This window comes from Apteryx mantelli, chromosome 35 (assembly GCF_036417845.1).
Source record: "Apteryx mantelli isolate bAptMan1 chromosome 35, bAptMan1.hap1, whole genome shotgun sequence".
NCBI classification, from domain to species: domain Eukaryota; kingdom Metazoa; phylum Chordata; class Aves; order Apterygiformes; family Apterygidae; genus Apteryx; species Apteryx mantelli.
Genome location: NC_090012.1, coordinates 1,391,206 through 1,535,384, shown reverse-complemented (window position 1 = coordinate 1,535,384; position 144,179 = coordinate 1,391,206). Strand labels below are relative to the sequence as shown.

Below are 144,179 nucleotides of genomic sequence, written 5' to 3'. Positions count from 1 at the left end.
CTCTACGGGCTCGCAGAGCCCTGCTACAGGCTCGTACGGGCTCGCACGGTCGCGCACGGGCTCGCACAAGCTCGCACGGGCCTCTACGGGCTCGCAGAGGCCTCCTACGGGCTCGTACGGGCTCGCACGGGCGCGCACGGGCTCGCACAAGCTCGCACGGGCCTCTACGGGCTCGCAGAGGCCTGCTACGGGCTCGTACGGGCTCGTACGGGCTCGCACGGGCGCGCACGGGCTCGCACAAGCTCGCACGGGCCTCTACGGGCTCGCAAAGGCCTCCTACGGGCTCGTACGGGCTCATACGGGCTCGCATGGGCGCGCACGGGCTCGCACAAGCTCGCACGGCCTCTACGGGCTCGCAGAGGCCTGCTACAGGCTCGTACGGGCCCGTACGGGCTCGCACGGGTGCGCACGGGCTCGCACAAGATCGCACGGGCCTCTACGGGCTCGCAGAGGCCTGCTACGGGCTCGTACGGGCTCGTACGGGCTCGCACGGGCGCGCACGGGCTCGCACAAACTCGCACGGGCCTCTACGGGCTCGCAGAGGCCTCCTACGGGCTCGTACGGGCTCCTACGGGCTCGCACGGGCGCGCACGGGCTTGCACAAACTCGCACGGGCCTCTACGGGCTCGCAGAGGCCTCCTACGGGCTCGTACGGGCTCGTACGGGCGCGCACGGGCTCGCACAAGCTCGCACGGGACTCTACGGGCTCGCAGAGGACTGCTACGGGCTCGTACGGGCTCGTACGGGCTCGCACGGGCACGCACGGGCTCGCACAAGCTCGCACGGGCCTCTACGGGCTCGCAGAGGCCTCCTACGGGCTCGTACGGGCTCGCACGGGCGCGCACGGGCTCGCACAAGCTCGCACGGGCCTCTACGGGCTCGCAGAGGCCTCCTACGGGCTCGTACGGGCTCGTACGGGCTCGCACGGGCGCGCACGGGTTCGCACAAGCTCGCACGGGCCTCTACGGGCTCGCAGAGGCCTCCTACGGGCTCGTACGGGCTCGTACGGGCTCGCACGGGCGCGCACGGGCTCGCACAAGCTTGCACGGGCCTCTACGGGCTCGCAGAGGCCTCCTACGGGCTCCTACGGGCTCGCACGGGCGCGCACGGGCTCGCACAAGCTCGCACGGGCCTCTACGGGCTCGCAGAGGCCTGCTACGGGCTCGTACGGGCTCGTACGGGCTCGCACGGGCGCGCACGGGCTCGCACAAGCTCGCACGGGCCTCTACGGGCTCGCAGAGGCCTGCTACGGGCTCGTACGGGCTCGCACGGGCGCGCACGGGCTCGCACAAGCTCGCACGGGCCTCTACGGGCTCACAGAGGCCTCCTACAGGCTGGTACGGGCTCGTACGGGCTCGCACGGTCGCGCACGGGCTCGCACAAGCTCGCACGGGCCTCTACGGGCTCGCAGAGGCCTCCTACGGGCTCGTACGGGCTCGCACGGGCGCGCACGGGCTCGCACAAGCTCGCACGGGCCTCTACGGGCTCGCAGAGGCCTGCTACGGGCTCGTACGGGCTCGTACGGGCTCGCACGGGCGCGCACGGGCTCGCACAAGCTCGCACGGGCCTCTACGGGCTCGCAAAGGCCTCCTACGGGCTCGTACGGGCTCATACGGGCTCGCATGGGCGCGCACGGGCTCGCACAAGGTCGCACGGGCCTCTACGGGCTCGCAGAGGCCTGCTACAGGCTCGTACGGGCCCGTACGGGCTCGCACGGGTGCGCACGGGCTCGCACAAGATCGCACGGGCCTCTACGGGCTCGCAGAGCCCTGCTACGGGCTCGTACGGGCTCGTACGGGCTCGCACGGGCGCGCACGGGCTCGCACAAGCTCGCACGGGCCTCTACGGGCTCGCAGAGGCCTCCTACGGGCTCGTACGGGCTCCTACGGGCTCGCACGGGCGCGCACGGGCTTGCACAAACTCGCACGGGCCTCTACGGGCTCGCAGAGGCCTCCTACGGGCTCGTACGGGCTCGTACGGGCGCGCACGGGCTCGCACAAGCTCGCACGGGCCTCTACGGGCTCGCAGAGGACTGCTACGGGCTCGTACGGGCTCGTACGGGCTCGCACGGGCACGCACGGGCTCGCACAAGCTCGCACGGGCCTCTACGGGCTCGCAGAGGCCTCCTACGGGCTCGTACGGGCTCGCACGGGCGCGCACGGGCTCGCACAAGCTCGCACGGGCCTCTACGGGCTCGCAGAGGCCTCCTACGGGCTCGTACGGGCTCGTACGGGCTCGCACGGGCGCGCACGGGTTCGCACAAGCTCGCACGGGCCTCTACGGGCTCGCAGAGGCCTCCTACGGGCTCGTACAGGCTCGTACGGGCTCGCACGGGCGCGCACGGGCTCGCACAAGCTTGCACGGGCCTCTACGGGCTCGCAGAGGCCTCCTACGGGCTCCTACGGGCTCGCATGGGCGCGCACGGGCTCGCACAAGCTCGCACGGGCCTCTACGGGCTCGCAGAGGCCTGCTACGGGCTCGTACGGGCTCGTACGGGCTCGCACGGGCGCGCACGGGCTCGCACAAGCTCGCACGGGCCTCTACGGGCTCGCAGAGGCCTGCTACGGGCTCGTACGGGCTCGCACGGGCGCGCACGGGCTCGCACAAGCTCGCACGGGCCTCTACGGGCTCACAGAGGCCTCCTACAGGCTGGTACGGGCTCGTACGGGCTCGCACGGGCGCGCACGGGCTCGCACAAGCTCGCACGGGCCTCTACGGGCTCGCAGAGGCCTCCTACGGGCTCGTACGGGCTCGCACGGGCGCGCACGGGCTCGCACAAGCTCGCACGGGCCTCTACGGGCTCGCAGAGGCCTCCTACGGGCTAGTACGGGCTCGCACGGGCTCGCACAAGCTCGCACGGGCCTCTACGGGCTCGCAGAGGCCTCCTACGGGCTCGTACGGCCTCGCACGGGCGCGCACGGGCTCGCACAAGCTCGCACGGGCCTCTACGGGCTCGCAGAGGCCTCCTACGGGCTCGTACGGGCTCCTACGGGCTCGCACGGGCGCGCACGGGCTTGCACAAACTCGCACGGGCCTCTACGGGCTCGCAGAGGCCTCCTACGGGCTCGTACGGGCTCGTACGGGCGCGCACGGGCTCGCACAAGCTCGCACGGGCCTCTACGGGCTCGCAGAGGACTGCTACGGGCTCGTACGGGCTCGTACGGGCTCGCACGGGCACGCACGGGCTCGCACAAGCTCGCACGGGCCTCTACGGGCTCGCAGAGGCCTCCTACGGGCTCGTACGGGCTCGCACGGGCGCGCACGGGCTCGCACAAGCTCGCACGGGCCTCTACGGGCTCGCAGAGGCCTCCTACGGGCTCGTACGGGCTCGTACGGGCTCGCACGGGCGCGCACGGGTTCGCACAAGCTCGCACGGGCCTCTACGGGCTCGCAGAGGCCTCCTACGGGCTCGTACGGGCTCGTACGGGCTCGCACGGGCGCGCACGGGCTCGCACAAGCTTGCACGGGCCTCTACGGGCTCGCAGAGGCCTCCTACGGGCTCCTACGGGCTCGCACGGGCGCGCACGGGCTCGCACAAGCTCGCACGGGCCTCTACGGGCTCGCAGAGGCCTGCTACGGGCTCGTACGGGCTCGTACGGGCTCGCACGGGCGCGCACGGGCTCGCACAAGCTCGCACGGGCCTCTACGGGCTCGCAGAGGCCTGCTACGGGCTCGTACGGGCTCGCACGGGCGCGCACGGGCTCGCACAAGCTCGCACGGGCCTCTACGGGCTCACAGAGGCCTCCTACAGGCTGGTACGGGCTCGTACGGGCTCGCACGGGCGCGCACGGGCTCGCACAAGCTCGCACGGGCCTCTACGGGCTCGCAGAGGCCTCCTACGGGCTCGTACGGGCTCGCACGGGCGCGCACGGGCTCGCACAAGCTCGCACGGGCCTCTACGGGCTCGCAGAGGCCTCCTACGGGCTAGTACGGGCTCGCACGGGCTCGCACAAGCTCGCACGGGCCTCTACGGGCTCGCAGAGGCCTCCTACGGGCTCGTACGGGCTCGCACGGGCGCGCACGGGCTCGCACAAGCTCGCACGGGCCTCTACGGGCTCGCAGAGGCCTCCTACAGGCTGGTACGGGCTCGTACGGGCTCGCACGGGCGCGCACGGGCTCGCACAAGCTCGCACGGGCCTCTACGGGCTCGCAGAGGCCTCCTATGGGCTCGTACGGGCTCGCACGGGCGCGCACGGGCTCGCACAAGCTCGCACGGGCCTCTACGGGCTCGCAGAGGCCTCCTACGGGCTAGTACGGGCTCGCACGGGCTCGCACAAGCTCGCACGGGCCTCTACGGGCTCGCAGAGGCCTCCTACGGGCTCGTACGGGCTCGCACGGGCGCGCACGGGCTCGCACAAGCTCGCACGGGCCTCTACGGGCTCGCAGAGGCCTGCTACGGGCTCGCACGGGCTCGCACGGGCGCGCACGGGCTCGCACAAGCTCGCACGGGCCTCTACGGGCTCGCAGAGGCCTCCTACGGGCTCGTACGGGCTCGCATGGGCTCGCACGGGCTCGCACAAGCTCACACGGGCCTCTACGGGCTCGCAGAGGCCTCCTACGGGCTCGTACGGGCTCACACGGGCGCGCACGGGCTCGCACAAGCTCGCACGGGCCTCTACGGGCTCGCAGAGGCCTGCTACGGGCTCGTACGGGCTCGTACGGGATCGCACGGGCGCGCACGGGCTCGCACAAGCTCGCACGGGCCTCTACGGGCTCGCAGAGGCCTCCTACGGGCTCGTACGGGCGCACACGGGCTCGCACAAGCTCGCACGGGCCTCTACGGGCTCGCAGAGGCCTGCTACGGGCTCGTACGGGCTCGTACGGGCTCGCACGGGCGCGCACGGGCTCGCACAAGCTCGCACGGGCCTCTACGGGCTCGCAGAGGCCTGCTACGGGCTCGTACGGGCTCGCACGGGCGCGCACGGGCTCGCACAAGCTCGCACGGGCCTCTACGGGCTCGCAGAGGCCTCCTACAGGCTGGTACGGGCTCGTACGGGCTCGCACGGGTCGCGCACGGGCTCGCACAAGCTCGCACGGGCCTCTACGGGCTCGCAGAGGCCTCCTACGGGCTCGTACGGGCTCGCACGGGCGCGCACGGGCTCGCACAAGCTCGCACGGGCCTCTACGGGCTCGCAGAGGCCTCCTACGGGCTAGTACGGGCTCGCACGGGCTCGCACAAGCTCGCACGGGCCTCTACGGGCTCGCAGAGGCCTCCTACGGGCTCGTACGGGCTCGCACGGGCGCGCACGGGCTCGCACAAGCTCGCACGGGCCTCTACGGGCTCGCAGAGGCCTCCTACAGGCTGGTACGGGCTCGTACGGGCTCGCACGGGCGCGCACGGGCTCGCACAAGCTCGCACGGGCCTCTACGGGCTCGCAGAGGCCTCCTATGGGCTCGTACGGGCTCGCACGGGCGCGCACGGGCTCGCACAAGCTCGCACGGGCCTCTACGGGCTCGCAGAGGCCTCCTACGGGCTAGTACGGGCTCGCACGGGCTCGCACAAGCTCGCACGGGCCTCTACGGGCTCGCAGAGGCCTCCTACGGGCTCGTACGGGCTCGCACGGGCGCGCACGGGCTCGCACAAGCTCGCACGGGCCTCTACGGGCTCGCAGAGGCCTGCTACGGGCTCGCACGGGCTCGCACGGGCGCGCACGGGCTCGCACAAGCTCGCACGGGCCTCTACGGGCTCGCAGAGGCCTCCTACGGGCTCGTACGGGCTCGCATGGGCTCGCACGGGCTCGCACAAGCTCACACGGGCCTCTACGGGCTCGCAGAGGCCTCCTACGGGCTCGTACGGGCTCACACGGGCGCGCACGGGCTCGCACAAGCTCGCACGGGCCTCTACGGGCTCGCAGAGGCCTGCTACGGGCTCGTACGGGCTCGTACAGGATCGCACGGGCGCGCACGGGCTCGCACAAGCTCGCACGGGCCTCTACGGGCTCGCAGAGGCCTCCTACGGGCTCGTACGGGCGCACACGGGCTCGCACAAGCTCGCACGGGCCTCTACGGGCTCGCTGAGACCTCCTACGGGCTCGTACGGGCTCGCATGGGCTCGCACGGGCTCGCACAAGATCGCACGGGCCTCTACGGGCTCGTAGAGGCCTCCTACGGGCTCGTACGGGCTCGCACGGGCGCGCACGGGCTCGCACAAGCTCGCACGGGCCTCTACGGGCTCGCAGAGGCCTCCTACGGGCTCGTACAGACTCGCACGGGCGCGCACGGGCGCGCACGGGCTCGCACAAGCTCGCACGGGCCTCTACGGGCTCGCAGAGGCCTCCTACGGGCTCGTACGGGCTCGCACGGGCGCGCACGGGCTCGCACAAGCTCGCACGGGCCTCTACGGGCTCGCAGAGGCCTCCTACGGGCTCGTACGGGCTCGTACGGGCTCGCACGGGCGCGCACGGGCTCGCACAAGCTCGCACGGGCCTCTACGGGCTCGCAGAGGACTGCTACGGGCTCGTACGGGCTCGTACGGGCTCGCACGGGCACGCACGGGCTCGCACAAGCTCGCACGGGCCTCTACGGGCTCGCAGAGGCCTCCTACGGGCTCGTACGGGCTCGCACGGGCGCGCACGGGCTCGCACAAGCTCGCACGGGCCTCTACGGGCTCGCAGAGGCCTCCTACTGGCTCGTACGGGCTCGTACGGGCTCGCACGGGCGCGCACGGGTTCGCACAAGCTCGCACGGGCCTCTACGGGCTCGCAGAGGCCTCCTACGGGCTCGTACGGGCTCGTACGGGCTCGCACGGGCGCGCATGGGCTCGCACAAGCTCGCACGGGCCTCTACGGGCTCGCAGAGGCCTCCTACGGGCTCGTACGGGCTCACACGGGCGCGCACGGGCTCGCACAAGCTCGCACGGGCCTCTACGGTCTCGCAGAGGCCTGCTACAGGCCCGTACGGGCTCGTACGGGCTCGCACGGGCGCGCACGGGCACGCACAAGATCGCACGGGACTCTACGGGCTCGTAGAGGCCTCCTGCGGGCTCGTACGGCCTCGCACGGGCGCGCACGGGCTCGCACAAGCTCGCACGGGCCTCTACGGGCTCGCAGAGGCCTCCTACGGGCTCGTACGGGCTCGCAAGGGCTCGCACAAGCTCGCACAAGCTCGCACGGGCCTCTACGGGCTTGCAGCTGCCTCCTACGGGCTCGTACGGGCTCGCACAGGCTCGCACGGGCCTCTACGGGCTCGCAGAGGCCTCCTACGGGCTAGTACGGGCTCGCACGGGCGCGCACGGGCTCGCACAAGGTACCACGGGCCTCTACGGTCTCGCAGAGGCCTCCTACGGGCTCCTACGAACTCGCACTGGCGCACACGGGCTCGCACAGGCTCGCACAAGCTCGCACAAGCTCGCACGGGACTCTACGGTCTCACAGAGGCCTCCTACGGGCTCGTACGGGCTCGCACGGGCGCGCACGGGCTCGCACAAGCTCGCACGGGCCTCTACGGGCTCGCAGAGGCCTCCTACGGGCTCGTACGGGCTCGCACGGGCGCGCACGGGCTCGCACAAGCTCGCACGGGCCTCTACGGGCTCGCAGAGGCCTCCTACGGGCTAGTACGGGCTCGCACGGGCTCGCACAAGCTCGCACGGGCCTCTACGGGCTCGCAGAGGCCTCCTACGGGCTCGTACGGGCTCGCACGGGCGCGCACGGGCTCGCACAAGCTCGCACGGGCCTCTACGGGCTCGCAGAGGCCTCCTACGGGCTCGTACGGGCTCGTACGGGCTCGCACGGGCGCGCACGGGTTCGCACAAGCTCGCACGGGCCTCTACGGGCTCGCAGAGGCCTCCTACGGGCTCGTACGGGCTCGTACGGGCTCGCACGGGCGCGCACGGGCTCGCACAAGCTTGCACGGGCCTCTACGGGCTCGCAGAGGCCTCCTACGGGCTCCTACGGGCTCGCACGGGCGCGCACGGGCTCGCACAAGCTCGCACGGGCCTCTACGGGCTCGCAGAGGCCTGCTACGGGCTCGTACGGGCTCGTACGGGCTCGCACGGGCGCGCACGGGCTCGCACAAGCTCGCACGGGCCTCTACGGGCTCGCAGAGGCCTGCTACGGGCTCGTACGGGCTCGCACGGGCGCGCACGGGCTCGCACAAGCTCGCACGGGCCTCTACGGGCTCACAGAGGCCTCCTACAGGCTGGTACGGGCTCGTACGGGCTCGCACGGGCGCGCACGGGCTCGCACAAGCTCGCACGGGCCTCTACGGGCTCGCAGAGGCCTCCTACGGGCTCGTACGGGCTCGCACGGGCGCGCACGGGCTCGCACAAGCTCGCACGGGCCTCTACGGGCTCGCAGAGGCCTCCTACGGGCTAGTACGGGCTCGCACGGGCTCGCACAAGCTCGCACGGGCCTCTACGGGCTCGCAGAGGCCTCCTACGGGCTCGTACGGGCTCGCACGGGCGCGCACGGGCTCGCACAAGCTCGCACGGGCCTCTACGGGCTCGCAGAGGCCTCCTACAGGCTGGTACGGGCTCGTACGGGCTCGCACGGGCGCGCACGGGCTCGCACAAGCTCGCACGGGCCTCTACGGGCTCGCAGAGGCCTCCTATGGGCTCGTACGGACTCGCACGGGCGCGCACGGGCTCGCACAAGCTCGCACGGGCCTCTACGGGCTCGCAGAGGCCTCCTACGGGCTAGTACGGGCTCGCACGGGCTCGCACAAGCTCGCACGGGCCTCTACGGGCTCGCAGAGGCCTCCTACGGGCTCGTACGGGCTCGCACGGGCGCGCACGGGCTCGCACAAGCTCGCACGGGCCTCTACGGGCTCGCAGAGGCCTGCTACGGGCTCGCACGGGCTCGCACGGGCGCGCACGGGCTCGCACAAGCTCGCACGGGCCTCTACGGGCTCGCAGAGGCCTCCTACGGGCTCGTACGGGCTCGCATGGGCTCGCACGGGCTCGCACAAGCTCACACGGGCCTCTACGGGCTCGCAGAGGCCTCCTACGGGCTCGTACGGGCTCACACGGGCGCGCACGGGCTCGCACAAGCTCGCACGGGCCTCTACGGGCTCGCAGAGGCCTGCTACGGGCTCGTACGGGCTCGTACGGGATCGCACGGGCGCGCACGGGCTCGCACAAGCTCGCACGGGCCTCTACGGGCTCGCAGAGGCCTCCTACGGGCTCGTACGGGCGCACACGGGCTCGCACAAGCTCGCACGGGCCTCTACGGGCTCGCAGAGGCCTGCTACGGGCTCGTACGGGCTCGTACGGGCTCGCACGGGCGCGCACGGGCTCGCACAAGCTCGCACGGGCCTCTACGGGCTCGCAGAGGCCTGCTACGGGCTCGTACGGGCTCGCACGGGCGCGCACGGGCTCGCACAAGCTCGCACGGGCCTCTACGGGCTCGCAGAGGCCTCCTACAGGCTGGTACGGGCTCGTACGGGCTCGCACGGGCGCGCACGGGCTCGCACAAGCTCGCACGGGCCTCTACGGGCTCGCAGAGGCCTCCTACGGGCTCGTACGGGCTCGCACGGGCGCGCACGGGCTCGCACAAGCTCGCACGGGCCTCTACGGGCTCGCAGAGGCCTCCTACGGGCTAGTACGGGCTCGCACGGGCTCGCACAAGCTCGCACGGGCCTCTACGGGCTCGCAGAGGCCTCCTACGGGCTCGTACGGGCTCGCACGGGCGCGCACGGGCTCGCACAAGCTCGCACGGGCCTCTACGGGCTCGCAGAGGCCTCCTACAGGCTGGTACGGGCTCGTACGGGCTCGCACGGGCGCGCACGGGCTCGCACAAGCTCGCACGGGCCTCTACGGGCTCGCAGAGGCCTCCTATGGGCTCGTACGGGCTCGCACGGGCGCGCACGGGCTCGCACAAGCTCGCACGGGCCTCTACGGGCTCGCAGAGGCCTCCTACGGGCTAGTACGGGCTCGCACGGGCTCGCACAAGCTCGCACGGGCCTCTACGGGCTCGCAGAGGCCTCCTACGGGCTCGTACGGGCTCGCACGGGCGCGCACGGGCTCGCACAAGCTCGCACGGGCCTCTACGGGCTCGCAGAGGCCTGCTACGGGCTCGCACGGGCTCGCACGGGCGCGCACGGGCTCGCACAAGCTCGCACGGGCCTCTACGGGCTCGCAGAGGCCTCCTACGGGCTCGTACGGGCTCGCATGGGCTCGCACGGGCTCGCACAAGCTCACACGGGCCTCTACGGGCTCGCAGAGGCCTCCTACGGGCTCGTACGGGCTCACACGGGCGCGCACGGGCTCGCACAAGCTCGCACGGGCCTCTACGGGCTCGCAGAGGCCTGCTACGGGCTCGTACGGGCTCGTACGGGATCGCACGGGCGCGCACGGGCTCGCACAAGCTCGCACGGGCCTCTACGGGCTCGCAGAGGCCTCCTACGGGCTCGTACGGGCGCACACGGGCTCGCACAAGCTCGCACGGGCCTCTACGGGCTCGCTGAGACCTCCTACGGGCTCGTACGGGCTCGCATGGGCTCGCACGGGCTCGCACAAGATCGCACGGGCCTCTACGGGCTCGTAGAGGCCTCCTACGGGCTCGTACGGGCTCGCACGGGCGCGCACGGGCTCGCACAAGCTCGCACGGGCCTCTACGGGCTCGCAGAGGCCTCCTACGGGCTCGTACAGACTCGCACGGGCGCGCACGGGCGCGCACGGGCTCGCACAAGCTCGCACGGGCCTCTACGGGCTCGCAGAGGACTGCTACGGGCTCGTACGGGCTCGCACGGGCGCGCACGGGCTCGCACAAGCTCGCACGGGCCTCTACGGGCTCGCAGAGGCCTCCTACGGGCTCGTACGGGCTCGTACGGGCTCGCAAGGGCGCGCACGGGCTCGCACAAGCTCGCACGGGCCTCTACGGGCTCGCAGAGGACTGCTACGGGCTCGTACGGGCTCGCACGGGCACGCACGGGCTCGCACAAGCTCGCACGGGCCTCTACGGGCTCGCAGAGGCCTCCTACGGGCTCGTACGGGCTCGCACGGGCGCGCACGGGCTCGCACAAGCTCGCACGGGCCTCTACGGGCTCGCAGAGGCCTCCTACTGGCTCGTACGGGCTCGTACGGGCTCGCACGGGCGCGCACGGGTTCGCACAAGCTCGCACGGGCCTCTACGGGCTCGCAGAGGCCTCCTACGGGCTCGTACGGGCTCGTACGGGCTCGCACGGGCGCGCATGGGCTCGCACAAGCTCGCACGGGCCTCTACGGGCTCGCAGAGGCCTCCTACGGGCTCGTACGGGCTCACACGGGCGCGCACGGGCTCGCACAAGCTCGCACGGGCCTCTACGGTCTCGCAGAGGCCTGCTACAGGCCCGTACGGGCTCGTACGGGCTCGCACGGGCGCGCACGGGCACGCACAAGATCGCACGGGACTCTACGGGCTCGTAGAGGCCTCCTGCGGGCTCGTACGGCCTCGCACGGGCGCGCACGGGCTCGCACAAGCTCGCACGGGCCTCTACGGGCTCGCAGAGGCCTCCTACGGGCTCGTACGGGCTCGCAAGGGCTCGCACAAGCTCGCACAAGCTCGCACGGGCCTCTACGGGCTTGCAGCTGCCTCCTACGGGCTCGTACGGGCTCGCACAGGCTCGCACGGGCCTCTACGGGCTCGCAGAGGCCTCCTACGGGCTAGTACGGGCTCGCACGGGCGCGCACGGGCTCGCACAAGGTACCACGGGCCTCTACGGTCTCGCAGAGGCCTCCTACGGGCTCCTACGAACTCGCACTGGCGCACACGGGCTCGCACAGGCTCGCACAAGCTCGCACAAGCTCGCACGGGACTCTACGGTCTCACAGAGGCCTCCTACGGGCTCGTACGGGCTCGCACGGGCGCGCACGGGCTCGCACAAGCTCGCACGGGCCTCTACGGGCCTCTATGGGCTCGCAGAGGCCTCCTACGGGCTCGTACAGGCTCGCACGGGCTCGCACGGGCTCGCACAAGCTCGCACAAGCTCGCACGGGCCTCTACGGGCTCGCAGAGGCCTCCTACGGGCTCGTACGGGCTCGCACGGGCTCGCACAAGCTCGCACAAGCTCGCACGGGCCTCTACGGGCTCGCAGAGGCCTCCTACGGGCTCGTACGGGCTCACACGGGCGCGCACGGGCTCGCACAAGCTCGCACGGGCCTCTACGGGCTCGCAGAGGCCTCCTACGGGCTCGTACGGGCTCGTACGGGCTCGCACGGGCGCGCACGGGCTCGCACAAGCTCGCACGGGCCTCTACGGGCCTCTATGGGCTCGCAGAGGCCTCCTACGGGCTCGTACAGGCTCGCACGGGCTCGCACGGGCTCGCACAAGCTCGCACAAGCTCGCACGGGCCTCTACGGGCTCGCAGAGGCCTCCTACGGGCTCGCACGGGCTCGCACGGGCTCGCACAAGCTCGCACAAGCTCGCACGGGCCTCTACGGGCTCGCAGAGGCCTCCTACGGGCTCGTACGGGCTCGCACGGGCGCGCACGGGCTCGCACAAGCTCGCACGGGCCTCTACAGGCTCGCAGAGGCCTTCTACGGGCTCGTGAGGGCTCGCACGGGCATGCACAAGCTCGCACAACCTCGCACGGGCCTCTACGGGCTCGCAGAGGCCTCCTACGGGCTCGTACGGGCTCGCACGGGCGCGCACGGGGTCACACAACCTCGCACGGGCCTCTACGGGCTCGCAGAGGCCTCCTACGGGCTCGTACGGGCTCGCACGGGCTCGCACGGGCTCGCACAAGCTCGCACGGGCCTCTACGGGCTCGCAGAGGCCTCCTACGGGCTCGTACAGGCTCGCACGGGCGCGCATGGTCTTGCACAAGGTACCACGGGCCTCTACGGGCTTGTAGAGGCCTCCTACGGGCTCGTACGGGCTCATACGGGCTCGCACGGGCTCGTACGGGCACGCACAAGCTCGCACGGGCCTCTATGGGCTCGCAGAGGCCTGCTACGGGCTCGTACGGGCTCGTACGGGCTCGCACGGGCGCGCACGGGCTCGCACAAGCTCGCACGGGCCTCTACGGGCTCGCAGAGGCCTCCTACGGGCTCGTGAGGGCTCGCACGGTCACGCACGGGCTCGCACAAGCTCGCACGGGCCTCTACGGGCTCGCAGAGGCCTCCTACGGGCTCGTACAGGCTCGCACGGGCGCGCACGGGCTCGCACAAGATACCACGGGCCTCTACGGGCCTCTACGGGCTCGCAGAGGCCTCCTACGGGCTCGTACAGGCTCGCACGGGCGCGCACGGTCTTGCACAAGCTTGCACGGGCCTCTACGGGCTCGCAGAGGCCTCCTACGGGCTCGTACGGGCTCGCACGGGCTCGCACGGGCTCGCACAAGCTCGCACAAGCTTGCACGGGCCTCTATGGTCTCGCAGAGGCCTCCTACGGGCTCGTACGGGCTCGCACGGGCTCGCACGGGCACGCACAAGCTCGCACAAGCTCGCACGGGCCTCTACAGGCTTGCAGAGGCCTCCTACGGGCTCGTACAGGCTCGCACAGGCACGCACGGGCTCGCACAAGGTACCACGGGCCTCTACGGGCTCGCAGAGGCCTCCTACGGGCTCGTACGAGCTCGCACGGGTGCGCACGGGCGCGCACAGACTTGCACAAGCTCGCACGGGCCTCTACGGGCTCGCAGAGGCCTCCTACGGGCTTGTACGGGATCGCACGGGCTTGCACAAGTTCGCACAAGCTCGCACGGGCCTCTACGGGCTCGCAGAGGCCTCCTACGGGCTCGTACGGGCTCGCACGGGCGCGCACGGGCTCGCACAAGCTCGCACGGGCCTCTACGGGCTCGCAGAGGCCTCCTACGGGCTAGTACGGGCTCGCACGGGCTCGCACAAGCTCGCACGGGCCTCTACGGGCTCGCAGAGGCCTCCTACGGGCTCGTACGGGCTCGCACGGGCGCGCACGGGCTCGCACAAGCTCGCACGGGCCTCTACGGGCTCGCAGAGGCCTCCTACAGGCTGGTACGGGCTCGTACGGGCTCGCACGGGCGCGCACGGGCTCGCACAAGCTCGCACGGGCCTCTACGGGCTCGCAGAGGCCTCCTACGGGCTAGTACGGGCTCGCACGGGCTCGCACAAGCTCGCACGGGCCTCTACGGGCTCGCAGAGGCCTCCTACGGGCTCGTACGGGCTCGCACGGGCGCGCACGGGCTCGCACAAGCTCGCACGGGCCTCTACGGGCTCGCAGAGGCCTGCTACGGGCTCGCACGGGCTCGCACGGGCGCGCACGGGCTCGCACAAGCTCGCACGGGCCTCTACGGGCTCGCAGAGGCCTCCTACGGGCTCGTACGGGCTCGCATGGGCTCGCACGGGCTCGCACAAGCTCACACGGGCCTCTACGGGCTCGCAGAGGCCTCCTACGGGCTCGTACGGGCTCACACGGGCGCGCACGGGCTCGCACAAGCTCGCACGGGCCTCTACGGGCTCGCAGAGGCCTGCTACGGGCTCGTACGGGCTCGTACGGGATCGCACGGGCGCGCACGGGCTCGCACAAGCTCGCACGGGCCTCTACGGGCTCGCAGAGGCCTCCTACGGGCTCGTACGGGCGCACACGGGCTCGCACAAGCTCGCACGGGCCTCTACGGGCTCGCAGAGGCCTGCTACGGGCTCGTACGGGCTCGTACGGGCTCGCACGGGCGCGCACGGGCTCGCACAAGCTCGCACGGGCCTCTACGGGCTCGCAGAGGCCTGCTACGGGCTCGTACGGGCTCGCACGGGCGCGCACGGGCTCGCACAAGCTCGCACGGGCCTCTACGGGCTCGCAGAGGCCTCCTACAGGCTGGTACGGGCTCGTACGGGCTCGCACGGGCGCGCACCGGGCTCGCACAAGCTCGCACGGGCCTCTACGGGCTCGCAGAGGCCTCCTACGGGCTCGTACGGGCTCGCACGGGCGCGCACGGGCTCGCACAAGCTCGCACGGGCCTCTACGGGCTCGCAGAGGCCTCCTACGGGCTAGTACGGGCTCGCACGGGCTCGCACAAGCTCGCACGGGCCTCTACGGGCTCGCAGAGGCCTCCTACGGGCTCGTACGGGCTCGCACGGGCGCGCACGGGCTCGCACAAGCTCGCACGGGCCTCTACGGGCTCGCAGAGGCCTCCTATGGGCTCGTACGGGCTCGCACGGGCGCGCACGGGCTCGCACAAGCTCGCACGGGCCTCTACGGGCTCGCAGAGGCCTCCTACGGGCTAGTACGGGCTCGCACGGGCTCGCACAAGCTCGCACGGGCCTCTACGGGCTCGCAGAGGCCTCCTACGGGCTCGTACGGGCTCGCACGGGCGCGCACGGGCTCGCACAAGCTCGCACGGGCCTCTACGGGCTCGCAGAGGCCTGCTACGGGCTCGCACGGGCTCGCACGGGCGCGCACGGGCTCGCACAAGCTCGCACGGGCCTCTACGGGCTCGCAGAGGCCTCCTACGGGCTCGTACGGGCTCGCATGGGCTCGCACGGGCTCGCACAAGCTCACACGGGCCTCTACGGGCTCGCAGAGGCCTCCTACGGGCTCGTACGGGCTCACACGGGCGCGCACGGGCTCGCACAAGCTCGCACGGGCCCTCTACGGGCTCGCAGAGGCCTGCTACGGGCTCGTACGGGCTCGTACGGGATCGCACGGGCGCGCACGGGCTCGCACAAGCTCGCACGGGCCTCTACGGGCTCGCAGAGGCCTCCTACGGGCTCGTACGGGCGCACACGGGCTCGCACAAGCTCGCACGGGCCTCTACGGGCTCGCTGAGACCTCCTACGGGCTCGTACGGGCTCGCATGGGCTCGCACGGGCTCGCACAAGATCGCACGGGCCTCTACGGGCTCGTAGAGGCCTCCTACGGGCTCGTACGGGCTCGCACGGGCGCGCACGGGCTCGCACAAGCTCGCACGGGCCTCTACGGGCTCGCAGAGGCCTCCTACGGGCTCGTACAGACTCGCACGGGCGCGCACGGGCGCGCACGGGCTCGCACAAGCTCGCACGGGCCTCTACGGGCTCGCAGAGGACTGCTACGGGCTCGTACGGGCTCGCACGGGCGCGCACGGGGCTCGCACAAGCTCGCACGGGCCTCTACGGGCTCGCAGAGGCCTCCTACGGGCTCGTACGGGCTCGTACGGGCTCGCACGGGCGCGCACGGGCTCGCACAAGCTCGCACGGGCCTCTACGGGCTCGCAGAGGACTGCTACGGGCTCGTACGGGCTCGTACGGGCTCGCACGGGCACGCACGGGCTCGCACAAGCTCGCACGGGCCTCTACGGGCTCGCAGAGGCCTCCTACGGGCTCGTACGGGCTCGCACGGGCGCGCACGGGCTCGCACAAGCTCGCACGGGCCTCTACGGGCTCGCAGAGGCCTCCTACTGGCTCGTACGGGCTCGTACGGGCTCGCACGGGCGCGCACGGGTTCGCACAAGCTCGCACGGGCCTCTACGGGCTCGCAGAGGCCTCCTACGGGCTCGTACGGGCTCGTACGGGCTCGCACGGGCGCGCACGGGCTCGCACAAGCTCGCACGGGCCTCTACGGGCTCGCAGAGGCCTCCTACGGGCTCGTACGGGCTCACACGGGCGCGCACGGGCTCGCACAAGCTCGCACGGGCCTCTACGGTCTCGCAGAGGCCTGCTACAGGCCCGTACGGGCTCGTACGGGCTCGCACGGGCGCGCACGGGCACGCACAAGATCGCACGGGACTCTACGGGCTCGTAGAGGCCTCCTGCGGGCTCGTACGGCCTCGCACGGGCGCGCACGGGCTCGCACAAGCTCGCACGGGCCTCTACGGGCTCGCAGAGGCCTCCTACGGGCTCGTACGGGCTCGCAAGGGCTCGCACAAGCTCGCACAAGCTCGCACGGGCCTCTACGGGCTTGCAGCTGCCTCCTACGGGCTCGTACGGGCTCGCACAGGCTCACACGGGCCTCTACGGGCTCGCAGAGGCCTCCTACGGGCTAGTACGGGCTCGCACGGGGCGCGCACGGGCTCGCACAAGGTACCACGGGCCTCTACGGTCTCGCAGAGGCCTCCTACGGGCTCCTACGAACTCGCACTGGCGCACACGGGCTCGCACAGGCTCGCACAAGCTCGCACAAGCTCGCACGGGACTCTACGGTCTCACAGAGGCCTCCTACGGGCTCGTACGGGCTCGCACGGGCGCGCACGGGCTCGCACAAGCTCGCACGGGCCTCTACGGGCCTCTATGGGCTCGCAGAGGCCTCCTACGGGCTCGTACAGGCTCACACGGGCTCGCACAAGCTCACACGGGCCTCTACGGGCTCGCAGAGGCCTCCTACGGGCTCGTACGGGCTCACACGGGCGCGCACGGGCTCGCACAAGCTCGCACGGGCCTCTACGGGCTCGCAGAGGCCTGCTACGGGCTCGTACGGGGCTCGTACGGGATCGCACGGGCGCGCACGGGCTCGCACAAGCTCGCACGGGCCCTCTACGGGCTCGCAGAGGCCTCCTACGGGCTCGTACGGGCGCACACGGGCTCGCACAAGCTCGCACGGGCCTCTACGGGCTCGCTGAGACCTCCTACGGGCTCGTACGGGCTCGCATGGGCTCGCACGGGCTCGCACAAGATCGCACGGGCCTCTACGGGCTCGTAGAGGCCTCCTACGGGCTCGTACGGGCTCGCAACGGGCGCGCACCGGGGCTCGCACAAGCTCGCACGGGCCTCTACGGGCTCGCAGAGGCCTCCTACGGGCTCGTACAGACTCGCACGGGCGCGCACTGAGGCGCCGCACCGGGCTCGCACAAGCTCGCACGGGCCTCTACGGGCTCGCAGAGGACTGCTACGGGCTCGTACGGGCTCGCAACGGGGCCGCGCACGGGCTCGCACAAGCTCGCACGGGCCTCTACGGGCTCGCAGAGGCCTCCTACGGGCTCGTACGGGCTCGTACGGGCTCGCACGGGCGCGCACAGGGCTCGCACAAGCTCGCACGGGCCTCTACGGGCTCGCAGAGGACTGCTACGGGCTCGTACGGGCTCGTACGGGCTCGCACGGGCACGCACGGGCTCGCACAAGCTCGCACGGGCCTCTACGGGCTCGCAGAGGCCTCCTACGGGCTCGTACGGGCTCGCACAGGGCGCGCACGGGCTCGCACAAGCTCGCACGGGCCTCTACGGGCTCGCAGAGGCCTCCCTACTGGCTCGTACGGGCTCGTACGGGCTCGCACTGGGCGCGCACGGGGTTCGCACAAGCTCGCACGGGCCTCTACGGGCTCGCAGAGGCCTCCTACGGGCTCGTACGGGCTCGTACGGGCTCGCACGGGCGCGCATGGGCTCGCACAAGCTCGCACGGGCCTCTACGGGCTCGCAGAGGCCTCCTACGGGCTCGTACGGGCTCACACGGGCGCGCACGGGCTCAGCACAAGCTCGCACGGGCCTCTACGGTCTCGCAGAGGCCTGCTACAGGCCCGTACGGGCTCGTACGGGCTCGCACGGGCGCGCACGGGCACGCACAAGATCGCACGGGACTCTACGGGCTCGTAGAGGCCTCCTGCGGGCTCGTACGGCCTCGCACGGGTCGCGCACGGGCTCGCACAAGCTCGCACGGGCCTCTACGGGCTCGCAGAGGCCTCCTACGGGCTCGTACGGGCTCGCAAGGGCTCGCACAAGCTCGCACAAGCTCGCACGGGCCTCTACGGGCTTGCAGCTGCCTCCTACGGGCTCGTACGGGCTCGCACAGGCTCGCACGGGCCTCTACGGGCTCGCAGAGGCCTCCTACGGGCTAGTACGGGCTCGCACGGGCGCGCACGGGCTCGCACAAGGTACCACGGGCCTCTACGGTCTCGCAGAGGCCTCCTACGGGCTCCTACGAACTCGCACTGGCGCACACGGGCTCGCACAGGCTCGCACAAGCTCGCACAAGCTCGCACGGGACTCTACGGTCTCACAGAGGCCCTCCTACGGGCTCGTACGGGCTCGCACGGGCGCGCACGGGCTCGCACAAGCTCGCACGGGCCTCTACGGGCCTCTATGGGCTCGCAGAGGCCTCCTACGGGCTCGTACAGGCTCGCACGGGCTCGCACGGGCTCGCACAAGCTCGCACAAGCTCGCACGGGCCTCTACGGGCTCGCAGAGGCCTCCTACGGGCTCGTACGGGCTCGCACGGGCTCGCACAAGCTCGCACAAGCTCGCACGGGCCTCTACGGGCTCGCAGAGGCCTCCTACGGGCTCGTACGGGCTCACACGGGCGCGCACGGGCTCGCACAAGCTCGCACGGGCCTCTACGGGCTCGCAGAGGCCTCCTACGGGCTCGTACGGGCTCGTACGGGCTCGCACGGGCGCTGCACGGGCTCGCACAAGCTCGCACGGGCCTCTACGGCCTCTATGGGCTCGCAGAGGCCTCCTACGGGCTCGTACAGGCTCGCACGGGCTCGCACGGGCTCGCACAAGCTCGCACAAGCTCGCACGGGCCTCTACGGGCTCGCAGAGGCCTCCTACGGGCTCGCACGGGCTCGCACGGGCTCGCACAAGCTCGCACAAGCTCGCACGGGCCTCTACGGGCTCGCAGAGGCCTCCTACGGGCTCGTACGGGCTCGCACGGGCGCGCACAGGGCTCGCACAAGCTCGCACGGGCCTCTACAGGCTCGCAGAGGCCTTCTACGGGCTCGTGAGGGCTCGCACGGGCATGCACAAGCTCGCACAACCTCGCACGGGCCTCTACGGGCTCGCAGAGGCCTCCTACGGGCTCGTACGGGCTCGCACGGGCGCGCACGGGGTCACACAACCTCGCACGGGCCTCTACGGGCTCGCAGAGGCCTCCTACGGGCTCGTACGGGCTCGCACGGGCTCGCACGGGCTCGCACAAGCTCGCACGGGCCTCTACGGGCTCGCAGAGGCCTCCTACGGGCTCGTACAGGCTCGCACGGCGCGCATGGTCTTGCACAAGGTACCACGGGCCTCTACGGGCTTGTAGAGGCCTCCTACGGGCTCGTACGGGCTCATACGGGCTCGCACGGGCTCGTACGGGCACGCACAAGCTCGCACGGGCCTCTATGGGCTCGCAGAGGCCTGCTACGGGCTCGTACGGGCTCGTACGGGCTCGCACGGGCGCGCACGGGCTCGCACAAGCTCGCACGGGCCTCTACGGGCTCGCAGAGGCCTCCTACGGGCTCGTGAGGGCTCGCACGGGTCACGCACGGGCTCGCACAAGCTCGCACGGGCCTCTACGGGCTCGCAGAGGCCTCCTACGGGCTCGTACAGGCTCGCACGGGGCGCGCACGGGCTCGCACAAGATACCACGGGCCTCTACGGGCCTCTACGGGCTCGCAGAGGCCTCCTACGGGCTCGTACAGGCTCGCACGGGCGCGCACGGTCTTGCACAAGCTTGCACGGGCCTCTACGGGCTCGCAGAGGCCTCCTACGGGCTCGTACGGGCTCGCACGGGCTCGCACGGGCTCGCACAAGCTCGCACAAGCTTGCAACGGGCCTCTATGGTCTCGCAGAGGCCTCCTACGGGCTCGTACGGGCTCGCACGGGCTCGCACGGGCACGCACAAGCTCGCACAAGCTCGCACGGGCCTCTACAGGCTTGCAGAGGCCTCCTACGGGCTCGTACAGGCTCGCACAGGCACGCACGGGCTCGCACAAGGTACCACGGGCCTCTACGGGCTCGCAGAGGCCTCCTACGGGCTCGTACGAGCTCGCACGGGTGCGCACGGGCGCGCACAGACTTGCACAAGCTCGCACGGGCCTCTACGGGCTCGCAGAGGCCTCCTACGGGCTTGTACGGGATCGCACGGGCTTGCACAAGTTCGCACAAGCTCGCACGGGCCTCTACGGGCTCGCAGAGGCCTCCTACGGGCTCGTACGGGCTCGCACGGGCGCGCACGGGCTCGCACAAGCTCGCACGGGCCTCTACGGGCTCGCAGAGGCCTCCTACGGGCTAGTACGGGCTCGCACGGGCTCGCACAAGCTCGCACGGGCCTCTACGGGCTCGCAGAGGCCTCCTACGGGCTCGTACGGGCTCGCACGGGCGCGCACGGCTCGCACAAGCTCGCACGGGCCTCTACGGGCTCGCAGAGGCCTCTACAGGCTGGTACGGGCTCGTACGGGCTCGCACGGGCGCGCACGGGCTCGCACAAGCTCGCACGGGCCTCTACGGGCTCGCAGAGGCCTCCTACGGGCTAGTACGGGCTCGCACGGGCTCGCACAAGCTCGCACGGGCCTCTACGGGCTCGCAGAGGCCTCCTACGGGCTCGTACGGGCTCGCACGGGCGCGCACGGGGCTCGCACAAGCTCGCACGGGCCTCTACGGGCTCGCAGAGGCCTGCTACGGGCTCGCACGGGCTCGCACGGGCGCGCAGCACGGGCCTCTACGGGCTCGCAGAGGCCTCCTACGGGCTCGTACGGGCTCGCATGGGCTCGCACGGGCTCGCACAAGCTCACACGGGCCTCTACGGGCTCGCAGAGGCCTCCTACGGGCTCGTACGGGCTCACACGGGCGCGCACGGGCTCGCACAAGCTCGCACGGGCCTCTACGGGCTCGCAGAGGCCTGCTACGGGCTCGTACGGGCTCGTACGGGATCGCACGGGCGCGCACGGGCTCGCACAAGCTCGCACGGGCCTCTACGGGCTCGCAGAGGCCTCCTACGGGCTCGTACGGGCGCACACGGGCTCGCACAAGCTCGCACGGGCCTCTACGGGCTCGCAGAGGCCTGCTACGGGCTCGTACGGGCTCGTACGGGCTCGCACGGGCGCGCACGGGCTCGCACAAGCTCGCACGGGCCTCTACGGGCTCGCAGAGGCCTGCTACGGGCTCGTACGGGCTCGCACGGGCGCGCACGGGCTCGCACAAGCTCGCACGGGCCTCTACGGGCTCGCAGAGGCCTCCTACAGGCTGGTACGGGCTCGTACGGGCTCGCACGGGCGCGCACGGGCTCGCACAAGCTCGCACGGGCCTCTACGGGCTCGCAGAGGCCTCCTACGGGCTCGTACGGGCTCGCACGGGCGCGCACGGGCTCGCACAAGCTCGCACGGGCCTCTACGGGCTCGCAGAGGCCTCCTACGGGCTAGTACGGGCTCGCACGGGCTCGCACAAGCTCGCACGGGCCTCTACGGGCTCGCAGAGGCCTCCTACGGGCTCGTACGGGCTCGCACGGGCGCGCACGGGCTCGCACAAGCTCGCACGGGCCTCTACGGGCTCGCAGAGGCCTCCTATGGGCTCGTACGGGCTCGCACGGGCGCGCACGGGCTCGCACAAGCTCGCACGGGCCTCTACGGGCTCGCAGAGGCCTCCTACGGGCTAGTACGGGCTCGCACGGGCTCGCACAAGCTCGCACGGGCCTCTACGGGCTCGCAGAGGCCTCCTACGGGCTCGTACGGGCTCGCACGGGCGCGCACGGGCTCGCACAAGCTCGCACGGGCCTCTACGGGCTCGCAGAGGCCTGCTACGGGCTCGCACGGGCTCGCACGGGCGCGCACGGGCTCGCACAAGCTCGCACGGGCCTCTACGGGCTCGCAGAGGCCTCCTACGGGCTCGTACGGGCTCGCATGGGCTCGCACGGGCTCGCACAAGCTCACACGGGCCTCTACGGGCTCGCAGAGGCCTCCTACGGGCTCGTACGGGCTCACACGGGCGCGCACGGGCTCGCACAAGCTCGCACGGGCCTCTACGGGCTCGCAGAGGCCTGCTACGGGCTCGTACGGGCTCGTACGGGATCGCACGGAGCGCGCACGGGCTCGCACAAGCTCGCACGGGCCTCTACGGGCTCGCAGAGGCCTCCTACGGGCTCGTACGGGCGCACACGGGCTCGCACAAGCTCGCACGGGCCTCTACGGGCTCGCTGAGACCTCCTACGGGCTCGTACGGGCTCGCATGGGCTCGCACGGGCTCGCACAAGATCGCACGGGCCTCTACGGGCTCGTAGAGGCCTCCTACGGGCTCGTACGGGCTCGCACGGGCGCGCACGGGCTCGCACAAGCTCGCACGGGCCTCTACGGGCTCGCAGAGGCCTCCTACGGGCTCGTACAGACTCGCACGGGCGCGCACGGGGCGCGCACGGGCTCGCACAAGCTCGCACGGGCCTCTACGGGCTCGCAGAGGACTGCTACGGGCTCGTACGGGCTCGCACGGGCGCGCACGGGCTCGCACAAGCTCGCACGGGCCTCTACGGGCTCGCAGAGGCCTCCTACGGGCTCGTACGGGCTCGTACGGGCTCGCACGGGCGCGCACGGGCTCGCACAAGCTCGCACGGGCCTCTACGGGCTCGCAGAGGACTGCTACGGGCTCGTACGGGCTCGTACGGGCTCGCACGGGCACGCACGGGCTCGCACAAGCTCGCACGGGCCTCTACGGGCTCGCAGAGGCCTCCTACGGGCTCGTACGGGCTCGCACGGGCGCGCACGGGCTCGCACAAGCTCGCACGGGCCTCTACGGGCTCGCAGAGGCCTCCTACTGGCTCGTACGGGCTCGTACGGGCTCGCACGGGCGCGCACGGGTTCGCACAAGCTCGCACGGGCCTCTACGGGCTCGCAGAGGCCTCCTACGGGCTCGTACGGGCTCGTACGGGCTCGCACGGGCGCGCACGGGCTCGCACAAGCTCGCACGGGCCTCTACGGGCTCGCAGAGGCCTCCTACGGGCTCGTACGGGCTCACACGGGCGCGCACGGGCTCGCACAAGCTCGCACGGGCCTCTACGGTCTCGCAGAGGCCTGCTACAGGCCCGTACGGGCTCGTACGGGCTCGCACGGGCGCGCACGGGCACGCACAAGATCGCACGGGACTCTACGGGCTCGTAGAGGCCTCCTGCGGGCTCGTACGGCCTCGCACGGGCGCGCACGGGCTCGCACAAGCTCGCACGGGCCTCTACGGGCTCGCAGAGGCCTCCTACGGGCTCGTACGGGCTCGCAAGGGCTCGCACAAGCTCGCACAAGCTCGCACGGGCCTCTACGGGCTTGCAGCTGCCTCCTACGGGCTCGTACGGGCTCGCACAGGCTCGCACGGGCCTCTACGGGCTCGCAGAGGCCTCCTACGGGCTAGTACGGGCTCGCACGGGCGCGCACGGGCTCGCACAAGGTACCACGGGCCTCTACGGTCTCGCAGAGGCCTCCTACGGGCTCCTACGAACTCGCACTGGCGCACACGGGCTCGCACAGGCTCGCACAAGCTCGCACAAGCTCGCACGGGACTCTACGGTCTCACAGAGGCCTCCTACGGGCTCGTACGGGCTCGCACGGGCGCGCACGGGCTCGCACAAGCTCGCACGGGCCTCTACGGGCCTCTATGGGCTCGCAGAGGCCTCCTACGGGCTCGTACAGGCTCGCACGGGCTCGCACGGGCTCGCACAAGCTCGCACAAGCTCGCACGGGCCTCTACGGGCTCGCAGAGGCCTCCTACGGGCTCGTACGGGCTCGCACGGGCTCGCACAAGCTCGCACAAGCTCGCACGGGCCTCTACGGGCTCGCAGAGGCCTCCTACGGGCTCGTACGGGCTCACACGGGCGCGCACGGGCGCGCACGGGCTCGCACAAGCTCGCACGGGCCTCTACGGGCCTCTATGGGCTCGCAGAGGCCTCCTACGGGCTCGTACAGGCTCGCACGGGCTCGCACGGGCTCGCACAAGCTCGCACAAGCTCGCACGGGCCTCTACGGGCTCGCAGAGGCCTCCTACGGGCTCGCACGGGCTCGCACGGGCTCGCACAAGCTCGCACAAGCTCGCACGGGCCTCTACGGGCTCGCAGAGGCCTCCTACGGGCTCGTACGGGCTCGCACGGGCACGCACGGGCTCGCACAAGCTCGCACGGGCCTCTACAGGCTCGCAGAGGCCTTCTACGGGCTCGTGAGGGCTCGCACGGGCATGCACAAGCTCGCACAACCTCGCACGGGCCTCTACGGGCTCGCAGAGGCCTCCTACGGGCTCGTACGGGCTCGCACGGGCGCGCACGGGGTCACACAACCTCGCACGGGCCTCTACGGGCTCGCAGAGGCCTCCTACGGGCTCGTACGGGCTCGCACGGGCTCGCACGGGCTCGCACAAGCTCGCACGGGCCTCTACGGGCTCGCAGAGGCCTCCTACGGGCTCGTACAGGCTCGCACGGGCGCGCATGGTCTTGCACAAGGTACCACGGGCCTCTACGGGCTTGTAGAGGCCTCCTACGGGCTCGTACGGGCTCATACGGGCTCGCACGGGCTCGTACGGGCACGCACAAGCTCGCACGGGCCTCTATGGGCTCGCAGAGGCCTGCTACGGGCTCGTACGGGCTCGTACGGGCTCGCACGGGCGCGCACGGGCTCGCACAAGCTCGCACGGGCCTCTACGGGCTCGCAGAGGCCTGCTACGGGCTCGTGAGGGCTCGCACGGTCACGCACGGGCTCGCACAAGCTCGCACGGGCCTCTACGGGCTCGCAGAGGCCTCCTACGGGCTCGTACAGGCTCGCACGGGCGCGCACGGGCTCGCACAAGATACCACGGGCCTCTACGGGCCTCTACGGGCTCGCAGAGGCCTCCTACGGGCTCGTACAGGCTCGCACGGGCGCGCACGGTCTTGCACAAGCTTGCACGGGCCTCTACGGGCTCGCAGAGGCCTCCTACGGGCTCGTACGGGCTCGCACGGGCTCGCACGGGCTCGCACAAGCTCGCACAAGCTTGCACGGGCCTCTATGGTCTCGCAGAGGCCTCCTACGGGCTCGTACGGGCTCGCACGGGCTCGCACGGGCTCGCACAAGCTCGCACAAGCTCGCACGGGCCTCTACAGGCTTGCAGAGGCCTCCTACGGGCTCGTACAGGCTCGCACAGGCACGCACGGGCTCGCACAAGGTACCACGGGCCTCTACGGGCTCGCAGAGGCCTCCTACGGGCTCGTACGAGCTCGCACGGGTGCGCACGGGCGCGCACAGACTTGCACAAGCTCGCACGGGCCTCTACGGGCTCGCAGAGGCCTCCTACGGGCTTGTACGGGATCGCACGGGCTTGCACAAGTTCGCACAAGCTCGCACGGGCCTCTACGGGCTCGCAGAGGCCTCCTACGGGCTCGTACGGGCTCGCACGGGCGCGCACGGGCTCGCACAAGGTACCACGGGCCTCTACGGGCTCGCAGAGGCCTCCTACGGGCTCGTACGGGCTCGCACGGGCTCGCACGGGCTCGCACAAGCTCGCACAAGCTCGCACGGGCCTCTACGGGCTCACAGAGGCCTCCTACGGGCTCATACGGGCTCGCACGGGTGCGCACGGGCTCGCACAAGGCACCACGGGCCTCTACGGGCTCGCAGAAGACTCCTACGGGCTGGTACGAGCTCGCACGGGCGCGCACGGGCGCGCACAGACTTGCGCAAGCTTGCACGGGCCTCTACAGTCTCGCAGAGGCCTCCTACGGGCTCGTACGGGCTCGTACGGGCTTGCACGGGCGCGCACGGGCTCGCACAAGCTCGCAGGGGCCACTACGGGCTCGCAGAGGCCTCCTACGGGCTCGTACGGGCTCGTACGGGCTCGCACGGGCGCGCACGGTCTCGCACAAGGTACCACGGCCCTCTACGGGCTCGCAGAGGCCTCCTACGGGCTCGTACGGGCTCGCACGGGCGCGCACGGGCTCGCACAAGCTCGCACGGGCCTCTACAGGCTCGCAGAGGCCTCCTACGGGCTTGTACGGGCTCGCACGGGCTCGCACAATCTCGCACAAGCTCGCACGGGCCTCTACGGGCTCGCAGAGGCCTCCTACGGGCTCGTACGGGCTCGTACGGGCTCGCACGGGCTCGCACAAGCTCGCACAAGCTCGCACGGGCCTCTACGGGCTCGCAGAGGCCTGCTACGGGCTTGTACGGGCGCGCACGGGCTTGCACAAGCTCGCACAAGCTCGCACGGGCCTCTATGGGCTTGCTGAGGCCTCCTACGAGCTCGTACGGGCTCGCACGGGCGCGCACGGGCTCGCAGAAGCTCGCACGGGACTCTACGGGCTCGCAGAGGCCTCCTACGGGCTCGTACGGGCTCGTACGGCCTCGCACGGGCGCGCACGGGCTCGCACAAGCTCGCACGGGACTCTACGGGCTCGCAGAGGCCTCCTACGGGCTCGTACGGGCTCGTACGGCCTCGCACGGGCGCGCACGGGCTTGCACGGGCCTCTACGGGCTCGCAGAGGCCTCCTACGGGCTCGTACGGGCTCGCACGGGCTCGTACGCGCTCGCACAAGCTCGCACAAGCTCGCACGGGCCTCTACGGGCTCACAGAGGCCTCCTACGGGCTCGCACGGGCGCGCACAGGCGCGCACGGGCTCGCACAAGCTCGAACGGGCCTCTACGGGCTCGCAGAGGCCTCCTACGGGCTCGTGAGGGCTCGCACGGGCACGCACGGGCGCGCACAAGCTCGCACGGGCCTCTACGGGCTCGCAGAGGCCTCCTACGGGCTTGTACGGGCTCGCACGGGCGCGCACAGGCTCGCACAAGCTCGCATGGGCCTCTACGGGCCTCTACGGGCTCGCAGAGGCCTCCTACGGGCTCGTACAGGCTCGCACGGGCGCGCACGGTCTTGCACAAGCTTGCACGGGCCTCTACGGGCTCGCAGAGGCCTCCTACGGGCTCGTACGGGCTCTCACGGGCGCGCACGGGCTCGCACAAGGTACCACGGGCCTCTACGGGCTCGCAGAGGCCTCCTACGGGCTCGTACGGGCTCGCACGGGCTCGCACGGGCTCGCACAAGCTCGCACAAGCTTGCACGGGCCTCTACGGTCTCGCAGAGGCCTCCTACGGGCTCGTACGGGCTCGCACGGGCTCGCACGGGCTCGCACAAGCTCGCACAAGCTCACACGGGCCTCTACAGGCTTGCAGAGGCCTCCTACGGGCTCGTACAGGCTCGCACGGGCGCGCACGGTCTCGCACAAGGTACCACGGGCCTCTACGGGCTCGCAGAGGCCTCCTACGGGCTCGTACAGGCTCGCACGGGCGCGCACAGGCTCGCACAAGCTCGCACGGGCCTCTACGGTCTCGCAGAGGCCTCCTACGGGCTCGAACGGGCTCGCACGGGGGCACACGGGCTCGCACAAGCTCGCACGGGCCTCTACGGGCCTCTACGGGCTCGCAGAGGCCTCCTATGGGCTCCTACGGGCTCGCACGGGCTCGCACGGGCTCGCACAAGCTCGCACGGGCCTCTACGGGCTCGCAGAGGCCTCCTACGGGCTCGTACGGGCTCGTACGGGTTCGCACGGGCGCGCACGGGCTCGCACAAGCTCGCACCGGCCTCTACGGGCTCGCAGAGGCCTCCTACGGGCTCGTACGGGCTCGCACGGGCTCGCACGGGCGCGCACGGGCTCGCACAAGCTCGCACGTGCCTCTGCGGGATGGCAGAGGCCTCCTACGGGCTCGTACGGGCTCGTACGGGCTCGCAGGTGCTCGCACGGGCTCGCACAAGCTCGCAGGGGCCTCTACGGTCTCGCAGAGGCCTGCTACGGGCTTGTACGGGCTCGCACGGGCATGCACGGGCTCGCACAAGCTCGCACGGGCCTCTACGGGCTCGCAGAAGCCTGCTAAGGGCTCGTACGGGCTCGTACGGGCTCGCACGGGCGCGCACGGGCTCGCACAAGATCGCACAAGCTCGCACGGGCCTCTACGGGCTCGCAGAGACCTCCTACGGGCTTGTACGGGCTCGCACGGGCTCGCACAATCTCGCACAAGCTCGCACGGGCCTCTACGGGCTCGCAGAGGCCTCCTACGGGCTCGTACGGGCTCGCACGGGCGCGCACGGGCTCGCACAAGCTCGCACGGGCCTCTACGGGCCTCTACGGGCTCGCAGAGGCCTCCTACGGGCTTGTACGGGCTCGCACGGGCTCGCACGGGCTCGCACAAGATCGCACAAGCTCGCACGGGCCTCTACGGGCTCGCAGAGACCTCCTACGGGCTTGTACGGGCTCGCACGGGCTCGCACAATCTCGCACAAGCTCGCACGGGCCTCTACGGGCTCGCAGAGGCCTCCTACGGGCTCGTACGGGCTCGTACGGGCTCGCACGGGCTCGCACAAGCTCGCACAAGCTCGCACGGGCCTCTACGGGCTCGCAGAGGCCTGCTACGGGCTTGTACGGGCGCGCACGGGCACGCACGGGCTTACACAAGCTCGCACAAGCTCGCACGGGCCTCTATGGGCTTGCTGAGGCCTCCTACGAGCTCGTACGGGCTCGCACGGGCGCGCACGGGCTCGCAGAAGCTCGCACGGGACTCTACGGGCTCGCAGAGGCCTCCTACGGGCTCGTAGGGGCTCGCACGGGCGCGCACCGGCGCGTACGGGCTCGCACAAGCTCACACGGGCCTCTACGGGCTCGCAGAGGCCTCCTACGGGCTCCTACGGGCTCGCACGGGCACGCACGGGCTCGCACAAGCTCGCACGGGCCTCTACGGGCTCGCAGAGGCCTCCTACGGGCTTGTACGGGCTCGCACGGGCGCGCACAGGCTCGCACAAGCTCGCATGGGCCTCTACGGGCCTCTACGGGCTCGCAGAGGCCTCCTACGGGCTCGTACAGGCTCGCACGGGCGCGCACGGTCTTGCACAAGCTTGCACGGGCCTCTACGGGCTCGCAGAGGCCTCCTACGGGCTCGTACGGGCTCGCACGGGCTCGCACGGGCTCGCACAAGCTCGCACAAGCTTGCACGGGCCTCTATGGTCTCGCAGAGGCCTCCTACGGGCTCGTACGGGCTCGCACGGGCTCGCACGGGCTCGCACAAGCTCGCACAAGCTCGCACGGGCCTCTACAGGCTTGCAGAGGCCTCCTACGGGCTCGTACAGGCTCGCACAGGCACGCACGGGCTCGCACAAGGTACCACGGGCCTCTACGGGCTCGCAGAGGCCTCCTACGGGCTCGTACGAGCTCGCACGGGTGCGCACGGGCGCGCACAGACCTGCACAAGCTCGCACGGGCCTCTACGGGATCGCAGAGGCCTCCTACGGGCTTGTACGGGATCGCACGGGCTTGCACAAGTTCGCACAAGCTCGCACGGGCCTCTACGGGCTCGCAGAGGCCTCCTACGGGCTCGTACGGGCTCGCACGGGCGCGCACGGGCTCGCACAAGGTACCACGGGCCTCTACGGGCTCGCAGAGGCCTCCTACGGGCTCGTACGGGCTCGCACGGGCTCGCACGGGCTCGCACAAGCTCGCACAAGCTCGCACGGGCCTCTACGGGCTCACAGAGGCCTCCTACGGGCTCATACGGGCTCGCACGGGTGCGCACGGGCTCGCACAAGGCACCACGGGCCTCTACGGGCTCGCAGAAGACTCCTACGGGCTGGTACGAGCTCGCACGGGCGCGCACGGGCGCGCACAGACTTGCGCAAGCTTGCACGGGCCTCTACAGTCTCGCAGAGGCCTCCTACGGGCTCGTACGGGCTCGCATGGGCTCGCACAGGCTCGCAAAAGCTCGCACGGGCCTCTACGGGCTCGCAGAGGCCTCCTACGGGCTCGTACGGGCTCGTACGGGCTCGCACGGGCGCGCACGGTCTCGCACAAGGTACCACGGCCCTCTACGGGCTCGCAGAGGCCTCCTACGGGCTCGTACGGGCTCGCACGGGCGCGCACGGGCTCGCACAAGCTCGCACGGGCCTCTACAGGCTCGCAGAGGCCTCCTACGGGCTTGTACGGGCTCGCACGGGCTCGCACAATCTCGCACAAGCTCGCACGGGCCTCTACGGGCTCGCAGAGGCCTCCTACGGGCTCGTACGGGCTCGTACGGGCTCGCACGGGCTCGCACAAGCTCGCACAAGCTCGCACGGGCCTCTACGGGCTCGCAGAGGCCTGCTACGGGCTTGTACGGGCGCGCACGGGCGCGCACGGGCTTGCACAAGCTCGCACAAGCTCGCACGGGCCTCTATGGGCTTGCTGAGGCCTCCTACGAGCTCGTACGGGCTCGCACGGGCGCGCACGGGCTCGCAGAAGCTCGCACGGGACTCTACGGGCTCGCAGAGGCCTCCTACGGGCTCGTACGGGCTCGTACGGCCTCGCACGGGCGCGCACGGGCTCGCACAAGCTCGCACGGGACTCTACGGGCTCGCAGAGGCCTCCTACGGGCTCGTACGGGCCCGTACGGCCTCGCACGGGCGCGCACGGGCTCGCACGGGCCTCTACGGGCTCGCAGAGGCCTCCTACGGGCTCGTACGGGCTCGCACGGGCGCGCACGGTCTCGCACAAGGTACCACGGCCCTCTACGGGCTCGCAGAGGCCTCCTACGGGCTCGTACGGGCTCGCATGGGCGCGCACGGGCTCGCACAAGCTCGCACAAGCTTGCACGGGCCTCTACGGTCTCGCAGAGGCCTCCTACGGGCTCGTACGGGCTCGCACGGGCTCGCACGGGCTCGCACAAGCTCGCACAAGCTCGCACGGGCCTCTACAGGCTTGCAGAGGCCTCCTACGGGCTCGTACAGGCTCGCACGGGCGCGCACGGTCTCGCACAAGGTACCATGGGCCTCTACGGGCTCGCAGAGGCCTCCTACGGGCTCGTACAGGCTCGCACGGGGGCACACGGGCTCGCACAAGCTCGCACGGGCCTCTACGGGCCTCTACGGGCTCGCAGAGGCCTCCTATGGGCTCCTACGGGCTCGCACGGGCTCGCACGGGCTCGCACAAGCTCGCACGGGCCTCTACGGGCTCGCAGAGGCCTCCTACGGGCTCGTACGGGCTCGTACGGGTTCGCACGGGCGCGCACGGGCTCGCACAAGCTCGCACCGGCCTCTACGGGCTCGCAGAGGCCTCCTACGGGCTCGTACGGGCTCGCACGGGCTCGCACGGGCGCGCACGGGCTCGCACAAGCTCGCACGTGCCTCTGCGGGATGGCAGAGGCCTCCTACGGGCTCGTACAGGCTCGCACGGGCTCGCACAAGCTCGCACGGGCCTCTACGGTCTCGCAGAGGCCTGCTACGGGCTCGTACGGGCTCGCATGTGCTCGCACGGGCTCGCACAAGCTCGCACAAGCTCGCACGGGCCTCTACGGGCTCACAGAGGCCTCCTACGGGCTCGTACGGGCTCGCACGGGCGCGCACGGGTTCGCTCAAGGTACCACGGGCCTCGACGGGCCTCTACGGGCTCGCAGAGGCCTCCTACAGGCTCGTACGGGCTCGCACGGGCTCGCACGGGCTCGCACAAGATCGCACAAGCTCGCACGGGCCTCTACGGGCTCACAGAGGCCTCCTACGGGCTCGTACGGGCTCGCATGGGCGCGCACGGTCTCGCACAAGGTACCACGGGCCTCTACGGGCTCGCAGAGGCCTCCTACGGGCTCGTACGGGCTCGCACGGGCGCGCACGGGCGCGCACGGGCCAGCACAAGCTCGCACGGGCCTCTACGGGCTCGCAGATGCCTCCTACGGGCTCGTACGGGCTCGTACGGGCGCGCACGGGCTCGCACAAGCTCGCACGGGCCTCTACGGGCTCGCAGAGGCCTCCTACGGGCTCGTACGGGCTCGCACGGGCGCGCACGTGCTCGCACAAGCTCGCACGGGCTTCTACGGGCTCGCAGAGGCCTCCTACGGGCTCGTACGGGCTCTCACGGGCGCGCACGGGCTCGCACAAGCTCGCACGGGCCTCTACGGGCTCGCAGAGGCCTGCTACGGGCTCGTATGGGCTCGTACGGGCTCGCACGTGGGCGCGCACGGGCTCGCACAAGCTCGCACGGGCCTCTACGGGCTCGCAGAGGCCTCCTACGGGCTCGTGAGGGCTCGCACGGGCATGCACAAGCTCGCACAACCTCGCACGGGCCTCTACGGGCCTCTACGGGCTCGCAGAGGCCTCCTAAGGGCTCGTACGGGCTCGCACGGGCGCGCAGGGGCTCACACAAGCTCGCACAAGCTCGCACGGGCCTCTACGGGCTCACAGAGGCCTCCTACGGGCTCGTACGGGCTCGCACAGGCACGCACGGGCTCGCACAAGGTACCACGGGCCTCTACGGGCTCGCAGAGGCCTCCTACGGGCTCGTACGAGCTCGCACGGGTGCGCACGGGCGCGCACAGACTTGCACAAGCTCGCACGGGCCTCTACGGGCTCGCAGAGGCCTCCTACGGGCTTGTACGGGATCGCACGGGCTTGCACAAGTTCGCACAAGCTCGCACGGGCCTCTACGGGCTCGCAGAGGCCTCCTACGGGCTCGTACGGGCTCGCACGGGCGCGCACGGGCTCGCACAAGGTACCACGGGCCTCTACGGGCTCGCAGAGGCCTCCTACGGGCTCGTACGGGCTCGCACGGGCTCGCACGGGCTCGCACAAGGCACCACGGGCCTCTACGGGCTCGCAGAAGACTCCTACGGGCTGGTACGAGCTCGCACGGGCGCGCACGGGCGCGCACAGACTTGCGCAAGCTTGCACGGGCCTCTACAGTCTCGCAGAGGCCTCCTACGGGCTCGTACGGGCTCGCATGGGCTCGCACAGGCTCGCAAAAGCTCGCACGGGCCTCTACGGGCCTCTACGGGCTCACAGAGGCCTCCTACGGGCCCGTACGGGCTCGTACGGGCTCGCACGGGCGCGCACGGACTCGCACAAGCTCGCACGGGCCTCTACGGGCTCGCAGAGGCCTGCTACAGGCTCGTACGGGCTCGTACGGGCTCGCAATTGGCGCGCACGGGCTCGCACAAGCTCGCACAAGCTCGCACGTGCCTCTACGGGCTCGCAGAGGCCTCCTACGGGCTCGTACGGGCTCGCACGGGCTCGCACGGGCTCGCACGGGCCTCTACGGGCTCGCAGAGGCCTCCTACGGGCTCGTACGGGCTCGTACGGGCTCGCACGGGCGCGCACGGGCTCGCACAAGCTCGCACGGGCCTCTACGGGCTCGCAGAGGCCTCCTACGGGCTCGTACGGGCTCGCACGGGCGCGCACGGGCACGCACAAGCTCGCACAAGCTCGCACGGGCCTCTACGGGCACGCAGAGGCCTCCTACGGGCTCGTACGGGCTCGCACGGGCGCGCACGGGCTCGCACAAGGTACCACGGGCCTCTACGGGCTCGCAGAGGCCTCCTACGGGCTCGTACGGGCTCGCACAGGCATGCACGGTCTCGCACAAGCTCGCACGGGCCTCTACGGGCTCGCAGAGGCCTCCTACGGGCTTCTACGGGCTCGCACGGGCTCGCACGGGCTCGCACAAGATCGCACAAGCTCGCACGGGCCTCTACGGTCTCGCAGAGGCCTCCTACGGGCTCGTACGGGCTCGCACAGGCTCGCACGGGCCTCTACGGGCTCGCAGAGGCCTCCTACGGGCTCGTACGGGCGCGTGCGGGCTCGCACGGGAGCACACGGGCTCGCACAAGCTCGCACGGGCCTCTACGGGCTCGCAGAGGCCTCCTACGGGCTTCTACGGGCTCGCACGGGCTCGCACGGGCTCGCACAAGATCGCACAAGCTCGCACGGGCCTCTACGGTCTCGCAGAGGCCTCCTACGGGCTCGTACGGGCTCGCACAGGCTCGCACGGGCTCACACAAGCTCGCACAAGCTCGCACGGGCCTCTACGGGCTCACCGAGGCCTCCTACGGGCTCGTACGGGCTCGCACGTGCGCGCACGGGCCTCTACGGGCTCACCGAGGCCTCCTACGGGCTCGTACGGGCTCGCACGGGCGCGCACGGTCTCGCACAAGGTACCACGGGCCTCTACAGGCTCGCAGAGGCCTCCTACGGGCTTGTACGGGCTCGCACAGGCGCGCACGGGCTCGCACAAGCTCGCACGGGCCTCTACGGGCTTGCAGAGGCCTCCTACAGGCTCGTACGGGCTCGTATGGGCTCGCACGGGCGCGCACGGGCTCGCACAAGCTCGCACGGGCCTCTACGGGCCTCTACGGGCTCGCAGAGGCCTCCTACGGGCTCATACGGGCTCGCACGGGCTCGCACAAGGTACCACGGGCCCCTACGGGCTCGCAGAGGCCTCCTACGGGCTCGTACGGGCTCGCACGGGCTCGCACGGGCTCGCACAAGATCGCACAAGCTCGCACGGGCCTCTACGGTCTCGCAGAGGCCTCCTACGGGCTCGTACGGGCTCGCACAGGCTCGCACGGGCTCGCACAAGCTCGCACAAGCTCGCACGGGCCTCTACGGGCTCACAGAGGCCTCCTACGGGCTCGTACAGGCTCGCACGGGCGCGCACGGGCTCGCACAAGGTACCACGGGCCTCTACGGGCTCGCAGAGGCCTCCTACGGGCTCGCACGGGCGCGCACGGGCGCGCACAAGCTCGCACGGGCCTCTACGGGCTCGCAGAGGCCTCCTACGGGCTCGTACGGGCTCGTACGGGCGCGCACGGTCTTGCACAAGCTCACACGGGCCTCTACGGGCTCGCAGAGGCCTCCTACGGGCTCGTGAGGGCTCGCACGGTCACGCACGGGCTCGCACAAGCTCGCACGGGCCACTACGGGCTCGCAGAGGCCTCCTACGGGCTCGTACGGTCTCGCACGGGCGTGCACGGGCTCGCACAAGATACCACGGGCCTCTACGGGCTCGCAGAGGCCTCCTACGGGCTCGTACGGGCTCGCACGGGCGCGCAAAGGGCTCGCACAAGCTCGCACAAGCTCGCACGGGCCTCTACGGGCTCGCAGAGGCCTCCTACGGGCTCGTACGGGCTCGCACGGGCGCGCACGGGCTCGCACAAGCTCGCACAAGCTCGCACGGGCCTCTACGGGCTCACAGAGGCCTCCTATGGGCTCGTACGGGCTCGCACGGGCGCACACGCTCTCACACAAGGTACCACGGGCCTCTACGGGCTCGCAGAGGCCTCCTACGGGCTCGTACGGGCTCGCACGGGCGCGCACGGTCTCGCACAAGCTCGCACGGGCCTCTACGGGCTCGCAGAGGCCTCCTACGGGCTCGTACGGGCTCGCACAGGCTCGCACGGGCTCGCACAAGCTCGCACAAGCTCGCACGGGCCTCTACGGGCTCGCAGAGGCCTCCTACGGGCTTGTACGGGCTCGCACGGGCGCGCACGGGCTCGCACAAGCTAGCACGGGCCTCTACGGGCTCGCAGAGGCCTCCTACGGGCTCGTGCGGGCTCGTGCAGCAGTGTCGTTGTTCTATCCATCTTCTTGCTCGCCTAGCCACAAGTCTCCAGGAAATAACCTGGGGCTGCACTAATCATACCCGACTCAAAATGACACTCAACCTGCTTGGTCCAGAGGTTTCAAACCTCCTTGGGACTTACCAGCACTCTCGGGCGTGCCTGACACAACAGGAGCTGTCCTCCTGCAGATGCCGTACCACAAGCCAGCTACAGAGCCCGCCTGCCTCCCCGCTCCTTCAGGCTGCGTCCGCAGGGGCGAGTGCGCGCCCTGGCCCACCACAGAGGAACCGGGGCCCTAAAGGCGACACACGGAACAGGGAAAGTCAGACCGCGCTCTAGCACACCCTGTCCTGCACTCGCGGCATGGAGCCGGGCCCCAGCCCCCCCCGCCCCGCCACCTCCACGCACCGATGGCCACAGCGGACAGGACACAGCCCGCTGCCCTCCAAAGGCCCGCGCTCGCCTCACCGGGGCCCCCAGATCCTCGACTCCCTCACCCGCCACCACCGAGTGAAAACGCCATCCCTGCTCGCCGCCATGCTGCTCCCCGACACTGCGCATGCACTGCCCGCCACGCACGCGCCAGCCACCAAGGGAGCACGGCCGCAGCGGCAGCCCGGCGCTCGAGCACCGCGCATGCGCCGGCTACGGACCAGCTCGAAAGGGGGGGGGAAGCGGGAGGGAGGCGAAACCCGCGATGGCGCCCTCACGTGCTCGCGGCGCAGCGCTGCAGCCGGCCGGCTCACACATGCAAACCGCAGCCCGCCGCGGCCCCGCGGGGCTCCCACCGAGCAACGAGTGCCCAGAGGCTGCCCGTGCCCGTGCCCGTGCCCGAGAGAGTGGCGGGGATCAGCGAGCAGGCTCTGGTGCTGCCACGGTGAGAGGGCACCGCGGAGCAGCTCTGAGGCAGCACTGCCCGTCCCCGCGACACCAGGAAACACCGATAAGGAACAGCGTTCTGCGCTACCGGTCTACGAGCACCGGGGAGGGGGGACGAGCACAGCCCATTCACTTACCTGTTATCGAAACAGCAGAGAGTAGCGGCGGACACGGCGACCGGCACCGTGCGTGTGCACACCGGCTGGCTGCAGTGTTCTTTGTACACGGGGGAGGGCAGTCGTGGCTGCAGTACTGGCGGGTCGACGCCCGAGGGCAGCCGTGAGCACGGGAGAACAAGTGCGCATGCGTGCCCCTGACGAGTGCAGTACGGTCTATTGGACACGCGAGGGCAGCAGCGAACACGGCCGAACACAGTGCGTATGCGCGGTACGGGTGCAGTACTGATTTTTCGACCCCCGGGGACAGCACTGACCACGGTGGGACGCAGCGCGCATGCGCGCGGTTCGTGTGCTTTACTGCTTTCTCGACACCCAAGGGTAGCAATGAGCACGGTTGAACGCAGTGCGCATGTGCGCGCTCGCTGAGGCAACTGGGGAATCTGTCTCCCTGCAGCCAGGCCTCCTGCAGGCTCTTTCCACACAGTTAAAGGTACCTGAACGTGGTGACCTTGGGAGGCTGTGACACGGTGTCCCTGGGGCTACTGTGGGGTGCCTGTGGCTGTTTCAGGGTCTCTCAGGCTGTTCTAGGGTCCTTGGACAAAAAATGTGCTGGTCACGTTTCCTTGAGGACTTCCCTTGTGCTGCATAACAGGACAGCTCTGCACTGTGCCCTCCCAGCACCACCGCTCCTCATAGCTGATGCCTAACTGGCCCCAATCCTGAGCAAAGCTACGACTACCAGGAGCCCACACAGCCCCTCACAGTCCCCCTTGCCTCCCCCATTGCCAAGAGGGAGAGCCCCAGCCCCTGGGGCCAACCCTGTCTGGTCACACCAGAGATGGAAAACACTTCCTGCCCTGTACCAGGAAAAAAAAGGGAAATTTCCGCATGCCCTGCAGACTAAAATGGCAGCCCAGAAGCCCAGTGGCGGAAGACTACTGCTCCCGGCATGCCGCATCAAACATGGCCGACCGGAAGCCCCATGCCGGAAGACTACTATTCCCGGCATGCTGCACCAAACATGGCCGCCCGGAAGTCCAGTGACGGAAGACTACTGCTCCCGGCATGCCGCACAAAATAACATAGCCGCCCGGAAGCCCAGTGTCGGAAGACTACTGCTCCCGGCATGCCGCGCCAAACAATATGGCCGCCCGGAAGTCCAATGACGGAAGACTGCCGCTCTCGGCATGCCGGGGGGGGGGGCGCAGCGTTCTGTGATGTTTGACCCTGTGGAGATTCCGTTCCGTCCTGCGCCGTTTCCTCCACCCCCTCCCCGGCCCCCAAGGACCCGGAAACCGCCGCAGAGCCCGGAGCGCAGCACCGCGAGCACCAACATCGGCCCGGGGCTCCCCCGGCAGTGCCGCGACCGCCCCCGGGTCAGCTCTGCAGCCCTGAAGGGGCCCTGACTGCCCCCAGGATGATGGGAAATGCCACTGTCACTGCCCCAAGGTTCAGGCAATGCAAGAGAAATGCCCCACAGCCCTGCGAACAGCACTGGGTTCCCTGGGAACCGCAGGGACACCAAAGTACAAGGGACTTGGGGACCAGCTCCCAGCACCACAAACAGTGTGTAACCTCCTCCCCTGGGCATCATCTTAAGGCAAAGCGATGGCAGGAACCACAGACATAAGTGCAAAGAATAAAGCAACTGTTTATTGTTTTACTGCACAGAAATAACACCTGGGAGCAAGGCTGCTATGGGGCTCGGTGCCAGCATGCTTCCCCTTACCCTGTAACACCTGAAGAGTCATGACCACACCAGCGTTCATCCATCTGTCAGGGAAGGGTCAGCTCCTGCTGCTGCCCTTGACATGGCAGGTGTCTGAGTCGCCGACAGCATTCCTGCCTCTGCTTTTTCCTTCAGGGATAGGAGTTGAAAATGCCTGATCTCACCTGCCTGCGCTTCTGCCCTACCCCAGACTAGAGCCCTGCAGGACACTTTCACAGCGCTCAGCTCACCCATCGCATCGCCAGGCTCGGTGTGATGGCCCTGCACCACATGAAACCCAGACCTCTGGTCAGTGCGCAGAGCTGAACACTGGGTACAGGGGAGGTTACAAACCCCAAAGGAGGGTTCGCAGCCTGCTGCTTAGGCTTCAGAGCTTACAGTTTATTATCTAAGGATTTAGCCCTTTTCATTTATCAGTAAGCCCTGCACCCTGACAAACTGCAAACCTTGGAACCCAAACGCGTGCGAAAGGCAGCAGTGTCTGAGCACAACCAGTGTCCAGATCTGTTAGTGGGATAACAGCTGCCCGCAGCAGTGTTTTAAAGCGGGGGGGGGGGGGGGGGGGGGCGCGCTAGAGGCCCGCTGGCGCAGTGCGCCTGCGTCCAAGCACCCGCGCACTCAGGCCATGCTCGAGGGAGGGCCGCATCCAGCCCGTGCGTTTGCTCTGCGCATGTGCGAGCCGGCGCACAGCGTTACTGCGGTGGTAGCAGTAGGGGGCAGCACTGAGGCCCCCTAGGGGACACTGCGCATGCGTGAAGCCCTTGCTTGCAGTACTGGGCCACGCTCAGCGGAGGGCCGCGGTGAGCCCTGCAGGTGCACTGCGCATGCGTGCATCCACTGGCTGCAGTACTGCATAGTCGTCAATCGACGGCAGCAGTGAACATGGCCGCCTGCAGTGCGCATGCTTGAGCGCATGGGCTGCAATACCGGATTGGAAACATGAGAGGGCGAGCACGAGCCCCTGTGTAGTCCTGCACATGCGTGATCCCCCTCTTGCAGTACTAGCGTATGAACACAAGATAGCAGCAGCGAGCAGCGGCGCACTGGGCGCATGCGCAGGCCCCTGGCCTGCGGCGCAGGCGAGTGCAGCAGCGAGCTGCCGCGCGGCACATGCGTGTAGGGGCGCCCTCCATCCCTCATTTCCCCACCCCCACCCCCCCGCTTTCCCCCAAGCCTGGCAGAGCGTCCCCGCTTCGCTGCTGCCTCCCCTGACTGCCGCTGCCAAGGCCGCGGCTGCAGCCACAAAGCTGGCCCCAGGCTCGGCCGCCTGCCGGGACCGTGGAGGCAGCAGCGCTACCCGTCTGCCTCCCATGCGCCGGCCCAGCAGCAGCACCCATCCCATGGTGAACCACAGGGCAATTCGCCCAGGGCATCGGCTATCCCGACTGCCCTGCCCTGCCCTGCCCTGCCCAGCCCAGCCCGCTGCAGCAGCCCTCCTGGGGAGGGGATGGGGAGGGTGGTTCTGAGGCACAAGGTGGGTGACAGATCTTCTTACTTGGCAGAGGCGCAGCGTTTCTCCATAATAAAAACGCTGCTGGGCTGGGCCTGACTGGTCACACAAGCCCAGCGCTGCAGTGCTTGGCCACGGTAGTGGGTGCTGATAGCGAAGAAACAAGGAGGGGACTCCAGAACGAGCCCTTTGTCCTGGGTGGGGCCTGGTTTCTCTAGGCTGCTACAGCCAGCTGGAAAGATGACATTCAGAGTGGAAATATTCAACATGACACACTAGTGCTGCAGGCGCCTTGCTCAGAAAGGCAGCAAGAGGAACCAGCAAGAACGACGGCAGGTGGAAAGGTCCAGCACCTTGACTCCTCTCTCTTCAGGCAACTGCTGTGGCCCCCAGTTGGGGGGGGGCCTTGCAAAGGGCAAGACGCTGATCATCAGTTCACGCTTAAAAAGCGGGTTTCTAATTACCCACTCTTGCAGTTCCTCACTCAAGGTGGCAATAGGACTTGCTTCTTACCCAGATAAGCAGAGACCTGATGGGACAGGACAAACCTTTTACCCTTTGCAGCACTGGTTATGACATTGTTTCTTCGTAATTTCACCCATTTTTCCTCCATCATCTTTCTGAAAGTGCAATTGCACAGGATTCATTGTTGGGCACTGGCTTCCAGCTGTTTTCTGCACTTTCACACCAGTACTACTTGAGGCATGAGGAGTTGAGAGTCATTTTCCAGTACCCTCAGCCTCTTAAAACACCTGGAGAAACACACCAAAACCCAGTTCCATTTCTGAGGGAGAAATACTTAGTAACGAATCCAATTCTACTCTGCTACCATAGGCAGGCAAATATAATGCTAGCACAGCTCACACTGATTGACTCTTCCCCTAAACATAAGCTGGAAACCTGAGAACAGGACAGAGCAGCAGTTACACAATGGACTAACGAGCCGTCCCTGTCTGTGGTCCAAAGCGTTAACAAAAGGGTCTAGGCAAGGTCGCTGTGATACATATGTTAGGTACACACACATACTAATGTGTCAAAATACAACATTTGCAGCTACAGTCTGTGAACCCCACACGATGCCGCTAAGCAATGGAGCATTTTCATACTTAAACAGACAGATAGGAACCAAATAAAAGGGCATGACAGAAATGGCTAGTGGACAGAGAATGGCAGGATGTTACCAGAAGTGGATTTAATCTACAGGTAGGCTGAGCCACACATGATACTCACTGCAATCAAGCTGCAGTAATTAAGAAAACCATACTCAAATTCCAGCATTCCATCCTGTGACTGGCCAAAATGAGTGAGTTTGCTCTCGCTGGCAGGGGTGTGTGTTACAAGAGCATTTAAGAGCAGCGACCACGGGCAGGGGTCAAGTGGCTGTACCTTAAGAATACCAGCGATGAGTCAATATCCCTGGAAGACAGATACAAGCCATTCACACAGTGCAGACACCCTCACCATCATCTACAGTTTGCACAATTGCACGTACAGCTTTTTTTCCCCAGAACACTAACATGAGTGTAGCTGCATACCCTTATCTCTTTTCCAAATAAACCTGAAAACAGACCCCCAAATTACCTTTTCCTCCATTTGTTTGGGAATCAAAACAGAATACTAAAAAAATTCCCCTACTTTGGCAATTAATAAGACTAACTATATTAAAAAGTGTAATTTTTACAGTTATATTTATTACTTAATTTCATGATCAAATAAAATATATTACTTAAACGCTGTATAGTTAAACAGCTTTCAGCTGTCCACCATATAACTTTTCTTGGCCCATGCTTTCATATCCAACCAAGAAAAAATATTTGTAGTCAGTTAAAGGGACAATGTTAGGAGAAATACCTTTTCTTTTTGTTGACTTCTAAATTGTGACACAATCACCTTGAAAGATACGAGCCAGTCACTCAGCTCACAAGCCTTTCCCATCATTTGTTTTCTCATTCCATTTCTTGCAGTTTCAATAAATAAAGGTATTCATGCTTTTTCTTGTTTTGCTTTCGAAGCCGAGTACCAAAACAATGCAAAGGATCCCCATCAAAGAAGAAGGCAGCGGGGACATTTTGTTTAGTCAAGGTCACGATTCCTCTTAGGTTTTGTAAAAGCGTATTTCAAAACCTAAATTTTGGGCCCATCTCGATCTGACAGTATCCCTTTGAACAAAAGGAACATTCAATTATTCCATATGAATCATTAAAATGACTTGCATGGAAACATTTACATAATTCATCTTTCGGCCAGTTACATTACACTTCATGCAGTATCACAGAAATAAGAGACTGGTATAAAAGCCATCTGAAGATGCAGTGTCACAGTGAGATAGTGCAGTGTGCCTCAGGACACAGCAGCTTTAACCCGCAGGTCCTCGCTCAACTAATTTACATAAAAAGAAGAAAGAGAAAGATACCTCAAGCAGTATGCTTTTAGAACAGGAGACTATGGCATGGGTTTCAGCATGGCAAATATGTGCACAGTGGAGCACATCTAATTTCAACCAGCTTGTGAAGTTCTACTACCTAGGAAGAACAAAAGAGGGAGCTTCTTACTGCCCAAGCAGAGGTAAGTCTGACTTCCGAGAGGTCTCTCAAAAGCAGTCTCAAGAGATGCCAGCTTTTATGAAACAAACAATACGAGCTGGTATTTCTGTGCCAGTGTATAATTCTGAGAGACTAAGCTGAAGTACTTTCAATTTTCTTTCCTTTTTTTTTTTTTTTTTTTTTTTTTTTTTAAGAGTAGCAATTTTTTTTTCCCATAGGGAACCTCTACATATTTTATTTCTGTTGTGAGCTGCATGTATACAATGCATCTATGACAATAAACAACTCCGTACTGAGAACCTAATAACTTTTTATAACAAATCATTCCTTAAGAGATGAATAGTTTAGGCTGCTAAACAATTCTGCCATGAGAAAGGAAGTCTGAGGATCCTGAGAGTACATCTTTGCTGTTAGTTGGTAAACAAATGAACAAATAGTGCATTTCACTGAAGACAAACCTAGTCAGAATTTAGCTGTGCTGCTGCCTCAATACCAGAGGTGTATGCTATAAAAGAACCAGTAAAAAAATCTTGTAAATCACACACTTATATTTAATATATTGAAACAAAATAGTTAAGAATGCAAGAACTGTTTACAGATTAAAAAAATATTTTTTAAACCATCTGATCTTAAAAATAGACAATAGTAGTGAAGCTTAAAATACAACCACTCGCATTAAAATGTTTCAAGCAATACCACCTTAGCATGTCCTGTTCCGTCAAATGGCCATTAAGATAACGCATCAGTTGTTAAAAAGGTTGTGTTGGTTGGAGTCACTTTTTCACAATCCAAATCTACAACAGTTTTTCCTTTAATGGAAGATCCCGAGCAATCCTGGTGCAAACTTTCCCGCCTCTCTGAGAGTTTAGAAGTGGAGCGCGCCATTGAGCCACTTTGGCTTCCATTGGTTTGAGAGCAGACGTTATTAACTTTTGTAGTTTTATTTTTGTGGTGGTTGTTGTAGACTTTATATTTCATGAGGAGGATGAAGATGAAAACAAGAACTGAAGCCACAATGATTCCACCAATAATGATGATCATGGTTCCTCCAAGAAACTGTGCATGAAGGGATCGGCACTGCTTGTATTCTTCCTGGGTTGTGAACTGCACACATCCAATCACTCTGGTTGCAGTCAAAGATGTCAATCCATCATCATAAACGGCAAGAACACAAAGGTCGTACTCACGTCCTGCAACCAGATCAGTCAAGAAGAAGGATTTACTAGCAGCTGGGATCATCCTGGAAGAGAAAATGAGTACAGTAAACATTCACATTTATTGAGCCTAAGGAGAGCTCTTTAACTATCAATGACCACACTGTAAGGAAACTAACAGACCAGTACCCTAGCATGGCAAACAGAAGCAGCAGCAAAAACCTAGCATCCCCAAGGTTACCTAGATGGAATGGAAGATGCAGATTTTAGCAGTGAAAATCTCTTTACCTTGTCCATTTCAAACAAATATGGACTACAGGGCACAAGTTTACAATGGCCAAAGAGAAGTCAGACTAGATCTAGATCTACTGGTTTGACTGATATCTTAAATTTCTACAGTTCCAGCATAAAAGGGGTATAACACACCCCCTGCAGATTTTGCAATACAGGCAACCTCTGAAAAGCCATAAAGGAACTGAAGCAACATATTTAGGGACTTAAAAGGCAGAAAAGGATGAAATGCAACACTATATAATTAAAACATATTTTAGTAATTTTACATCCACAGAAAGTACATTTTGAAGATCAAGGAGAAAAGGCAAATTCAAACCTTCGGTCCACAGATTAACCTTATTTCCATCTTCTGACTGCTCCGTGACGCTCACTGTCTCGTAACCAGGTGACCAGTAAGAACAATCAAGAGCAAAGCAACCGTACTTGCACCTGTGATAGCTTCTGCAGCCAAAAAACAGCACATACTGACTTTCTTACCTTGGTGCGACCCTAACTTTAAGATTGTTCTATGTAAATTCCAAATACAAAAATTTCCTTTCCCACAAAGTAGGATCAGTACTAAATAAACAGATGAAAAGGATCCCAAGAGAAGAGCTATATGCTATATGTCACAGAACTCCCACAGACCAGAGTAATGCCCATACACATAAAAATATCTCATTGCAGATCAGCTCCTTATAAGCTATGGTTCTATATTCAGCTCAGATTCCTCCCTGAAGTAAAGTAGTGCTGTTGCAGAGTAATCAATGAAACTGTGTCCATTTATAGCGTCTGAGAATCTGGCCTTCTGCCGGCTGCAAAGTCTTTAAAAGAAACAAAGAATTCTAAGTTTGCTTCTATTTAAAAGGAAAAAAAGAAAGACTAACCACTTACGGATTTTTTTTCCAAACAGTCATCCAGGAGACTATGGACTATTCATGCTTAGCCGGGAAAGAAAGAAGAATCATACTTTCAAAAATACATTTTTTTCTCCAAACACACGGCTGCTATCGCTTCAGTTCTGGCAACAAAACTTCCACTCTCCCATCCATGTACACAGAGCGTCAGAGATTCATAGAAACACTAAAGACAAAGACCCGCACAGGTCTCTGGCCCAGCTTCTCACTCAGAGCACTACTATCGCAAACAGATGAGGTCAGCCACACCTCTTCCTAGTCAACACTTGAAAACCATCCGTGAGCCCTCCATGCACAATTCCAGCACGGAGCTACCCTCCTAGAAAAGATATTTTTCCTCGTATCCAATGCCAAACTGCAATTCGTGGCCATGATCTTAATCAATAACAGTAACTTCAAAATCTGCACAGAATGTGGCCACATGCCATAATGAGGCTTTTACTACAGAAAAGACAGGGTTTGAGGAGGCTACACAAAGAATCATTCATCAAATTAAAATGCCCAGACTACATTAACAATTCCTAACGCATATAGCGGATTCAGCCCTTCTCTGCCCTGCACACGTTGCTTCATGGAATTAGCCTTTGTCCTGGATGTTGCTCTCTGGTTCTACATCTCCTTTACTGCCTGAACACAGAGTGCGGTGAATCCTCAAAGTACATCCCACTCTTTGCTCTTCCCTTTCCTCCACCAATTTAGTTCAGCGATGTCATTACACATTACACAATGCCAACAAAAACACCAACGTACTGTTGTCTCACAGGACCAGGACTCTAGAAAGCAAATGACTCATCGTTCCTTTGCTTTTCCAGGTGCAACTTTCAGTAACATACAGCCGTTGATTCTCCCGCACTCACCACGTGAACGTGGCCCTCGGCGCTCATCTGGCTGGTGTGGCCGGTGCTCCGCAGAGCGCCGCTCAGTTTGCTCTGTGGCCTGACATTCACCTTCCTAAAACACATACCATTATCAATTATCAGACAAATATCTAATTAACTTTTCAGTCATCTGTTCAGCCACAGTTCAGTGACAAAACCTGACAGGAGATGGGCTGCAGAACATGACGGCTCAGACTAGCCAGCATTCCTCCCTCATCTACGTACCTCGAAGGCTCGTTCGTTTTGGGGTTTTCACCCACACACTCCACGTCCCAGCCCCCAAAGCATCAAGTCAAACACCAAATTACACAGAAACTAAGCAGAATAGAAGAATCTTGGTGGGTCATAAAGGGATGCAGCTGACGAGACGGTGAATTTCTTTGCCTGCCTTCAATGCTTCGGTGGCTTTGATCAGGCCTCCCATAAAAATATGGCTGACCGTTACATCCAACCATGGCACAGAACCTAAAGTTGTACAACATCAGCAAAACTCTCACCAAACCTCAGGGCAGAAACATGCAAAAAACAAAGAAACATTGCCAATAATCTCTGCGGAAAAATGCATTGTTTAGAAGACCAGCTAAGCAACGTGAAGCAATACATAGGAAGCACCACACAGAAAGCTTCTTTCTAGCACTACACTACTCTAGTCTTTATGGGTCTGCCCATCTTGGAGAGGGAGGTGTAATTGCAAAACATACGCAAAGTAAGTTTTTCTAACTTAAGACTCATATTATTTGGCTGATTCAGCAGTTTTTGCTGCTGATTTTTCTCTTTTATACAACTTTCGCATTGCTTTATTGTGGGGAGTATTAGATGAAGTGTTAGGTACTGTAATTTGACTAATTATCAGGAAGAGCTAAGTACGGTATATGCTGTATTACAGTGTGCAAAGCCATTGCTGAAATTCTATAGTCTTTACCATCAAAAAAGAGGAAGTTCTAAATGAGGGCCTTTCTGACATCCTGTGGATCATACAGAAACCATGTTTGCCATGAGATTCTCTGATCTCTGGGGAAGCAAAAGCCTTTTACTGGACTATTCTTTTGTAGTTTTTTTTTTTTTTTAATTCCTCAAGAAATCTTAATATTTCATTCTGCAACAACTATCCATTAGACTTTTCTCAAAACCATCATTTGTGTTAAGAGTTTCAGTAAGAATTAGCTTCATATTACCTGTAAATCTTGCCAAAACTGCAATCTTAGATGCAAGTCTGTCAAATCATTTTCGGTAACTGAAAGTATGCTGTCTTTTCTACTACGCCTCCAATGTCACAGAAGTCTGCACGTGCTTGGATTTGGCCCGTAAGCACCATCTTTCAAAGGGAGCAATACCAGAACAGTAACTATCAGATTTAGACAAATAACTCGTACAAGAGCAATATCATCTATAAACAATAATCTGTGCCAATGTTTCCCCTGCAAACTGCAGTCAGCCAGGAAACAAGTAAAGTCCTTCAGTGAAAACTCAACTGTAAAATCTGCTTACAAAACCTGTGACAAAATATCATTGTGAGATGGAAAATATTTCATAACAGCATTGTCAACAAAATCAAAACAAACCCAACAGCTCAAAACCTCGATGGGCTGTTTTGTTCGGATTCTAACTAGTCAGTGTTGCCCACAGGAAAATGTAGTGCCATTGCTAGATTGCCTCTTAAATTAATCTTTTCTGCTTTAGCCAACCTGCCCCCACTCGCCCCCCATCCAAAGCTGCCATTTTAAAGGTTTGCAAAACAATTTCTTTTCTGTGATTTAAACTTTTCAACTGGAAGGGGAGAGGGTGTGTGAAAGAAAGGGATGGGGGAGCTCAAGGTATCGGAGGGACCCCAGTGACAGAAGGTTTTGTTGAACTGATTCACTGCATGTGCAAGGTCCAGCGCATCAAGGGCATGCTGTGCATGCGTGGCACTTGTGTGCAGCTTTCCAGACAGCACCTGGAAAGGAAACGCAGGATCCTCAGTCTTCTGTAACGTGCTTGACCAACGCAGAGCTATAAAACTGATGACAGTTTGCTATTTGAAATCTATCATTATTCCAAAGCCTTCCATTCCACTGCACTAAACTAATTTAAGAATTTTTGAGCATACGTAGCGTGGCTGATACCAACTGCTTTTCACGCAACAGATGTAATCACTGCTATATTGATCTGGCAATATATCACCTTTTCCCCAAGAGTGACAGCTGTGCCCTTTAAGCAACAGTACTTTGTACTTAATAATAAAAGAGATCTGCCTCCCAATTTTTATGCTTTTCTCTCAACAGAGAAAACAAAGATATATTATCAGCAGTTTCACACAATATATAGTTTCTCAGTTATCTGTACCGAACCATCACTATTAAATATTGATCTTCTAATTTATAACATGCAGTTGCAGCTAATTAAAAATACGATGATCACCAGCTATGAAAGAATAAATTCAATGCTTAGGAGAATATTGCCTTCGATGTTATGAGATCCAGCTTCTAATTGACTAGGACATCATTCAGATGGTTATGAAGCATTAGTAATTTGCTGCTTATATCAACTGCGGAACAAACTGAAGTTCATCCAACCTAGCTCAGAAATACAGAATCACCTTTCTGAAACTGCTGATCATTTGATGAAGCACTGGCAGACAAAACAGGAGCACCTGCAGTTCCCTTCAGGGGTGTTGGAGCACCAGTTGCCTGCCCCACCTTTCTCTTGCACTTTGAGGTAGGCTATGAGAAGAAGATGGCCCAGGGTCCTGTCCGGCTTCAGAGCTGCACTGGATACAGCCTCTCTTCCTGAGCCGAACACAGCAGGGTAAGGGGAGAAGACAGCAGCCACCAGTTTTTCAGTTAGACATGGAAACAATTCCTTAGATTGACACCCCTGAGTTAAGAGTCAATTCACGATGTTAGGAGTTGCTCAATCCAGTAGCCTGACTGAGGCAAGGCTGCCGCATACACACACACACACACACGCATATATATATAGTGAACTGTATCAGCATGCAAAAGAAATGCATCTTCATCTGTACATACTCACACACCTGTGCGTGTGCATCACGTCAAAGCGACAGACGACAATAGCATGGCTTCTCTCTCAAATTACTCATTGCTTCCTAAGGCTTGTATAATATTCATCACAACTACTATTTTAGTATTGAAAGGCCAATTGTGCTAACATCTCTTCCCCAAGGCTAGCACCAAAAATCTGGGCAGGACTCTTGAGAGATGGCCAGTTAAATTAAAATTATAACATTGTGAAATCCAAGTTGCACAGGAACTGTAATCAACACCAAGACTGTAAGCTCTTTAAAGAATACAGATCCATTTATATCTCAGAAGAGGAAGAACTGCACAAAGGGGCTATTACAATTCTCGACTTGCTCTACAGATGGCTGTACAACTTAGTGCCCGACCTTTCTTCTGAAAACAAACAAGGCTTTTACTTTCAATACCGATGCTTTCCACAAATTGCTATCTGCACCTTAATCTACTGCTCTGGATGGTTGCTGCCCATCTTGCCAGATGCTTCACTTTGATACAGTTTTCCTCCTCCGTAACTAATGCCTGCCTTCGGTTTTGATAACTAATTCTCACCACTGTCCCAGGAGAAAGGTCAGTATGATAGTCTCTTTTTCAGAAAGGGAGACAGAAGTTAAGTGACTCACCTGAAGCAACACAGTAAGCAGCAGAGCCAGAAGCAAAACTCCTGCTTTCCTTTCCATATTCAGCACTGGGAAAAATGCTGTGTGGCTGTGTGTTTTGAATTTCCCAAACTGGGAACGACGAGGGAAATTATGGTGCAATTACGTAATAATAACCACAGGCAGGTTGCACGCATTTTCCCCCACTGTATGCGGCTGGAGAAATTGGTCGCAGTCTAACAGGAAAATTTGGGAGAATATCATCTTCCTCCCTTTCCCCTTCACAGGATCGCAATGCAGACACAGATGAAAGTGCACTTACCCACAAACTTTTACCCAGAGGAAGAAGGAAATGGAAAGGTGAGGAAAAATAAAGGAGTCAGGAGCAGGCAGAAGGAAGCAGAACTATTTAAATTCTCAAGATAAAGCAAAGTTACCATAGCAACTGCTCTTCCCATGGTTGAAAGCATACACTGGGTTTTAATACCGCTCACCTTGACAAAAGGAACACATTTCTGATGCATCTTGCACTACTTAATATTTTTCCCAAGCAGGAAGCTATCATCTGCCAGAAATAAATTATACAGCAGAAATGCTATCACCTGTGCTCTAGGCAGAAGGAAGCTTTCCATCTTCTGTAAAACTCCTTTGTCGAGATGGAAGCACTGCCACTGCTGGGTAGGCTACTACACATCTCTCTACACCTTCATACATCAACAAACTCACTCCATGAAACATGTTTAGGCAACTTACCGGAAACACGGCCTCTGTGAGAGGCTTTACACAGGGTTAGCACACGGTCTGGGGCTTCCTAGCCCCCGAGGCCCACACTGTCCATTAATGCGCTCAACTTAAAACACCCATGCATTTATAGCATAACTTAGAGTAGCAGCTGCTCAGATAACCGCAAATGCAGAATTACAGCCCAATTATCATTCCTGTCACTTCAGTACAAAACTTCTCTTAAGAATCTATATTTGATGATTACTCACTGTGGGAACCGAACAAGAACACATGAATTTTTCATCTTTGAGAGGCCCATTATACTGTAGTCTGTTACACTGTATTAGTTGAAATCACTGCTCTGCGATTTAAAGCAGAAAGTCTTTCATGGCTTTGTTACCAAACTGAGCCTCTTGGTTAACAGGAATCAGGGTTGAGAAAGGGACATGTCAACACGGTGTTTTTCCCCATTTCCTCCATATAGATCTTCTCCAGGTCCAAGGCCATTGAGAAGCAGTATTCAACTCAGCTCTTTACAGACAGATCTATTAATGAGCTACCGCATGAGTCACTCACATATTTTTAGAGACTTTAGAAAGTTTAAAACTCAGCAATAGCAAATTGTTGCGATTGTACGAAGGCTGTCAAGCCATCTGACCGGCTGCTATGGCAGGGATGAATAATCCCATTAAACAACTCTCTTATCCCACTGGCAATGCCTCTGATGCAGCCGTTGGGTACCACTGCTGGCCGATCACACTAGCTCTAGCTGCTTCTCAACTTTCTTTGCTTCAATTTACTTGCTAACGTGAGAGCTGCATAAAATCCCTTTAGAGATCCCAGTCACAGCTATTGAGACATCTGTTTCATGTTTCCCATGATTTCACAACTTTGCAGTTCTTTTAAACAGAAGCATCACAAATGTTCTCACAGCTGACAATTAAACACAGCTTCATCTTCCAGCAGCTCCGCACCATCCACACCAGATGCCAACAAAGCATGCCCCCACCCTCCCTTAAAAGGTCCGTGCCGATCTTTGCTGCGCATCCCTGCTTCCTTTCTAGCCTGAAGCCATGACAACAGCAGAATGTCATCCTTCCTCAATGAGACGGAAGATGGGCATTTTAAGATGAGACTTTAAAAATCTCAAGTGACTGTTAAATGAAACGCAGCTTGGAAAGTCTATTTAAAGGACTCATGCAAACAGGTATTTTTATTTTTCTTACACAATTCAGCTTCTTACAAGACTTTGCTTGCAATAGTGCAAGTTTTAAATAAGAATCCCGGTGGAACACCTATTCTACGTTCCTTTCCTTAGAGCACTGCTTTCTAAAGTAGCATATTTGTACCCAGACTTTCAGGTATGTTTCTAAAGCTATTAGATGCAATTTTCCTTTCGCTTTTCCACTCCAAACTTTATTGCCATCACCAGATAATCATAATTATTCCGTTTAGAGAAGTCATCAACCTTACGAAACGCGCAAGACTGCAACATTAACTCCAAATGCTAGCTCCCTCTTTAATGGCATGCTACCCCCATCCTGTCCATTTAATCACAAAGGCCTATAAACAAAAAGCCCTATCACTGGAAAGACGATCGCCATGGCAGGAAGGAGCAGCTCTAAACTTAATCTGCATGATGCCCAACAAAACTGAATATCGAGCAGTTAATCCCAAGCAAATTTTACCAAATTAACTCCAGTGAACAAATCTGTACCTTTAAATGCAAAATCCACACAACATGTATGATATAAAACTTTCTGTCAAATATCCAATTTATACCAGCAGTTTTATCCGCAGGACAGCACACGAGTGGAGTAAAGGAAGCATGCCATGACTAACGTGGGCTAAAGGTTCAGCGTAACATGCACAAGACGTGAATAAGACCATATCCATACAAGCAGAATGCAACTAAACATAACAACTTGGCAGATCTTGATTTTTCTCTCTTCCCCCACATTTTTAGGTAAAATAATTACATTTAATTAGCATAATTTTAGTAACGAAAATCTCCATCTCCATTTCCTTAAATAGAGCAACTGAAGTAACGCTCATCAGCTTCACTCGGTCCACTGAGCTGGACTGCAAAGCTTAATTATGTCTGTAAAGAGTTTAGAGACCCTCAAGAGGCAACACAGAAACAGACATACTGTTAGTTTTAACAGTGTAACTCCTCAACGATGGGAGCTTAACGAGCAGAGTCTAAGAAGGCCAGTGTCCCCTCGTCCCCTCATTTACACAGTTACTGCTTGCAAGATATCTGTCATTATACCAAATACTTTCAACTACGCTACTATTTTTTGTTACTTCTGCTTCCTAGTTCACAGAAGTATCAGAATGGCTAGGCGAGCAGGGTTACCTGTACACTAATATGTCATCGGCAGAACTGTTATACTGGATCTGGTACATTCGAATCCCAGGGAGGTGATGCTGAGAAGGCCACTGTATAAGAGCAGAGGATGACGTCAGCTCAGCGACCGTGACCGCCTTCTCTTGCTGAGCCTTTGTTTCATTTGGAAAACTTGATTTGGCAGATATAAGAATATCTGAAGGGCCAGGCTCAGCATCTTTATCACAGTTGGTGCTGTTAGCAAGGTTAGGGTATGGGGTAACGAGGAGTTCGACTGGAGCGGTTGACTCTCCCGCAGCATTTGATGCTATGCAGGTAAACGTGCCCTTCTCAGTCAGAGAAGTAGCCAAAATATCCAGAGTACCATTCTCATAAGAAATAGTCCTAGATGTGTTAGAGACCAGCTTCCCATCAGGTGAAATCCAGCGAACGTATGGGTCCGGATCGCCAACAGCTTTACATTTCAAAGAGACGCTTTGCCCTTCTGTTACCGTCAATTTTGGGGTTCGGTGTGTTATCATCGGAGGTTCGCAGACAAATTCCTCCTCTTTAATAGACCAAAAATATTTGCCCATCAGTTCTGGCGGGGAGGCACATGTTTCTAGATCGTCTTCCCTGGTGAGACGTCTCAGCCACACTAGTTCGCAGTTGCAATGCAAAGGATTCCCTCCAAAACTAAGCACCAGAGATGACAGTGGAGATCCTTTAGATTTAGCATACACTGGTATTCTCGAAAACAAAGGATCGGGAGGGATCTTTTTCAACTTGTTGGATGTCATGTCTAGCCGGGCAAGTTTGTGAAGATTTGAGAAGATTCCCTCTGGCACAAACTCGATGAGATTATGATCCAAACTAACCGTATTGACATTAGAAAGTTTGGCAATTGTTTCCCAAGGAACGTTAACGAGATTGTTGTAGGACAGATCCAAGTCTTCAATTGTTTCAATAAAGTCATCCAACGACCCAGGAGAGATGTAATTTAATTGATTGTTACTGAGTATTAAGTGCCGAAGATTAATTAAGCCTTTGAAATGATCTTCATTGATATAAGTCAGTCTATTACTATCCAAGTGTAAGGCGTGAAGGCCTTTAAGATCAAAAAATGCATAAGGCATAATTTGACTTATTGTATTTCTCGATAGTGTCAAATGAATTAGATTAGTCATGTTTGCAAAATCCTTTCTCCTAAGTGTAGTGATAAAGTTATCCATTAACCTAAGTTCTGCTGTTCTCCTGTCAATACTGGGGGGCACAAAGAGAAGTCCAGTCTTCGTACAGAGAATTGTGAAGGATGGAGACAGGTTTTGACACATACATCTTTTGGGACACATCATGGCCTTCACAGCTGTGCTAATAACCAATAGATAGACAACCAGCCTTTCCATCGTAAGAAAAATAGCAAACCTAGAGGGGAAAAAAAAGAAGAAATCCAGATAAATAAACTTTAATTGGACACTAGAAATAGGTTTACACTGAAACTTTCATTACAAGCACACCTGTGTAAACTGGAAACACCTTCTGAGACATTAAATTAACTAACCGCTAATATTAAATCAGATGTTTTCAGAGCTAAGCGCTTCTAATTCTTTCCTACTTTGGCTCTGCTTACTCGTTGACAGAAACTCTTAAGATCGACTGTGAGGCAACCGTCCATCACTACAAGATAACAACTGCTCTGGGATACACGAACCAGGTTATCTGCCTTCCAGCAGCTCTTCACAGACAACCAGTCACACTGGCAGCTGAACTTTAATAGGCAGAAGAAAAGCAGGATGCAAAGATGATACCAAGTGAGAGGAACACAAGGGGTGGGGGGTGGGGGGGGAAGACAATTAAATGCACAGGATTTCTTAGGTAAATGTACCACATACATAGCTTTCTCTTTGCAGATACATCCTGACTCAGGTCTGAACCCCATTTCAACCTGCACGTCTCCCAGTTCGTTACTCTCAGTGATTATGTTCCCTTCACCTTTTGCCATCAGAAATTTCTAACAGCTTGTTTGGTTTACCCCTCAAACTCATCTGTGTCCCCCCTCAGTCTTACTTATCCTGAGTAGTGAGCTCTCTGGAGAAATGCATATTTTAAAAAGGTTCCCCCCCCCCCCCCAAAGGTGGCAGGGAACTAAGATTTCTACAGCAAGTAATGTGGAAGAGAAATACCTTCAAAGGCATTTCTGAAAAGCAAGGTTATATTCAATGAGAGAAGCAGGTATATGTTTTTTTTCTGTGCAACACAGGTAGCAGCTTTGGAAAATAAATGTTATAATTACACATTTTTGGTCAATGAAATTATCTCTATGAACTCTTGCACATGCAAGTTATTTCCTATTGTATCTAAAGTGCTTGCCTGCTATACCAAGGATAGATTTTCATTTCTACTTTTCCTCTAGCTGACTAAAAAATTACTAAGCATTAACTGTGGTGATTCAAGCAACCACAAGGTTAAAGTTCACAATCTGCAATGTAAAGGATTCAAACTATGTGTTTTGTGAGAGCATCCAGGTACAACCCTACTCCAAATTCTACCTAGCTGGCAAGTCCTACTCCGTCTGAGAGAGGAAAAGCAGCTGTCTTCCTGAAAATGAGCACATTTAGTTTTACTTCACATATAAACCCTAGCATACCAGAGATCATAGCTGACTACAGTTAATTCCACACACAAATCCCTTGCTGTAGTGGGTAAATGCAGAATACCATAAGAACAACAAACCGTTGCCTTTGAGAACAAGCGATGCAACACAATAGAGTCCGCAGCTGGGCCCCAGGTCAAGGACAACCGCACACCCTGCCGAGTCAGCTACCTGCAGAGGAGGCTACCAAAGACTTGGGTTGCAAGGGTGCAGGTTGTGGTAAGTCAGCAGATTCTCATGGAATGATTTTTTTTTTTCCCTAGACACTTTAGTGATTTCCCTGAGCCAGAGCTCTTTCACAGGGAAATGGACCTTTAAGTATAGAAATACAATATCATAGTACTGTTGCATAGGCCAGAAAACAGTTTGGTTAGATCAAACTTAAAGCTCCACAGAGAAAATAAAATTTTCTCAGAGTTAACCCATCATTTATACAGTGTTATTACTTTAATTAGGAGAGTGAAAGTCAAAGTTTAAACCACATGCTTATATTTTAACCAGCGTTACACATTCACCTGTTAGAGGTTAATCTTTAGTTGCATGCAATTCTAACCAAGTCTCTGCAAAATATTTTGTAAAACAAACAAACAAAAAAGACAAACCAACCAATCAACCCCCCTCTCCCCCCCCAACCCTCGGTACAGCTGAAGCGTGTGCACTGCAAGGAGAGCTGGGGGGAACAGGGCTGGTTCAGCCTGGGGAGGAGAAGGCTTCCGGGATACCCCATGGCAGGGACCTTCTTGGGCTACCAGGAGGTTTTGGAGGACAGAGCCAGGCTTTTCATCTTCACAGCGGGAGGTTGAGAGACAAAGGGCAGAAACTGATACAATTAAGGTTTGAGCTAGATACAAGGGAAACCTTTTTCACCAGGAGGACTCTGAAGCAGCAGAGCAGGTTGCCCAGAAAGGTTGTTGCATCTCCATCCTTGGATGCCCCAACCAGCCAAAGCCCCGAGCAAGCTGGCCTGATCTCAGAGCTGACCCTGCTCTGAGCAGGAGGCTGCGCTAGAGCCCCCAAGGCTTCTTCCCACCTGTGTCATCCTATGATCTAATGCTGTTAATACCCCTGCATTTTTCACATTGCAGCTATAACTCTAGAAAACATAACTTCTGCATGTCTGATTTTTAGGGCTGGTTTCAAATTCCGATTCAGAACACTGATATACTTGACAGCGTGTCAGTTCAACCTGGAAAACAGTAAGAGAAGTTTTTCATTAAGTACAACTAAGTTATTGGAAAACACATCTTACAGTAGAGGTTGCACAAAACTAATGTCTACTTTATACTTACACTGTCTTTATTTTTTTCTAATAACTTTCCCCTTAGCAATGCCTTTCTTCCTAATCATTTTCTCCTCATCAGCTTTTATAATATTTAACATAGTGCACTACTAGCTTTATCTTTCAAATATTTGCTTTTTCAAGAAACCCATTTCTGTTGTAACTCCATCCTGTGCTCTGAACCCTTCTTGTCCCTAATGGCTCCATCTTTTGACTCCCATTAGGTACAAACGTCTAACAGATATGCAATTATCCAAAAATGGGCTGCTGTACAATATCGTAATTCTCTTGTTTTGTCATTAGCAAATATTAATGCATTTTAATGGCTTAACTATCATTGGGGCTGTAAGAAAGCAGCACATAACCACCTCACTTAAACCACTATGCTGTTAAAAAAAAAAATAAAATAAAATGTTGCTAATGTAGAAACCACAGCACTAAATTTAATGATTTTTAGAGCCAACAATAGGCATAGTGCATTTACTCTTACAAAATATATGACATTCACAAGGAAATCGTGACTGGTAAAGAAATGCTGCATCCAACTGAATTATTGCCCTTGTCCTGAATGACTGTTAAGAGCAGCTCTGGGAATATCACCTAAACACTGCATCAGGAACATACCTGATTGCATGATAATACATGCCTCGCTCTTCAAAACACAGAAAGCCTTCGCTTCCTTCCCCTGCACAGTCAACACTGTTCGTTGCATCCACAGGCAAGTTCATGCCGAACAGCACACCTGACTACCACGCTAGGAACCGGCTTTGGTCTGAGCACAGGCGCTTCCACCTCCCTCCGTCTCCCTGCACACCACGCTGCTGCCCTCGCGCGACACCAATTCAAGACCCTGACTCGGTGGGTGATGCAGCCCAGGAAGGACCTCCAACATGAACTCCACAGCTTCTCAACAGACAGCTGTAGCAGGAGTAATTTTCATGCTTATAAGACTATCTACAGAGCTGGGACACTAGCAAAAATAACTTCTCTAAACTGTTGCTTATTAACTCATTTCATCAGTTACCATCTGCACTGTCACAGCTTAAACTTCATGCTAAAAACTGGTTGAGGTGGTCATGTAATTCCATGAAGAATTTGCTAGCAGATGAGCATGACTTACAGCATGTCCACATCTCAGATCTTCTGGGGGTCATGTTCGATATCACACAGACAAGCATGCTCCTACAAGAATACGTTATTAGGTTATCATTGGCTATCATTTGAAGTCTAAGTGATATTTAGAGGAAGTGATATTTAATTCCAATAATTTTCAGGTATTGGCCTATTGCTTTGCTCCATCTGAAAAGACTTTGGATTGCCTTTGCTGTAAATTTACATTATATAACAGACATTTAACAGCTTGGAATTGGTACTATGGCATAATGAGATTTCTTACACTCTTTGAAAAGCATACACGCTTCAGCGTGAATAATAAAGCATAAAGATACTATTTTACCAACTGCAACAAAAAAATTCCACCAAAAAACCCCCCAACCCTCACTCTGGTCCTTAGCCAAGTGCCTTTGCTACAATGGTACCTTTCTCCAATCCAACACAAATTTATTTCAGCATAATCTGCTTCCTTCTCTTGCACCTGACTATTAATTGTACTGAAATTGTTAGTAAAATATATTCAAGCACTTTCTTTCCATTTCATACCTGCTTAGGCTTCTTAAGAGGCTGGTCTTAGTTTTTGCACAGTGGGTTAGTTTTACTTATTCTGTAATAGTCTCATTTATGTGCTTTAGAGCTGAAGCCATGTTACTCAACAGTCAACTGAGACCAGGCAACACGTACAAAACGCAGAACTACAGCCACAGCTCAGAAGGAACGTCAACGGGGAGAATTGCTCGTCTGCTCACTTACTTTTCTAAAACCCTTAGAGCTGACCTTAAAGTCAGATGAGGTATGTCTACCCTTGACGTAAGACCACCCTGGAAAGCCTGGAAACATGCTTCATTTTAAAACACAAAATGCGGGCCTGACACACAAACACTGCATCTCTTCATCATTTTTCTAATTCTTACAAATCTCATTCAGCTCATGTTTAAGAGATGCAACTACATTTGTTTGCGTGACTCATCCTCCGCTGAGGTGAATTACCGACTCCTGTGTAGAAGAACATGATCTCCAACCATTCTAGATCCAAAATGCCATGTCTAACATTTAGCACAGCTTACTGTTAAGCATAATCAAAATTTCAAAAATGGGAACTCTAAATCACCTAGTGAGTTTGTTCCAATAAAATCCTAAGCGATTATGTTTCTAATAATGCTCTCAAATTGCCCCATGCAGAAAAAAAATACATAGACGTGCAGAAATATGAAGCATCAGTATTACAATATTACTTCTTCGAAAAATGTTCACCGCCTGCCTGTGATCTCACAACCAGGATTTAGAAATGCACACTGCTCGCTAAATGGAAACATCTGCCGCGGATCGGAAAGAGGCAAAGGAAACTGAGCGATGCTTCTCGCTATTTTGCGGAGCAATGCCTCCATCTTTGCCTCTTCAACCTCTGTTGGAAAGAAATGTCTTTCTGCCATTTTTGAACACACACTGATGAATTACTAAATCTGCTCTTTTGTTATCTGCATGATTTAATTGCACAGCACTGGCCTGTATCTTAAATACAAAAGCTGTAGTAGCATCAACTACTCTACTCTAGTTAAAGCTCTCTGAAGGAGGTTTTGGCACCTCACAGCATCAAAATATTAATACTCAGATGGTGGCAAATGGTTGTTTCTAGTATCTATTTCTTAACCCTATTTGTTGTACCCTAATCGCACACACAGAAACACGGTCCAAGATACTTCATCCACCAAAGCGTGGCTTTTCAAATGAAAAATGAAATGAGTTGAGAAAGATGCTCCTACAGAGGCTATCCCCTGCTGAGCCTAGCTGAGGCCAGACTGTGCTCCTACATGTTCCAAATGCAGCTTTTTTTGATTGCCGTGGCAACCTGTTTATTGCACAGGACAGGTGCTTACCATCTACATCAGTAGAAGAAGAAGAAAAAAAAACTCTTTCTTCAGGGAAGCTTTTCTCTTACTCTTTTCTGGCGCAGAATTAAACAGCATGCTGGAAAAGTTTAACTTACCAACAATAAACCACGTATGCTTAATTTACTGTCACTAGCCCCATCCATGACTAAGAAACACTTGCAATAACTTCTCAAAATGTATATTGCTAATAGTCCTTCCCCCCCCAAAGACCAACACACTGGAAGTACACCTCTAGCTACACCTGGGCAGGGAGCACCTTAGTTGTGAATCTGGTAGCCAGCATTGCTTTTGGAATATTACATTTGACCCTAAATTACCGTAATTAATATTAATACTAATATTTTTATCCAAATCACAGCAAAATAGGAAATTCCAATTATTTAAATTTAACAATTAACATTAAACAATAACAAAGTGTGGAATATTTATTCTTTTTCCTTGCATTATTACTGAGCTATATCAACCATGCTAATGAACTCGTTTGCATTTTCCTTTGGCACCAGTAGGTGGCATGAATAATATCCACATGTGCATGGTTATCGCCTGCCACTCTGCAAGCAGATGGCACTATGGAAGTGTATCTATAACACAAGGATAAGCAAATGAATGAAAGATAAAAATAAACAGCATTCCTAAATTTATAATGCTCACTAAGTTTAGCAGAAAAGAAAATACCTTTTACATGTGTACAAGTGGCAGTTATCACATAACAGGCAATTCCTACTTTTGACTTTCAAAACACCCTATGAAAAAAGGGAAAACCATGCCTCTTGTAATACCAGATGGGAAACACGGGAAAGTGAATTTCAGATGAACATGCATTTTGGGACATTAAGTCTATAATTCCTCAAGATGCACAAAAGCAACAGCACAATTGAGGACAGAACGGCATGGTTCAAAAAACGTTTCTTCTTTGCAGTTCAGACAGAAGTCAAGTCTGCTGTTCACAGTATTTGCAGAGCAGAAAATGGGCTCTGACACCTATGCAAGTTTAAGAAAACAACAAAAAGCTGCACAGGGAGAAGAACATCCTTCCAGAAGACATCAGAGAAGATGCTCAGCTGCCATCCACCACCCAAGCAAGGGGCGCTAATGAGATGAGTGACTGTAATTTGCTTATCTACCTTGAGACAGTTTAATGTTAAGTGTAACGCAGCATTTTAAAATGCCAGTTTCAAATTTGTGGAAATAAAACATGCACGTGTAGTGAAACGTAGCCAAGATAACATTGCCCAATAAGCTATAGTGAGATAATGCTGAGCCTGAGCTAAAACATGCTCTAGGGAGGCAAGAGAAGATTTCAGGGGGAAAAACAACCCAGGGAAAAAAGGTTTACTTAGAAACACTTTTCTTCACAGGAAAGACATATTGACCATGGTATAAAAATACTGTATAGTTTAGATCGCACCTTCTTACCTAGGAAAGGCAAGTTTAATCCCTGATGGAACAGGTTCTCAGCCCCATTGCATCTGGTGGATCAATGCCAGCAAAATCCCTCATGGTTTGTAGATGTGTACTAGAAAACAGCTCCTGGCCATAACTTCCTACCAGGAAAACACCTTAGAGCTTGGTGGAAAAGGTCAGGCTTTCTATCAATGCAAAGATATTTCCCTCTAAGTGTCTGCAAATTTAGGAAAAAGCAGCATTATGGAAGCAGATAACTTTTCTGCATATAACACTGAGCACCAATCACTGAAGAAAATTGCTGCTCAAGCTTTAACACGCTTAATCCTTTCTCACTCCTCAAAGAGATTGTTGGAGTTTTTGTTTCAGGATAGTCTTCAAGCAACTTGGTGACGTATTTTACAAGACTGTAAAAACGTAATTAAATGGCTCTTTACTACACTGAAAGGTGGAACTTCTTGCTGTTCAAACTGAAATCATCTTATAAGAAGGGCCCAGGTAGACACTGTATGGATAGTTTTTCTAGGTATCATAACCTATCAAATATAAAATCCCATAAAAAGGACCTCTCCAGGTAAAGAGGACCAGAAGGTGAGTCAAGGGTCTTAACTCTCCGTTGTGTGTGACTTCATTCTAATGTGAACAGTTAATACTTGCAGTAAAGTTAATGTCCCTTCAGTTGTTAAACATCAAATAATTAAACTCGGATACACAAAAAAATGAAACATCACTATACCCTCTAACGTCTTGCCTAATCTGGTCAGTCATGCACAGTCCCCCTAATTTGCAAGATTATTTTAGTTTCCTGCAAGAAGGCTGAGCTGATGACTAGATTAGCTGGAGATAGCGTTCAGGAAATGCACTGCAACCAATTATATGAAATAAAATTAATGTAGAAAATCCTGCATCATCACAACAAATTAATATCTTCTAGAACACATTTCCAAAGGAATGAATTACAACCCTGCAACTTGCAGTTTGTCACTTTACATCTAGCTTAAGCCTTTCATGGTTTGGCCTTGTATAAAATACAGAAGAGGTCAAATTATGATCTTTCCTCCATTTAAATCTTATATGCAACTTCAACATCCTGTAACAAGTGGAAAATAAGGAAATGACGAATTGATTTGCTTTCCCAGTCTGAGTCCAAAGTGGGTCAACACAGATGCGGTATGATTTGGTCCGGCATGCTCGCAGCAACAAGGTCTGCTGGAAGAACATGCAATCTCAGCACTGTTGACAATTATGTAACAAAGTAAGTAAAAACAATCTGAAAATTAGAACAAGTAATGATTTTCAAGGGTGCAGGTACCCTAAAAGGCAAATTAGTAAACAAGCTGGAAAACTCAGCCATGCGTTAGGAACACTCAGGCAAGTGAATTTTCCTGTTAGTAGCCAAGTCATGCTCTTAACACAGTAAAGATGAAAGAGACAATGGAGAAAAGTTGGTAGATACAGAGAGGAGCTGTCAGAGAGGAAAGAGACTCCTGCGGTAGGAGTGGAAGAAATGAAAACCGTTCTGGTATCTGAGATGTTTGCAAACAAATGTCCGCAACCATCGTTTGCTTCACATTTGGTTCCCAAGCTAAACAGAAGAAAGTCGGAAGTGACCCGGAATTTGTGTTTCTTTACATATGATCACTAAATAAAGAAACTATTCATTTCAATAGTTCGAGTGCGTTCCATTTTAATCAGAGGCTCGTCTTTAAAAAGCTTCCCTCAACTTGCATGAAACACAAACAAAAAGCCTGCTAGAGGAGTAGCTCACCTGTTCCTGCTCCCTGCACACCCGTTTCTCCAAATCAGGGGGAAATTTCATGAGATGACTAAAACTGTGTGTTTTTCTTTTTATCTTTAATTCATGGAGGCTTGTCCAGCAGTTACAAGCTTTTTATCACCATGACATCTTAGCGATTCATGATTTCAACAAGTCACGGTCCTGCTTCTCTCGCTGTAAACTGTTTTCATCAGTAAGATATTAACACTGCGGACAGGGCCCAGTTAAACTGCTCTGTGCCTCTGAGAGCAGAGCCCATTCCTGACATTGCAAACACCAGGACCAACCAGGAGAATACTGTTTGATTTAATTGAAGCTTAATAAATTTATGGTATTTTGATCGTAAAGGCTATTATTTTGAGGACCCACATCATTAAACGGTTAATGTTTAAGAGCTCTTTGAACACTGCAGATCAAATTAAAACTGCATTAGATTTCTGCCAGCATCACTACAAAGAAGAAAATAAGAGGCAGACAGATACTCAGCAGCAGAACGTAGGCCTGTCAGAATTCAGAATTCCTCTCTACAGACCCAACACCACAGATACTGTCACAACCTGCACTGCAATACAGGCTCGTGCTTAGCTGTTGGTCTGCCCCATCTCTGTCAGCTTCTTACCCCATCCTGGCTTAGGCCTGCTGTCAGCCCTTAAATTCCACTGCCCGAGGTCTTGCTGCATCTCAGTCTCCAAATAGAAAAAGCCTGGGCAAATAAAGATCAGTCTCAGGGCTGTGTATTCCAAGAAAGAACTTCTGGGACCACAAAATTAGGAAACACCTCGGTCTTACAACACCAAGCTTTTCCACTCACATCTGTCCGTCCGTATATCTGCAATGATTTCAATCACTAATTAAGGATGGAAGTCTGTGAACTGCTTGTTCTGGATTCAGCTGGGCTGCCGAAACCTGTGGGTTTCATAAGGAATCCGCTTCACCGAAAGCACATAGGAGATGCATACTATATGAACAAAATTCATACAAAGCAGGTATCGCATTCCCTGCTGCTCACCTGCTTACTGTAGGACAACTTGCTACAGCCAGCCACTAACAGCTGCTCTTCTATTGAAAAAAAGAAATGATCCATGCAGACTTGCATGCCTACGCAAAGCCACTAAAACGAACCTTTCTTAACCCAAAGGACTTGCTGTTAACTTGCTGTTACATCAGCGAGCAGGAGAAGGGACAGCCCAAAGCTCCATGAGACTCTGCGTAGAAGCCAGCGATCTATGGCACGAGTGCTAAAAATAGCACAGGGGCCAATTATGAATAGAAAGCAGCAGAACTGCCGCAATGCCGGGAGCTGCAGCATCTTGATCAACGCACCTCTGAGAGCGTGCATCTCCCCACAGGTTTAGAGCCAGGTACTGCCGCTTTGCCTAAAGACAGCGACAGGATTTTCTGACTTCTGCTGAGCTTTCACCAGCATATACCTCTAATCCAGAGAAAAAAAATATACTGTTTATCAGCGCAGCTCTCAAAGTTCGCCAGCACCTACCTCAGGGAACATACAGGGTTTAGGGACGTTACTGCAAACCCCGCCTCTGGAAGGGAGCCTACAGCAGAGTTCCTACTTTAGGACATTGTCCTCAGTAGCATCATCACTTGACACTTAGATCGCTTGACAATTAGATATGACAAACTAAACTTTTAGGTACATTTCAGCCCTTAGACAAAGAACTTGGAGACAAAACTAGCACTGCACCTGCAATTTCTAGTTATGTTTGAGTAACATAGAAATTACATCCATTACCTTTCAACAAAGAAACAAAGCAACTTTCAAAAGGGGTTTACAACCACTGCAAGGGATTTTAAATGCCTCATGACCATGATGCCTTCAGCTACATCTGCTCTAAAAAAAACCAACCCAGAGAATACTTGCATGATCCGTCCCCTGTGGTTTATAAACTGAACATGCAACGCAAATTGCACTGTACTAAATCTGAAACCAAAGCGATGTTTACAGACCTCAAAAGTCTGATATTAGTGCATTTTCCATTGGAAGTTCTCACTCAGATATCATCAAGGACAATTTACTGCACTCTTAATATACTGTCATCTCTTGTAGTCTACCCAAAGACACACTATGGACAAATGTAATTATGATTTTCGCTTGTTCAGATTATCCAGTCCATTTCAAATGATGGTTATAAAATGCAAGGAAGTTCTGGTATTTCTCTGTTGATTAGTTCAATGCAGCTAGCTGTATCTCCCAGGATGCATTAATTGAAACAAAATTCTTCTTCTCCAGTACCATCTCAACCATGCCGGGTGGCGCACAGAAGGCTCCATCTTGCAGAAGAGGCACATGAAGCTCTCATTAAAATTAATATGAAATGGCAATGCTTGGCACCTTTTGGCACTCACTGAGCTATGATTACTTTGCTCCAGCTACCTCAGCATTTAGTTCTTTTTCTGAGAGGGATGCAGATAAACACTTGTTAATGTCGTAATGGCTGCACCATCTGTGCTCACTATTACCAAACAGAAATTGTTACTAGGCACTGTGCCATTGTCATATTCCTTATAAATTTCTGCTTATTATTCTTCCAATAATGAATGTAGTTCAGCTTCCTGGAATTATAACAGCCTGCAGGCAATGCTCCTTTCAAACAGCAATTGCCTATAGCTGAATTAATTGTTGTTAATCTCTGCAGAAGTATGGATTCAGCAGCAGCAAGTTAATGTTTAAAAAAAAAAAAAAAGAAAGAAAGAAAAGGTTGTGAGGCTGGCCACTTAGGATCACGGTAAAAGTTATATACCCATCTACGTGCCCAGATACTTGCAAAGACTCCTACTACTAGGTCATCACGTACGATTACACGATGGCTGCATTCACATTCCTTTGGGATGGAGAAAGATTTAGATTATCTCATATACTTGCTGGTTTATAGATATTAATATATTGTGCTTTTCTGGCTAAAGGGCAAAAGCAGGGCCTTTCAAAGACAGCTACAGATAAGCAATGAATTCATTTTAGCACTTCATTTTAACAGTATATTTGCATTGATAGGAAAACTTATGTGTGTGGAATGCAAGTCCAGCAAAGGCTATGTAGATACATTAGTAGGCTGAAGAAAACAACCAGAACCGGAAGAAAAAAAGGGGGGGGGGGTTAAACTCCACAGGACTTTCCCCTTTCATTGACATTTGCAATGGGTTTTGATAATCAACTTAGAGATATGTATTGTACAGGGTCACAGTTTAAGAGATTTATTATCATGCATCGGGGCTGTTTTAAATATCGATCATTACTAAGAGCTTCCCCCTCCCGCCATTTCACCTTGCAGTTTTTAAGTAGCAAAATCTACAGGTAAGGCTTTGCTGCAGTTACATCTCTTTCTGTAAACTCAAGGCCATGCTAATGTGTATCGCTTCTGGCAATGTCTTGAGACCATTTAAACTGAAAAGCAGAGAAGCAGCTGCAGCCCACACTTCTGGAGAGCGTCGTGTACTCTTTGGAGGACACGGCCATAGAGGAAGCAATAAGCAATGGATTCTTTAACGCATCATCTGCCTCAGCTCACATCTTTTCTTTCTCTTGAATTTTTCTGCCTAAGTTAATATGGACTTAAATATGCAGAATATTGTATTTTGCATTTGTAGTAGAGCTCTATTTGTAATAAGTATTAGTATTATGGCTTCCAGGACCTCAAAATGTAGAAAAGGATTGTAGCACTGTCTCAAAACTCTATATGAGAGAGAATTACCACCACCACTAGGTTTCTTCCAACTTATCTGTCCTTAAGACAGCTGCCTACCTGCAATTAGTTTGGGATGTGGGTTGGAGGGGGAACTATTTCTAGACCTCTAGCACTGGAGGCTGACAGTAATGAGACAACTTTCTCCTTTCACGTTTTGCCAATGAAACGACACTGCAAAGAAAAGCCTGCTCTTTCCCTTGGGTAGTGTCCATTTCAAAGCACAACACACTGTGATGATGCACTATGTTATGATGACACTAGATGGAGAAAAGGAGATACGAAACCATCCACAGAGTTAGGTCCATCTCAAAACAGGGAGTAAGCTCTTTGAACAATATGGAAGGAACCTCAGAGGACCAACTGGGGAAGCTTGTACAAAGGTTCAAAACTGAGTAGTCTATAGCTCCCTGCAAAAGCTTAACCAAGTCCCAACTTGTTTGGGAGAAGAAACTGTCCCAGCACTTAAGTTTTATGGCATCTGTTGGTCATCTCACCTGATCAGTCAAGACTGCCTAAGCAGCATTTCCCTTTGGGGTTGCCACGCACTGATAATTACAGTATCACCATTAAAAAGCTTTAAGATTTTCTAAAACAGTCTGTGCAAAGAAGTATGTTGAGGCAGTTCTATTCCACTATTGAAAAGAATTCACAGTTCCTCTTAAAGTAGGAAATGAAAGACTAGAAGCAAGCAGTGGCAGGGGTCAAGAGAATGACAGTTATGAGGAAGGAAAAATAAACATATTAGATTTATTACTCAGTCCCTTATTATGAGGCGATTCTTTACACCACAAAAAAATCATTTTCTTTGTAAAGCAGATTGAAAAATATGGAGTCTCATTCACTCAAGTTCACTGAACCACACTCGAAAGGTTGAACTATTAACAGGGCTCAGGCCTTGTGCAGGCTCTTCAGAAGGACTGATTTCATTGCACCGAATTACCTGCCAACTATTAATGCCTTCCAGTGATGACTTATGAACGTTCTTTCCTCTTGCACATTTTATGCTTTACGCGTAAACCTTAGAGAGTAGTGAGGAGCTCACTGTTGACAACGCAGTCCTTTTCCAACGCCTCAAGGAGCCGAAGCCCACTCCATTTTAGCTGGGCATCCACCTGGAGTGGCAGCCCCTCAAATGCGTGCGAGTTTTCCCAACAGCACTGTGAAAATCCTTCCAACTTTAAAGCTGAAAGACAAGTGTTTGAAAGTACTAAGAGAACTGTATCGAGTTCTGCACTATTCTCTACGAATTTTATGAGCTAATAGAACTTCGTACATAGCAAAGACTGACATTCAGAAAATTCTTAACACTGTAATTGGAAGTGCCAGTACTGTACCTGTGCACTGGGCTTATGTTACAAGACTACAAAATGAAATCTCAAACTCTCTTGTGCAGCTATGGCTGTACAACAACACGTGCTTCATTCCCAGTAGGAAACCGCTCCAGGATAAAACGGAAGATATACCTACAGTTAACTTTACTTCAACACACTGCATGCTTGCTTACTACTCAGATAAGCATTCATATTGTGGTTAACGTCACACCATTTAATTGCAAATTTAACAAAACACCACAAACAAAAAACACCACATGTAGTAAGCAATTTCTCCCCATGTAATTTTACTTTCTGAAACTACATCTGCAGGTTTTCCCATCCTTGCTATTGTTACAAACCATTAACCCTCACTAACCAGACCACAGCTATTGTAACTTGATATTATTTGGAAATATATTCAGCTGCAACTTTAAGCCAGCTGCACAGAAAGAGCTGCACCTGACTGACATCCTAAACCATACTACTACTGACAGAACAGGGAACACGGAAGTGTCGAGCTTACTTACAGTGTCCTTCATTGGCATTAAAAACCCTGGAAAGTCACATTTTGCATGACACACACTATAAACTGTTACTACTGGTGTAAAGAGAAAAGCATCTACTTCTCAGGGTCATCCGCCGCCTCTGCTTAAAAAGCATCTCTCAGTGATTTTCAGTGTCCTCTTAAAACGTAAGCAGGTAACACGTCCCAGATGGATTACGACCTCAAACCTAACAGCACTGTCCGTAGTCCAAACCTGCATGGGAACCCACCGAGACGAACATAAGGAACTGTTGTAGGAAGTGCCGTGGATGACTCAGTTTGGAGCGCTCCTCACTTTGAGTCACTGTTGAATCAATGTCTGATTGTGAAACTAGGTGTTACCATGCTGACGGAGGTGCTGTCTTCTTAAAAGGAAATCATTATGCACCAGCCATTCTCTCTAACATTACTGTAAGAGAGGAAAAAGTGGAATTTTTATGAAGCTAAATACAAAGTAATGAAGTGTCCACCTACTACTATTAGGCATCTTCTACGGTAAGATTTTCAACACTGATGTTACCAACTCTACTGTTTCCAGTTTTAAACCACCCCAAAATGTTTTGCAATTGATGACAGCTAATGACACTTATAACAAGGCTGGCAGACAATAATTTCATTACAAATCCTATGCCATCACAGTTCCCACCATTCAAAGTCTAACAAGCATAAAATTGCATGCTCAGTATGTGTGCAGGCAGGTATGTCATTACTCTGACAATGAAATGATAGTGTTTGTAGACAGTACATTAACAAAAGAATAACATTCAGATGGAAATCATCTTTCGTTCAAAATGAAAAAGGTGGGCTGCAAGGAAAAATATATTTCTTTTGCTATAGAAACATTTTATTCTTTCCAAACTTCCCCTTTCTTCTTCCTAATATTTTTTAAGTTCTGTGGTTAGCACACTAAAGATTAGTCTCTGAGCAATGGATTTCAGTGAAGCAGTTCCAAAGCTAACTGCTCTCACCTCCCTGGTACAGAGTCAGAAAGAAGGAGATCAAACATAATGGTAAATTTTGTTTTCTTTATGCACTTCATTTCATCTCTACGTAGCATGAAATGAAGTAACTTACTCCTCTCTCAAAACATTGTGGACGCACAAAATTTAATCCATAAGCATACGGAGGCTGCTTTAAACCGAAATAGCAAGTCTTCAAACACATTTCTTTGCTTATAAAAAAAGAATGTAATCTTTATTTAAGTTGCAGTCCTGTTCGTCTGCTTTTGAGGAATTAATGGTAACGTTCAGGACCTTTCAGTATTAATGCATTTGAACACCTCATTCATCGCTTGCACTGACTGAGGTATACTTGACAAAAATCAATCTACTGGGATGCAAAGACTATTCTACAATCCCATAAGGCACGCTTTAACAGCCGATCTCTGTAATGCATCTCTGAACACCATTTTGTTAGCCACTTTGAAGTCTCTCTTGCTGAAAACTGGCAATGGTATTTTTTTACTCTTCCTCCCGATTGCTGTTTCATCTCTTATAAACACGTAACTGCCTTCAACTCTGACAGCTCTTAGCGTGTCTAAGGCAGCAGCACCGAAAGAGAACAACTCTTCTAGGCTGCAACATAGTCAGGTAGAAGCTAAGCATGTTCCTGTGAACGTCACACCCATACCTCACTTTCGGAACAGGACTTGGGCATGACCCGCACAGAGACCAGCAAAGATTTTGACTATATATTTATGTTATTGTCACAGTGTTTTCTTCACCTGTAAATACAAATGCTTCAGATTACAGGGTTGTTAATGACAATATAACTTCACAACCCCCACAGCACCTGGGCTCTTGGAGTCGTGTTGAGTCAGGACGCAGTTTTCTCTGGGAATCATCCAGCAGAAGGACTTCTGAAAAACGACTGCGCAGAAGGCGGTAACAGCAGCCGAGCGCATCGCACTCCTCAAAGACTACGCCCTTCATCTCAAGAGGAATTTCCTGACCGTTTTTAACCCTGTCCCCCCCACAAATCTACATGTTACCCTAAACTGCTGTCTTCCTTTTCCTTAGCAAAGGAGGAGGCTGCTTAAGACAGCTGCTACTGGTATATGCTTACCTCCCCTCCGACTCCACTGCTGGGGGAAGGCTGCGGAAGACAGCTAGCAGTCCAGTCACCATTCGGTATTCGTCCGAAGTACTCTTCAAGGAGCTGCAGTGAAGAAATCACCATTACCCCAAGGCCGCTTAGTCTGTACCACCTAATAGCTTCTTCTTTCGTTTAAGGCAAAGGATAATCGCCTAATAAACATTTCTTTATCGCAGCAGCATCCCGTACCCCAACTCATTTTGGAAGCCTCGCAAGCTCTACTGCACCACTGTACGCTGTCACGAGGCGCAGTCCGCTCTGCAGATATTGAGACAAACAAGGCAAGACACAAAACAACCAACAGAACACAAGCAATACATTACAGGATTCCCCTTTTGCAACACAAACACAATATTCAGGTTTTACTCTGTGTTTCCCCATCACCACCACCTTCTGCCACTACCCAAAGCCTATCCCCACAGCAGAGCTGGGAGAAACGGAATAAAGCCACGTGCTGCACAAAGCAACAAACCTTTATCACGAGGCCGAGCATTCTTGACTGCAGCTTTTCCAAGCCATGCTGGCTTGCTGTTTTCTTTTTGAACGTCAAATGGTTTGGCTACACTGCCTGAAAATGCAGGGGGTCAGCGAACAGCTTCTGGTAGTTTTCCTGGGTTTGCCAGACTATAACTTCTTATTTGGTTCCCCTAACAACCCAGTAGTCACTCTTTATCTTTGCCTTGGAAACACCTCAGATAAACCTGACATCAACCAGCAATTTAAGATCATTGCATTTAAGTGCATCTCACCCGATAATTGCACCTTGCAAGGAAGTGATGCAGTATTTGCCTTTACTAATGTAAAGCTAACATACAAAATCCAGTATGCTTCATATCAGTCAGCATGGAACTTATTCAACATACTCTACTTTCATTCCTAATTTTCCTCAGTAACTAGGCTGGTGCCCACGGAGCATATTTGGGCTACCAATACAAAATTTTTTAGCAAAAATTCTACAGAAGGCGAAGATGTGCAGGGAAGCAACTTGTTCAAAATGAGCTTGCTGAATATATATTCTAAGATGACATATTAGCCTGAAGATTCACTGAGACACACATTTGAAACAGCCACACGATCCAAAATTTTACAAGAAGGTAATTAATGTAGCAGAAGGTGGTGGTTTGTTCTAACTCCTCCTTCCTTTGTCACTGGACAGAACATGTCGAAAGACTGGTACACAGCCTTCACACAGAAAAAGGATGCCGAAATTTAATCGGGACAGATATTTTTATTCACAGACTGAAACAAAAAATCTAGCAGACTGGGGGGAACAAACCAAACTAGCATGTTAAGTGTCATTTTGACCTTCGTAGATAAAGAACTCCTAAGTGTTCAAGATAAAAATCAAGCTCCTCAAAAGTCATAGCAAACCAGATACCAAAAATTACCGCCATTCTCTTCAGAAACAAACGTTAAATATTTAGACAATCATCTGCCAAACAATGCTTAAAAGGGTACTTTTTTCCTTTTTGAACTATAAATCCTGTATACCTTACACCTCTACCACAAAGGACAGGATACCTTGTCCCATACGATACCAATTTAAAGCAAGTTTATACTTCATTCTGTATCACAGTTAATTCCTGACCACTAAGCAGCCCTTGGACAAAACACTGATTTGGGCTTTGCAGCTGAGGACTAGGGGTAAGGAGAACATTCTTATTTGTGCAACAGAGATGAGAAACCAGGAGACCACAGGAAGACTCGAGTGCTCTGACAAGAGAGACAGACAGACAGACGACTGCCAAGATTTGCAGCCTTCGCCAGAAAGGGAACAAATCTCTATTATCACACGGAGGTGGAAGCACTGGCACAGAAGAGACAAACCAGATGCTGGCTGGAAAAGCAACTCTCTCTTGGCCCCTAGCGAGCACCTCATTTGTGAGCACATAATCTTCCAAAAAGGACTTAAATGGAAAATAATGCACAGAGAAATGAGATGGAAAGCACAGGAAACAAGCTTCCTGTCTGGCATATATCCTGCAAACGGGACAAGAAGAATGAGTTCTGCAACAACAAAAATTAAGAGAGGAATCACTGAAATGAAAGAATTTACTCCAGACACAAGCAGCCACAAAGGACCGATAAAGTCTTTTCCCTTAAACCTGCATCCATCTTGTGGGACTCCCTAAGGAGACAATCCAACCCCCAAAGCGTCTCTGGACTTTTAAAGCTTCATTTACTACTAAAATAAGAAATGATGGACAGGGGAGGGGAACAAAACAAAACCTGTATTTTACTTTTTGTGGTGGTTATTTTGTGCTTTTTTTAAAAAAAATATTTCAAACTGGATTATAAAACTACATAATGTCTTCTTGCTGCTGGCATGCATAATATACACCACAGGAGCACTCAGGGAACGGAGAGTATTTATGAAGGCCAATTACTCTGGTTTTGTAGCTTAGCTTGATTTCAGCAGCAGAGAATGGCAGCTTTTTCATAACAAAGTAGCTGTCTTAAGGCTCAAGAGCAAAAACAAACAAACAGTAGAACAAAAAGGCTTCGATTTCAGAACGGAGCTAAGAAATACTAACTGAAACATGCTTGCTCCAACACAGAGATCTTGACCCTTAGCAGGGGCACAGAGCTCATTCTAGCAGTTAATTAATCATCCACTACCTACAGCAGCTGTTTCTGTAGAGCTCTCCTATAGCTAAAGGAATTTTTTCACCAGAGAAACTCCTTAAATGACAGTGCTTGAAGACAAAGCATTTTTAGAAATGAAAGTGCAGTGCTGAACACTTCCACTGAATGCTTAATCAGCACTCAGGGAGCCTGGCTGAATGTGGTGTACAAACGTTCGTACCTGAACGTGGATTTTTTTTAATTTATTTTTAACACATCGTGCTCCTCCTCCGTACCTGAGGATGGGACTGTGGCTAGAAACAGGGCTGGAGAGTGTATATTATGCGATAGGATACACTACTATTCACAGCTAGGTAGATAATTAAACCGTTAATTCAGACATCTGCATCTACTACATGATCACCTTTGGGTAAAAGTAAGCCCCAGCTTTTTGTGGCTATAAAAGGATAGTAGGGAGAACACTGTGTTAAGGCTACTTGTCCCTTACAATGGTTTGGTGTGGCTGCAACCCCCCTGTTGCCCTCAAACTGGTCCTTGAGGAGAGCTTGTTCTGCCCTGATACACATCTGGCAGTGACTTCGCTCCCAGCTCGTCAGAGGGACTCATGATGCCCGAAGAAGAAAACGAGATTCACAGAGAGGTTCAACCCCTTAAAATCTACTCTATCCATAAGGCCAAATTTAACTATAATTGTTCATACTTGACGGCGTCATCCTACAGCTAATTCAATACATTTTACGGCATGCATTTGCACTAGAACAAGAATCAGAAGAAGACTAAGTAGTAACAAGTCTTCCATAATCCTTCCATCCCATGCCCACAGCCGCTTTGCGCAGTCCATTTCAGTGGCACCCTCTGCCATGCACACAAGAAGCGCTATCGGGCGATCAGCATGGATTATCTCAGTCATCCAAAGAAAGCAGATCCACCAGAGCAAACTCCTGGAGCATCTCCATTTGATTTGCCAAGTCTCATGCAATGCCTAGACTGCTTCCCATCACATCATCATAATTTGGTTTGATGCAATCAAAATTACATGTCTTGAATTTAGCCCGAACTGTAAGTTGCTGTGTATAGCACTCACAAGACAGAAAATATTTAGAAAGCCTCAGCAATAAAGTCAAACTTGTAGAAGAGCTCTGCCGGAAGATGCAGGAACACTAGCTTCAGCTTCTTGTTCTACTAAAAACCTCCCTTTCTTCCCCAGTTCAACAGTCACTCATGTTTGACTCAACTTCTCACCTTTCTCAGGTGGTTGTCTCTTCAGACTGTCACTTCTTCAGTCCAGCCTATCTCACTACACACACAGCAGAAGCAGGACTTTTTCCTAATTTGGGGGTTTAGAGGTGCTGTAATATGAAAGAATTTGTAGCAGTTGCAGTTTTATTAACTAGGAAACAGGGGTAGGAGAAAGGGGAAACCATGTTAACGGTTTGTTCATCTACTAATTTTTATGTCTTGGACTGTGTTTCTCTTTTAGAAAGAAAAGCTTCCTGTGTTAGGGGGTCTTCAAGCTGCAAATTCAGCTAAGAACATACATAGACTAGACAGGTCCACCCTTGGACTACCTTCACTGCCACCTTCATTTTCTCCTTCTGAACATTTGTCCCAGACGATCTCCTGCTACATCTTAACATATTTATACAGTACACAATCTGGGACAGAGAATCTCTTCCATGTTTTGCTGCTCTCTCTTCCATTTCCTTCTTCTTTTCCTATTTTATTCTGTCAAGTCTGGTACAGGTTCCCTCCTGAATAAATACAGGAATAGCATTAGATTTCACTCATGTCGCATCAGTTCCCATATCCTACTCCAGTTTTCAAGCCGTATGTATCATACTGGACAGCTCGCTCCTTGCTCTAGCAATTACGGTGCTGCTTGGTTTCTATGTGTGTTAGCTTCATCACCTACTCGAGAGTGAAAGAGAAATCATCATTTAAAAGCAGTTGTATATGGACAGATCTAAAGATATTCAGTAGGACTGTGCTAACCTAGTGGCACAACATGAATCATACACAGATCTAAACACAGCATACAGAAAGCATCGGCACTGCACCGCCAGGAAGCTCAGGGAGAGCGTTTTCATCCCTGGATGACATAGTGACCCAACAAGCGTACGACTACTCCCTGCTCACGCTGGCTGAGTTCAGGCACAGAGCGAGGAATTCCATGAGAGCTGCACGCAAACAGCCACCGGCTTAACATCGCTAGATCATATCAGGCATGATCTGCGTCTTCCAGAAATTGGCTGTGGGTACACCTCCAAGCTGTTCCCATGTTATGCATAAATAAGCACATCTAAATAAGTCATCTCCTTTAAACATCGTATTCCAAATAACTTGGAATAGATAGCCAGCAACACAGAAAAATAACACGTTAAAATATCAAATCCCTTGTTTAGACATAAATTTAGATGTAAAAAATAAGTTTATTTCTCAGTGAGCTGCCATTCCAAGCATCAGACAAACCAATTTCCATTAGAAAGGTACCTCAATTCTTCTTATGTAAACCAAGGACAACACAAACATCTCTTTTCTTCCACAAATGAAAAGTGAACCAAGCTTTTAGTAAAATACGTACATACTGAAGTGCAACACTAGACAAAAAGCTAACTTAACATTCTAGATAGGATTTTAGCATCGTACAAGGTTGGCAACTGCTGCTGCGCAAGAGCAATGAGGCTAAAACATTTTGCAAAGTTTCAGAGATGTTAGGGGCAAATAATCATCATAAAAAAACACCAGTATCATACCGTTAGAGAATATGTAACCTACATGTGTTTTTACTTCATATGTAGTGAAACATTAAACTCTTGAAATAAAAATGATATGAGAAAAATATCTAACAAGAGATTCACTGGAAGTTCATATATGCAAGCGGTATCCTTGCTTTTTGTATATGCGCTTTCCTTTTCTATTTATTAATAAATGGCTGGATCCTGGCCCCATTTTTTCCCCGAGGAGGAATACCTTACGTGCAGACGGCCTTGTTAATACCAGTTTGACTACTCACATAGTAAGGTTCTGTTGCTTGGGTATAAGATCAGTGGAAACACGCATAAAATTACTTCTTAAGCTGTATTTGTTAACATGTTCTTCTGCATAAATGAGATTAGCGCATATTTACCAAATACAGGACCATGACACCTGGGGGAGAAAAACATGATAAGGATTTGAGGCATAGTCATGCATCAAAGCACCCTCCCTCTGCACTGGGGAAATACGGAGTGAAGCAAGCACGGCACAAGACAGGAGAGAGGCTCAGTTTTACAATGCTTGTCATCCTGCTTTCCTGAGTACCATAGTGTGACGGGCAAGCAGATGATTTATTTCAGAAGCTTGTTAAGGAGAAAAAAAATAGTGCAAATCACTCCGACAGATTTCAGAGGAAAGGGCTTTATTGCAATAGCTGCTTGATAGCAGATGCTACACTACTGCAGATTATCATGTACTTTCCTTAGAATGCACTGCAGCATCTTAGACAGGCTCATGATAAAGTGTTATCAGAGCGCTGCAATTTCTCATCTGATTTTTTTCAGGAGCCTGTTATCTCCACAGGAACAAAACGATCAGTTGTTCACTAGCTGCCCTCCACTCTCCATCCTAGTCAAACATATACACCTGGTTCATCGTACCAAACCTCACTGCTACCTGCTGCGCCAAATGAGATCTCCTCTAGCATACCTCCTACCTGTCTGGGCCCTGCCCTACCTGCCAGGACACAGCTAGGTATCTGGTTACAAACACCTTTTTCCCCCCATGACATAGTAGCATTCTCACTAGCATATCTTACTTGAACAATTTTAATACATGCATCCAAGACAAGGCGCACACAGAACCGTAACGTAGCTTTATGGCACTGCTGATTGAAATTACTCTTGTAAGTAAGCCAATTTGCTCACTAGTAAGTACCATTTCTCTCAGAAACCAAGTGTCGCTCCTGCATACACCGGACAAACATAGATTTGTCCAAAAAACTCCACACATTGGTCAAGAATGCAGAAGAGTTTTAAAGTAATTTTCTGAATTGTAAAATGTACTAACTTCATGAAAACCTACAGTGCAAAACTAAGCAGAACTGTGAGCACAGAACAAAATATCAAAACACAAACTATGAAATCTAATCAGTTAATGGCAAACAAAATAGATGTCTATGACCTTAACAATATTACCGTGGAGGATTACTTATCCTGGCTGTAGTGACTGCTGCCTTTTTTTCAATTGAAGTATTTAATATGTTCCAGTTGTTATACAGATTAGTATTCTGTTCTCCAAAAATTACTTTCTTGTTCTAATTCTAACACGAAGATTGTTCTTCCTTTGCATGGAACTTAATTCGAAAACACCTGTCCCTAGAAACTGAAGGGAAGGTAGCTTTTTTTTTTACAAAGCTTTTTACAACGTGTTTACAAACAAAACAATGGTAGTTCAACCACAATTTTTAGGGAGATTTTAGTGTTATTTTAGCTTGTTCAGATGACTGAATACAAGAGCACAGCTCTAATGCCCCGAAAATATACCAGGGCCCCTAACCTGGTAGAAAAAGCTGTTCTTACTTCTAAGCGACTTTCACGCTGACTGCCAAACCTGTTCCCCTCCGTGCTTCTTTTCAGGAGCCTGCTGCACTTTCACCAGTGGCTCATTTCGGTATGGAGCCCTGGAGGTAATGGACTCTCCGTTCAGATTCACAGCGCGGCACCACCTATCCCCCGAGGTGGCCCATACGTCCTGAAATTAAGAGGTTACCTTTTCTTCTAGAATTGCACTTTATCAGAATCATCAGGAGTGACAGGATCTTAGCAGAAGCAGCAGCCACAAAGATTGAATGCCGAACGAGAAGGCAAACTAAAAAGGGTAACCAATCTCAACAGCAAATCCTCTTCTAAAGCAGACAGCATTGCTACGAGACAAGTTTTCTCCAGAAATTATAAGTTGCAGACAGAGCAAATCAGGCCCAAACATCTACCTCATGAAACAAGATGGTCCGAGTGCTCAAAAGGAAAGCCAATGAAATAAAATTAATATAGATCTACTACCACACCATGCACCCCAGTGTTCAGAAACTGGCTTGAAATGCTGCGCTACTAAGAGAACCCATTTATGAGCAGCAATTATACTATTTATCCTACCTTTACAAAAGCACATTAGCGGACCATCGACCATATTGCAGACTAAGCTAATACTGGACATTTCCCCCCGGAATCCAGCCCACTGGACACAGGAGAAACGTATGAGTCTCCCCTGTCAGATATTCACTCTCCCTCCAGGCACTGCGCAGGAGCAGCACGTTCTGTTCAGCACTAAATCTGGACCCTCGGATCCCCAAAATCCAGGAGTACTGGCCTACTTGAAATGACCTACCTATGAAGGTAATAGCAATTAAATGATACTCTAGATTTCTGTGAAGTCTTTGTTTCTAAACAAAACTTTGCAGAAGCAGCAGCATGAGATGGGAATTTCCTCATTTAGGTGCAGTTTGGGTGCAAATGAACTGAACTGTCCTGTTCTCCTTGATGCCAGCCCCCTCATCTGTCCACGCTTCTCCCCACGCTCAGTGCGAGAAGTGCTCCGGCAAGGCCCGTTCGCAGGGCGAAGAGCCGATCCACGCAGCCGGAGGAGTTGAGCTCATGCCTCCACTGGACCTTCCACCCTGGAAATCCCTCAGGCACAGAACCAGCTGGATTCCTCTCTAACGGTGAGGATGGCGACCAGGATTGTGGGGATTGTTCATGACATGCAACCCTTTCCCTATTTCTTTCCCACCTTTCCTGTTCTCCTTCCTTCCCTCTCTGCATGAAGCTATTCCAGGGGCAATTACAGTGAGCATAGTGGTAAGCACAATATAAAAATCTAAACAAAAGCTAGAGCTCAACCCTGATGCTTCCACATCCTGTGTCTTGGTAAGGATACACAAAAACGTCTTAGGAGCTATAAACTGGGAAATTACTAATTGGATCAATAATTTGATGCTTACTGAGCGTTCATCTTTAAAATCAGCACCGTACTAAGAGAGATCCCTAGCAATGAGATTTTAGTGCTTGTTGCAGGCAATAAAATCTTCACCTTGCCATTGGCAGAGCTGTTTACCATATTATTAGAGTAACACAGCAAGACAGATTCACTTATATTTACTGACTCCAAGTTGTTTTGCTGCTGTCTCTTCTCATTTCACATATAACTCCAGCAATTTAGTATGCAAAGTAAGTGATTTCGTTAGTTTTATGCTACTAGAGAAATGAGTAGTGCTCGAGGGGAAAATAGATGTGCCAGAACCACTAAGAAACACTCTGGTACTTTATCATTATGGGGTGGGGATGGTGGAAATCTTAGTTCACATTTGCTTCCTCTTCCCCTTCTCCCCCGTACTGCAGCAGGTCACCCACCTGCAGGGGGCTCCTGCAAGAGGGGGGAGAGAAAGTGGTCAATAGACCCACCATTCCCAAGGCCACGATACTGAATGTCCTCGGAACACGGCACAGAAAATACAGCTGCGGACAAAACATTCAGCACCTTTCCTTACACAAAGGCAACGGGCTTCCCTGCTTTACTACAGCTGGCTGCCTCAACAGAGCTGGATTCGAACACGTGCAGCGTTACCTAAATTTAAGTCAGCTTAAAAAAGAGGGCTGCCTCCCTATTTTTGATTAGGGAATTTGAGACCTGAATCTGCAGCTTCTGTTTTCTGGGAGAATTCCACAAAACACTCATGGGATGCAAACTAAAGGCCCAGGCATACAGAAAGCCAACAACTAACACAGAAAATCACAGGCATAAGCACTGCAGAGCAAAGTTGAGCACCCTTCGTCAGACATTATTGTAGCAGCACTCAGACACAGCTGCCAAATTTTAAAGTAACATCACCATGCTAAGGAGTATCAAATAGAGGAGCACATTTCCCAAGAACATATTTATACACACACTTCGTGACCAGAGGTAGGCCAGCATGTTTTATATTGGCAATTCAAAGAGGCTTTTTCGTCAATGGAAATGGGACAGTAAGTTATCTGCCACGATTTAAGAAGGTCTGAATTTTCATTTTGCTCTGCAAACATGTTTTAACAAACAATCTATATACCTACAATCTATCAGTAAATCAAAAACTGTAAGATGAGATTGTCCAAAAGTAGGCAGAAATCTCTGAATATCATTGCAGTTCATAAGGCCTGCAGCACAAGCATTCAGCGGGTCTTTCAGGGCTCGGTGAAATGCATGGCTGCAGGGTTGCCCATAACACCAAAACAGTCCTGAGATGAAAAGAGGAAATTCCCATCCTACAACCTGCAGCTATTTGGAAATCAAATGCTAGTACAGAAGCCATTTTGTATCTAGACTCTTCCACGAGTCTGTCAGAAACGAGAGTAGATTTGCTAAATAACTCTTTTTCAAGGCACACTTATTGCTCTCGGGCTTGACCTAACTAGTACACTAAAGTCTTTTGAGGGAACTACAAATGCATGTTCCCTGGTAGACTGTATTTGGCAAAATCTCTAGACAAGGTAATTTGGACTGTGCAAAATAAACCCCCACCAATCTGTGTTCTCACTATTTTGAGCTCTGATCAAAGAATAAGCCCACAAATCACAATCCTGAATAGAGCATAAAGCTTCAAAGACAGCACAAGTAATATTTCCTATTCATCACTACCTAATTAAACCACCTCTTCGTGACTGTAAGCAACATCGGCGCTCTCTGAAGACGTATTTGGCAGAATCTTCACCTTCCTTCCCTAAGGCCCTCAAGCAGGCACACAGAAACCGCCAGTAATAAGGGTTACCATGAGCAAAAGCGTCAAGTCAAGTCCTCTTCAAAGCTACGGGGCTGTGCGGGTCAGGAGCAGGACCGCAGAGCCGGCCCAGCTGTTGGGCAGCAGCAGCACGAGCACGCGTTTCGTCTTGGACTCCGGTCACGCTACCACCAATAACAGGGGCCAGGCGGACACCACCCACCACGTCGCTCTCCAAGAGGAGGATCACGAACAGCAGCACAAGCACAAGCTGACCCCGAGGCCCACCAACACACCCCAGACTGGCACAGGGAGGGCTGCTGCTAACATGGTACTTGGTACCATCGGTACTTGTCTTTTTCCTGAGATGACAAATCCTTTTTCCCCCACTAGGAACTGGGTTATTTCAATCCCCTATTCCAAGCTCAGTGCTCAAGCACCAATTATTCTGTTGCTGTTACGTCATGCAAAGCTTAAAAGAAGAGGCATGAGCTCAAATGTGCCAGGCAGCCTCCTGCAATGGCTCAGCATCAGCTATTTTGTGCCCTTCATCTCCCGCTTTGTCATGTCTAGCTTTATAGTTTTACCAGTAACGAGTTCATTGCAAGGTTAATTAGTGCTGAAATGCCACTGCTGGGGATCATTACCACAGACGCATTAAGATTCAAAATTTGGAACTTAATTTTGGCAACAGAAACAGCACATTGCAGCCCTTCAACACTCAACAGTTATACATATGTATATATTTTTAATTGCAACATAACTCTGACATTTTATCATTAAATGGAAATGAAAATGGTTATCGTGAGTCAATGGCAAGATGGCAATGTCATAAACCACATGCACAGGAAAGTTAAGAAATGCTCTCCGGGGAACTTCAAAGCTATTTAAAATACTATCAGTCTGAAAACCCCTGAAAAATCTGAACACTGAAATTTCAGTTTAGGTTCCTGGGCTAAGGCCATTTTGAGTCTGAGCCAGTTCACCGGCTTCCTTAGCAAGGCAATTGAACAGTAATGGGTGGACTGAGAAACGGCAAGTTGGGAACAACTGAGTAGCAGCAGAATCTTAAGCCTAGGATTCAGAAGAAGAAATAAGACCAAGACAATGAGGAAGAGGAGGGCAGACTTCTAGGGAAAAAAAAAAAAAAAAAAAGAGGAGGGGCAGGGGGAAATGTCCCGAATACAGAAATACAGTGTGGTAGCCCTTTGGAAACTGTCAGCCAACCAGAAGTGGCTGACATCCTCCAGAAGCTGCTACAGTTGAACCATAACAGCTGGCATGGCCAGCATGCTCAGACTACAGACTGTGCTGACCTCCAGCCCCTGCGCAGTAACCCGTTCACCCGTACGAAGTCTATAGAATCCTCTCATTGTTTAGTTTAGCTATTAGAAATACAGAGAGGGAGGCAAGGTAGAAAGGAAAGAGTCAGGACGCCCTCAACAGAACATCTCCTCCATGTCTACTTTGGGCTACGAGACAAATGCGAGTTTTGGTCACGGCAAGGATGAAGGTACTGGAACACAACTGCGCCACAGCATGGCAAAGGCTCTTGGAGAGGGGAGTATTGCAAGACAATTTAGCTCGCTGAAACTGAAGCTAAGTGCCAGAAGAGCTGCAGTTCAAAAGTTGTATTTGTTCATAATTTGCAAGCCACAGAGTATTATATGAGCAGCGTAATAATGCAACTGGTGAGTTAAAAAATGTCACTTACACTTTTATTGTTTATATAATGAAGATCCTAGGAAGTTGCAACAGTTGTTCTGCTATCAAGACAAAAAGAATTAGTTCTTCATCTTGTGAATTAGAGATCACTTTAATTACATGTGGTATATTCTCACTATCCTCCTGCTACATTAAAATGACATTATATTAGCCTATCTGCACTTTAAGCAGATGTGAGCACATTGGGATACTAGTGTTTTATTCAGTTCCCCCAAAAGAGTTTATTCTTTTTTTCCTCCATTAATTATGATAATGAGAAAATGGTAAATACATCCAGGGCAGAGAAATTGGGGTTTAAGATCCTTAATGAGCTTTTACAGAGATTACTAATGCACTTTGAGAGGTAAATTGTAGTCTGTAGCATATAAAGCAATTTTCTTTTCATTCAGCAATGTACACTCACAGCTGCACAGCCATGCCTGTTGAACAACTATGCACTTGCATTTTCTAAACATCAGCAAAGAAAGCACACAGGCCAGCCCCTTCTGATTATCCACAGTATCAACAAATATCAAATTAGGAGGCAGATTATTACAAGAATGTATTTTGATTTTTACAAGATGAGTCATCTTCACTTTTGACAAAATAACAGATCCATAGGAGCTAACTTAGTTATTATTAAATGAAGCAATCAGCATCAGCCAGAGCAGATCGACGCAAAGCACCGCGCAAGGGAGGAGACACTCATAGTTCCTAATCTACTGATTCCTGCTGTAGCCAAGGTAAATCCAACTACTGTGTCCCAGTCGCTATGTACGAAGAGCAGCGCTTCACAAATCCCCCAGCTGGAAGTCTGAAGAATTATTATTTAATATTTTGGGAAGTGTTTTCAAGATTTAAAGTGCTGACTAAGTACCAACTATTTCCAGCCTTTTCCCCCCCAACCCCTCTGCCCTGGAGTTCTGCCCCAGCTCATCTTGTTTGAGTTGGAAGAGCATTGCACTGAGCACCTCCCTTCACCAGGAAAAGAGGCTATGTTTTTTTCTTTTTTTCCCTGGGAGCTGGTTTTCTGCTGGTAGTATTCTGCACTGTTTTAATTGCATCTTTAAAGAGATAAGTAGATACCATCAGCTCCTGCAAGTGCTCAGCTCAGATAACAGACAAGATGGTCCTTTGCACAGTTTCTTAACTTTCATCAGAGTGCTTCCTGCACCGAGAACCAATTTCCACAGATAATGTAATAATGTTTGAGTGGCCATCAGTTTCTTGGCAGCCAGCTCTATGGAATTAAGTACCTTACAGAGAAGTGCAAGTAGATTTTAACAAGTCCTAAAGGTGCACAGATCTCTTGGGACCACAGCATGACGCTACACTGCAGAGCATACAGCGTTGACCTCAACAGACCTCGTGTACTTCTCAAGTAATTCTAGCTCCTTTCTCCTTTTCTAAGGAACAGGAAGAAAGAGTAAAATTTGCTAAATAAACAGAGATCCAGACCCTCACAAATACACACACATGCCATTCTTTGTGAAATGCAGAGCTTTTAACACCTTTCAGGTATTATCACAGATTATCTTTGTGTCGCATTTTAGTTACAAAACCTAACTGAGGTTAATCCAAAATCTGACAGTGAGATCTTCAGCAGCTTCTAAAGGAACTGATCACTGTTCACTTACTCCAGAGTAACAAATATATTCTACTTGCCTGAAATAGCACATCCGCATGCAGCATGGTAAAATCAGAAAGCCAGCGACCTCAGAAATGCTGCCTTAGACCGATAACCTTCAGAATAGCAACTCCCTCCCTTCTCCGAAGGGCTGCTTTGCTACATCGACAAAGTAGCAGTGAGAATCATAGTCAAAAAATACAAGGTTATTAATTTGCATTCTTCATACCTTTCTCTCCTATTTCAGGCTTCTGAAATTCAGGTTCTCTGTACAGAGAACTGCTGAGCATCCAGAATGCTGGATGCAGATGGTGACAGCTGCTAAGGTCTCGAAACCTCTGCAAATCAGGTGTGCAGTTCAATCCTTAAATTCAAACTAACATCATTGCCTTCTAGGCTTAATTGCCTTGCATCTACACCTTCCGAGAGGCAGGGTTTCACTCAAGCCTGTAACAGACTTCCAGCTTACTCTCTTTTCCTTTTGGAGTTTTAACTCAACTAGTTGGCACCATGTTGCCAAAGAAAGTCAGAAAACAAAGAAATGACTGGCATTCGCAGCAAATCAGCACACAGTATGCCACTGCTGCCGCGAGCAAGCAAAACAGCCACTGCTCCCAGCCACCTTCTACAGCTGTCTTGGCCAAAAACGCCTGCAGTCTTCCCTGCAAACTACTCTTTTTGTGGCACAGCTATTACATTGAGAAGCAATACCTTTGTGATAGTATCTACTGAATGAGTAATCACTTTTGGAAGTGTGAAATTGTTGCCATCCATTTCATATATTCTTTTCTGTTGATAAAGGTTATTCATTCGCTAAAGCAAAATCCTTTCCTGAAACCCTTTAAAGAGGTCCAATAAAAGCAGACAGTGAAGCAACTTCCCCCACACACCCCCAAATCCAGACAGTGCAACCCATCACCCTGGATTTGCTGAAGCACTTTAGGATGAGCACTTTTTTTTTCTTTTTTTTTTTTTTTGGGGGGGGGGGGTTAGGACAGCTGGTATTGCTGTCCAGATGTCTGTGTGCCTACATACTGACGACTTACGCATAATATTAACATGTTCTAACATAGTAACAAAAATCTTCTAACACACAAGATAAAGACCTGAGATCTGAAGTTTGCATCTCCATCTTTTGGAGACTGTATGGAAGTGTACTACCAGCAGCGACATGAAGAGGTAATCCGCACCCCCTCTCAGCTGCGAGAACACTTCTAGGTCAAGTTGTACACATTTAACTTCAGCAATCACATAACAAACCCAGCAATACACAGCAGGGGAAAGAGGAGTTTAAAAGACGGATTTATCTTTTAAGGGCTCCTTGTAGTTAGTTTCAGAAGAGCCAACTTTGGGTGGGGTTTTTTTTCCTCCTTTTTTCCAGGCAGGACTGCGTCCAGTCAGGTTTTGAATATCTCCAAGGATGGAGACTCCACAAACTCTCTAGACAACCTGTTCGATCACCCTTATGGTAAAAAAAGTTTTCTCTATTTTCAAACAGAATTTCTTGTATTTCAGTTTGTGCCTGCTTGTCCTGTTACTGGATACAACTGAGAAGACTCTGGCTTCATCTTCTTTACAGCCTCCCATCAGGTATTTATACACAGTGATAAGAGCCCCTCTGAGTCTTCTCTTCTCCAGGCTGAACAGTCCTGTCTTTCTCAGCCTCTCCTCATACGAGATGCTCCAGTCCCTTAATCATCTTCCTGGCCTTCACTGGACTCAGTCCAGTAGGTCCATGTCCTTCTTGCACTGGGGAGCCCAGAATTCCAGGTGTGGCCTCACCAGGCCTGTGCAGAGGGGATGGATCATCTCCCTTGACCTGCTGGCAACGCTCTTCTTCATGCACCCCATTTGTTATCCTACTGCTTGTCCTGTTTCTGAACATTTTGCTTCTAACACGGATCAGGCTTGAGGTCTGAATTCTCAGTCCTTTTCTTCCATCACGCACACAGCCTGCTGGGCTGCTCTAAAGATCACACAAATTATTGCCAAATAACAGTCTGCTTGGAAGAATGCTCAAAATATGCACCATTCACAGCACAATAACTTTCTGGGTTGCAATGAATAAAACTGGCCAAGATACACTGGGAGTCTGCAGAGACTGTAAGAAAGAATCAGCTGCCTGATTATTCAGCAGCATTGTCATGAGCAAATACAAATTAAGCATCTAGTGGTTTTCTTCTCGAGACAACCCTAAATGACAGCTGAATCTAGCTGAAAGAACGTTCCCGACTCCTTTCAGGAAGGTGGCTGCATGTGGTGCAGGTATTATTTATTCCACTTTCTTGCTCAGACTGATAAATGTCCAGGTTAGTCTGCTGTGCTACCATAATCTCCTTTTATCTTCAAGGCCTGTCTCTTCTGTGCCTTTTGAACAAGGGGGCAAACTCTCCTGAAGGTGGACTTTGAACTTCCAGCTCCTCGCAGTACCAGACTGGGTTCTGCGATCCCTGCCACGCACAGGTCACGGCAGTGGACACTGCAGACAACGGCTCCGTTTCTCCCGTGTTTGACCCAGAGCAGCTTCTGTATCTGTTGACTCCTGCGAGAGACAAATCCCACTTTTGGCATCGCTCCAAGTTCAGGCATCCTGATGATTTATGCCACCTCAGAGCCTCTTGGATCTCCAAATCCCCACGCAATCCCAGCAGCAATGACAGCACAGCCCAGTACCCCACTCACGCTGTGGGCAGTTGTGATTTACACACACATTCCCACAGCTCCTGTTGCCCTTCCTAAACAGGAAACAAGCAGAGGCCTCTTACATTGCAATGTTCCCATAGCCCCAACGTACTCTCAGGCTGCCTGGTGCCCTCACAAAACTCTAGGACGAGGTCAAAGCAAGTCACTTGTGACGGAAACGAAGCCATTCTTGCACAGAGACACAACAGAACAAAATTACATGTACGCAAGCATCATCTAGTGGTGCTATTAAAATGTAAGATTCAACAACATAACTTGTTGGGGGAACAAGATATATTAAATTATTTTGAAGGCTCAGGTCTCAGTGAGGAGAAGTAAAGTAACTAGGATTTTAAGTGCTAAATGCTGAAAATTGCTAGAGATCAGCAAAACATTTCCAGACCTCTTCCTTGAATCTTTAGAATCTCAAATTTCACTCTTGGAAAACCATGTGCCATGGGCTTCTTCATTTTAAAGGTAAAATCTGATTGAACTTCTAATGGATGGAACTGTTTATCACCTAAATTGTTTCTGGTAGAGGAGCCATTTCTGATATGACATTGAATGAACACAGAACAACAGGCAAACACAAAATCCTGACAGGAATTTAAGGACCTGCATGCTTAGGCTTAATAAGTGGCTGCACTGCTCCAGTAAATCTATGTTACTGCTGTAGTTCTAATTGTACTGAATAGCTCCTAAACATAAACTATCTTCTAATAGCATCCTTTGGAAAAAAAGAAAAAATGGGCACAAAATAATAATGAAAAATATCCCTGTGGTTGAGAGTCAGAAGAGATGACAGATCAGGCTTAAACTCAGCTCAACTCTGCAAACTACAGATGCTTGAAAACCCTAGAGAGAAACATTCACCTGAAACACAAAAGCAACCAGAACCACCATCTAACGAGTTACCGGCTTAGCTGAAACAAGACAGTTGGCCACTCTCAAGATCCCCAATGGATTCCAGTTTAAGGTAAGACATCTGACCTAGTGAAAAACTCCAGCAACAAGCGTTTGCAAAGCAACCAAGTGAGAGGTCCGGCGACTCTTACTTCAGTAAGCGCTTGTGAAGTATGGTGCTGGGTAAGAGCAAAGACACAGTGGCCACTGTCATGTTGTAAAGCAACCGGAGGATGATTTTTCTATCCTCTGAGTGCAAAAAGCAGAGCCATGGGATTTGCAGCCAGATACATGAATTCTGTAGCAGTAACGTTACCCTCCCGGTTCACGGTGCCTTTCAGAAATACAAAAGGGCCCAATCCTTTGCATATCACTTGGCCATTGGGTTATCATGGTGTTCTGTCAATGAAAAACATGCATTCATTTAAGATACGGTTTGCATAATGCTCCTCTCCTGCTCTTACTGCTGTAACTTCACATGGCTTACTTGGAAGCAGAAAGTCTGCTACATGCGCAAACCGATCAGTATTAACCCTCCAAGGTCCAACGCTGAACCACATGATCTCTGGGAAAGAGAAACCAGTGGAGCTTTGCTCCTTCTGGGTAGGGCTTTACTCAGAGTTGGGAATCAGAGCTAGCTCCTAAACCCACTAACCTGTACAATGTCATAAAGCCAACACAGAAACCAACTGCCTGGTTATTAGCCTCTGTTGAGCAATACTTATATGGCCTCAATTTTGTGAGAGCCAAATATTAAATACCATACTCTCAAGAACAAGGACAGAGATGAAGTATCTGTGTACTATAATTTGTTCATGACCTTGAAAGCGGAGGTGAGGAAAATGCGTAGTAAGTGGAGAAGTCACAATCTGCAATTTGTGGCACATAATCACCACGGCTGAAAATGAGTGAGAGGAAATGAGCACATGAAGAGAGAAAAAGCAAGTCCTAAAGGCCAAGCAGGGTACTACAGCTAACTCTGTTCATCAACAGGGAAACTGAGGCACGGCGCTATAAAGCAGTACACCAAGTAGGCACAGTAAACCAACAATCGGCATGCTCAGAAGGTAACAGGCTGAGCAGGTGAGTCCATAGCAAGCCCACGCCAGAGGTGACCGCTCTGTGTCACATGCTAGAAAGCACTGGGGGCTGTTCTGCTATTTTCCCGTAGTACAAAATGACCTCTCAGCTCACAGCCAGGTGCTAATTTGGGATTTCAAGTGCTACTTTAACACATGAAAAGCACTATCCAGCCTGTAATCCTACGGAATAACAGTGGAGATGGCTCATTAAGAGCCCTTTAGCAAGTTCTCCAGCTCTCATGTAAATGATTATATCACCTTAGGAAGTGTTAATGAAACCCTTGAAGTGAAATTCTTCTGTTCTCCGAGACAGAGAAAACAGTCCATCGCAACCAGGGATGGCTAAATCCCTTCTCTTTATCATTTAAGGAGATGTCAATTTACCAAACATCCTGTAACAGGGATGAATGAGAGCCATTTAACTTCTAACCATAACACTCGCACGTCATCTGATGAAGCATGCCCTGTGGCACAAGGACAGACAGAGGTGTCTTCAAGATCCGGCACAAGGCAACAGCATGTGCGCGACTGTGGCAAACTGCAGGACGATGCAGACAACCGCTTGTGCGATGTGTGAAAGCGGTTTTCCGAGGCTTTGGCTCCATCTCAGCTAAGGTTACTTTGCCAAGATTTTCAGTGCACAAGAATGAGCAATGTTCTGCTCTCTCTGAACAGGAAGAGAATTCCCTAGATGGCCAGAAAAGCGACAGTATTTCAGCCAGAATCACCATGTACTTCTGATAAGAGGTATCCAGAGGGGTTGAAAGGACAGTCTCAAAATAGAGACACTCCACAGAGTTCTGATAAAGATAATAAATCTGGCAAGCTAACAAGCTTCTTCTGAATAAACATGGTGACAAACTGATCTGTCATCTGGCTATCTCTCAACACATCACTCCAGGGCACTTACAGCTTATCTTTGGTCTGCAGTCCCCAAAATCTCTGAAGCAGTTTTAAATCAGCAAATCTTACCGTCTCTGAAAGCAGAAGATGAATCACCCCGGGGTTCAGAGGACAATTCAGAGGAGGCTGTGAGCTGTCCCAGACGTGCACCAAGGTAAGTATGGACTCTCCACAAAGGTATCAACATCAGCGATCACAACATGCCTCCATGCGAAATAGAGGAGACAAGTTCTGGGGCAAGGGACAATCTTAAGAGTTATTGCGATCGGGGGGGGGGGGGGGGGGAAGATACCTACAGAAGTGAACGCTTCAATGTGACATTCATTCTGGAGCCTGCTAGGAGATATCATTCTAGCCAGAAGGACAATGTAGAAGGTCCTATATTAATCTGAATTCCCAGAGAAGCCACTGAAGCAATCTTCAACAATTATATCCCCACTCAGTCCTAGAACACTTGCAATTTACATCTCCCTTCAGCAGCTGTGTGGGTGACTAATGCTCCATTATTGAATAATAACACAATTTCTAATGTGCAGAACAAATCAATACTTTTTCCATATTTTTTTTATTTTACTAAGGCTGGATTTTAGATTATCTAATATGTTAAATACTTTCTTTATAAATTTCACAATTTTACGATGTAGGGAACTGTGGAACATGAATTAAACTCACGCTGCAAAAGATAACCTAGAGGAAAGTAAAAATACAAAAGAAAAAAGCTCCTGGGAATGACTGCTCAATTGGTGACTTACAGCAATGGTTTGCTCTTCATTATGAAGAAGGAATGAGAAGAGCACGCTAAATAATGGTGTCATAACCCACATACTGCCTTTACAAGGACATAAGACATTTAATCTGAATTACAGTTCAAATAGATCATTTGAACTGCACTTAATTCTAGTGTGACCACTTCTAATCAGAACTTAAATGGCTACAAATCAGGATTATCTTACTTCACTCATCTGGAGGGCATTTTAATTCTGAACAAAAGCATCCACACAGGGATTTATTTTGCTGTAACTCCCTCAGAGTTAATGCCAATTAGTTTGGGTGTCCCACAAAGCCATTGGTTTAAAAGGGGAAGAGGCACCTATGCTCTATGGGAATCTGTAGGATTTGCCTAACTAGAAAAGTTCACATGCTGTAAAACAGGACAAGTCTGTATCAGAGAAGCAGCCCTGCCTTCTCCCACCACGCAGAGTGAGACACCTATACTTTGCACAAGCTAATTGCGTTCATAAAACAAGTCAGAGCAAAGCTATCAATATATCCCAAATTCCCTGCACGTTTACCTTCTCACACACTTGAGGCCTTTATTCCCACCTACCTCGTTAAAATCCCAGGCCAAATGTTTCCATTTCTCATATCCCTGCAACTGAATTGACTCTTTTAAGTCATTTCCAAATTACCTGAGTAGACTCTGAAGGATTTTATCGTGTTTTGGTAAATAACTGGGCGTACCCGTGGAAAAATGCCCTTCCCATAAACAGCAAGAAAGGACCTATTTAAAGCTTGCTAAGCTCGCTCCCACCATCATCTCTGGCCAGGAAGCGGGACGTGCCGGGAGACACGACGGGTGCGTGCTGCTGAGACCGCACACACCTCGACTCTGCCATCGGAGCACCTTGCAGGGCAGCGCCTCCTTCCACCAAGTAGTGCGCGGCGGTGCCGGCTCACCAGCGCCAGGAAAGCAGAAGCCCAGGGCTCCTCAGAGCCCTGCGCAGACGAGCGGCCCCCTTGCAGCTGCCTCCCGCCCTCCCATCCCGGCACAGGTAAACCCAGCAGTCCATACAGCCCCGCGCAGCTGCGGGGCGTAACCCAGGTTCCAGCTTCGCCTTCCCCACAGTGTGTTTCAAAGTCATGACAGGCCTTCTTTATCCTTTATTTTAAATCGCTAGTGAGGCAAGTCTTGGCATTATCAGGATGCAAGTCGCTCTTCCCCGAGCCACCTCTCCTCCTGCAACATCCTCTCCTGAGAGGCGACAAGTACTGCACACGTCAAGCTGACAGGACACCAGGTAACGGTTACTGTTAACTATTTTAACCATTTCCCTTTGCATTTACAGGGAGTCCAAGACATGCTTTTATCCTACACTTATGGTAATATCTGAACTACTTGCAGGAAAGCATGCTCAGCTGTTATCACTAAATCTGTCACCTTTTGCTCTTTCCTCTTCTATGAAGGGAAAGAAGTGTGGTCGCAAATAAAATCCAGCTCATGTCAAGTCTCCAAGTTTAATTAGTCTCTGCAACTAAGGACAGTCTCTTTGGGTCCCAGCTAACTGGAGCTTTGCGTCATCTGCAAATTTTTCTACCTTACAATTCACCCTGTTCCAAATGTTAAGAAACACCTTGGCACAAAACCCAGAAAAGAGTCCTAGAGTACTGGATATTTGTTCACCAGCAATGACTATGCAAATTTCATTAGAAAACATACTGGAAGAAAACAAAAAGGAAAAAATTTAAAAGAAAAAAACAAAAATAGGAAACTTAAAAATCCCTCAGACACAGGCAGATGCAAAGTAGAACTATCTAGTACAAACATACATTCTGCAAGCTTTTAATAAGCCACAATATACATGTAAAACACCCTGCTTTGACAGTCCCTTTTTCAGAAGGTTTTGATAAATCAGTGTTTTATAGCCACAATTTTAAAGGTTCATTTTAACATTTCCTAAAAGGCAGCAACTATTGCATTATATGGCAGTCACAGGTAAATCAGCTTTTGTAAAAACCTTTGCAAACAGCTGAAAAGAAAGAAAATGAGATAGAGGAATAATGATTATTATAAGCAAGAAAGCAACTTTAAAAGATGCAGCATATATCAGGAAAGCATTGCCATCCCCTAGTTAAATTCAAATACGCTTTGAGATGCAGAAAAGTCTCTTTCCAAAAGCACCGAGACAGGCAAAGGCAAATGGTTGCTGACAGAGCATATGCCACAGAGAAAATGTAAATGTAAAAGCAGATCTCAAAGTCTAACCATGGTCTCATGTATCAGAGCATTTTAGGGGAGGATTATTTTCCAGTGAGGAAAAGGTGATGAAAACTATGACACAGAAGTTTACTGTACTAGAGCAGAAACTCTTTGATACCCAGGGCTGCAACGTCCAATTGAATTAGCTGCAGTTCAAACATCCAGAATCCTCTGGAACCGACCTTACGCTCAAAGAGACGACCTTCCCCAGCCTGAAGCTGGTCAGCCTTGTACCGAGCCAAAGAATAACAGCAAAATTGTGCTGCGTTTCCAGCAGGTTACTTAAAACTGACTGTTGTGCAGAAAGCTTCCTCTGTGACATTTACAGGGCTGTTCAATAATGCAGTATTGCCCATTCAAATTTAGTTTCTTCAATTCTAACATTGCCGTGCTGTTTTAGTCTTCCCATAGGCCGACTGTATAATTGTTAATTCTGATTTTCCAACCTATAGCCCTTACTTGGTCGCAATTGCTGCCTTAGCTGAGCAACTCAGCATCTTCTGTATCTGAGGAAATAAGACCTCCTAAAGGCTGGAAGAACTGTTAATGTACCAAAGAGCTGAAGCGGCTTTCCCACTGTCACTAGAAATCTGAAGAAGCCATGAACTGAGCAGAGGCTTTCCCAAGCCTTGAACCCATCAGACCAGACTGACAGAAGCTGTCTCCAAACTGACAGCTCCACTGTGAGCCCTCAAGAGTGGCTAGTTCACTTTGCAGAACTGTGAACAAACTCGCTTCTCTCCCTCCTTCTACACGAGCTTTCCCCCAAATTAAAGATTCTCTTGGACAGCATTCAAACTGGAACAGGCTCTCCTGGAAACCATACTTCAGCCAGGGATGTGCAAGTAGAGAAGAGCAGAAAGAGGGGTGAGGAGCAAGGGAAGAATGTTCTTTTCTTTGATGTTTTGCAGTTATTTCTTCCCCAAGAGTGAACCAGCAGGTTGGCCATTCCCCAGTTGCCTTGCTTAAACTAGAAATGAACTTATTCTGGTGATCAGTTACAGTCCTAGAGGTTAGCAGGTGATATGACTGTCACTTTGCATCCACAGACCTCAGCTAGACCAGTGGAATTTTTAGGGTTAAAAGAAGGTCTGACTCATACCTACGGTGAGTCTTTCTTAATGATGCTTCATTTCAAATACATGTATGTATCTAGATTGGCACTTAACCTAAATAGCAATTTTCCACTCCACATCACTTATTACAAACATCAGCATCACACTATTTACCATCACAAGCCCTCTGTAGGTGGCCTCTCCCAACAACCCAATATGTTGCAGGCAAAGACTGTGGAATTAATGCATCACAGAACTGCAGAAAGTATTCCTGGCTCTCCAGGAATCAGTAAGGATACCAATGACTGCCCTGTCTCCAGAAACGATTGAATAAAAGAGAACCATGATCATGTCAAGGAACACACTAGCTCATCCTTCTTTCCGATTTCTTAGTTCATGACCAACATGACCTACACCTTGGACAAGCGTTCTGTATGGGTCAGCTAACCACTTATCAAACCAAAGTTCCTCATTACATTACCTGCCACCTCCTTCAGCCAGTGGAGACCAGCACCGTCATGTTGTTACCATGCATGGACCCTACCAAAGGAGAGTTTCTCAACTGAAGAGTTGTGCCAGTTTGAAAAAATGACATCAGCCACCTCCACAAAACTCAAAGGTCATACTCAAAAGTGGAGTCAAAGGCTCAAAGCTCAAGCCCCTTGTAATGCCATGCAGAAGCTAAGAGAACCTAACCCATGCAGAACACATATCTACATGCAGAACAGCAAGACAGCCTCTCCATACCAACGAGGACTGTTTTTAAAGCTTTAAACTAGTGCACAGCAGGATCCCCCGCACAAGTCTTGAACTAACTTTCCTCCTAAAGCTGAACAGCAGTCTCAGGAGCTTTAACTTTCAGACATTTTCCAGGCAGTTTAGACTGGCCTCCACTGCTTTAGAGCTCCCCGGAGCACCCACCCCAACCTCTACTCACCCTACCAGCACAGCTGAGCACAGAGACAATCTATGCAAGTACCACAGATCATATTGTTTTCTTGGACCCAGCTCCTCTAAGAGAGATGAGTCTTGATAAACACAAAGCTGGGTGATCATTAATAAAAACGAATGTTGCCAAGAAGCATTGCTAGCATATCAGCAATGTCCCTACTGTAAGCATCTTGCTATGCCCTCTGTTAATTACCTGGGGAGCTGCAGGGCTCCCACGCTCTTTGCTGCCGAACACAGAGCTTCTGCCTGTCACCACAACTGGCTTGATTCCTTGCCTGTTTAGAAAAAGAAATTATATCCCTGTATAGAACTCATAAAGACAGTCAACCCCAAGGAGTATATCTGATTTCTGTGTAATTAACAGACTCAGAAACCTACCACTTACAGTGCCTATGGACTGTTTAAACTCCATAGATGCAGAACTACCTGCAGGAATCTTTCCAAAACGCACAGTGTGAAAGGCTGGAGGCTGAAAACATTAAAGGGCCTTTTGATGAACACACTGACCACTTCCGTAGGTGCTGAAGCCTCAGGCCTTAATAAGGTTATTGCCTTAGTAGCGTTTGGGCTTATTTCTCACAGAGTCACAAGAAGGGGAAAAAGGTACATCAGCAGCTCACAAACTGCCAGTCCTGAAAAACCTTTCCCATTCCTTCTCCGTGCCTCCACTACCAAACTGCAGATACTCTTGGAAGCATTCCTGAAAAACAGCATACAGGGAGTCCTGATCTCAGTTCTGCAACACAGGACTCCAACCCCAGCTCATGCCCGGTGCGTGCCAGCGGAGCAGTATAGTCTTGCCAAAAGTACTCCACTACCAAGCGTGCTCTCTCTGGAGATGGGCGTGCAGACTCAATGGCTAGAGGAAATTTCCTGTTAAGGTTCAAGCAGCAGCGTGAAAGCCAAGGCCTTCTCTCCAGCCTACAGAATACAGTCTGCCCAGCAAGGACGAGGCGGCAACAAGACCCATTACGGCTATAATCAGTACAACATACATTCACATGACACGAATTCTCCTCCCAGCTCTGTACTGGGTGACCATGGGAAAATCCACTTTGACTATCCACATCTCCATCTGCCCTTCTACACACCACCTTGACAAGTTATTTGCATATGTGCTTATTTATTGAGTGTTTAGACAGCACACTTGCGACAGATGGATGTTCCACGTGCTACCAACATAAATTTCCTTCTCGTCTCCAAGTCCATGCTTTCTTGTGCACAAGACTGCACACCAGACAGACAGGCAGACACCCCCTCCCCCCCCCCCCCAAAAAAAAGCCACGAGAAAGTCAACTGCATGAGAAATATTTCTCTTGGGCTTCCTCCCAGAGTGCTAATATTCAGTATATCTAGCTGTAAACTGACCACGTCTGCTGAAGCCTGTTATTTCTTCCTGCGGTGTGTTGTCAGGCCATACAATCTGTTAGTTTCAAATTGTGCATGTTTAATTGGCTCTCTAACTGCATGGTCCAAGTGCCACTTACCTTTCAATGTATCATTTTGCCGAGAAAATAAAATGTTATGATGTTTCATTTACTATAGTCATTTTCACAAGCTGGAGAATAAATTGGCAAAGTAATTTAAAGACCGTGTTCTGCTTCCATCGAATGGTACGAAAGCAGCCACAAGAGGCTTCCCGGTGCTGCCAATCTGGTTTTGCCGCCTTCATTTAACCTTGCGGCAGCAACAGAGGTTATTCCCATAGGGCACATGCCTTCAGTCACCGCCAGCCCAGCACCACCTGTGGTTTGGCCTGCGTAGTTACCCCGCTACATCAGAAGATCACACGAGGCAGTGATCCTGAAGCAGAGACGCTACCAGGTCTAGAGAAGCAATGATGCTCTGAGGATTCAGTCTGACTCTCTGGGTGTGACACTCTGTTCCTCTAGCATCAGGGGTGCTAGACAAATCAAACGTAGACCCTGCCCAGGTCCCAGAGAAGTTTGCAAGATCTTGTACGTCTGTCTGAGGCAATCTCACATAGACAGTGCTCAGAAACCTTCACGCCAACAACTGAAATACTGTAATCTTCCCTCTCCTCCTACCATCAGCTCAGGAACAACAAGCCAAATTCTTGCTTCCCTTTCTGCCAGCACTTGCTGGAACACAGAGACTGTCCAAACAGTATGGGAACATCCGAGCGGCAGCATTAGTTCCTTGCATATTGGGGTAGGGAGGTCCAAATGGGAATAGGATCTCTTGGCAGGACCTCATACCATCAGAGGTAAATAACGTTGCTTCATCAGTTCAGCTCTAGCAAGGGTCAGCATCCACAAAAGTACGCAGAGGAGCACAGGATTAGGGAAGTCGAAACCAGCTCTCAGAGAGCTGGAACATAAATGCTTCAGGCACTGAGCTACTCACAGATTCCGGTGTAACACACAGAAAATGGGCAGCTGCATTAGCACAACTCTGTACCCAAGGTTAATTACTTCTGACTCCATCAGGGCTAATTTACCTACACATAGAGTCAAGTTGATACAGAGGAACCGAGTTTCGGGAATAATTTTGGCACTTTTGCAATGCACTGCGCTGGGCAAACACATCTGGAACGGCTTTGCAAGTTTCAGGTAATTTGTGAACTACTAAAGCCAATCTTAGCCCTTTCCTCCTTAAAAGAAAGAATAAGGACCCAGATGCATGCAGCTTCCAGACCTCTCTGTGGGAAGATGTGGCCCAGTATCTGGCTGGCAGAGCTGCAAAGTTAAGCAGCTTATTGAGGACAGCTGCAGATACAACTTAAAAAAAAAAAAAAAAAAAAGTAACAGAAGTGTGACAAGGGCTGCAGTTTACATTCTGCCTAGGAGAACTGAGACCAGGCTCATCTACACATTAAAACTTTAAACAGACTGATCCTTCTAGGTATTCCCCATAGGTGCTTTTCCTGCACTCCCTAAATCCAGCTCCTGCTATTCCCATCCTCACCTGAATAAGACTGCTTCTGAACATCAAGTTCCCCAACCTGGAGACTGCTAATTGCTCTCTAGCTCATTTTTAGTGAATTTTATCTTGCTACAAAATAGGAGTCAAGTTTTCTTTTTAAGTGTCACAGGTCCTACTGGAGGACTCCCCCTGTGGGAAAACCTCCCATTTTAAGCCCCCAGAGCTGCTGTACAAAAGAAATAGCACAGCACTGATGAAATAAGTATTCTGCGTGCACATTCATTTCCAGGTTTGTACTTGGGGACTTCCAGAAACAGAGCACAGCCTTTATCAGCTCAGATGGCAGAGCAGTGTTTAGCTGGCAAAACCTATTAAAAGTGGACTAAATGACACATATGTAACATGCTGGCAAAGAACAGTGTGCCTATGTAACACTTAAGCAACATATATATCCTCCTCAGCAAATGAGTGGCTTTCACTTTCAGTGAATCAGCTGCAATGAGCAGAAAGGAAGAACAGGATCCCAGCCGCAAGTGCCATGTGAACGGTGTGCAATCCCTCGGAGCTCTCTGCACCCTCCGTCTTCCTCCTGCTCATCTCCGTAGGATACTTGTCTGAAATCTGTAACTCTGATAAAGAGTTCGCTGCCAGTCCTCATAACGCTGCTAATTAGAAAGGTGTGGGTGCCACATTAAAACTTAAAGGGCAGAAATTGAAGTTTGGAAGCTGCAGACAGCCCAGTATTATTATAAAATATTCATAGGACAAGAGGCAGTTTATTTCAGAGAAAAGCTAGCAGGCAAGCAAAGTTTTATTCTTCTGTTCATCAGTGCAGGAAGAGAACCCAGTCTCACTTGGTTTTCCCAGCCTGGTTCCTCCAACAGAACTACTGTTTTCCTCTACTTGGATATGATTTGCCAGGGAGTTGGGGGAAATGGGTAGAAAAGCACAGCAAAAATGCTGATCTACACAGTGGCTGTAATTTGATTCCCCTTCCTTCCCTCCTGTCTGTATAACTGCAATCCTTGCCTTCTCCTGGGGATGGCTAGGACAGACTTGTCAATGAAGTTCTAAAAATTCTCAAGTGACCTGTACCAGAACAAATAGTCAATTTTCTCCGATAATGGTCCCCCTGCGGAACACATCATGTAATTCAGATCTCAGTTACAGTTAATCATGGAAGAACATTCTGATAGAAAAGTACAAAACTGGAGGAAAAAGAAACAAATTCAAGGCTTCTAAATGAGAATGAACTGGACTCTCCACAAACAAAACCTTAACACACGTGTCACAAGCTGCAGGCTGAGCAGACCTTCAGGTACCTCAAAATAGTAGGGAAGTCCTGAGGAATGAGAGCATTGTCACACCTTTTTTTCCTTTTCTTTGTTTTCTGTAAGACACGTAACTTCTGGGCAACACATATAGCCCAGCAACCTTCTGACCTGGACAGATGTCCAGAAAAAGAGCAAGATTCAACAAACCATATGCCACTCCTGCTGAATGTCAGTCGTCCCAAAAGGTAACTAAAGAAAAGCATTTCAAGGGTAAAAAGAGCCCTGACCTGAAGACAAACACGCAGACCCGTGCTGCGGCAGCCTGATGCAATAACGGATTGTATTTGATGAAGCATTAGGACAGAAATGCATATCCTGGAATGGCCAGCCAGTTCCAAGCATTTGAATGGGGTAGAACAGCTAAACAACAGCCCAGAAATTAGGGGCCACAGTGCTGTGCTCTGCACACAGACACAAACGAGCAAGATAACTAGTAGCTTTGGTACTGAAATGTTTAATTCCAGAAGATGAAACAAGTAAAAGGTGGAAGATAAAGAAACCGCAGGAAAAGGAAACAACTTTCCCAAAGCTGCATAGCAGGGCAATCACAGACATAGGACCTTTACCCCTACACGTCCCAACCAGTGAAGCTCACGTACGGGTCAAAAGAATGATCAAACGGTTTGCTTTAACTTAAGACAGAAGCAATCACGTCTCCTCTTTCTTTGCATTAATTCTACAAATAAGGTCAATACATTTTTGTACAGAAATCCCTACTCAAAATGCTGCGCTGTCATCCATTCTCATTTTCATGCAAATATCCTGTAGCAATAAGCAAATGAGAAAGAAAGGTTCTGCACACCCATCCCCGGGGCATCCTGCTATACTAGGGAATTCACAGGATTAAGCAGTTGCATTTTAGAAGGCAGCACTGGCTCTACAAACAAATCTAGGGATTTACTCAGTCATTGGTCCTTCTGGAGTTCAGCCTGACAGGAAAATTTGCACAGATGCAAGCTATAGATCTATCCACTTTACACGTTACTGCGGGATAAACTGCAAATGTCAGGCTAATGTAATTCGACACCCTGGATCCCCTCTTTGATAGGAAAAGAACTGTACAAAATAAAGAACGCATACTTTGGGCTTAATACAATACAGAAAGCCAGCACCAAGTGGGCACAGATATGGAGGACTTAGTACTCCTGAGCTGGTTTAACGTTGCTCATGTGTATTACATTTCATGATATGAAAATAGAAACAGAAGAAAAATGTGCAATCACAGCAAAATCATTAGCTCAGTAATAATCTCAAAGCACAGTGTGCCATGCAATAACACCATATACGAGTCATTCTAGGATTTCTCTCAGTTGCTGATGGCATATGTAATGCTGGGGAATTCAGAGAAAAAGGTTCTATTCTCAGGTAAACTTAAGAGTTTGTAATTTCAGATTCAGAAATAGCTTCTAATTATAGTGGGTGAAGGAAGAGCTGTGAAATAGAAAAGGCTAAATATTCGGGCTTCTTTTGTAGGTGCTAAGAAGTTCCATTTGCATCTGAGGGCTGCCACTTCGCCGGGTCCGTTAGAAGGGACATGTTCAAACTGGGTGTCCTCCTTACTCTCCACACATTTAAAATCCGTCACGTGGGAAAAAGGAGCAAACTGCACTCTTCTATTTTGACTAGTGATTTTACACAGTAGAGACTGGAGACTGAAAGCATTTTTAACTCATTTTACATTACATGAAATCGAGAATCTTGATATTTCACATTGACATCAGCCTCCAAGCAAGCTCCTATTATCACAATAGCTAAATGCACAAAAAAATATCACTTCCTCTACAATCCCAGATCTGGTTTAGTGAATCATCAACTATGAAAACAGTAAGCATCTGGTAGAAGGAATAGCTTTTCTCCAGACAGCACTACTCCTAATCCCTTTGATTGGTAGCGTGGGGCTCAACATTACATACCACCCATTCATCATACCAATTTCATTCTTCTGTTTAAAAAAGAAAAGGCAAAATAAAACAGAATACACATTGCTTCGTGACCCTTTGTTTAATGTAACAGCAAGCATCACTGACAAGCCATCAGAGGAACAAGAACCATTTAAAGCAGCCTTGCCATTTTGAATGCATTCAGCATGAAGTGAACCCATCTTCTCTTCAGCTGAAAGGAGGGCTTCGTATGTGGTATTTTTTAGCCTCAGCAGCAGCTGAACAGGACAGACGGCAGCTCTGAGCAAGGCTATTTCAGAATTCATGAGAATGTCACCCAGGGAATCCATGCCAGGAACTCCGCTTCACTCCAGCTGGAAATGGGTAAAGGTTCTGTACTTCAAGTCTCCCGTGATGTCAAAATGGAGAGAGTAGAAATAGGTTTAATTCTAGCAACAAACCTAAACAGATCAATGTTTTAGAACCACAGAAAAAATAAACAAACAAAATACGGGAAACGTGTAGTTGTTCCACCCTGCTGTGGTTCGCAGAAACCAAGTGACTGTGAGCCCTGAACTGAGAGAATCTGCTGCCCTTTTGTTACCAAACTTCGCGGTCCCCACAGGATGCTCAGCTGCTTTGTAACCAAACACACTTCTCATCACCTCCCCTGCCAAATGGCCATGCCCTTTTCTTGCACGGTCTCCTCAGAAAAGTAGCTTTCGTTACCTCCAGGCATGACATGGCAGCAGAATGAAGGCTGGCAAGAGATTATCAACCAGGGCAAAACGCAACTTGCTGACCACTTTTTCCCCCTCACACACAACCAAGCTTGACCAATATACAGGAGAGGACTTATGCTCATAACAAGTATTATTGTAAGCACCCCTATGCACAGCATCCCGCAGACAGGCGTGGGCTTACTTTTCCAGTGTTATGACTCTAACCAACGCGAGCCAGCTTCCCAGTGGGAACCAGACAGTTGCATTTGATGAAGTCCTAGCCCTAGCCAGCGCCACGCTTGAGGACACAGCACATTACACCAGGTCAACATTATGGTTATGGAGCTACATGGCTTCCTCTCCAGACTTAGCTTGCATCCAGCATGGACAAGCAAACACACACTGCAAAAGCAGTCAACGTTTCCAGTCATTCTTTATTACACAGAAATATAAAAGCCTAGCAGATGCCCCAACACTGGGCACACCCCAAAAATGCTACTGTTTCTACAGTTGTTCACTGTCATAAAATCAGAGAGTAAATTAGGCTGGAAAGGACCTCCAGACGTCATCTAGTTCAACCCCCAAATCATGCTTCCCTCAGGCTTCAGTCATGAGCTGAAGTGATAAGCTCAAAGTCAAGCTCTAAGTCCAAACCATTTTCAAAGACAAAAATGAGAAGGAAGTCCTTTCTGAACATAAAGATCATCTGACAAAAAATAAAAACAGACCAACAATATTAATAGAAAGAGAGACTCCTAACTCATCATGAACATGAAACATGTCTCCTCTCAATGTGAAACACAAGCTGCATGTACCAGCTCTATCTTGCATATATTTGTAAAATTACATATATTTGAGTTTAATCTTTATGCTTCTACCTAATTCCAACAATCTCCTCAGCAAAACTGGTCCCCAAATAAAACACACCAAGAAACAGAAAGGGCTCCCAGAACATACGCCCCTTTTCTACTGGCTTAGAGGAAGGGAACGAACCCATCAGTGTGGCCACCTCGAGGCCCCAGGGCTTAAGGGGAGGATACCAATAAAGACATTAGTGAAACTGGGCTATGCTTCAAACATAGTTTACATGAAGTGTTTACAATCAAATCCTCCTATGGTTCTATCGCATTGGTTTTTTGCACACACTTACCTTCGCACTTATAAACAGCTCCTTTATGAAGCACAAACCCTATCAGTGCCGATCTTGAACTCATGTTAGTGTGCTTGCAGTGATCACTGCCACCCAACAACTGCATCCTGCAGTCGCAGTCCAGCTCGTGGTTCAAAATCTTTAGCCAAGCCCTAGTTTAAGTGTCTGTACAAACAAAAACAGTACAAGCAGGCAGATTTTGGCAAGAATTAATGCAATTCCGCATAAGCTCTGGCAGGTCACACGCTGACATTACTGCACACAAGCCCTGCCACCAACCGTATGGACGGCCATGGCAGACCCGACTGACCCAGCCATTCCTGGGAATGGAGAGACCTGCACTGTGAAACACCGTGCATGAAGTATTTGTGTTAGAGATATTTTTAGAAGAGATTTATTGTCCTGGCACTTACACAAAGACCCAAAGATGGAAAGCCATAAATTCAAATATCAGCTCAGGCGAATTCACTGAGCCAATTCAAGCTACTTTGTTTTCCAGTTTCAATAGACACCTCCCTCCTTAAATAGGAAGGCTATCCGCTATAGCTACATAATTTAGCAGCAGATTGGGTTGAGATTTCCACAGCTCAGCATGCCCACTGATGCTAAAGTCAAAGCAGAAGTTATATAACCAGTTTGCTAGGATACCCAGAGGATATGTTTTCCAAGGACTGTGAAAAACACCGATTTCCTCACAAACATCCCTGCTTTGTCCATTTTGAGACATGCAACTTTGCACTGATATGCATTTCATTTATGGTTTTTCTACTATCATGAGCAAATTTGCCTGTGCTTGAAAACAATTTGCTGACTCTGCTAAACTGGACTCCCGAAGATGTTTATCAATCAATACTCATCATTCTCATCACAGCCAGGGCTCCCAGCATTCACCCCTGAAGGCAGAAATGCAAGTAATTCTCCAGAATATAAAGTATATCCACCTAAGAGTTGATTCCACCTCATTTTAGATGATTAAAAAAACAGAACAATGACACAGGCAAAAGCTATTAGTTCTTCTACTACAGCAGTTTAAGAGCTTTCTTACAAGCTGCCTGTCTGCCTCCCTCCCACCTCCCATCACTCCCACTCCTCCCCGCAGCTACAGAACTTACCACTCGCCCCGGCCAACTTCTCAGACCAGTTCCCACCTTCTGCTGAGGTTGGAGCTTTGGTCAAGATGGTGAGGAAAAGCAAAGAGATACCAAACCCTTCATTTTTGCCTCCTTGCCTAGCTCAGCAATTTCCCCCTTCATCTTCCTGGCCCTGTCTCACACCAATTTTTCTCCAAGTCACTGTTTATAGCACCTGTGCTAAAGCTGGCTTTGAGCCGGTACCGTCAGGCCTGAACTTTCATGAGCAACTAGTCACCCAAAATGCAACGTTACAGCAATAACAGGACTGAGGTAATGTTCTAATCACATCAAGAGTAATAATCAAACTGCACCTAATTTTTTTTGAGACAAAAAAAACCCAAAACCAAACCACATGAGCAAAGATGGAGACAGACAGCTCAACTCCCTACAGTCTGTATGTTATGTTATCTGCACCCTTTAAACAGCAGCACAGCAGGAAATACCAAGCTTGTGACTGGCACACGTACAGCGACCGTGAATGCCTCTGCCATCATCAGAAATCCCCAGGAAGATGGAAGCCAAGATGATGAAAAGTAACCTTCAGAAGTGTACCAGAACATAGAAAGGAGCCCAGATTTCACCCAAGGCTGCACTAGTTTTGATAAAACATCCTCATTTTAAAATATCTGCTTAGCTGGAAAAGTACTCGCTTGCAAAAAGAAAGAATAATCAGAAACACACAAGTGAGGAAGTGGATAACAACCTGTTTAGGATACATTTATTCTCCCAAAAAGGGTATTCTTGTGAGCACCTTGGACAATAACAAGCTGCTAAAATTGGATAAGACTAACGCATCCCACTTATACTACAAAGCCATTCTGAAACTGTTTGGGTGCCACAGAGCATCTGTAAGAATATTAATAATTTAGCTTTGAAGAAAAAAAGTGAAAGCACAAACTGAAATGAAAGGAGGAGTTATTTGGTCTTACCAGGATTGTATTGAATGCATATGACAGGGCTCAGCAGAGGTTCAGTGATCCTAGATATTTGTCTGGAAGTGTGATTGTTACTGATTAAAAAAAAATACACACATTTCAAAGACACTCTGTTTCACAGTGAACTCCTGTCACTTTTGGGCTAAACATTGCTTATTTTCCCAGACTAATTGCTCTTCTAGAAAAGGAAATAAAGCTGAGCATTGGATCAGAAAAGTATAGTTTCTCTTGGTTATAAAAATATCATTGCAGCTGTTTTTTTCGAAATTATGAAGTTTTCTTTTGTCCAGTATTTCCCACTGCAACCAAATTTCATTTATTCAATCTGCAGAAATATTTCCCCTATTACATTAGTGAAAAATCCTTCTGGAACATTCATGTGGATGACAATGACTTTTCCATTTTCCAAAAAGACTTCAATAAGAAATGCCTGCTGTAAATTCATACTCTCTACCCTAGATAAGCTATGAGCCAGCTCAAGACCAACACATGGGAGAATTACAATTTTGGATTGGCAAGTGGTCCACCTGGAAACCGTGATCCCCAAGGAGAGAGGTTCATCTTGCAGTGATCTGAGAGAAGCCTGCTTTTTATCCCTTTTAATGAATGAGCAACACAGGAACCCTAACCAGGATGGAGGGTTAAAAAGGCGAGAGGTAAGCTGCAGCAGAGGGAGCAACAGGCTCAGCAGAACAAGTGAGAATCCAGCTGGAACCAAGGGGAGCTCGAGCAGTGAATAAAACACTATTTAGCCCATGCTGTTAAATTCACCTCGATTTCAGTTACAACTACCATTACCCAAAACTCTTCTGCAATGGGGACTAGGGACTAGTTCTGAGGCTCTCCCCCCTTGCATGCTTGCTCTCATACGTGCAGGTGCAATAGGAAGCGTTCAGCTTGTGTGCATCCATTTCCTGCACTATCCAAGGACACAGACGAGCAAGGAATCCCATCTGTCGCTCCAGGCCCTGGAATGCTGCCTGCATCATCCTAATCTAGGTGTCACAGCGTCCCAAGCTGTGCACCTCTACAAGTATTAAAGAAACATGCATCCAATCATCCGATCCCTTATTAATTCACACAAAATTTATCCACTTTCTTTGGTCTTTATAGAGGAGGGAGTGACCTAATCAGCCCGCTACACTGATGTGCCAAGGAGCTGTCACTCTGCCATTTCATTTACAATTTGTAGTAAAACCCACTCCAACGCCCACCGCCAGAATTGGCGAGGATAGCTGGTTGAAAAGCATGGGAGAAGTTCAAAGTTCACTGTATTTCTTGAAGCTTCTAATGAAAAACTAGCTTAGACAAAAACTCCAGGGAGGAGGAGGAGCTGCTAGATCAATGTAATTTTCAGTCAATTCATTTTTGGGGGGGGGGAGGGGGGGAAGGGAAGAGATTAACAGGAGTCTGCAATTTCTCCCCTTTTCCCAAACCAGGAACTTCGTATAAAAAAGAATCTGCCCTTTTTCTCAAAGAGTTGTGGAGAGGGGCTGTGGACCTTGGAACAAACTTCTCTCTGGACAAACTCTCCCCTCCAAAGGGGAGGCATTCATGGGTACAATCATTTCACTTTCTAAGCTGAATTTTAGACGCACAAGAAGAATACCTACCTGCCTGGCAGAGAAACTGATACCTTTCACCACCAAAAGAAGCTGGGACAAGGGATGAGACATTTTACAGGAGAATCCTTCTGGTATATATTTATTTGGTAGCATGTTTCTCTGAAGCAATTCACCCTGTTCATGTGAGTGGGAAGACCTGCCCTACCCAAGCAGGAATTTTTGCTGTTGAGGCCAACTGGAGTTAAATATATCCCTTCTGCCCTGCCTGCCAGGGCCCACATCAATTAAGCCTCGGGCTGTAAACTTGCTAATTTAGACTTCAAACAAGCTGCCAGCTTAACCTTTGCTGCCAAGTTTCTAGCATCCACGGCACAGCATCCCTGGAGACCACCATCTTCCAGCCATCCGGGCCCCTTGTTAGATCTACAGCAGTATCCGACACCAAGGACACACTGGACTCTCTCCCTGACACACTCTGCAAATTAGGGTCGTGGATCTCATTCTGAATAGCAGCTCTCTGTTTCAGTCAGCAGCAATGGGCTTCATGCAAGAATTGCTTGGCGAAGTCTTCTGGCCTAGGTATGGCAATAGGTGAGACTAGATTATCATAACGGTCCTTTTCTAATCTAAAAAATTCACCCTGCTGAATTCATGTTAAACACTTCATTTAGAGCAACAACAAAAACCTCAAGTCACACAACTACGAGAGTTGATCTGCAGACTGAAAACATAAGCACTAGAAGACAACCTGCTGGCAGGAATGCATTCTTCACGATGTCCATAATTCATCGTTAAACTAACACATGCAAATTCCAAGTAGAGCATCATCTCCTCCTGTGGCAACAACAGGCATCCTAAACACACCACTTATTTCTGACATCAAAATTCATGTGTTAATTGCCAGCCCCAACTACAGGGGCTTGGAACTTTTTATATTTTCCAGAGATTCCCTGCTCTGCTACAAACATTAAGCTGTAGCCATATACAGTCCAAAATAATAATAATAATAATTTCAAAAACATTCTGACAACTGTGAAAATAGTAAAGACGTATGAACCAGAGGAGCTCTAGACCATCAGTGCAAAGTGCAGGCCAAGGTGAGAGCTCCCCGCCACGGAAGCGCGGGCCCCGCGGGCCGCAGTTCTGCCCCCAGCGGACGGCGCTCACCACGGACGTCACGCGCAGAATGGGCCCCCTTGCGGCAAACGCAGCACGCAGGCAAGGCGCTGGCAGAAACAACCTCTATCGCCGGCCGGTAGCGGAGAGAAAATACTGCACTGCCTGGAGTGATGCTAGCAATCTCGGAGTCTCCTGGGTTACCAGCTTGGAAAATCACACAGAAGGTTAGGAACATATAATTTCTTCCTAAATTATGAAGAGGTGGAAAAAAAAAAGGCCATTTGCCTGTGAATTACGACCATCCAGGCACATTAAAAAATTGAGCAGTAAGTGCGATCTAATTGCCATATAGATCTATAGGCTGCCACATTTATGCCTACAGCAACTCCTCATTATCCAAAACTATTCAGCTGGCCTTCAAGATTAAAAAGACTACAGAAAAATATCATGACTGTTATGGGGGTGAATTACATTTTCTCAGAGACAAAACTGATTTTCTCAAGAAAGAAAAAAAGCTTACGTCTTATCTAGTTCAGTTGAAATTCCTAGGACATTTGGACAAATCTGCCTTACAGACAGGTCTCTGAGCAGCCCAGCCACTCTCACCTGAAAGCTGCTACGTGCTGACAGGCAGCATCTTGCACACCAAGCTGTCCTAATATGGACCCGTTATCTTGACTCGTTTCAGAAGGGGAGGGGAGCAGATCAATCTCCACGCCCGCTATGTTTTTTTTTTTTAAAGAATGCAGAAAATATTTTTAAGGCTTAAGGATAAGGTACCCTGCATGCTTCACAACAAGAGTTTTCACTCCTACACAGCCAGCTACAGCGCAGAGAAAGAAATCAACTGGATATCCGCAGCGGGGGAACACAGGGCTCCTTCAAAGCAAGCTTCCTTCGGTGAAATGCAGCACGGTGTTTTCCAACCCGTTTTCCGCGCACCGAGGACCAGCGCCCCTTCCTGCCCTGCCGCCCGGCGCAGCGCGGGGCCCGCGCCGAGACCCGCGCCCGCGGGGGGAGCCGCCGCCGGCCGCCGCGGCGCACCGCGCGCCCGACAGTGACACTGCAATTTACACGGAACCACAGGAAAAGCATCAGCCGGCGGAGCGGGGGGAGCGGAGCGGACGCGTCCTGCGCTGCCCCAGGCTGCTCGAGGCCGAGGAGCGCCGCCAGCGCGGACGCGAGCCTGCGGCGACGGGGCAGCGCCGGCGCCCCGCCGAGTCCCGGGAGGGCCCCGGCCGCCGCCCCCCGCCAGCTCGACCCCGAGAATCTGAGCGCCTGGGAACGAAGGCGCCGAGGGCAGCAGAAGCCGCCGCAGCCCGCGCCGCGGCCCCCCGCCCTCCGGCCCCGCGCTCACCTCTCCTGCAGCGGGCGCGGCTGGCCGCCGGCGAGCCTAGAGGGGCGGCGCGCCCGGCGCTGCTCCCTCGCCGTCCATGGCCGGGCTGGCCGGCGGCGTTGCGCCGCGGAGCCGTGCGCCCGCTCCAGCTCCGCCGCTCCCGCGACGGCGGGCGGGGCGGGGATAGCCGCGCCGCCGTCGCAGGGCCGCGCCGCGCCGCCGGGCTCGGGCCCCGCGCAGCGGCGGGGGCGGCTCCTCCGCGCGCGGCCCCGCCTAGGGCCGCCGCAGCCCCGACGCGGCGCCCGCGGAAGGGCGGCGAGGCCCCCACCCGCCCGGCTCCTGGCGGCGCCGCTGCAGCGGGCGCTCCCCGCGCATGCCGCGGACGGCGCAGCGCGGGGCAGCCCGCGGCGGCGGAGCGGCACCTCCCCCCTAGCGCAGCCGAGCAGGCGCGCTGCGGCGCGGGGGGGGCGGGGCGCGGCCCCGGCGTGGGCGGGGCGGGGCGCGGCCGCCGCCCGCTAATGAGGGTAATTGCGAGGCGTGACCCTGGGCTCCAGGTGGAAAAAAAAAAGGGGGGGGGAGGAGGGAGGGAAACGCTGCGGGGCGTCGAACGCCTTTACCGCTCACGTGCGGCGCTGAGAGGCGAGGGCTGGTGTCGTCGCTCGTCTCGTAGGGGCAGCCCTGGCACTAGGGCCGCGGCCAGGCACCAGGGGCCGCGGGGCGCGAAATGGCGGCTCGGGGGCAGCCTCTGGAGCCGGGGCCGCGGGGCGCGAAATGGCGGCCCCGCTGCCGGGGCTGCAGCCAGCCCGCGGGGCGCGAAATGGCGGCGCTAGCTAGGCCTCGCGGACCTCGCCTGGGCGCGGAGCCGCAGCGGCGGCAGGTGAGTTCGTGTCTCTGCCCCGTGCAGCTTTTTGCGGTTTTTCCCCTTTGCCACGCGGTTTCTGCAGGGCTCTGCACTGCCCCTGAGGCCCGGCCTGCAGCCTCCTCTTCACTGTCTCCAGGCTCTGGCCGGGTGTCCCTGGGCTTTCTTGACTGTGTCTTTCTTCCTATCCATCGCATTTGTTCAGTGCGCAAAATATCTTCCTGACTCATTGTTTTTGTGCCAACATAACTTAATTTTGGAATCCGTTTTTGCATCAGTTGAAGAGCACGAGGTGGTGCAGGGGCGTCACGGCCTGTCTCTGGTGTCTGGCCCGGCGGGTGGTCGTCCCTAGAGTAGAGCCCTGCTGCAACAGGCAGCTGCGCCGTCGCTCACCTGCAATGGGCTTCTGTGCTGAAAAACGGCCGCCAGTCCCCTCAGGCATGAAACCTAGGACTAGGTCGTGAAGTCTGTGGAAATAGGGAAAAACACCCAAAAACCCGTCCTCCTTAGGGTGGGAGGAGTCTTTAGTCAAAACAAGAAAAAACTCGCCAAGTCCTTCCCTGGCCCCGTGTGTGTTTTTGAGCATAATGCATGGGAATGTTGTGGTTTGGATTTTGTTTTTAAGACGGTGTCTTGTCAGTTGATACAGGCGGTGACTTCCAACAAAGCGGGCTGGTGTGCTAAATAACTTCATTACAGGCATCTGAACAACAGTGGAATGACTTTCAACCTGGACCGTGAAAGGTTAGGGAAATGGGAAATGTTGCTGTATCACAACTACCCTGTGACTCATGACTTGATAATATCAGCTACAAAAAATATCTGGAGACATGATTCATGCTTTTGGGGAGGCTAGAATAGGGCAGGCTGTAATATTTACAGCTAGTAGCATCTTCCCTTTCATGATGAGAAATAGCTGTGTGCTTGCACGTCTTGAAAGCGGGCGTTTTCCACATAGAAATGCTAATGGCTCTAATCTGTTGTATATGCATGATGTTTAATAACTGTACAGGGAATACGGCTCCAGTCTGAGATGAGAAGGCCCCAGACATGCGTGGAAGAAAATTGGGTCTGAGGCTTCTTCCATTTAGAGTTTGAGAATATTTATGGTATCTGATTAAACTGTGACTGCAAGTCATTTTCTGGTTTCCATAGTCAATATTCTAGAATGTAAAGCACAAAGGGGCTCTCAGGAACTTTCAGATTTGAGTGTTATGCTGCAGAGTACATGTTCAGAATTTCATGGCTCTTTAGGTTATGGATGTGTTGTGGACTTTAAGCATTAGGCAGAGTTGTTATGCCATATTCAAATCCCTCACCCTCCCCTAGAATTACTGTGTTTGCTCCTCCTGCAAGGACCTTCCCCTGCTGATCTCTATTCAGTGTTTTGTACTGGATTGTAAGCCCTCTTGTGGGTTGGGGGGGGGGTTGTTTTGGTTTTTTTCCCTGTTTGTCTTGTCCTCTTATGCATTTACCTAGCATACTGCCATTCTGTCCCCTTTGGAAGGGATTCTGGTACCAATATCCGAATGCTTTCTGAGTTTTTGGGAAGGGTTTTGGCAAGGGGAAGGTAAGAGTACAGCAGCTGAGTCAGTAAGGTGAAGGATTCAGGCTCACTTTTTTTTTCCCCTCTCTTGTTAAACTCCTCCCTATCAGATAAGAGATCTCTAGGGTGCCAAGCTTCTGCAGGCTCTGTGTTTTATTTTGTTTTGTTTTGAACAATGAATTACAGTGCTCTGTTTTTCTCTCTCCTATGGAGACTTGTTTGATATCTCTGAAATTTGTATGCTGTGAACACTAATTGTTCTGCTTGCAACTTTCCTGGAGTTCAATATTCTGAACCGTACTGCTGTTGACATCTTGCTCATTTAAGGGTTGTGTGTGTTTGCGATGTGTGTGCTGGATGAGTGCCTGTGTGAGAAGTTGACACGAATCCCCCCGTTTGGAACTGGGGTTAAGGCACTGGAACCCAGCAGGGCATTGCTGACATCAGGGACTTCTGCTTTGGAGCAGTTTTGCAGAAGATGCCCAAGATGCAGAGTTCCTGTAGTGGCAAATGCAGCGTGCTTAAAAGCCTTGATCTTTTCTCTCAAGGATCTTGCAAAACCTAGATTTGACTTTTCCTGTAGATTGCCAACAATTACATGGTAATACCTGTTTTGAGAATGTCACTTGACCTGGGGTAGGGGGAGAAGGACAGAGTTTGGAAACCTGTACTTTCACCTTATTTTTAAGAAGGTGTGGCACTGCAGGTCAGAAAATTACCTGGAGTAAACAAATGCATGTGGATACCAGGAACTTCTGGTGTTGTAATGATTGCTCCTCCCTCAACCAGATCTAATAAGCAACAGCTGAGGTATTATATGCTGTTAGGGCTGTATTCTAGTTTCTCTGTCTGGAGCTTGCTGCTCTGCACCATTATGCATGTAAGATGTGTTGTTTATGAATGATGAGGAGTTGTCTTTTTCTGTTTTCCTGTATTCCTTTCTGATAAGGGAGTTTGCTACCTGGATTGTGCCCATGATGAAATTTCTTTGCATGCCTGACCTATTTGAGTTTACTTCCAAACCATAGCATTTTCGCATCTTGTCTGCTCAACCTGTATAGGCCTATCACTCTTACCGGTTCTGGGGCAAATGTTTCCCTCCTGTCTGCCAAACTTCACTGCATGAAGAAGAATAGCAGAGACACTGATAATATTTCTTCCTTTCCCTGCCACCTTTGGCTCTGAGAGGGTTTGTGTGGGCAATTATCACTGGACTCCAGAGCTTGCTTGTGGGAAAACAAGAAAACAATTTGCTGTGAAGTGCGGAGTGTTGTCTTAGATACCTTTCAGTGCTGTGGATGACTTTTGGATGTGAGTGCATTTGCAGTGGGAGAATGTTTTGCTGTGGAACGGTGCTCTGAGCAGGGAAGTTAGCCAGCATAGCTCATGTGTGCTCTTGTATGCATTGCTTACACCAGAGTAAGAGGACTTATATTTTGGGACAACCAGCTCACACAGCTGAAGCTTAGGGTTTATTTATCTCTTGAATTTCTCTCATGACCACTCTAAGAGCTTCTCCTGCTTCATCTGCTGTTGTCTCAGGAAATTCCAGTCCACCTAGGCATTAATATTTTTGCCTCTGCAGACTAGAATTAATGATAGAGAAGTTAATTTGCTGTGAAACTGATCCTCTAGTGGGGAAAAAAGCTTCTGCTTTCTCATGGTGCTCCAGATATGGCCTCACAAGTGCTAGTAGAGGGAAATAGTCACTTCCCTTGACCTGCTGGCTGCACTCTTGCTAATACAGCCCAGTACCTGGTTGGCTGCCTTTTCCACAGGGCACATTGCTGACTCCCAGTCAAGTTATTGTCAAGCAGGACACCCAGGTCCTTTTTTCCAAAGTTGCTCCTCAGCCAGTTCTTTCTGCGTCGTCTTGTTTACAAGATGGGGATTCTATGAGCAGTTCTTGGAACAGACACTGAAGGATCCAAAATCCCAAGGATGAGGTAGTCTGCCGCATGCTGAAATGGCTTTCATGGCCCTGCCCTTGATCCTTCTGCAGGACTTCATGCCAGGGATGCTTGGCATTAAAGTCAAGTACGAGTATCAGGTGTGAGGCAGTTTCTCCCCAAGCTTTCTTGAGGAGGAAAAGGACACAGAGCTTTGCATGGTACTCTAGCAAATCTGGGACTGGGTTTTTTTGTTTGTTCTTAAAATACGACTTTAAACACGGGTATTGGGCAACAACAGCTTGGCTGTGACCAGGGCTCCTGCTTGTCCTTCATTCTTAAGTACTTTGCTGTAGTTTTGAAAGTTTCATTAAGTCAATGGTGTATCTGCCATGTCAGGGGCATATCATCATTAGGAATAACTGCTGTGGAGGATAGAGTGTGTAATTAATGCCAGAGCAATTTCCATTGGCTCAATCACTCTCCACAGGACCTGACAAACTGAATGATATTAACTGGGGTAACAAATACAAATGCCGCGGAAAATTAATATGCTACCTGCTGAGTAGCAGCAAAAATAATTCATCTCACTGGGGGAAAAGGAAAAATCAGAAAGAAGGGAGTGGGACTAGCTTCCGGTCCTGACTCTTTGGACCTGCTGTTGGAGTCTGTGATAGGTGCAGCACAAAGGAAAAGGCACAAGGCAGATGGAGCTGGCAAGCAAGGGATAGAGCAGGGTGGAAGCCCGGCTGCAGTAACCGTTGTTCAAATGCAGAGTACGTCTTTGCCCTAGAGAGGCTCCGCATTCAGATTATAGAGGCAAGTATGGAAGTGAAGGCATAGCATGTAAGTGGAATGGGGTGGCGGTCAAAATTATTTTGGTGCTGTGACTTCTCCCTGCCATGTTATGGAAGCTGAGGGTCTGCAGGGTGCATAGGACCCGTCTGTGTTTGTCGCTGTTGATGCACCGTGGGCTTTGTTAGGTGAGGAGCAGCACAGGCTGGTGACAGCGTTGCCTGTGGATGTGCTGTATTGCAGGAGTGGCTGTGGCAGGCACCATTCTGAAAGACCTAGTCCATGACACCAGCTTGGTGTAGGCTTCTGCTAAGTGACCTGACTTGGCTGCTGTCTTGTGTTCCTGAGCTCCAGGTGTCACATGTGACCAGATGGTCCCCATCATCAGACTGCTGAGTGCTTCACTGTTGTCTGGGAGTACTAAAACATTTCATAGTTGCAGGGGTGCTGAGCTGGGATGAGAACTGGGATCCCGCAGGTGAAGCGTTGGGCTTGGGTTGAGTGCCTTTTGAAGCAGGGGATGTGATTCAACACCGGAAATGAAGGAAGCGTATTTTGAAAAACAAACTCAACCTTTGTAGCTAGTACTTCTATTTCAAAAGGAGATGATAATGCTCAGCTTTTCCAGACTCTTACAAAACCTAATGTGGAAGCCTAGGTACTTTGTACAGAGAGTGATCTGAGGCACTTTGTTCTGTATGTGTTTCTAGCTTCCCAGAATTGCAGTACCTGTGATTAGCTCTGATCCTGTTCTCTGCCCTGCAGAAGAAGCTCCTGAATCTTACAGCTCTTATTCAACACCTGAAAGAAAAAGCTTTTCTTGAGAAACAGACTCCTGGGTTTTTTTGGTTTTTTTTTTGGGGGGGGGGGGGGACCTTTTTGACCTGTAGCGTGAGTCTGCAGGGGGGTATCATTAAATGCCGTGTGGAGAAGAAATTGTGTTGAACACTGTTACTTCCAAGTAGGAAGTTAAGAATTCTCTAGTATGCTCTGTACCTTTCAGCAGTCTGATGTGACAAGTTTTGTTTAATTCTAGTTATGCACTGTTGCCAACAAGTTGATAGTTAAACTGTTAGTATAACTGAAGAGAATGATGTTGGCTCCACTGGATGTGCTGTTTTTCTTTATTTCAGGTTGGCTTCAAAGAGAAGTGTTGTGTTGTGTTTGCAGTTGAGTGTCTGCATGTCTTCTGAATACTAAGCCTTTATGTAGCATTTGATCTTCTAATAAAAAGACTGAATTACATTCATATGTGGAGCATGATAGGCAATCTGAGTTCATATGATACTAATCAGTATTTAAAGGGGGTATGTGGCAGCAGAGACTTCATTTTGCTGACACCAAAGCTGACAAGGGAATGATAGAGGGGAAGTATGTTTTTCACCCCCAAAATTACAAGAAGATTTTGTTATCTGAGGGAACCCAGTTGGTGACACTAGTGAATGACAGTGCTGACACTAGTTCAGTGTCACATTCTTTGACTTCTATTCAAGAGTTTTATTACACAAGTAATAAAAATCAACAGCAGAGAGCTCACTGCGAACAGAATTTCTAGTGACCCAATTTAAAAACAATCAGGAAAATCCCTTCTCTTTTAAAGCACCTGCCTTTTATCCTGAGAGTAAGGAACATAAAACAGACCTTTTGTGGACACCGCTTTTCCTTGGGAAACAGCTGATGGCTGTTCCAAAGGCACAAGAAACTGAAGAGGTAAGCAGTGCAGAGAAAATCTGCAGGGGTTGCAAGGAGAGGGGGAAGAAATGTCATGCTCTCATGTAATTAGAGGCATGTGATAATATGCCAGAGACATGGCTGTTGTGGAAATACAAAGTGCTTGTATCAGAAAAGAACTGAGCTGTGTGCCCTGGAGGAGAAAAAGCCCACACTGATGGTAGAGTTCTGATCAGGACTGAGACGCATGTAAACTGCTGTGCCTGAGACTAGGAGAAAGGCAAGGAAGGGTGCTTAAAGGAAGATGGAATGTTCGGGGGGACTGCAGTGGGCCACTTGCTATTATATCCAGGTGTCTTAGTATTTTTAAGTACTCTATTTTGCTGTTTGACACAATGGGTAGCTCATCACTTCATGTGTATAGGTACTCAGACACCAATTCAGAGTGCTGCTACCAAAGCTAAAAATAGTAAGAACCTTCGGAGTCACAACTTCTTCCAGAAAGTATAGTCTAAAGAGCTTCTCTGGGCCTGTTGTACCCTTTGCACAGGTCTGAATGTTGAGGTCTTCATACATGACCATTTCTCTTTTTATTTCCTGCCTTGAAAAAAAAGTGAATATTCCCAAGATGCCTAATGCTGTGAGTACCAGCTCTACCTTCTTGACTTTTCCTGTTCTGCAGGCTCCTGTCAAGCAAAGCCCAGTAGATCTGTGCTTATGTCAGATGTTGCATTAAGGCACTAAAACTAGGTGAAGGATTTGTGGCCTGTGGGGAGAGAGCCTTTATGTGTATTTGGCACTGTCAGGCCAGTGAGCTCAGCGGGTCCAACACCGAGGTGGTATGACACCAAGACCCCAAGGTGATTTAGAGCTTGCATCCTTTACAAATGCTGTCTGTTATGAGAAGGTCTTAGCTCAAGGGATTGGATAGCTGCACATCTCTGAGTGTGCACACCTAGCACGGGTTTTCTTGATACATATCTGATGCTTGCTGGTTATTCTAAGGGAAAATAATGGTCTCCTTATCCATTTCAGTATCTTGGCAGTCCCTCTTCTGTGCAAATGGGCTGGAAGTCCATGAATGGTGTCCTTTGTGCCAGGTAGTCACTGAACTAAAAATATCCAGAAACCACATGGACAGGAAAGTCTCCTGGGGTACCAGAAGATGGGCTTGCGCAGTGCATGCGGCGACCTGGCTTTTAGCCCCCAGCAGATGGCACTGCACTGTAGATGCTGACCAGAACATCTGCTTGCTAATATTTGCATTATTGGCTGTGTGCAGAGATGTTTCTGAAAAATCTAAAGAAATATATCCCTTGCTGTGATATGGAGGGCATGCAACCTCTTCTCGGGGCAGATCTGAAAGGGCCCCTAGTGTGCGTGATATATCTTTGGTTGCAGAAATGGAAACATCAGCTGGTTTTGCTTTCTCTGGTTAATAGTACCTGAATCAGTGGTTGCAGAAATGGAAACATCAGCTGGTTTTGCTTTCTCTGGTTAATAGTACCTGAATCAGTGGTGAACAATCTCTAGACAGAAGACAGCTTGCTGCTGTGTGTAGCTCATTGTGGTACAAGGTTGTTTGACCAGCAGTGGGGCTGTGCTTGGATTGGAGCTACTGGGTGATAGGTACCCCAGCTGTGCAAGAAAGCTGGACCAGAAAAGCTCTTGAGACGCGTTACTGAACTGCCCTGGGGCAAAACTGTATGTCCCATGCTAGAGTATGGGGTTGGCGTCAGCCAGGTGCATGTGTGTTCCAGTATGATCCAAGGGCTTGTTGCGGTACTGGTTTACAGCTCGTATCTGAAACTCCCTGGACAGCAACAGTTTACCAAAACTGGGATGTGTGACCCTGATGTACCTTCAGATTCAGCTCTAGGCTAATGCCTGTCAGAGTGGTTTCTATCCAACAGCAATTCATGTTCAGTGGGAGCTAGAGTATTGGTAATGAATCATCTATAATGTAATTGTATAGATAGGCTGCATAACTAGCCATTTCTATGTGTTTATGAATGTCATAGAGAACATGGTTTGTCAGATCAACTTGTGTTTCGGCTTCTTGTAGTGTGTGCAGCAAGCTTCTGCCCTGCTGTTAGTCTTTGGCCTCGCTCTCTTAATTCAAAGAGCTGAATGAGGCTATTTCTAGGGCCATGTAGATGGAAGTGCACAGCAAGAAAGGGCATCCTCTAATCTGATTTCTGAAGTATGTTGGAAGGTGTTACTCTGTTATTGATGCTATGGGCCCTTGTGTCTGCCTTTACCAGTCTGCCAATTACTCAGTAAGAACTTCAGCAGAACGCTTGAGCAGCTGAATTCTGTTTGGCTGCAATGTAACTGCCTGAATTCTGAGATTAAAGTGAGTGCATGTCAAATCCAGGACCTTGACAGCACAAACATCTGTGTGATAAGCTTTCAGGTAGGAAAAGTGCCAATGGGAGAAAACTGAAGCAACTTCTAGATACAATAGAGTGCAAATGTGAAAATATAACTTATGAATTGGACAGACAAACTGCTGTCCAAGTACAGCTTATAGCTCCTGGTATTTTTTTTTTTTTTAGAAATATGTTTGAGCCCTACAGCCTGAGAAGCAATCCTTTCTGACTTTAGCTGATGATCTTTTTATAATATACACAGCCAACCTTTCCATTGAATCTGAAATAGCTTTTGGTGGTGTCTTGACTTTTAAGATAATGGTAACATATCAAAGATAAACAGTAGCTCTGAGGTGCTCCAGTTGTTTTTGGAGTCAGGCTTTGTCCCTTACGTCACTTAGCTGCCATGAACTTAACGGTGATTGTTTCAGCACAACTATCCAGCTGTTTTGAAACTGTTGTGGTCAGAGCTTTGTTTTGTGGATGCTGTCTGAACAGAGTGCAACCAGCTATTTCATTCCTTCAGTTGTGTGTTGTCATACAATAAGATCAAGAAAATATGCATCTGTTAAATGCCTCCAGACTACAAGCATTGAAATTGGAAAAACCTGCATTTCTCAATGCCAGGGTAGGAAAGCTGTAATCTGCATTTATTTGCATCAGTGATGACTTCAAAATTAGGAGCAGTTATTTGAGTCAGTTTCTCTGAAGGAGAGCAAAGACTGTGGAATTGTGATAGTGATTATATATAATAGATTTGGGGGATCTAGTCCTCACAGAAGGTGCTTTACTGCGCAGAAGGAAGGTAGTACAGAATTCTTAAAAGCCTCGCGTATCCTTGTTCAGTCCAAAATATTTCATTGGCATCAATGTGGGAAAGGTATCCAAGTTAAAACCTTAAATGTTTGCCCACTTGGATCATGAAAAAGGGGCAAATGTGGAAAGGGGCAGATCAGATTCTTCAGCCTAAAAAAACAATCGTTCTGATTAGGGAACCATTATGCAAAGTATTCTTGCTATGATACTCGGAGCAAAATAGAACTCCTGCTGCAGAGACTTGGGGAGGGAAAAGCACATTAGCCTTCTCACTGTGAAAAGGAAAATTCCACAGTCCAGAATATCTGCAATAAAAACAAAACTTTTTTCCTCAAGGCTTTTGAGTGGGTGTAAGTGGCTTCCATTTTTCAGATGTCTTATTTCAATAGCTGGTCGCATCTGACCTTCATAGGCGCAATTCTGAAGCACAGCAGTAGAAGTAGATTCATGCATTTAATCCTCAAGACTGAACATACAACATGAGCTGGTTTAAACTCTGTTCTGTGTCCATAAAATAAAGCAAGAAGGAATTGCACGGCCACTTCAAGGGATAAAAGACTTTCCCCTACAATGTAAGGGGATATGTGCCTTCATAGCGGAGTTGACAAGAAGGACCACTGGCACCTCACAACTTAACTTTCATGTCATCTGTCTAGACTGAACAGCTAGGTCTGAGTAATAGATTTAACTTGTCCCCTCAGCCTCCACTTTCCATCACAGTGAACTGTCACTGTGATAACCAATTGTCTGGTAACTTTTGAAGCTCAGAAAGGAGAGCTCACGAGTCTTTTCCATGCATTACTGTATTTCACCACTTGTTGCCATGCCGTCAGGACTGTCTCCTTGAGCTAACAACAGACTAAGAATAGCTTTCTGGAAATGCATTGTGACACCTCTCTAGAGATGGCTAGATATCATATCTATGTTCTTGCACTGTATGAATCACGCTAGATCAGAGCACTGTTCTCAGGCGGCCTTTAAATGTTACAGACTTGCATGCCAGAATGAGCGTCTAAGGGTTTTTCTAAAATGCCTGCCCACATAGTAATCTTGTCATCTGTCCGTTAACTTAATCCCTTTTGTTTCTGGTTAGTGCTTCCCTAACTCGATTCCTGGGATCTTTATGCTATATTACAGAGACAGAGTGATGTTTGAAGAATCTCTTGCCAAGCATTCTTTGCTGCTCTTTATGCTTTGGTGATTGTATATAAATACTAAGAGGTTGAGAAATACCTCTTGTTGGTCCTTTGAGTGTCTGCTTTCCAGCCACATCCTTGTCTCCTGGCTACATGATGTCATCTCAGTTGAAGTGAAACCTCTTTGCTTTCAGATGGGAGGACTCCTCTGCTGATCCTGATGTTTCCCTTCATCCTAGAGGGAGATAGGTATTGGTATGTTGCTAGTTAAGCATGTCACTTCTGCACAAAGCTTTTCTGTTAAGTGAGGGTGGGTCTTTGCTCTTACAAATGTTGACTGTTTTCAGCTCAGTCTAATAATTCATCTGGTCTTGTTGGTTCAGATGAGTCTTTTCCCTAGTAAACGTGATCTTTTTCATTGTTGTCTTCCCAGATCAATAACTTCCCACCCTAGTAAAGCGCTACATCTTTTGCTGGGGTTGATGGACCATGTATGTTGCTGGACCCTTTGTGTGGCATGCTCTGCATCATCTGCCAGGAACAGGATTGTATTGTTGGGAAAGGTTCCCTATATACTGGAAGAAATAACCAGATGATTATCCAAGCCATCATAAAAGATGCTACTGTGGTACCTTCTGTGGAGGGTCTGGGGTTATTTTGCAGCTAGCAAATGGAGCCTTGCTGCTTGTGCTGAGGTTAGTATTTTCTGTACTGAGAAGTAAATGTGGGTCACAGAAGAAGACTTAACATGGACAGGCATATGGAATCCAGGGATGCTCCCTCTGGCAACCCTGTGATCAAACTGATGTCCATGTTGTGCACATGGACAGAGCAAGTTTGGAAAAGATTCACTGTAGTCTTTGCTGTTCTTCTCTCCGTAGCAGAACATGGGGAACCTGTACGTGTGGCAGCAAAATGTACCTGCTTCAGGCTTAAAACTGCTCCTGTTGATACAGGGTTAGCAGAAAATGTGTTCCCTTGTTCAGTCTCCTGAGCCTGTTCTCTTCCCCTTCCGTGAGTCATTTCCCTTGAAACTGACTTCTGCTGGGGAGTGGTTCCTAGACCCAGCCAGATGCCTGCTATCAGGCTTCCGCTCAACTCTCAGAGGGTCCCCAAGAGCTGCTGAGGCAAGGCCTTCCAGAAATCATGCTGGCTCTTCAGGCTGCACTGGGGTATTTTCTTTCAAAATGCTCTTCTACTTGTCAGCATTACTTTTGGAGGCCTCCTCAGCAGCTAAAGCTAAATGAACTGATCTGTGAAACTAACTGAAGTTAGACGGTCTCCCCTGGCTCCTTAGTAAGGAGCAGCACAATATTAGCTAACATCCAGTCTTTGAAGATTTCCTATAAATGAAATGATCCAAAGATTAAACCAGGCTGCACTCACTGAGGCATTTTCTGGCTTTTTCTTTCCTGGGCAGCACTCTGTATGTGTTCCTGAAGAGGTTTTAGGACTGTGCAGAGCTCTGCAGGGCAGGTGAGTGAATTAGCAAATGAGTCTAGAAGTGTTCGCTGGACGTTGAGGATATGGCTTTGCTGGAGACTGCCTTCCCACGGAGTTCGCTTTGTTCTAAGTGCTCGTTTTGTGCTGACCTGTTTGGAAGCTCAAGACAAACGTTTCTGGAATGCTCACCTTCCCTGCTGTTTTCTGTCTTAGAAATAGCACTAACAGCACAACCTTAATGTCGGGTGTCCGGCTAGGTAAACATGAACATCTCTTGGGAGGCATCTCTTACTTCTGAGAACTGGCCCTCGCTCTGCTGAATGACAGTACATAGGGATTTTGCAAGGTCGCCAAGACATTCTGACCACTTCAAATCCTTAAACCTGTTCTTGTGGTTTTAAACTGTTCCATAGTCCTTGCTTTGGTAGTTCTCTCTCCAACCTGTTCCTCAGTGTTAGTGTGCTCATTTATTTTTGGTCTTTATTTTTCTTGTTTGTTGCAAGCCTAGTTTCTCTCACATTGAGTTTTTTTTATATGCTTTCCATTTTTTTGTTTAAATATTGTATTTTCTGTTCCTGTTTGACATTTTGCAGTATAAGACTGTTGCGAGAAAAATACTAAAACTCATCTTAGACTTCTGAAAAAATAAATCAAGTTTCAAGATAGTATAAGTTAATGTTATCCTGGTGTATGCAGCCTGTGCTTCGAGCACTGGGGCTGCATTGCGGACTTCAGAGTATATTTGCCTCAAAAGGGGCTGTCCTTTTGTGAAGTGCCATACATGTACCACATTGCAGTTGGTTGCCATGTCAACCTCTGAATTGACTTTTTTTCTTTTGGAAAGGTGAGAAGGTAGGTGCGTGAAGTCCATTGATCTCGCCACCACTCATTTCATTGCACTGAGACTGCGTCTTCCTGTGAATGCTCTAATGTTAATGGAGGATTACTTCCATATCCAGCCTTTGAGTTTTATTTCTTCTCCTATGTTCTCTGCTGGGTTTCTTCGTATGGAACTGCAGTAGTCATCAAAAGGGAAAGGAATGTCGTATGAAGACCAAATTGGAAAAGTCCGTGTACATGTGTGATCCTCTTTTTCTGTGATTCATATATGGTAATGGATGCCTCTTCTAGGGAAGCTGTTACCAGTAGAGATTCAGGTAAATGGGTTCTAGTGTGGACCCAAGGCTTTGAAAAAGTGCGCTGTGGGTTAGATGAGGAGACTTGGAGGCCCAGAGGCTTGTTTGCTAGGGGTTTGTCTGGAACTGTTAACCAGTGGAGATGGGAACTGGATGGGGTCTCCTGAGAAATCCAAATTCAAGCCCAGCCCTTTCACCCTTAGGTTGTCTTGTTAGTGCTTTGGGTGATGCTCCAAGTTTTTGTTTGTTTGTTTTCTTTTTCTGCCAGAAACATTTGAATTCTGTTGTGCCACTAATGCTGCAAATTTTTGACAGAGTCTTGAGTATTTCCTCTAGAGTGTAGCTGTTTGTGTATTGCTGGGAGAAAAAATGCTGCTGGGGAAAGATCAGGCTTTGGTTACTTTTTTTTCTTCCAGAAATCTGATTAGGTCTGTTTTACTCAGACCAGTCAGATGAGTCTTAAGTTGGAGCATTCAGTATGTGACAGCTTTGTATCAAAACTCTTTTGTAGGGTCTGGTTTGTTTGCGCCTGCTTGTAAAATTAGATCTCTTGTGCTGCCTGTGCCCAGGCAGAGGTGCTGCAGCTGGTTAGGTTGTTTCAGTTAATGGTGAAAGGCAGCATAAAATTGTACTGAAACCAAAAACCAAACCAAACAAATCCTGATAAACAAGTGCTCAAAATCTTGTGTAAGTGCTTTGGACTTAAATGTGACCCTTGTGCTTGTGCATTTTGTCCCTAAGTGATGTTAACATTTGAACCTATGTAGGCTGGACTGTTTCATTTGCACTGGTAACGTTTGTGCCCATTAAGACTCTGGCTGAGACGTGAGCTCTGCACCAGGAAACGCTGATGTCCAGTATTCTAAGCTAGCCAGCTGTCATGGGAACTCTCTCCCAGTGTCAAAAATATTCTGCTGTATAGCTTTGTGCTATTGTAGTAATACAGATTGAAGCACTTCTACCAACGGGCAATTTGAAAGTCTAATTAAACTGGTGGCAATTTGAAAGTCTAATTAAACTGGTGGCAATGGTGGGAAGAATTTGCGGAGTTTATAACTAGCCTTGCACTGGGAAGGAAAGCTGAAGCTTTTACTAGTGGTAACTACATATCGAAGATGGTGTCGTCCCCTGTGCCTCATTCTGTGTTTTTTCCTGTTTGTGTGGTCTAGACCCAAGTAAGTGACCTTTAAAATGCCGCTGGAGGAATAGAAAGTGTCCGACTCGCTTTGGCGCTACGCTTTCACATTCAATTTAATTATCGCCTTCATTTTAAATAATTTGTCAAGCAGTATGTGTAAGCACAACTCAAACATGCTGTGTTTGACTTTTATTACAGCTGTGTGAGCCCAGATGTTTATCACAGAAGCAAACAGAAATGGAAAAAGGAATGCAAACATCAGAGATGGAGAAGATCTGGGTAAGTTTCCACTTCTCTGGTTGTGTTCCAGTCTTGTTCTAACTACCCGTGTTAGGATGTATTCCCTTCCAAGGAGACCCTGTTCATGGGAACTGAGAATAAGCACCCTATATCTTTCTGCGTACTGAATCTTGTTATGTTTCATGGTTTCAGCATGATTGATGAAGCCCTAGCTCCTTGAAGTTAAAGGCTTCATGATACTTTTCACTACTATGCATCTCTTCTTAAAATTCTAGCCGTCTCTGTTGCAGAGGTACACTTGAAGGCCTGTCCAGTCTAGCTTATTCCAAAGACTCGAAATTCACAAAGCAAAGACAAAAACCTGACAATGTGAAACAGCTGTTTAGCTTAGCCTGCTCATTCAGTTCGTGAGTTCATTTTCCTCATGCATCTTCTCAAATATGAGCTGAAATTCCTACCTGTGCATATTTGGGGTTGTCCTTGCTGTGTTCTAGGCCCTGGTTCACAAAGTGCAGAACAGTAGCTAGGAGTTCTTGTCACATTTGGGAGATATTAATATTAGTTATCTATGTTTCCCCTTCCTTTATTTAAAAAAAAGGGAGAGGCAGGGACTGTGGGACAGGAGGAAGTTTATATACATGAGTTTCCTGTGGTGCGTCTGAAGATGCCTGTTTCAAGGTGCATCTTTGTCTTTGTTTCTTGCTCTTGATAATTACAGAAAGTCTGAGTAGTATGTTGGTTTGTTCAGAGGTAGCTTATAATTTCCGATATTATAAATTTTGACAGGGGATTTGGATAGTGGATAGCTGGATGAGTAGAGAACACAGGAATCAGTGGAAACTTCGCTCTTCCTTCTGCTGATGAAGGCAATGTTTGCTCACACAACGACAGTATTCCCTCAAGATAAGAGTGGAAGGGAAAGTACCACCCACAAGTGCAGCACATGTTGGACCTGCTCTAGGCCGAGATGTGCTTTGCCCTTGCTGCACCTCCCTCCTGGGGTTGGCTGAGTATCCCTCAGGTTTTTCCCCTTGTTTGTTACAGAAAGCATTAAAATGTGCTGCCACCAAGGTATATAGTCCAAGAAAGCAGCCTGTAGCTGAATTTCACTTAGCAAGCGCATTCCATTCCAGGCAGTAGGAAGAGCAAGTCTCTTTGTTTCAACAGTTAACTTGTCCAGGAACTGCTGCTGTTTCTCTGTAGTGGATCCCTGCAGTTTCTTTCTGAAAAAGTGCCAGTTCAGGCTTACATCAAAGCTGACTTGAAAGCCTGGGTTAATTATGGACTTGCAGCACTCTAGCGTCCTTTAGGCAGACATGGGTTTGCTGCAGGCCAACAGCTGCCTTGCTAGGGGATGTCTCGCAGTGGGATGGTGTGCATGCCGAGGCCCGCTGCTGGAGCACGGTGCGCTGACTCTAGTGTGTGCTATAGTTTGGGCTGGCGTGGGTCCAGCCAGCAAAGAGAGTGCTGTCTGTCTTCAAAGGTGTGATCGAGATCTCTGGATTACTGTTGGCTGTATCAGCTGTTGTGCTACAGTGATAAAAACGCATTGTAAACGCTGTGATTGCAAGTATGTGAAGACTGTCCTGACTGCACCGGCTCTCCTCTCCATTCCTGAGTTGTAGCTCTGAAAGGAACTTGGTTTCCATCAAGGTCAATCTTTATTTCTTTTTAAAGGTAGCTGGTTTATTTGTTGCCTCAACTGCTGCCTGCAGACTGCTCTGGTTGACTTGTCTAATTACTTGCCTGAATTTTACAAGACTCGTCCTTCGTAATAAAATAATACTTGGTGACTTGTTTAAGCCTCCCTTTAATAGAAACTGAATCAGTACAGGATTGTGTGATTCGTGGTTCTTTGCTAATAGTTGTTCCTTAATGTTCTTTCAGGCTGTTGTTGACTATGACTAGATGTGAGTGTACTCCAAAATACCTGAGCTGTACCAGTATTAATAGGATTTTTCTTTTTCCCAGACTAAAATTAAGAAAGGCAGTAGTATGTTAACTAGCAGCGTTTATCTCCCTAACATTAATATTAAGTTTTCTATCCCCATTAAGCCCTTCTCCAAACCTGAAATTGTATTGGAGGTGACTTGAGCAGGTGTTGAACATGGTAGGCCATGAACATTTCTGACATCTTTCCATGTTGTGGTAACCTCAGAGGACATAGTAAAAGTTATTGTATCATGGCTGGCAGCAAGATTTTTATTTCCAAGGGAACAGAGGAAGCAGTGAACATCATGTTTGGGAGTTCTCTTCTGCTGCAGTGAAATACCTGAGAAATGGAAACTCATCTAACCATTCTCCCCAGAGAATGTAATGGGGCTAGTTAAAGGCCAGGTTTTGAAACATCAGGCTCTATCATCAGATGCTGATAATACACTAGGGCTGCTTGCCTGTGTCATCCCATAGTGTGTCCTGTCGCAAAAACAGCATCTCAGTCAACATGGTGGCATCCTATGCAACTACTGAGCTGAGTCACTTGCGTTAAAGCTGGAAGGAACTATTACGATGAAAGAGCATGGGCTTCTGCATGAGCAGTGCCTTTTGACTGATTTTGATATTTTTATTTGCCGTATCTGAAGCTTGCCTTGATTATCAGTTGTGAGGTCTGGAATATATTTTTGCATTGGAATTTCCTCTAGTTCTGCCTTGAAGGGGTCGGAAATTATTTGCAGGCTCACATATCAACCTTAGAGCCAGCAAAATTGTCTTTAAATGGCATTCTGAAGTGATAATCTTCCCTCTAAATGGAAGTTCTTTCAGTTTTCCTTTCAGAAAGCATGATTTGGGGCTTGGCAGTGGCATATTGGTGCTTCAGTATTTCAGTAACACCCAATGAAAGTAATTGCAAGCACTGTGCCAGTGAGTCCAGTTAAGTGTTTATGGTGTTACTGGTACTTGTTTTGCTGTGTTCACACTATTAAGAGGAGTAATGTGTCAGAGTAATTGGTGAAACTGTTAATTCTGTCCTGGTTATTGCTTTTGAACTGGGCAGTTCTGAGAATGTGCTTTGGGAATGGGTTATAGCAGAGTGAACAGCCATATTCCAGCAAGCGGCTGAGTATCTCTGAATGTTGCCTCCCATAATTGTGAGATGAGGAAGCTCTTGCAGTGGAAGATATTAAGTGATACTGAAAAGCTCTGGGGGGAGGTATGCTTACAATTTCTGTCTTCTCTGACATAATTTCTGTGTCCTGAACCTGCAACATATTTAAGCATGCTCTGGACTTGTGTAAACAGTTCACTTGTTGCTCAGAAAAAAAATCATAAGCATGTGCCTAGCTTTGAACGTGGAAATAATCTTGTTGAAGTGCCTGTAATGCTGAAGTTGATCTAATCTTTTAGTGTGGATGACCAAGGTTTCCCATCTAAAAGGTTGGGGTGTATTTCCTGCTTTCCAAGGCCAGTTACTGATTGAATTTGCTAACAGGTGTGAGGCATTTTAGCTGCTTCAGTGGTTGGGGTTAGAAGAGGACCTAGATGTAAAGATAACTGGCTTGCACTCAGGGAGGTGATGGACTGCAGTGTAGGATTGTTTTTTGTTAACATTTCATAGATCAGTTTCTTTTCCTCATTGGGAAGGTCTGCCAAATGAAACTGTAGGGTTATTTGTTAAGCTTATTTCACTTTTCCTTTCTAGTAAGTCTGTAGTTCCACTAACTTCTATTCTTGGATGCTTCCCTCTTATTTTGTCAGTTGGTTAGATATTGTCTCTTACACGCTTTTTCATGCTGCCAGCCTCAATATTGAGCTGTCAACTTCAAATATTAAAATTGAACAAAGTGCTGTAAGAATGACTTTACTGTATCTTTTTTGTTAATTATTGAAACAGTTCAAAAGCTTGATGCAAATGACAGGTGGATAGATACTTGGAGAGGTGAGAGGCAGGACAGGTGAATAACATGTTCAACTCGTTCAATTTCAGGACTTCATTACACAGTATCATTTAATAATCTGTTCTATCAATCTGCTGTGCAGAGGTGGGAAAACCCATAGCTTTCTTCCGTGAAACACAAAACTGCATACCTCGAGGGATTTTTTTTCCAACATGAACTTAACCTGGAAAGCAGAGGATCTGGGAGCAAATTTGGATGTTTTTGGGAAATAGGAGGTGGTGGTTCTAGCATTGAAGCATGGGGTTTAAGACTGCTGATTTGCCCGGTCCTGGGGAATGACAATTTGATATTACTTTGCATTATTTTTCCTAGGGTGCTGCATTTTTTGATGTGGCATAAAAATGATTACTCTTTATCAAGTATTTTTTTCATTGTTTCCTGCTGAGTTCTGTTTAATGTAGGAAAACACTTCTAATGTGCTGTTTGATTTATTTTTAAAAAAATCTGCAAATAAAACATCTAAATTGATTTTTATGATGTTCTGGAGGTTTTATGTTCATAACGTGATACAGTGTCTTTAGGTGCCTGCTTACGATGTTGGTAAGCAGAGGATGATCTGTTCTGGGATTTCTGTGCATGTGGCAGGAAGGATGGAGCTGGGGGGAACTGCCCTTGAGCTTTGCATCACCTGCAGCCAGCTTTAACTCAAGGTTGAGGGGATATAAACTCTGGCACTGGGCCTGCTGGACTATTTGGGGTTGGATATTAAAGCTCAGACAATGTGAGACCCGAGTTCCCTGCAAAGCAGTTGTATGTGCGTTTAGGCTCTTGTTTCCTGCTGACTGCTGTGGGGGGGTGGCAATGGACTAAACAGAGCTGTTGTCTCAGTGCACAAGAGTCTGTGTCTCAATGCAGAGTCAGAAAAAGCTTCCTGGCACCATCTTGGGACTGTCAGATTCAGGATGGTTGTTGCATGTCACTAGGCTGCAGCAGCAACTTGAACTTGGCTATTAATTCATTCATGAAAAGAATATTCACATTAACACAGTGTAAAACACTCTGAAGTGAATGTTAAGTGCATCTCTTGCACTGAAGAGAGAAATAGTGACAGTTCAGTGTCTTGCTCCTGTTCAGTTTAGTCATTCATCTCGGGTCTGGAAGTGAGAAGAACCATTTCATACTCCTGATAAAATCAAATTTCTGTGACAGATTACTCAATCAGCAAGGCTGGGATCTCTCCGATTAAGCAATTTATTGAAAGGAATTTATTGAAAGGAAAACCCAGGTTGTTTCAAAAGGCATTTATTGGCCTTTGCATGAAGCAATTAACTCTATTTTTGAGTCTCAATGCATGGAGTGATTGTGTAGCTTTTGGAGACCACCCTTGAGGGATGGGGTGTGCTGCTGGAGGGCAAACAGCTTCCATGGCGCTAGTGCAGTTAGCATGCCAGTTAATCATGCAGCAAATGGCACTCGGAGTGCAAGAGCGTGAAAGCCCCTGGGAATGCCGAAGGCTGGCGGAGAGCCTGCCACTGAGACCCTTGTGCAGTACAAAATTGTTTTCGCTTGGTGGTGGGTTCTCTCCCCCCACTCTCCTCTCCCAGGACTGTATTAGATTCTCCTTGAATGCAGAAAGGGTTCCAAGTTCTGTGGTTAAAATCCCCATGCAAGTCTCTGAAAGTGCTCTGAAGTGCACCTGCATTTCCACAGATTGCTTTCACAGAAAACAAGAGGCTCAGGATTGTGTTACTAAGCAACCCTGACTTGTAAATAATTTCTTGGTGTAAAGGCATTTTTAATACTCTGAGGAGAGAAATAGAAAACTTGCCTCTTGCAATGCCCAGCAATATAGGAATGTTCATTAATGGAGCGCAACAGTCTGAACTGGATCCATCTCTACCAGACTGTGCAAAAATCCTTACAGAAAGGGAAATACCAATATATCAATTTTAAAGCTGCTGCCATGTCATGACAAGTGCAGGGAGACTCACCAGAAGATCACTGTAGTTTTCTATTTGAGGTGTTCTTAAAGTAGCAGGATCCTGCGTTGTTCTTTTAAAGGGTAATGCATTAGTGGGCTAACCCGTCTGATTCAAAGCTGGTACAGTCATTCTTGGTGATTTCCCTTGACACGGCTTTCGAGCAAGCTCAGAAGACTGCTGTATTGGAACATGCTTCCTCCCTGCGAAGCTCTGATGGCTGTAAACTCTTCTCCCACTGTACGAAGTATGTCTGGCTGTACCTGGAAAAGTTTATTCCATAACTGTTTTTTATAAATTTCATAATCCTAACTGAAATTATGTTATGCTAGCACCTGAAAACCTAACACTTGTGCTGCTTATGGTGATCACTGGAGCGTAGGAACATGTGATGTATGCAAGGGACATGAGAAACTGTAGCCCAGGTTCTGGGGAGGGAAGGCGAAAGGAGTAAAACAGAAGGATTTTGTTGTTGTTGTTGCTGTCTTTAGTTGCATGTATGACTGGTTACTCTGGAGGAAAAGTCTCTTCTGTTTGGGGCAGTGCTGTGGTGCTTGTCTGCACGCCTCCTCTTGCTCCTGTGATAAATGCACTTTGCCCTTTGCAAGACCAAACCTTCCCCCTGATTTCCAGGACTGCTCTTCCTACTACACCTGGAAATACAAGAACGTCCTTGCCTGGCTCTTTCTTTCTCCAGCACAAGATGGTTGGCTTTCATAGGATGCTGGTCTCTGCTGCAAATGGGAAGTCAAAGGGAAGGCCTGAGGGTGGGGGGAGGAGTACTCGAACTGGAGGAAATTGTGCATTTTTCTTCAGTTCCTAGTTTAGTGAGTGTGGGGATACTGGATTTTCTGGATGCTAAGATGACTTTATACTGTTCTTGCCTTTAAAATGAGTAATGTGCAATGATTAAGTCACTTTTTACGCTGCCAGAATGATGTAAAAGAGCATAATTATGCCAATTTGTGAGAAGTCCAATTTATGAGAATTGGACTCTTTCTCTTACATCTAAATTCTTTTTTTCCCCTGTTTTGTACTGGTATTAATCAACGTGGTCCTTCACTGAGTGAAAACTGGGTTTATGTAAACTGGGCTTGTGTAAACGTATGCACAGCTTGACCTTGAAGAGTTTGTGTGCACCCTTTCAGTTGATAAGGGATGATTGACTAGTGTGTCAGTGTAGTTAACTCGGGGACTGGTAATGGGCCACGTGTTTCCTAGAGGAGGCTGGCTGTTGTAGTTTAAGACGTTGAAAGGAACTTGATGAAGGAAATAGTTTAATAGTGGGAGAGGGAGAGAACTACAGAGCAAAAAGACTTTCCCCCCCTTCTGCTTAATTATGAGCATTAGCTGGAGGAGTGATGGAAAAGAGTTGTAAAGCTTTCTTTTCATGTGACTGTCTGATGCCCTAGAGAGACTTTTTTTTCTTTGCTCTTTTATCTTTATAGCGAGGATCATCTTGTATTTTGGTCTAATAGCTGCAGCTTAAGTAATCTGTATAATAGTTGGTAATAGCAACTTATGCAAAGCAGGAAGCATATACCTAGTGAAATGAGAATGTATTGGCCTTCCTTGCAAAGACAAAATTAAACAGAAGTCTCTAAAACAACCTGAGTGGAAGAAAGAAAACAGGCAGCCTGATGGTCTGTAGCATGACTAAATGCCTACAATGTTCTTTTTATTCATTATATATAAAATAAAATAGGATGAGACAGGAAAGACATGCTCCACGGTGAAAGAGGTGTTTAACTGCATTTTGGAAGAGTCAATGCCTACACAGCAGAAAGCTTTGACCCTTCCTTGTTGTTAGGCAAAATCCAGTTGTCAGCCTAAATGGGTAGGGTTGATGTCAGTCGCTCTTTGCTCTGCCTTGCTCATATGAAAGGATGCAGGCTTCTGCATGTCTTGAAGCTGATTCTAAAGCCGTCGTTGAGAATCTGGATTTCTCTAAAAATATATGCTGCGATTCCATCCTCAAGGGTATCCCTGTGCTGGCAACCTGTCACATTGTCTCCCTACATCTGCTAAACCCCCTGAAGGGGGCTGGTTAGAGCTTAGTGCCCAGTGACACACCGGTCAGTGTTGGAAGGATGAGGCCTCCTTTTCAGGTCTTTGAGGGTGAATACTTCGTAAAGCCAATAACGAACCTGATTTCCTGAAAAATACTTTCCTTGGTGTCTGTGGAGTACCCAGTTGCACAAGTATTGTACAGCAAGTTCGGTAAGAAGTGAAGGGGGAGCATGAACATTTGTGCAGCATTAGATGCTTTGGGATAGCTCATCAGTGCGTGAGTGGGGTTGAGTCTAAATGATTCTGGGGAAGCCAGATTTAAACTAATGTACACAGGGAAGATGGAGGGGGTTAAATTGACTCAGGATCTATCCCAAAGACTCTAGGACTGATTTGCTCCTGCTTTTTTGTGGAACGATTAAATTGTACAGCATTTCAATTTTAGATATTGGTCTACAGAGGTCTTGTCACCGAGGATGAAGTAGTCTTATAATGAGGTGAGCAATGAAAAACCCAGCTATGAGGCAGCGCTAGGATGAACTACTGGACGGTGTCTGATAGTGCAAGTTAGAATGTGGATCCTGACACGTACCTGCTCACCCTGGGCTTTGACTGAACAACATGTGCTCCAGTTTTCGGAGTAGGCTTTGCAGGTCACTGGCCTTGAGCACAGATTTATTACTTTGAGATGTTTAGCTAATGCATTTAGATCTCTCTAGCTCTCAAGTGTTCTCTTGATATCAAATACTGCTGGTCTGCTCTGGGGAAGCTTCATAGTAGTATGGACCAGTCCTGGGATTTGAAGTTTGCTTGTTAATGCAGATGCTTCAGGATCACTTTCCCAAGCTTATATTAGCATGGAGTTCAAAAGGGGTATGAATACCCATATCAATTCCCCTTCTCCCCTTTTCTCCTTTCTCCTCAAATAGAGAGCAACATCAGTTACTGAGCAGATTCTCCTGGACTGCCGAGCATCTCATTGATATGTCGGTCCTATGGTTGGATTGTATCAGGGCTGCTAGGTCATTACTTTGATGTTAATGGGGGGAGCAATCTAGCTGGGGTGGGGGGGAGTCTTATACAGTACTGGAAATGTATTTCTTTTCTCTGAGGAAACAAAAGGAAAAAAAATGCTTCAACCTCTGTATTGGGATTTAATCTTTGAACTGCAAAATGTGGAAGAAAGGTACTTTTATTGAAGGAGTTCAAGAAAAAATCACCTAACAAGAGTAGTGTTCATACTGTTGGTCCTTGAAATTTAGACCAGTGAAAACCTGCAGAGCTGCAGAAGTTTGCCTTCATTAATCTTGTTGCAGGGATCCTCACTTACAATCAGGGAGTGACGTGCACATGTACAGTTTGGGGGTAGCATATAAAAGCCATCAATCAAATGGAAAAAGTCAAATAGTAAGGTCAGGAGGGGGAAAAATCTACTTAGGATTCTTTTCTTGCCTTCTAATTTTTTTTACACCTTCTTGAGGGAAATAGGCTTTTATTCTCCTGCTGCCCGGTGCAATTTCAGGATAGAAATCTAATTACAGATAATTTCAAATTTCTCTGAATTATGGAGCTCAGAAATTAACATCTTAAACTGAGATTTGAAAGAAAATTTAAGCGAGTTGGCAACACTTCTTACAGCTGTAGAATAGGACTAGAATGCAAAGTAAAACCAAAACATCTGTATCTGTTGTTCTTATCTATATAAGTGTTGGGGGGCTGGTTGGGGTTTTTTCTTTGTTTTTTGTGGGGTTTTTTTTGTTTGTTTTTTATGCTTTCCTTATCTACTAAGTGCTCTTCAGTGACATCGCTAGCATCTGTCACGTGGTTCAGTCACTCTCATCTCTTTGCCCTTGGGGAGAGCTGTGTGTGTGCAGTGAAATATTTTGGTCTGATTAGTATTTAACATACCCACTGTGCTCCGTGTCTGTGCTGGTAAAGACAAAGTCAAAACAGAAAGCTCTGTGCGAAGGGTGAGATGATGTTTGCAGTGTTTGTGGGAGGTCTCCAGCACTGCGGTCCGGCCTGTGCTCTTGCCTAACGAGCCCCTCTGCCACGCTCACGGGGGGCAGCAGCCTTCCCGACAAGCAGGGCTGGCCGTCCCCGTCTTCCAACACGACGGGCCTGGGTTGCTGTTCCCCCTCAAGACAAGGGTCTGTAGCTCCGGTAAGATGCTGCGTAGGGAGGAGTGTTTGCTGCCACTTCACAGATTTTGGGAAGGAGCTTGCTTCTGTACATGAGGCTCTGCAGGACTCGGCATTGACTTTTGGAACATCTGGTACGAGCTGCTCCTGGAGACAGACCAGGGGGGCTGCAGGCGTGAAGCTGTCTGTCGCTCTCTAAACAAGGTCCCCGTGAGTCAGACGACTCGAAGTAGAATAAACCTGTGACACAACCCAGAGCGCTGCTGTTCTTCCTGGTTTGAATAGTGTCCATTATGCAGTACATAGAAAGGAGTAAATACTTTTGAAGCCATAGCTGAAGTGTAATGAGCTTGCTGAATGATGGGATACAACCGTGAGCCTTTTTTACCCAGAGTTAATAACGGTCTGCATATAATCAGTATAGTAAAAAATAATTGGCAGTGTTTGATTTGTTTAGATGGAAGAAATGAATTCAAAGATGACTTATGGAAGCTGGTTACATAGGCTATAGCTTTAGGAAGAGCTTCTCAACAAGCAAAGTATGCACAAACTTTTTTTTTAATCTGTCTATTCTGACCCAATTTGTATGCAGAAAGCATTCAAGCTGACGTTGAATATGATTCTATTTTTAACATCCTTCTGCTGTGTTTTTTTTGTTTGTTTACCTTTATAGAGGGAAAGATAAGTTTCATAGGCTACAAAATACTTTTTTTTTCCAAATAGCAATTAAAAGAAAGGCTTTGTATAAATAAATAAAAACCTTACAGTAGCAGTACTTTTACCTCCACTCTTTCTTGATACTATCTTTATTATTCAGTTTAACCTTATGTGTACAAATGATTTTTAAAGGCTTACAGAGGTGTTTTGGTTTGTTTTTTTTTTTTTTTTTTCTTTTAAAGGCTTTGGGGATATGCATGATGACATAAACTCATAAGAAAAACCTGTTGTTCCCTGGGTTTCTCCCATGAAACACTCTGGAGCTGGCCCTATTTCTCTTCCCATCACAGGATTTTGTTTTTAGAGCAAACAAAGTTGTACAGATTTTTGTCCTGCAATGAGACATCCTTAAGACTAATATTAAAGGGAGAATTGGAGGCAGTAATACACATGCTCTAAAACATTTCAGAAAAGCTCTGATGTACTTCATTCATTTGTAACAGATTCGAACTACAAGTCTGTTATGAGGATAGATTGAACAATGCACAGTAGTTATGAGTAATTATGACATTTCCCCACATGACAGGAGTTTAAAGGATATTTTTCTTATCAGAGCACTTTTAAAGAACTGAAAACATCAAATAAACCAGTAGAAAATTTAATTAATTTTTCATCATGTATGGAATCTGTGGAATAATTACCAGAGCTGAGACTCCCCAGAAGCCAAAATCAGCAATTTATGAATATTTGTGCCAAATAGAAATAGCAGGAATTTGCAGGCAGCTGGCTGTTGCGTTGCCTTTGGGAGGGGATCGTAGGTGCCGCAGGTTAAGCGCCTGCTGCCCACTGTGGGTGGTGCTTGTGTTTGTGGAAGCCTTTGCAACTGGTAATATTTTTAATGGAAAATGTTGCAGAAGCTGAAGGGAGTTTGAAGTGACTGGGGATGTACTTTGGGTAGGATGCTGGAAGAAGGTTTCTTTGAGCAGTGAGGCTCTGGAGCAGCCCATCTTGTGGAACGTGTGGGTTAAGAACGGGAGGTGATTTTGCGGTGGGGTCGGGCAGGTGAGCGGCTGTGGCATGGTTTTGCCAGGGCTTTGACTCTAGGACTTTCCTGGACTGGAAATAAGCCAGAATTAGCTCCAAAATGTGAATGCTTGTGGGAAGAGTATTCTCTGCATGTTACAGCTGACGTTTTAGTGTTTTTAGTGTTCTTACAGAATACAGTCAGTACCAGTAAGTAATGGTAGAGCTGCCCTAGGAAGCAAGAACAAAAGAGTAAACAAAGGCATATATCGCAGTTCTAGCTAAAAGGCAAGACCGCACAACTTATTCAAAGAACAAGTATAGTGTAAAAGGCAGGTTTCTTCAGCATTCCCTCCCTTACTTTACGCTCACTAAATAGCCTGTCCGGTCAGTTCTCTAGGGTCTTATCTATTGCAAAAATGTTTTCCACAAATAAACAGTGGCTTGAATGATGAATGAAAACTCAGTGGACTGTTAATATTTTGCCATCTTTTTGCCCTTAACTGTTTTTTCATTTAAAATATTTCAGTTTTGAGCTTTCCTGTGTTTAAGATGTGGTATTGTAGGATTAGGATATAAATCAGATTACTGGACAAACGATGACCATAATGAGGTCCTGAACAATTTAATCTGTTTACGCTATAAAAACCTTCCTTGGTTTATCTGCTACACGTGCGATAAGCAATTTTACGGACTATGAGAAGAAAAATTACTTTATATATTAAAGAGCGGCTTTGCCTCAGTTTTGCTTCCAGAAGGAAAAATTACATGATCGAATTAAGGCTGGCACATTGGCGAGTGGAGCGCGGAGCCTGGCTGGGCGGTGAGCAGCATCTCCCCGAGAGCGAGGGCAGCCCCACCTGCCCTCCCAAAGCCAGTGAATTTGCAGCTGCTTTCGGCTTGTCGTGCTGTTAAAAGCAATGAATTTCCAGATCAAGGAGAGAACATGAAAAAATATTTTCTCCTTCAAAAGCTCTTACTGGTTAAGATTATGGTGGCTTATTGCTTAAATACGCTAGTACAGAGGCTGTTAAGGGCAGTGAGCACCTTGGTGTGGTAAAGGGAAGCGTCTTACTGATACGCCTCAGGCCTGAACTGCTAGAGGAGTTTGTGCATGGCTTGTACTGTACAGTATACAAGGCAGGGGATGTATTTTGGGGTGAGGGGGTTCAGTTTTATGTTTGCTGAAGCTCTTTGGAAATCCTTGTATATTGACAAAGCCACATGAACTGCGAGCTGTGCTCTGATTGTACAGCGTGGAGTCAGGACGCCTGTACTTGAAGGCCGTGTTAGTGCTGGTGCAGTGTAAAATAGCCATGGTATAAATGGGAATTGGCTGCTGGGGCTTGAGTTTGAGAGGAAATGTGAATTCCTGTCAGTTTGCAAGTGCATTTTAAAATGTATCCAGTAATGGTTCTGTTTGTTGATAACTTCAATGGGATTTAATTAAGTATACTTACAGGACAAGGAAAGGCCATATGGTCCCACTTTATTATGAGTTAATTTAACTTTCCCTAAGGATAATTAAAACCAACTGATGTATCTGTCTTTTATATTAACAACTGCAAAAATCAGAGTTCTTACTCCTTCCTTACCACAAATCTCTTGAGCAAAATTCTCCTGTGGGATTTAGTAGCAGGTAATACTCTATTACTACCTTTGAATGATCTTCCAGATTGACCTGCCTGATGCTTCAGGAGGAATTCAATTTTTTGAATGTAAAAAAGTCTATAATTATTTATTTTACTGTATGCAGCATCGGTTCTCATGCCCAGCTCGTTTCCCATAAAAGTGGGCAATGGTTGCTGTTCCATCTTGATGTTGCATTTGATTTTCATTGGTAAGAAAAGCTAGAGAATGTTTCTAGCAAGGTCTCTGCTTCTTGTTTTACATGGTATTTCTTTCCATTTGGATGGTACCTTGTATAACATCAATAATCAGGTTTGGTGAATGGAGACTTTTTTATTAAATGGCCCACTGTAGCACAGTTGCTTTTTAAAAGCAGGGATTTACATTATGTCTAAGCCCACTTAATTTTTGCCTGAATCTGGTACTGACCTTTAGTGTGACAAGGAGATACTGCCAGCTCACCATTCCTGTTTCCTTGATTGTTAAATGGCAATTAGTTGCCTATGCAAAAATAAGTTGGGTGTAGCATCTCTTCCAAAAAGTATCCAGTCTTGGTATCAGACATAGTGGCAAATCTATTACCTCCTGCGGTAGCTTGCTTCAAAGCTCAATCTTACTCTCGCATTGAGAGTGCAACATTGGTTCTAATTTGAATTTCTGATTGCAGCTTCTAGCCATTGATTTGTAGTACAGCTCCTTCCTATAGATTTAAAGATCCTTTAATAGCTGCATTTACTACTCTTAAAATACGTTGCACTGTGATCAAGTCATCTCTTGGTTGTCTGTGTGATAAATGGTGCAGGTGCCATTCCTTATGCCTGAGTGCAGAAGACTTTCTCTTAACCTAATGCATACGTGTGGCTTGCTTCTGCCTCTTCAACCCCTTTCTTTTTGGGCCAAAATCAGATATCCCGTTTGGAGGCTCTGTTTTGATGCTGGTTTCACTTATGTAGGTGTCCAATGGCGCTGGCGTGAGACATTGCAGAACAGAACCAAATAACTGCCAGAGCATGGTACGATGCTGAAACTACCTACCAAGGGAGACCTGGGAATATTTGTGAGTTTAAGGAGGGACAAGTGAGTCCTGGAACAAGGTAGATTTGCCAGGCCAATGAGGGGCCCTGCCAGCATCAGTGCTTGGCCCAAGGGGAACACTCAGGTCTCATCCACAGATAAAGTTATGCGGATGACTGGCTTCAATTGCAGGCCGGGAGGCAGAGAACAGAACTGGTAAAGGGAGGGCGGAATAGTAGCATTTTTGGACCCCGTGCTACCCACTGGAGTGCTCTTGAGCAAACGGTGAGGGCTTATCCCAAGAGAAGTCCAGTGAGCCATGCTTTAAGAGGAATTTTTGCAAGAAGTGCTCTTTCAGCTCTAAAAGCACTGTTCCTGTCAGGGCAGGACAGATGGGGGGAAATAGAGGGAGAGTCTCTAGAGCTGACTCATTCCTGCCTAACTTCTTAGGGCTTCGCACGGCTGCAGAGCAGTCCTCTGCTGAACAGCAAATGCAGATGTCAGCTGCAGATACTAGTAAAGCAAAGTGACCTTCTGATTCCCGCAGGGACATGTGGTCATCTTTCTTCATGATCTCCCTTGTTGTTTGGCCCATGAGTAATTTAAATGTGTGGGGAACTGGAACCAACTGAGAGTGTTCTTCTTAGATGTGCCAAGAGCTTGAGTAGTTACCTTAACCTAGTGTGGTAGGGTAAGGATGTCTCTGCAGCTGCTCTTCAACTGGCCGAGCTCTGCTGCAGCCCGTTCAAGCAAGAGAAGCTCTCCCATTCGCATTCCTGCTGCAGCTTCACTTGTCACCTTGGATCATAAAGGGAAAGTGTGAGTGTTCTGACTCCCTAGACCCCACGAGGGACAAGGAACTCGGGACTCAGGTTTTGAAGAAGTATGTATCCTTTTTGTAGTGTTATCCTGGGAGGATCCTGCCTGCTCGTTGTGTCAGATATCAGTCGTCCAGGTTCAGCTCTACTGTTGCTGTCTCTTTGGATCCAGTCTTATGTTGCCTTAACATAGGTTCTTCCTTGTGTAACATTTTCTGATGTTTTCAACTATTCCCCCTTTACTGTCATAATTTCCTCTGAAGAAACGTAGGGGGGAGAACTTTGAATAAAGGATTTTGACTGTTGAAAAGAAAGTATGAACACAGTGGAACACAATGTTGGAATATTTGATCAATATTTCATCAATGCAGTGCAGAGACCAAAAGTTAAAGGCACAGGGAGAGGGTGGTTGTGGCCTGTTTGCTTTTGTCTGGGCAACAAGTCTAGCGGCACTGTGAGAACTAGCGTGCATTTGTGGATGGACCTGGAGAGGCATTTCATGATTGCACTGTTTTAATGGATTTTTGGCTGTGCATGTGCCCAGTGATAAATATTTGATGACAAGGCAGACTGAATGGTTTACTAGCTTGCATTGTTGCGCATGCTGTTGTGTCTGTAATGTTTTGAGCACTCACTATAATACAGTTTTGACTTCTCAGCTTTTCCTTTCAGTGGGGGCCTTACTGAGAAGGGGAGGGGTGGGGTGTCGGTGCGTTTCAGCAGTTGCACTGGGGCGCTGCGGAGGCGGCAGGCCTGTGCTCGGAGCCTTCCGGGCTTTGCGGAGACCTCACTCCTCCCTGACGCCAGCTCAGCAGAGGGTGACATTCTCATAAGAAAATACTATCCTGAGCTTAGGGGTCAGCTTTAAGTATGTGCTTCTCATGATGTTACAGTGCTTGCCTTGGAGCCCTTGTGAGCAGGATTCAAATAGTGTGATGTTATGCAGCAGTTTTTCTGGCATCTCCAGGAAGAGGGAAAATGAGGAAAAAGACTACTTTGTTATTGCAAGTCTGTAAGCTCGTCTGGAGATGCCTTGGCGCAATGCAACTACAGTGCAAAGGAGATCTGATGCTGTCCATTTTTTGTGATTATTATTTATTATCTTTTGGTCTCCTGGTGGAAGGAATGTCATAGTGAATCTCTAGAGAAGTCTACTGTGCTGTGAGATGATAACCTCTCTCTGCCTACTGCAGTGTGCTTGCAACAGGATTTCAGGTTTTTAAATGCTCCTTTAATTCCTAAACAGCCTCTTCTCCTTGTATCAGTTTTCTTCTTTCCCCACCCTGAGAGTTTATTAAATAGACTTAACACAAATTGTATTTCAGTGTAAAGTCACCTGCCATTTACAAAACAAAATGAAGTAATCCAGCACTACTACAGTATATTTCTTCTCTGTAAATTGAAGTCTCAAGGATATAGTTCAAGTTCTTTATCGCTTCCTGCTCTCCACACCTTCCCTTCCCTAGTTCTAAATGGATATTCTGCCATTTAGTATACATGTTTTGAAAGAGGTGTATGAAAGTGCAGAGAGCTATAAAATCTCTCAATAAAGTACCCAGATGGAAGGAAAATGTAAAGAAACAGATGGCGCTTTTATAACTTAGCATTTTATTGAGCTATAGAGTTTTCACTAAAACATTCCCATGGTAAGAAGCAGCTTTCTGGATAGCCACTGATCATATATTTTAGTATCAAGATGTTTGTTTTGGGGAGTGTTATTTTATATATAAAAATACTCTCTCTTGTACATAGAAGGACATAGTACTAGATCTACACGTGATGCTCTCACTGTGTGAAATGGCCATGGCCCTAGAGCTGCCTCTTCTGAAAGATGAGCTAGCTCCAGCGCTTGTGGCTCAAAGGCCTGTTGTAGGATTCATCTGCTCCCTGCCAGACCAAAACAAGCTTCTGCAATTGGGGACACTTTTCCTCTGTGATGAAAGAGAATTCTTCCTTGCCTTGGAAGGGATTGATAGGTAGGAGCTAGGGAGAGAAGACAACCTAGTGTGCTTTGCTGGAGGGCAGCGGGCTCAGCTACTGCGCAAACGGGAGTGAGATGCCTGGAGGTAGGAAGGAGAAAAGTAAGCAAAGGCAAGAAAGCACTGCTCATAGCTCCATGGGTTTTTAAGGCAGTAGCATCCTCATGAGCCCCCACATTGACCTGATGGGGGTCATAGGACCATATTCAGTGGCTTCTGTATTGAGCCAGCAACTTGTGTTTGCTGTTAGCCTATTTTTCAGCAACAGACATATTTTTGTAGCAGCTAGGGACTTAGCCACACTTTTAATTAAAAAAAAAAAAAAAAGTGAAGGCTAGAAAGCTGAAACATGAATGATGGCATAGACAATTTGTTTCCGCTGCTCCTGCTAACTTGCAATATGTCTTTCACAAATGTCTCTTGGTGTGTCTTGCTCCAGTCCTCCTCTTCCCCCTGGTCATCCTTCATTTTATTCACTGGTGTATTTTAGTTTGTCTGTATGCCATGAGCTCCCTAGGGCAGGAATGTTGTGTTGAAACTTAGAGCAGTCAAAGCTGTGTCACATTCAGCCATATTCTTCTTCAGTGGCAACAGAATCTTTCCCAGGAAACAAGCGTGTTAAGGCTTCCTTGTTTTTGTTCAAAAAAACTGTTCACAAAATATTATGTTCGAGCTGGAAAAGATGTGCAGTTGGTTTTCTGACTTCAAGTGTTTTGGCCAATGCTCCACAGTCTGTGGCAAAGCTGAAAGAAGGTATATTGCTTACCTTTTCTCCTGGAGGGTTAACTTCTTCCTAGTGCAAAAGAATTGCCTTGATATTTTAGATCAGCAGGAGAACTAAACTGTCAGGTCCTGTCTCTTAAAACCTGGTTATGTGTCTTGTATATGTGAGACCAGGACAAATGATCAGACTAGAGGGATCTGTGTCCTCACGTTGGGCTGGGCTAGCATAATGGACTAATGTCTTGCATCTGTTTGCTTACAGCGAGAAGAAATTCCTTTTTTCCTGCACTGAATCTTCCACTTCTCTCCAAACCTGCGCTCTGCTCTGCTCGTCTGTTCCTAGTGTGCCTTTCCATAAGACTGGCTCCTGCCTGAGGCAGGCGAAGTCTGCTTTCAGCTGAAACTTCAAGAAGAAAAATTGCATCATCTTTGAAAATGTGGGTGAAGTCATGAGTAGCTATGGAACTGGCCTGCGCCTCACCTTCAGCCTTCCAGCTGCTTCTCCACAGACAAGGATATACAAGTGATTTTTGTTTTACCTTCTCCATTTGCAATTTACAGCTGTGGAATATAGGCTTAAAAGGCAGCTGTCCAATGATAGGCATTTGTGCAACATCTATCCAAAATCAGTGTAGACTCCTGTTAGATCCAAGTGGTTTAATTTTACGGTCACATAAAGATTTTGAACAACAGAATAGCAGGCTTGGCTGGTCTGGAAACTCGTTTTGTGATGACAGCACTCATGTGCCAAAAGTTCCTGTGATGGTGATAGAAGTTAATAGTCTTCCTTGCATCTTACTACTTAAACCTGCAGAGGTTATTGTTTGTACTGAAAATCGAGTTCCAGTGTGCTGTTTCTCATGATGTAAAGTATGTGGGGGATTGTCGTAATGTGAAACTGAAGCAGTACAGCAGAGTCTGAAATGGATAAAGGCAAGCAGCTTTTTAGAGCCTGCACAATGAGTCCAGCTTTCAGCCAAGAACATCTCAGTCTTTGCTTGATTCAGAAGCTTCCTGTTATCAAGTGTTTTCTCCCCAGCTGGCTGGCTTAGTTATCTGCAGAGAGACCAAAGTTGCTTGGGTCTTTCAGTGGAAGGCAGGTTTTTCAAGATTTATGCTGCTTCCTCTAAGCTATCTTCAGCTTTGCAGTGCCATTTCTGAAACATGAACAGCAGCATTAAGCACAGTAGATGAAGTCTCTGGGGAGCATCAGAGTCCCTCTTTTAAAAACATTTTTATCACTTAACATTGTTGAGAAAGGGTTAAGCTTTTTTCAGGAATTCCACAGTGATCTTCCCATGGCTGTATGAACAGATAACTAACCCCATGATTTCTTAGTGTACCAACAGACACTTATCAGTGGAGTGCCCTGGCTTCTTCCTTTTTGCTCCTTCAGGGCTCTTTTCATCCAGCAGATCATCCAAAATCTTCCTAGAGACGTGCTCTCCAAGAGGCTGCCCAGTTCTGAATCCACCAGATCTGTATCTTGGGGAAAATCTTGTGCTGATCAGAGGAGAGCCTGCCCTTGTGTCAGGGTTGGGGGATGGTGCATTGGACCTAGCACTGAATGTGTGAAGTGATGGGGGGGGGGGGGGGGAGGGAAATGGGACAAATACTTGCTTTTATTCCCTTTGGGAAAGGAAAATGATGTGCAAGGTGGAGGAAGCTTCCCCCCCCCCCCCCCCCCCCCCGCCCTTTCTCTGACAATGGATGGGAAGGCAGTTAATATAACCTGGCTTTTGTCTTTCAGCACAGAACCAAATAGCTGTGCCTGGCCTCAGGCCTGTTGATCTGTGCTTGCAACTCTACTGAAGGAGGAAGAGTAGAGGTTTGTGAGCTCCAAAGTTGTGGCCAAGTGTGCAACCTCTGCCTGTGATGAGACATCCTCATAGTTACTGGTCTGCTTTTACATTAATCTTGGGCTGCTGTCCTTTGCTTAGATGGTGAGGTTTTGGGATGGAGCCTTCTATTCCCCGTATTTTTAGTATTTGTGATCATGATGATGAGGAGGAGCAGTATCAGTTTTGATTAATTACTGGCCTCTTAAAGGACCTGAGGATAACATATGTACACTTAAAATTAAACGTGCTTGACCACTCTCATTTTTGACCTCAGTGCTTATTTGCAGAGCTTTCCTTATTTAATCAGTACCTCAGGGTGATTAGGGAGCTGCACTGTGAGAGTGGTTGCCTCTCTCCCAAGCTGAGCAGAGCAACGTGTGCCAAGCCCATCCCACGCTTGCAAGCAGGGCTAGGCTATTAAATTTCTTTTGGAACTGGCTGCAAATCTGGAGTGTTCCTCTTGTAGATCTGGCACAGGCCCCTTTCTCATGGGTGAGTAGGCAAATTCCAGTGATGCTCCTCCTTTTTCATTCAGTAAAGGGTCCTCCTAAGTGAAGTGGCAGATGGTGAGATCTCAGTGCCAAGCAGTGATATTTGCAGCTCAGTGGTGAATTCACAAGACAGAACAGTTTGCTCAGGAGGACAAGGTTGGCTTAAATTACTCCTTTCACTGGATCCAGCACTAAAATTAACATAGTGCCTTTACAACTTAAGACAGAGTCCCCAGACAGGTTCTTTGCTAGAGTAAATCAAATTCCGAACGTGACATTGACTTAACTTCTCCTAAGAATGGAGAAGCTTAAATACATCACAAAATGGCATTGCTATTTCAGGAACACCTTTGAAATGAAAGTTTAAGTCAGTCCAAGCTGTTGCACTGGCAGCTGAACGGATCTGGGGAGACACGTCTTTCAAAGGAGGGAGAAAGAATTGAACATGTTTGGACACCTGAGCCAGGCAGCAACCACCGCAGCATCCTCCTGTCCTGTGTGGCTCAGGACCAGATCTTGGACAGACTTAAGTTGCC

At 50.8% G+C, this 144,179-nt stretch overlaps 1 protein-coding gene across 3 annotated transcripts; it reads right to left on the bottom strand.

The window, feature by feature from the left end:
• Positions 1-41,676: 41,676 nt before the first annotated feature.
• On the bottom strand, positions 41,677-108,618 carry LOC106492585 (leucine-rich repeat and fibronectin type III domain-containing protein 1-like protein). Of its 3 annotated transcripts, XR_010886711.1 has the most exons (5): positions 108,483-108,618; positions 70,179-70,271; positions 52,469-53,863; positions 42,419-43,788; positions 41,677-42,164 (listed from the first exon to the last, which is right to left on the bottom strand). XR_010886711.1 is itself a non-coding variant. In XM_067314381.1 (4 exons), the coding sequence occupies exons 2-4, from the start codon at positions 70,238-70,240 to the stop codon at positions 43,278-43,280; spliced, it is 1,968 nt and encodes a 655-aa protein (XP_067170482.1). In that variant the 5' UTR covers positions 70,241-70,271; positions 108,483-108,618; the 3' UTR covers positions 41,677-43,277. The 3 variants fall into 3 exon arrangements, 2 of the variants coding, with proteins under 2 accessions (XP_067170482.1, XP_067170483.1); XM_067314381.1 differs by having other exon boundaries at positions 41,677-43,788; XM_067314382.1 differs by lacking the exon at positions 70,179-70,271 and having other exon boundaries at positions 41,677-43,788.
• Positions 108,619-144,179: the final 35,561 nt, after the last annotated feature.

What these genes read in the sequence shown, in the direction of transcription:
- LOC106492585 (XM_067314381.1), bottom strand. Translation starts at nt 70,240, where the DNA reads ATGGTGACTGGACTGCTAGCTGTCTTCCGCAGCCTTCCCCCAGCAGTG. An exon ending in GCAGTGGAGTCGGAGGGGAG is followed by an intron (nt 53,864 to 70,178) that starts GTAAGCATATAC and finishes TTTCCCCTCTAG; the next exon opens with GTTTGCTATTTTTCTTACGA. An exon ending in GATGACATATTAGTGTACAG is followed by an intron (nt 43,789 to 52,468) that starts GTAACCCTGCTC and finishes TTTCTCTTCCAG; the next exon opens with GATGATCCCAGCTGCTAGTA.